Source organism: Leuresthes tenuis, unplaced genomic scaffold (genome assembly GCF_036924035.1).
Source record: "Leuresthes tenuis unplaced genomic scaffold, fLeuTen1.0.hap1 SCAF_9, whole genome shotgun sequence".
Lineage (NCBI taxonomy): Eukaryota > Metazoa > Chordata > Actinopteri > Atheriniformes > Atherinopsidae > Leuresthes > Leuresthes tenuis.
The window spans coordinates 13814338-13945982 of record NW_027325363.1 but is presented as its reverse complement, the minus strand read 5'-3'; the positions used below and the strand labels follow the sequence as shown (position 1 = coordinate 13945982).

Sequence of the window (131645 nt, the reverse complement as noted above, 5' to 3'; positions counted from 1 at the left end):
ACTATCAAGGCAGTGGAAGACAGAGTCAGGTGCTCCAGTAGAGGCAAAACAATTTACAAGATTGAGGTATGACACAGCGTACACCATTATTAGAAGTGATAAAATCTTCAGAGAATGGACCTGTGTTAATTATGACCTATTTTCTTAGTTGTCACACAGTCAGACAGTGGATCAATTGCATCAATTAAAATCAATAAATAACTGTATAACAAGCACTGTGAACATTACTCATAAAAATACATTGAGAGACTATAGGAGCTATGTGTCTGTCAGATGATGTTTCTTTTGGATATCCAATTCTTTCCCTTTCTTGCCTCTCATCAGATGGAACAACTGACCTGGATGCAGACTTTGTATATGGTAAGTAGCTACCTCTTTGAAAGAGTATCTAATGAGGTGGAACAATATTCTAATCTGTCAGTGCTTTAAAAGAAGAGATTGTAGAGGGCAGAAGATTGCAGTTTCTTTCAGAATACTTTATATTCAGATGGCTAAGTAAAGAATAGAGAGGGACAATAGGAGAATGAACAAGCTAAGAAAAAAGTGCCAAAGACAAAATGAGAGCAAAGAAAAGTGGTGAAATGGTGTGGAGGAAAGCAAAAACAGGAAATATGGATAAAATGGGATAGATATAGAGCACAGTAACAGACCTCATGGCTAACAGCGATTGTGTGGTGATAGTGACCTATTTGAATTCACAGACTATGAAACACTACGAATTGGAGGCCTGACCTTCGCCGGAGTTATTGTGTTCCTTTCCTTCCTTCTGTTGCTTGGTAAGCTAATAGCAGCACTCTATGTTTGTGTATGTTTTGTGTTGAAGACCTATATACAATAGTTTTGTGGGGTTCAAGATGATGGTGCTCATCACACAGTCTCATTCTTTTTCAGGCAACAAGATCAGAAACTGTGGCAAATCCAAGGTAATTTTGCAGCTACACACACTACAAGCTGATTTATACTGGCATCTGCTGGTCGTGATGAAACAGTGTATACCCACACCAGGGGTCGGGCTTCCACTTCTGCATACGACCAAGTTTTAAATCGCTATTGGTTATTCTTAAAATCTTATGTTAGTGCGGCGATAAATGAAAAAATAAAATGTGTTTTCATCAACAGCCGAAGCGTGTTCCAGATGAGGAAGAGTGAAGTGAACAGAACCAGCCAATGAACCCAGGAGACAGCAACAGTGTGCCACAAAGCTGTAGACTGCTATGTGTGTAAGAATGTAGGGCTTTTGTACAAATAAAGTGTATCTAACCACACTATCTTGTGCCTGAAAGTTGTACTTGTATTATCATTATTACTGTTGTTATCAATTTTTAAATCTGCACAAACAAATGCATAGATCAGAGAATAAGTAGTAAGATGAAATGCGTAACAATACTCGTGGTTGTAAGAGAAGTACAGATGTTTGCAATTGTCTTAAATCACAATTAAGTCAAATTTACCCTCAAGTCACAGTTCTTTCAGAAATATATGAATATACAAATATTAAAGATAACTTTTATATAATAACTTAAAAGATAGCTTTTAATTTTATATATGTAAAGAGAGAGAGAGAGAGAGAGCTGGCAGGTTGGCAAAGTCATATTGTTGCAGGTCAGACAATGAGTAGCCATTAGGAAGCCCTAATAGCCTTAACACGAGGGCAGCGGACCTAAGATGGAAGATCATGAATAACCTGGATACTTGAAGCTTGCGTGGCCCTTTGCCAAGGCTAAGTGACAAAGTAGCTTGTGAAAGTCTGCTATCGGCTGATATCTGCTGGGACCATCACAGGGACCAATAAGCAGTGATGCTAGAGGCTTGGCTACAAGATAAACAACACAAGGAGCAGGTAGGGGTAGTACTCCCCATGGTGATGAAGGCTGGAGGGCAGGCGGTGACTCCAAACTGAGACAACATCGGAGATCTCTGTCCAGAAGAGTACAATTCTAGGAATAGCCAAGATACTGCATAAAGCTCTAATATATATATATATATATATATATATATATATATATATTTATACAATGAAACAGCAATAACATAAAAAGTTCAGTGACAGTGTATTTCAAATGATAAGACAGGACATTGAAATGCTATAAAAATTTATTAGAAGTCTACAATCAATATAGTCCATAATCAAAAGAGTCACCTGACAACACCTGATAGGAACAAAGGCAGGGTCATAGAAAAGAAATGAAAATATGTTCTCACCCAGTGAGGAGATCACAGGGTGATCACTCCACCTTAATGAGTGCTTTTATTCACTTCTTCCTGTTGATCTTTTCTATGTGATGTGCCTTTTATATAAGTTAGACTCCACACTTTAGGTTTCTAATGAACTATCACATGCATTTTTTGTATATATTGTATGAGCTGCATGCTTTATTTTTCCATTTGTGGAAATTCGAAGAAAACAAAAGTGCGTTGAGTTGAGTAAATATATATGTCAGCACATTTCCAAACATATATTTATTTGAGACCCTGTTTTTCCTACCCCCAGATGGATCCTTAATAAATATTGATTGAGAAACGATTGGGGAGAAAAGCTTTAAGAAAGGGAGAAAATGGCAACAACAAAAAAATAAATAAAAATAAAGCAAACGAAATAACCGCGTTCACGTCGTTATAGTTTGTCGTAGTGTGCTAACAAAAACAACCACCAGGTGGCGTCTTCAGACCATCATGTACAATGGCCCGACCATGTGAGAAGCTGCTGACTGAAGAGAAGCGAATCAAGTACTCACCACGACTGTGGGAAAGGACAAGTTTTCAGAAAGTGACTTTGACACCCAAGGGCGCTTGAAATGTAAGATGATGTCGAGATACCATCACAAACTATAACCGCTTATCTGAGGAGCACAGATTTCGCCGACTACAGCGGATATTGGGTTAAATAAAGACACGAACAGGCTCACACACCTAACCTTGAACAGAATATGACGATCTGGAACATGTCACACGAAAATGCATGCTGGAGTTGTCTTTGCTGTTGTTGTCACAGAAAGGCCCCTAACAAGCCCCTCTTCCTTTGCCGTTACATCAGAGCCAGTTGAAGGCTTACAGTGTCTTCACAGCCTATTGTATTTTCATCTCTACAGCACGGATGACAAAGAGCATTAATCACACCACCAGAAAACTACGCATGATTAATTACCCAATAATAAATAAGTCGTTACAGGGAGAGACAGGAACTGTCAGCCGGCTGAGTCCCAAGGACCCCCCAGCTCTCTCCTTCTCTCTGTCACTTTCTCTTCCTGTCCAGCCTCCAGACTTTATGGAAAAATGAAGGATCGAGCTGTAAAAGTTAACAGAGCCTGCTGCCGTGCGATGAAGCAAGCGTTTTCACCGGTTGAATCCCCCAGGGCTCGGGTCGGCTGCTTTCCATAAGGGCTTCAGTTGAGGTAAGCATGAGAAGCCATTCGTCACAATGTTCACTAGACCTGATAACATCACCGCGCCAGGAGGGGGAGGTATGGAAAGCAACAGAAACACATACTCAGGCACATTATGCTGGACAGGTGTGAGAGGGCTGATCAGATACTGTTCCCATACGCTATCAGGATGGCTGCCAGGAACTGCTGAGAAAAATAGCCTCAGGGATACTGGAAGAAACAAACAGGTGGATAAGTAGAAAGTGTTGAGAATGTAACCCAAACACCTCAGGATGAGGGATCAACAACCTCATAACACACTGTTGATTTATCCTGTCGTGTTGTGTCAGCTTTCTTTGAAAAGTCACAAACTAGCTGTAGAAAGACGTGTGTCAAATCTGATAGAATGTGGGCAACTTGCTTGCAACCTGTGAAGCTCTCGCCTTAACTTTTGTTCCTTCAATGTCACTTTCTCATAATAAGACAATTACCCCAATGAGTATGTGGCATCAATGCCAGTCATCCCTTCCAAGTCGGCCTTGGTCGCTCCATAGTTTTAGAAAATATATGAGTTAGCTGTGACAGTTGTCATAGCTACCAGACCAGAAAAGCATTTCCTTAAAGTTAAATAGCACCCTGTTTCATGGCTTTAGATAACTTTTTTTTCCTTACAACTGTAACTTAATAGTATAAAGATTAAACCATTGTTGTGTTTATTTGATTCAGTAGCAGAAAGAGTGTTTTTATATGTGCTCCTATTTACTGTCGACCAAAGGTACAAGAGTACTAAAAGTGTGGGAAAATCATAGGAATCAATGCACTACAGCGTCTTCTCACACCCGCCACCTGTCTATGTCTTAGCTGTCATTTTCTCTTGTTTGCATCAGCAATCTGTTGGATTAACCTGATGTAGCAGACCAGAACAATTGTGGGGAGTGTAAACAGTGCTTGTTAGACCCTTATTTATACATTTTACATTTTAAATGAGAATTGAAATGAAAAGTTCATTCATTCAAAGCAACTGCAGCAACTGCAGCTGTAAGCTACAGTAGCTATCGTCTTCATGTTTCAGGCAACCCTTTCTGCTATGAACAGTTTTTGGTCTGGTAGTATTATTAATATATGAAAGGACATATAGTGGAAGGACATAGTACAGTCACATGAAAAACATAATGGTAACACTTTGCTATATGGTATGCAAAATGAGTAAGAAATAATCAGGAGGAAATAGTTCATGTTAAGTACATACTTCCCTAGTCACATGACATTCTTCACTATGTACTAGATACATATAAATTACAACTAAGACCAGAGTGGGAAATGCTACATTGGTGAATCATTAAGTGTTGACGAGTTGATGAATTATCACAGTCCCACCGTCTTCATGAGAATGGTGTGTCCTTTATTGATTTATTTATTCATTACATTTTATTATATCTGTTTAGAAAATGTAGATTTTCAATATGCAGTAGGCCAGTGTTGTGAGAGGGTTTATTTTATTGTGGTGTTCTTTTTTCCTAATCCTAATCAAGTGGTTTAAGTGCCATTTTCATTCAGTCTATGGGCTACACATAATCAAGGTGTTTACTTAACCCAAAGTAAGAGGCCTCTGCAACATCGTCCTACTTTCTAACAACTACCTTCTTGCCCCAGTCATGAATGTAATCTCTTTTTGTAACCATTTTGTCCATGTACAGGAAAAAAGCAAAAATGTTGTGTCAGAGACTGCAAAGTTTCACACAAGCCACCAAATATGGGCATTTGTCCTAATGGGGACTTTTTCGCCATTTTTTGGAGTAAATAGCTAACCCAGTCTCATGGCAAATTGTGAAATTATCATGCAAATTTGATCCATTGATTTGTGTCAACAGCCATGATGTTGGGTGTTTTTTCATGCTACTTAATACAAAAATAACTCCATATAGTAACACAGTGCCAAAGCATTCTCTGAAATACTCACATTTTGACTGCTGCATCACATTTAATAGGCTGAAAAGTCCGCAGTTGGAGTTTGGAAGGGGTGAGTCATAGCACAACACACCCAGCTCGGAGGGAGAGTCAAAATCTAGTCCAGGCTTGACCCATGGTGCCTTCAAGTAACTTTATTTTTATGTGAAATGTTGTTTTTGCATTCACGTAAAAGTTGTGCTGAATGGAAAAAAAAAAGGATACAGATTTAATCTTCATCCGCATGAATTAATATTTTTCTGAGTACTTCTCACCTTTCTACAAGACTGGCCTGAAAGAGCACAACACACAGGAACTGGATTGACTATTTTAGGGTGAATGTTTTTGTGTTTGTTCTTTTTTTTCAATTTTGGCCACTGATTATTACTTAATGTTTTAGAATCAGAATCCTAATGCTGGCTCATTTTGCACAAGTACCACTATGTTCAATGGGAAACCAAACTTTAGAAGCTTGCTGAGCCTCATTTGCTCTACACCCCCAACTTGGGGTCCGAGACTTAGCAAGTTTAACCAGACTAAATACTCAGCATAAAACTGTCATTATTTGAGTAGAATGTTTGCTTTGTGGAAAACATGGTCCTGTCTGAAAGCTGACTTCTTGACTTGATGACTCAAATTCCTGACTTGGTCACCCTTCTAACCATGAATCGTAGGCAACATCTTGATTTATTTGCACTTAGAATAGAATAGAAAATACTTTATTCATCCTTTGTGGGGTAAATTCAAAAATTAACAACTTTATATAGGTTTCACCCACTTCTAATTCCTCTTTAAGACAAATATTTAGATCTCTCGGTGTATCACCTAATGTCTAGAGTTCGTTCTCCTTAACTGTGTCAATACCAGGGTACACAGGCCATCACAGGGTCACATAACAAACAACCATGCACACTCACTCCAAATATTCAACAATTAATCTAACATGCATATTTTAAGATGATGACTGGAAGCCAGGGTACCTGGAAAGAACATGCAAACTCCACACTGAAGGGCCCCAGATTTGAACAGGAAACTGTCATGGTGTGAGGCAGCAGTGCTAACCACCACACCAATGGGCAGCCCTTACTAATAGCCATGACAACATAGGCAATATGTGATAAAAGGTGAACCAGTCAGACGTTCTACTCCTCCCTGGAGCAAGGTCAGACCTGGTCAACCTTTCAACTCTTGTCAGAAAGTGTCATCTCGAGTGGGAGAAAGTAACTCTATGAGTGGATGATTCCTTACCTGGCAGAAGCCATGCATGATGATCAGGTTCTTCTTCACTTTCTCTCTGGTTACCCAGAGCTCTAAATATTTTTAACTGTTTGGATAACAAATGCTTAAAGCACGAATAGATCCGCAGACCACACCTTTGGCATCACTGAACTATGGACAAGACCTTGAACTGGAGTCAGCAACTAGTTTGCGTCACTTGATTTTTTTTGCCAGCCCCAGCCGATACACATCAGTATCTGATCTTCCAATGATAACATCCTTAAATGTCGCCACTGGGTGTCACTAGATATCTCTGATCAATATCTCTGTACAAGCTGAGTTTCTGAAGTCTTCAATATATTCTTATTCAAATGAAAATGTTAGAATTTTGTGTTGTTCAAATTGTGCTCGTTATGCTTGAGGAACAAACTTGAAAGCTTGTGTGTGAAAGTGTGTATGTGTGTCACCCACTCTGGGGTGAGAGCAGCCAGTCTCTAGGTTGGTCCCACAGAGGACGCCTCCAGCGGCAGCCATCTTGGAAGTGGTGGTATCGCCCTGGCACGGTACGTTTTTTTTTAATCTGAAGGTGCTGTGTCTGCTTCAGAATCGCATCAATCCCCATCTCCAATGTCATTTCCCTCCACTTCCCTTTTTCTCAGCCATGCAAATAATCTTATTTGTGAATCCGAATAAAACAAGTGGGATGAGGGGGAGAAAAATGGAGACATGAACCTCCAGCTGAAGGTTTCCCCCCTCTACAGCAAATACACCCTCTCCCTCCTTCACCCCATCCTCTTGTTATCCTCCCCAGCTCATTTGAATAAATTAACACCCCTTGATGCCTTGTGTGCATGCACTGTCATGCACAGACACGCATGTGCAAACACATAGTCATAAATACACCTCTAAGGAGAGCAGATATGTCCTGTGCTTTGCCATCATGCAGACACGTTCTCAGATGTGCTGATACACTTTGTGCTATAACCATCACGCATGCTTGGTTCAAGGCAAACACTCGATTGGCTGGCAGTCTCCTGTTAATGTGGTGCAGCATGGTTGTGTGCAGTACATATTAGCCTATAATGCAGAAGCTTTTTCATATGAAACAGCACGCAGAGAGAGGTGGCGTGGTGGAAAGGTTTGGCAACAGTTTCACTTTGATCACGCTCAAGACTAACTCAAACTGTTGTTTTTTGTTTCTAAAGTCAGTTTTACCCCACCACGATGTGATTTTAAAGGGTCATGGCTTCTTTATTTGACAAATCAAGTGCTTTAGCTTGCTCCTCCAATCACATTACTCCACCATTTCTATTCCTGCATCGTTCTCCATTCTCATTTTGATCTCTATGACCTTGTACAGAGCTTAGCAGCAGTACCATGTGCCCTCTCCCTCTCCTAATTCTAACATTGCAGAGGTTTTATTAGGCTGTGGGCAGTGCATTAATACTGGATACATTAACACTAATATGATCCTAGCATGTAGTCAGGGCCTGGGGGGGCTTCGATTGTCTGAGCATTAACATTAACATCAACATTAACTTATCTGCCACTTATCTTCTCACTGTCTGCCCCACCTTTGGCTTTTACTGTGTGTCTGCTCTGCACATGTCTCTTCTTCTTTCCTCAGCAAACTATCTTTCTCCCACTCTCCTGCTACCCTTGCTTCCTCCCTTTTCTATATCCGAGCAGGGTGATGGAGATGAGTCACACTGTGCTGTGGTTTTTAGCGATGTGGTGGCCTGTCCTGGATGTTGTCCTCACTGACAGTCACTGGAGCTGTCTGGGAGCTGCTTGCTTTTTCTCTGGCCTGGCTGGCCCAGCTCAGCCTGTCAGCCCCCATGATGATCACTGGCTGACATACAGTATAACCTGCTTGGTGCTGTCAGGCCAACTCACATCATCCTCTTAACCAGCTTGCCACATTGCCTTTTGAAGACAGACTTCATGTGTTATCATGCAGGTCAGCTGGATGATGCATCAAAGACCTTGCATGTGTTAGGTTCTGTTCAATGACCAGTTTGTTACAGGAAGAAGAAGAGCATTAGGATGCATTATGTAGACACTATTTCCTTATGTTCACCTTGTGTTGCAGGCTTCATTTTTAAACCAGGACAATAGGCTGTGGCTGAAGTCCATAGGATGTTGATGCTCCAGAAGAATGTCAATACATTATAGACATGCCAGTTATGTTCACTCTGTGTCTACATATCTCTCTTATTTTGTGTGATGTTTGTGTATTTTTGTTTGTGCATCTGTGTGCATGAAAGAAAGAGAGACGGGATGCGTGGGTGTGTGTGTGTGTTTCCACCTGTTACATAATAAAAAGTGGAGGCAGAGTGGGCCTCCTTGCCTGCCACACTACAGCGGCTCTTCGGTGGGAGTGAGAGAATTCCACAGCGCGCCTCAGGTCTGTTCCACAACCAGGACTGCTTTTGGTTGTGGCCCGCCATACACCACAGAAACAAACTTCCACAGAGGTGATACAGGCAGATAAGTAGTACACCTGAGGGGACTATAAGTGGAGTTTCTCAGGTTTGTCTGGAACAGATAAACTACAACCTGCAACACCTTTCTGTGTGTTGATCATCCAGGTGATGAACTGCATGCAGAAAGGAGAAGAGGCTTTATTGAGACAGCAAATCTTTCATGCTGAATCGTTTTAATTCATAAATGATTTGTAAAAGAGAAAGATGTTGCCCTAACAATAAGATATTTGGATAATTGATAACCTTTTGCAGGGTGATTGTGCTCTGGACAGGTGCTAAGCTGCACTGTGTAAATATTCGTAAATCTGGTTTGGAGAACCTGGATGGCTGACTATCTCTTTAACATCTGCTATTTAAAGCAGTTTGAAGTCTGTTTAACTGCCGGGATGCTGAAACACCTCAGTACTTCTGTCTGTGTGTTTATGCAAATTTGACTTACGTGCAGGTATTGTGCTGAATTTTTGAGCCACCCTTTATTTCTTTACTTACCAGTAAAACAGAAAATAGGTGCAATGATTTATTGAAACATGGGCACACATTAAGGGAAATACAAAATATAAAGTAAAACAGAGTTAATACAAATCAAACAAGCTTGAAAGTCAATATTTGATATGGTCACATTTAGTCCTCTACACAATCTGAACCCTTTCAGACAAACTTTCTTGTAATTTCTTTAAATAGTCTTCAGAAAGGACACTGAAGGACATTTATAAGCTCTTCTTTGGATGTTGGCTGCCTTGTGTTCCATTCTCTGTCAAGATGATCACTAGTTCATGCCTTGAAGGAGGTGTTTTTTATGCTTGAATGATTCACTGTTAAGTAACTTTATGAATAAATAAGTTCTTCTATTGCTCAAAACCACTCGAAAAGATTATATCAAATCTGGCTGCTTGTGAATGAAATTGTCTCAAGATTTTTGCACATTACTGTGTATTGAAAAGCAAATGTTTAAGATTTTGTTTAGAAACCTTTAATCGCTGCACCTTTGAGCCCACAAACCGTAAATGGGAGAGAATCAGAGAGATATTCACAGATTGATTTCAATGAATTTATTGACCGTCTTAGTCAAATAATTGTCCCGATGCACACACTTGTAGGCTGATTGTCGTTAATAACCGACTGTTTGATATCAAAACTAATCGGTATGTTATGATGAAAGAAGGTTTTGGGCGCCACCACAGTTTGTAGCCATACGCGGTTGCAGCGCAGAGCGCTTGAATGAAGCGGAGTCTGCAGCCTTTCTGCGCTTCTTTTCTTCCATCTCACCTGGAACTCCGACAAATGTTCACGGTCTTTTTTTTTACAGTCATATCTGCACAACTTGGGCAAGTGCACTGCCCTCTTCTGTGCGTGTCAGTGTTAATACTATGAAAACCAATTGAAGGGGATTTTTAAGTTGCTTTGCATGGTTAATAGCCTAGCGCAAGCTTATCCGTTTCCTTTTTAACTTAAATTTGAAAGTTTTCACAAGGAACTCCGTCACTTTACCGGATAAAAGCGTCTATACAGTGCGCGTCACACAGAGGTTCCAGTGGTTTGCGTTCGGTTCGCTATTAGTACCCGGTGCTTATCTCCTCACTACGGCGCATCATTAGGATACCGGGGGTGGGGCAACAGCAGCTTGTCCCGGTAAGGGGAGGAGAGAAGAGGGTACAGAGGCGGTTCTTTTTCGGTTTCTCGTTTCTCGGCGCTGGAGAGTGTGGGACCAGGGCTGGAGAGACCGCCGGGGAGCATCTGCTGAACCAGTCCAGCACGGAGCCTCGCCTGGCCGACCGCTGATCCGTGCACTCGTCTTGGGGACTGCACAACATTCCTATGAAATATAACTGCTTTTTATGGCATGTGGCTTGTAACTTTACTTCTGCTGTATTCTTTGCAAGAAGGTAGGCTTGAATTGTGTCTCTCCAGGTACTGCCAATTTGCATATTGTCCCCTCTCCAGTGCAATGCTGAAGTTGGCTGTGCGTGTTGATTAATGTGTCTGGGTGATTAATTTAATTGGGCTCCATTAATAATGTCATTAAGACGGGGAATATATGTCGTATCTAACTCCAAATTCTCTTTTAAGAGAGACGGATAACTTTTTCGTTGTGTTTTGAGACGATGCTTTTCTGATCCGCTCTCGCTCGTTCCTGAGCGGGTTCTCGTGTTCATCTTACGTTTTCAGCCCCTCGTAGTGATTATCTGATTAGATGAATAAAAATATGAGAAAGGGCTCTTCATTAACATAAAGCCAACACGAATTTCAGTTGAGTGACTGCAGAGGAAAACCACAAAGATGTCTAAAGTAGGCTTCACACTGCTATATTGCCACTATGAAAAAGGCAACGGCATTTGCATTTTGCATGATGAATATGTGGAGGTGTCGTGAATATGGAGGCTGTTGAATAGGCGGAGAGGCTGATAAGAATCTGCAGGCGCGCGCACGGTTAAAGGGGCGACCTCAAGCGCTGATGCTGACCACAGCTGTGGGCTGTTTACTCGCCAAAGTCCAAGAGGGCAGAAGAGTTTAATGTATTTGCTGACTTTTTCTGTTCTGTCGCGACACGAGCAATTTGCTTGTGTGTGTGTGTGTGTGTGTGTGTGTGTGTGTGCGTGCGTGTGTGTGGAGGTTTGGAGGGAGGGGATGGACTCCTTTGGGGTTAGAATATTCTTTTTATGATAACTTAGTTCAATTTGCTTGTTTTCTTTTAAATAAGTACCATGATAATGCAGAGATGACAGGCTGTGATGCGATTGTGTGCTGAATGCACGCGACTGTAGGGCAACACGGGCCAATACATTTGAAGAGAGACGTGTGGAGTGATGCTGGGGGTATTGAGCACTGGCCTTTAATTTGCTGATAATGTTCCCCAGTTGGATAACCAAAAGATGAGGTCGTATATTACAGCTGGTTTTCTTTGATAAAATGTAGGAGTGTCAGCTTGCAGACTCACTTGTTATCATTCCTGGTCTAATTATTCATCCACCATTTTCTGTGCCACAAGATTCAACTGATTGGCTTTGCTATGAATACTGCAGATGCGAGATAATGGTTCATTTTGCCTTTGACATGCGAAATGTTCTGCTCTTTAGGTGGGATTTTTTTTATCACTTTGTAAGGGGACGAATAATAAAGAAACAAAACCCCCACAGCAGTTAATTTTGCACTTCATTTTCATCTGTTTTTTTTATACATGGGTTTGAAACGGAAGCTTTCACAATCTAAAAGCCTTTTAGTTGGTTTATTTGAGATAGTTTGAAGTGTTTGTTTGTATTTGTAGGTAATGTGGCTTTTTCACGCTCCCAGTCGCCATCATTGGCCTTGGCAGTGCCCTCTGCCAGGCTGCAGCTGCGCCGGGGACTTCTGTGCTGTTTTTGTTGTATGTAATTGGATTACAGGGTCTATTTCGATTATACGCACTGTACATCGCCCTGTCCCGTGACTGAAGGAGATGTATCATGTGTGTTTATGTGTGTGTTTGTGAGAGTGTGTGTCTGTGTGGTGATGGGAGGAGGGTTGGGGGGGCTGCAAACAGCTACTGGAGCGGAAAGAGTGCTTGAGATGGGAGAGATGTAGATAACGCAGTGGAAAACAAACGTCAATTTTCCGTTGCTTTTCAATGTCATGGTCCCCTCATCTTGAGCGAAATCATTGAATACATCGTCTAATCTGGTTGAGATGTGTTTGATAGATATTTGTTTTTAAAATATTGGCCTTTTAAGGGGGAAAGGCAGGTCTATTATCATACATGCATATGCATCAGTACTGCGTATTTTCTTGGCTCGGCCGCGCCTCCTAGAATGGCACACTGCTCATTTTATTTTTGACGTCAGTATTGAAGATATGTCATATGAAACTTTATATACATGTATAGATCTATATCTATATCTATATCTATATTTAGATCTATCTATCTATCTATATATCTATCTATCTATATAGATATATATGTATATATATTTGCCAATAATTAACTGTCCATTTAACCACTGCTGGTCGTTTGTTGCTTTAGTTTGGCTGCATATCAGCACACCTGCACCCATGAGTGCGCAGAGGAGGGGGCGAGTAAAGGGATGGATGGATGGATGGATGGATGGATGGATGGATAGATAGAGGCAGGGGAGGAGGGGAGTGCGTTCATTCTTCTTTGTCATGATTTGGGAGGCTGCTTGTCATTTTATGGAAATAAAATGGAGACAAACTCAGTTGAGGGCTTTGTGGGAATCTTATTTCAGGCCTGTCAGGCCAGAAAAGGGCCTGAGAATTTTGGAAAGGCTTAAATGATTGTTGCAATTAATACGTTTTTCAGTCAGTTAAGAAAGAGACAGGTGTTTTCGTGTGCATTTTTAGAAATTTCAATCCGTAATTGTTCAAATTTCAGGGTAAACGGTATGTGGTGATCCAGATGGAGTGAGAGCTCTTGCTATAATTATTTAATCAATTAATGTGATTCCGGTTTTAACCAGTTTTGTTCGACTTGTCTGCTGCATGACATACCGTAGGCTGCTTAACATAAAACTGAGTGTTGAATGTGTTACAGCGGTGTGCAAGTATAAACCTTTTAGCCTCCAAGTTTTGCTTAGCTGTATTTTCAATTGTGCATTTGATGGACAAAACATCGTTTTCAGTCTACAGACTCTTTTTACGTTTGTCCTATTTGTGAACCTTTATTGCGTGGAGTTTATTATCAGTATATAATTTGATTAAATCCACTAAACACTTAACATATGTATATTTCATTAAAGCGCAAACTATGGAAGGAAGTTTGGAGATCGTATTTGCTAAGACCATTTATATTTTCTAAGTACTTGAACCTATAAGGTACTCATGCACATTTCTGAGGTCGGCCTGAGTCGCTGATCTGAGGACCGCGGGTTGTGTGTAAATTTGGAAACAAAATATTTTCAGACAAGAGGAGAAGTGCTTGGAGGGGGAGCACAGTAACTGTGGTATGAATAAGACTGGTGACTACTTGGCTACACCCGCATGACGGGCTTGCAGATGTTTATTCTGAACTGGAAAACTGATAATTTAGTGACCGGTAGAAATATGACAGCATCTCTATGGTTATCATTTCTATTTTTAAAAAACATTGCGTAAAATCAGGGTGAATTTATGTGGGGGGAAGTATGCGGCATACTGAGTTTAAAAAGATGAAAGGCAGTGAATATGCAGCTCTTGGGGACTTTCTAAAAATTTCAAATCAATAATTTTGCAGCAGAATGATGTCAGTAAAGAGTGAAACCTATCGTCACTTCATTTTTCTGTTATGGGGGCAATCCACGAAAAGACAAGAGCACTGGGTGTCTTATTCCACTGGCTGCGCCTTACTAGCCTGTTGCCTAACTTTTTGGAGGATAGATGGAGCGCCACTGTATAACGACACGCGTCGCCTTCAACTTAAGTTGCCTGCGTCGTTCTGCTTCTGCAAAAAGTCTCTCATCTTTATCAAGTATGAATGATCAAGACATCTTGCTAGTTTGGAAACACAGTAGCTTCTTTGGTGACCTAGTGTAAGGTAATGGTTCAAGTTCAGAGATTTCTTTGACATCGTAACAGGCAAACATACTTTAGCCTATACTTCCTAAACTATTTAGTTAAGCCTAAACAAAACTAAAAACAAGCGAGCAGAAGTGCGTGAAAGACTTGGTGAGGGATAAACTTTCAGTGAGCAAACTATATTAATTCATGCCTACGACTCGAAAAGCAACTTCCACGTTCGAGTTTTATTGTTATGCAGACACAGTTTTGTTGTCACACAGAGGTGGATTTTGACTGCTCTCAACAGGTTTTATACACGACAGCGGAGTCCGGCAGCCCAACGCCCTCTCCTTTACGCACAGACAGTTTGATGGCAGTATCTTGAATTACAAAAATAAAACAACCAACAAGAATGGAACAACTACACTCCCGATCAGCCCTCTTCTTTCGATCCGCCGCTCCTTCTCTCTCCTGGTCTACTTACTATCAAACAATTTATGGCCGTGTCTCCGTGGGAGTAAAAAAACAAACAAAACAACAACAACAAAAAACCTAACCACTATTCAGGCGCTCACTTCAACAGCGGGAATCATCGTTTTGAAGAGGGAGATGTGAATTTCAAACGCTGAAATAGCTGCCTAATATATTACTGACACTGCACAAACTGTGTATAGGAGTTGTTTACCACACACTTCCTCCTTCCCCTGCCTATACAGTATGTGTGCATGTATATCTACACCCCTCATATATCATGCAGTTTTCCTTCTAGGCGCCAGTCCTGGACCCATTGCAATGAAACTACTGTATGTAATTTCTTTTCTGACTGCACACTGAACCAGAGAGATACATTGTTATCCAACCTTCATGCAAGTCTCAATCTAAAGTCATTGTATAGCAAAGGAGTATCTCCCTCTTTCAAACATTATCATATCTTGTTCTTTTTATGTCATGTCATTTTTATGCAGCATCACTGCAAATGCTGTATTGCCTCACCAGCTGTTATTTGGTCTGAATGAGTTTTGTCTGCTGTTATCTGTAGAGCTACATGGTTTACCACATAGAAAATCTACTTGTTGTGAAAAATGTATAAGTGAAGTGAAATCCATTGATGTGACTTTGTGTGTGACTGTTTGAAGGAGAAGAGTTGGAAATGGAGGGCGAAGGAAGGATTTATAGCCCTGTTTTTCTATGCACGTGATGGTGTGAATCTGCGTGTGTGTGTGTGTGTCTGAATGAATCTAGATGAGACAGAAAAAGCTGCATTATGCATTGCGGTTCACCATAGGCAATATCCTTGCTTCTCCAGCATACATATTCATACTCCCTTTTCATATCCACTGCAAAAAAACAGGAGAAAAAAACAAATGTATTTGAGTTTTTTTAAAAGAATGATTTGAGTAAAAAAACAGATGCTAAAAAGAAAGTTGAAGGTTTTAAAAATAAAATAAAATACACCAATTTGGAATAAAAAGTCAAAGGTTCATCCAACAGGAAATATGTTTCCGGGTGTTTCACCCAAAATCACTTTGACCTTCTTCATTGTAATCAGTGCATCCAGGCTTGAAGAGGGGAATCAAAATACAGTTCATGAATGAATGAGTGCTGCTCCTTTGCTCTTTATTTCTCTGCTGGAAAAAGGAAGCCTGGGGCAATGACAAGGCTGTGGTAACATCTGAGGTTAGATGTTGCCCAAATAAGGAGGAATAATGTTTTTTTTGTGTTCTATGTTTTAATATGATTGCATTAATTATTTACAGTTACTGATATTTGAAGATATTTCTCTGATTTATTTAATTTTCCTGTAGTCATGTATAAATTTCTTTCAGATTTTATGAACACCGTCTTCATTGTAAAGTTTGTGCATGTCCTTAGTTCTGCAGTCAAATGTAACATTTAATATTGTGATTTTTTTAGATCACAATCACACCATAACTGCAGTTCTATACTTTTTCTCCAATATACCAAAGAAGGAGAGACTGCAGGGAAACAATACCAAATCAACTTATGCCTAATAAGGACTTACAGCACTTATGCATTTCACACATGAAAGTTTGTCGCACATACAGTTTTATACATAGTTTGGTGGACTCCTTATTTATTTATTATCTCATCTTGTCAAACTAAATAAACTTAATTCACTGCCACAAGACATGCCACCATGATCATAGTGGTAATTTTTGCTGGAGGCTGTATTATGTGCTGTTTAGACCGGGGCACGTTTTCATCTGTTTTATTCCCATATGTCTATGTGTGCATGAATCAGTGTGTATGTAGACTTAGTGACATAGCAGAAATTGATTAGCAATTGCCTGAAATAAAGTTGTTTTTTTGGAGGTTTTCCCACTTTATTTGAATTATTTTTAATTTGCCATCACAGGATGTTTTAAAGTTTTATTTTTAATTTTTGACCAAGTTGAAGTGGCAGAGCATAAGCAGTCTTGAACCTCATAAAGGCCCATAGAAAAGATATGAGAGATTGTGAGGTCCTTTGGTTCTTGTGAATTACTGTGTAATTTTACTTCATCTGGTGTTCAAAGTTACCAAGATAAAACAGTGAAAGAAGAAGAAGAAATCTTACAAATAGATGGGACATTTTTAAGGAGCATAAGGTTAAAAACCACAAATTCAGAACTGTATTATGAATTGAGAGTGTTGCAGCAATTCAGAGTAGGATCTGATGAAATATATGAACTACTGAAGACGTAGTAGTGATAGACTTAGCAGGAAAAGGAGACGTAGGAAGGACTATCAAGGGCTGAGAGAGAAAGTTGAAAAGATGTAGAAAGTGAAGGCATTAACAACACTGACACTGTGACATTGACCCTGGTGCCAAAATGCCATGATACTCAGAGCACTTGTTGTAGTGACTCTCAAACTGGGAGAGTGGCTCCAATAGAATCCAGAGACAACAACAGAGACCTAGAAGACTGCAATCCTAGGAACAGATAAGATACTATGAAGAACCCTCAAGCTCTCAGACCTCCTGTGGGGGCATGAGCTTAAAAGGTTGACCGCCCACATGGAGGCGAGTGTGGAGTAATTTTATACGATTACTAGCCGGTGTGATTCATGTCCTCAATCAGTAACCTTAAGGCCAAGATAAGCTGGCTGATTCAATTTGAGAGAACTGAAACATGCTAACCTCAAGTTTTGTATGATAAATACTTTGACAGGTGAGCCTAAAGATAAAATCTATGTGAAAGTGAAGGAAAAAAATGGAGGAAGTTACAGATACACTTCTTTGGTGAACATCCCATCCTGGTTATGTGAGCCTATTCAGCGGGTCTTTATTATTAGAACACATAAAATTATTTGATTATTTTGTTATTTGCAGTAGGGAATTAGATAAAATGTCCTGAGCAGAAATTTCACATAAAGTGTTTCTATAGTGAGTAGAACATTTGGGTGCTCTCCATGGTGCTGAAAGGGCAGCTCAGTCAGCCTTTGAGAGTGACTTTAACGTGATTGACATTGACTCAAATAAAGAAAGGATTGAACTTGACCTAGTTTCAGATTTTAAAGAAAGCATCTGCTATAATGTTTCTCCACCGCTTTGACGTCTATACTGTAAATATGTACACCATCTCATATTTTATACATGCACCCAAGCAGCAACTATCACAGCTTGCATTTATTTGATTTCTTTTGCACAGTTTTTGTCTTTGCCGTTGGCTGAGTTTGACATCAAAAACTGAGCCAGTCATTGAGGATTAACCTCTCGATCCCTTTGACCTGACCACACAGATTCACACACTCACTCATTTAGTTGCAACCTAACGCCCTTGCACCTGAGTATCTTTTACCCCCAACCAGACACCCATGTGTTTCTATAGTATTGATGTATTTCTCTTTCAGCTCCAAACCCACACATCTATGAGATGCTGGAAAGTCGGACATCGAACTCCCACTGCTGTGCGCTTACAAACTTTATAGACTTCATGGGTGTGTTAAAATGTGAAAGGAGATTACGTGGGTTCAACTTTGTGTCTGGCAAACAAGTTCCACACACATATTAGCAATGCCTGTCTGTGGGAAAAGACAAAGGAGATGTGTTTGGGTCTAAAAAGAGTATCTACAATAAAGTGAAATGGCAAGAAAAGTGACTCAAATAAGATAGGTACACGCAATGACAGACAACAGACAATAGAGAAGAAAAGGAAAATCATTTTACATCAGTTTAGGTCTTTTCCTTAATCCCATCATTTTTACTTTTGAGCTTTTTCTCGTGGGATTCATTCAGTCATGCCATGACATTAATGACATTGCACTATAGCAGGTTACTATTTATACTGGACAGAACAAAATAAAAAAGATTTAGATTACCAATTCATTCTTGCTCTTGCTTTGTATTCAGATCTTTAATAAAACCACTGGGCTCTGTCTTTCATTTCATAGCTGGCCATTAATATTATTAATTAATGTACAGGGATCAGTAAAGATTTATGACTAAATGTCATATAATGCCCTCTTTATACCCCCACTCATAGCTGAGACCATATTTCCTTCCAGCATGTAGGAAATTACATAGATAGGGCTAATCCAGGCATTGTTGACACAATCCAGGAAAAGGGATAAATTAAGTATCATTGTCTGAAAAGGAAATTCTCTGGCCCGGGGCACAGCATCTTCCCCTGGCCACCAGCCAAGCTGAGCTCAGCACTTCTTTACACTCCTCTATACCGCCACCCCTCCCTAGTCCTAGAAAACACATGCTGAAATACACAGATCTTAAAGGATGTTTCAATACTCCACTCTAAATTGGATGAGGGCATTTTGTGTGAGAGGATATTTGGAGATCCATTTCCCCTTAGGACAACTTATCTGACAGCAGCTCCTCATCTGTGCCACAACTGCATTGTTGTACAGCAAGCACATGTGGCATCAGCTCCTCAGGCGTCCACCGCTACAAATAGGCTCTTGCCTGCAATTATAACACAGAGTGAAGCTGGCCTGAGACATCCAGTATTTTGCTGTCACACCTTTGCAAATACTTTTTTCCCCTACATGATAGAAGGCAAAGTTTAGTTATGTGATTAATTTACCCTCCTACTGAGATGTATATATCCATAGAACTTCCTGGAAACAGTATATTAGATCCTAAATATTAGGGTAATGCATGTAGGATGAGATGGATGGTCACACTTTGACAGTTTGAGAAAGTTGTTTGGATTAAGGTGACCTGGATGCCTGTAGATCAGGATGTGGGTGTCTTTAAGATTTAGTTTTAATAGACAGTGTTTCTGTACTGTGAGATTAACAGTGCTCGTCACTGAATTAAATAAATCAAGTGAAACAATTGCATAATAAATACACATAAAGTACGTTGTATGGGAATTTGTTTTAATTTGTTCCTCATACTTTTCAAATTTTTTGTTGAAATTTGTGCTTTCATATGCCATAGAAGTGGCTTCTCTTCCTTTCTTGTCATTCAACAAATTTGGTGGATCTGCAGTTGACAATTTTTAAAACAGATGTACTTACATCAGTATTGCTTACATACAATTATGAGTTTCTGTCTGGCTCACTGATAAGAATGACAATATTTACTCTATTTGAGAATTCTCCAGGTTCTCACATCAATAGAGCCTGAGGTTATTCAGTTTGGCCTTGCAGTTTTTAAGCTATATTGATTCAATTTTAAGATATTTTTAAGGTGGAAGTTTCAAATGGTAGTCTCAGGCTGAATAGGTTAAATAACGGCACTTGTTCATGGAATGCTTTTATGTCAATAAAGTGCCAATATGTTTATCTGAATTACAGCTTTTATGTAATGCTTTTTTATTTGGTGTTTGCAGGATTATTTTAATATGTTGTCTTTAAGAAATACATTTTGATTGTGTGAGTGCTCTCCTCTTTTCATTCTGCTGGATATACTAATACTGCATCTATCTCTATCTCCCTCTCTGTCATCCTAACAGTCAACAGTGAGGATGTTGTTTCTACACGGCTGTACTTTGTGAACGCCTCCCTGCAGCGGGTGACCTTCTCCAGCTCAGTGGGGGTGTCCCTGCCCTGCCCTGCGGGCGGCGCCCCCCATGCCGTCCTGCGCTGGTACCTGGCCACCGGAGACGACATTTACGACGTGCCCCATATCCGCCACGTGCATGCCAACGGCACCCTCCAGCTCTACCCTTTCTCCCCCTCTGCCTATAACAGCATCATCCACGACAATGAGTACTTCTGCACTGCTGAGAACCAAGCAGGCAAGATTCGAAGCCCCAGCATTCACGTCAAAGCAGGTGAGGTTTGGACACAAATGAAAACAAAGCCAGCGGTCAGAGAAATTGAGAAATTGTTTCAACTCTAAATTTGTCATTTTATTCTACATGACCACATTTATATTTACCCTGCTTATGGTTCAATTGCAACATTACCCAAGTTTCACTTCATTTTAGAAATAACTCTTATCAAGTTTCATCAGAGAAACATGATTTCTCTGTCCAAATGCATGCTGTATCCCTTTAAAGAGCAATAAAACACTGCTCCTTCACCCTGTCTCTGCCTGTTGGTAATTAAACAAAAATATGTGTGGTGGTGACAGTGGCTCTAAAGTATGCAAAGCTAATTCAATGGCATCTGTATTTGGCTTGTTAATGCTATTAGGATAAGAAGGGTTTTAGTAAAGTATTTTCATGTTAGTAACTGAACATAACTCAGAGATGAGAAAGCCGTCATCATATTTTGGTCTTAAACCTATGTCATGAACACATAAATGATTGAAAGTCTTCACTGCTCGTTACTGTGCCATGCAACCACCCTTCTACCTTCTTCTGAGGGTTTCATGGTTTGTTGAAGGACACAGTTGAGAATGTCATTGGGTTTGATGTGGAAATGCTAATATGAGTTGTATTTTACTCAAGGTGTTTGGTGTCGTACCTTACAGGACGAAACTCAATCATACCCTGAACAAACAAGCATGACTGTTTCAATTGGAAACTTGTTGTAAAATTGTTATGAAGAGTCTCTATAATATGGGATTGCAAACATTTTTGAGCTCACGTCAGTCTTTGTGGCACATCATGTCATGGGCTGGAGTCAGTTTATATCACAATTTATTGTCAAATGTTGATTTTTTTTTCATTAAAGCAGATTTCAGCATTTATTGTATTTTTTACCACAGAACCCTTTCTGAACACAAGCAGGGGATGCTGTAGTTCACAGGTGCCGCGTATGAGCCTACTGAGCACCTGAAGAAAAAATACTGTCTTTTCTGCACTATAAGGCTCACCTGATTATAACGCACACCCTCAATTATGGGGTCCATTTCTGTATTTAACCCATACATAAGGCGCACCTGATTATAAGGCGCATTCTAAAACATATAGTATAAAACTCACTCACTGGGCAAACGCATTAATGATGGCACGATTCAGTCGCTAAGTACGAGCTTGATACAATCTTCGCGCCATTTAGAGTGAATGGCTGGGATCCGCCTAACCCTGTATTCACACTGAACGCAAAGCGAACGACGGAAGTGGCCAGTTGCCATTCATTTCCAATGTACGAGAGCGAAGAGGCGCAGCAAAAGTGAACGTGGAGGTGAGCGGTGCGAAAGGAGAGCAGTGAGTAACGCGGAGGGGGCTTAATGCCCCGATGAATGCTCGGCGCTCCCAGCGGTAAATTCAAAATGGCGGTATCCGTGACAGATTTTGGAATCCGGTGCACTGGATTATATGGTGCACGGCCGATTTTTGTGAAAATTTAAGACTTTTAGGTGCGCCTTATGGTGCGGAAAATACGGTAATTGTTGCAATAACATAAAATTGTGTTTAACAAAGTGAGCAAAGCAGTGATGTTTATCCTGGATTCCACACTTTTTTAGAGATTCTTTAAAGCTCCTTTGAAATAACTCACAGAACGATATTTTCTTCTGCACTTAAAAAAAGGAAGCTCTGGAGGTTAATCCCCTCATAAAAAAAGAACAGTCTGGTCTGACTGGTCAGCTCCAATAGCATCAGCATGCACAATCCACCATCCTGCATCAGCTGCAATGCAAATTTCCAAAAGCTGTTAAATTGGATGCAAAATACACCTCCAAATGCAGGATGAGTCATCAGCATTTTTTTGGAGTGTTAATTTGTAAAACTCTGAAAATGATAAGAAATACAGCTGAGACATTGCTGCTATACAGGTGACGTTTAGAGTAACATGTTTTAGATACATAAAAACACTTGAACATTTGATTTTATGGGGACCTAAAAAGTGTACTTCAGCAATTCCCAGGTGAACTAATAAAATTGAGTGATACATTTTCCAAACATCAAATCACTTGTTTATAATTCACATTTTTACTGTGTTAAGAGTTCAAGGATAGAACATGCAAACTCAGATTTTGAAAAACATCCTTTAATGTCACAGTAATAGCAAACACTAAGAAAACACTAAGATAGTGCATGGAATAATCTTTTGTTTTCTGGTTTTTGATGTTTCACTTTAGGACTCATTCAAGATTTTCATAATAGTAGAAGAATCTCTAAATCCCAGCATATGTACATCTGTAAATATGATTGCCTAAACTGCAGTTATATTGTTATCCTAGATCTACAACTTTGCTCAGTGTGGCGAAAGCTTCTTAAAATGCTATAAGCTGAAACCTGTAAATTAAAACACTTCATAAGTAAGACACAGCCACACAGGCAGTTGGTTTGGTGACCCTTCCATGCTCCAAGCCAAGGTCAAAGCTGGAGAGAGGTGCTGAACACACTGAGAGAAGGTGCCACTGCTCTTCTCACACTCACAAACATATTCACACAAAAATGCAAAACACATTCACATGACCTCATGTAATTTACACACTTGATACAGGCATATACAACAGACATTCATGCATGTATATTCACATGCATATGCGCACATCCACTCAAACACAGAGACAAAACACACACTCATACTTACATGCACACCAGCCTGTGTGTAGCTCATGCCAGCAAGCCTCCTGTCTCCCAGTCTCTCCATCTGTCCATGGACTGGAAAGTCCCCTAACTACACACACACATGCATACACAAACACAAACATATATGTACACACATATACAGACAGACGCACACAGTCATTTTCCTCAAGCTGGCAAACCGCGTTTAGTTGCCAGGTCTTTGTCAGGGTGTTTGGCAGGGAAGAGTGAACTGCAGACATGGGAAGATGTGAAAAGAATCATGAAAAAGTAGATTTTCAGGATATGGGAAAAGGCTAGGACGACATTTTGACTGTGCTTATCATACTCACATGCGGAGACAGTCAGCTCTTCCCTACCTGACACATGTATACTCGTAAAATGAGTCTGAGAAACGCTGCTGGATTCTCTTCCTCACACAAACAGACCCATATGGCTTGCGTGGTCCCCAGAGGAGGACAGTCCCTCCAGCATGAGAGTGACCTTCTAGCTAGCCTCAGTGTTGCAATGACCTTCCCTCACAAATAATTACAACAATTAATCAATTAAATGCTGAGGCAACCACAAGTCCACAGCTCCATAACCAGGGCTCATGTGCATGTGTGTGCACCTCATTACCTCCAGAGCCCAATGTAACACTGAGGCCCACTTCTATGATCGCACACATACTGCACCCCCATCCATGGTTGCCATGGGCGACACAGGCGTGAGTGCTAGGGTGTGGCATGCCCGTCTCAGGTGGTACAGGAGAATGATGACAGCTGACAACGCACAGTGAGACAGCCCCCACAAAAATCTGCCCCAACCCCCTCCTCACCATCCGTGCCATTCTCCTTCCCACTCTATTCCTTCTCTTTACATCCTCACATCTTTTTCTATCCCTCCCCCTCTTTCTCACCCTCTTCCATGCATGCTGATAGTGGTCCAATAATAGCAATACCACCAGTCTGGATAGCTCCACACTTATGAAAATCATGACGTAAGCTGCTTGTTTTCCCTGTTTTTCTGCATATATTCTTACTCATCTTACGCACAACAAAAATTATGACTGCATTATTTTCTCAGCTGAGCTAAATTGCTTTCGTACCAGGTAATTCCGCAGAGGCTTACACAAACTTAAACAGTGCACGCCCATGTTAACTAAATGCAAATAGACAGCAATGATAAAACTTACCAGACTTGATATTCAGTCTCATGCTATTGGTTATATAGTCTTCATAAATTTAAAGTAAGGAAAAAGCACACATTTATTTAGTATATGCATGATTAGATATAAGTATATGGTATAATATATATACAATTTTCACCTATTCCTTCTGTTATAAATGCATAAAGGAGGCTAAGCAAAATCTCTCAATGTTTTATCATCAGAGAAAATGGGCAGAGTCCACCTATTCCATTCCAACCTGTTCACATTTAATTTATATGAGATATTCTTTGTAAGTTGGGCACCAACCCCAACAACTATGTTTTAAAAACTTTTCAAGATGTTCAGTAACACTTCTCTCACATCTGACTATTACACATAATTGTTTTTGCACTTCATTGGCACTAAGAAGAATAGACAAATAAATGTCACTTTTAGTTCCAGTTAAAGGATGGACATCTTTTACTTTAAATCGGAAAGTCCTTTTTTTTTTAACATGCAGTTTAATGTCGGAGATGTTTGTGCTAATAAAATATGCTAATTTAGTCTGGGGTTTTTATGTGTTGTGAACCCAACACCTCTTTAGACAAACTTAATAAATTAAATGGGGACACCTGTTCTGTAAGTCCCACCTCACCTGCCTTTTGTTTGGAACAAAATACCCAAACCTGCAGAAGCCCAGACAGTACAGCAGGTGTTAAGATCTTCCTCCATCTGCCCTTCTCATCTCTTTTCTGGCTGACATGTCTTACTAAAACCAAGAAATTCTGTTCCTGAACTGCTATTCTCCTTATTTCATCATTTTGATTCAGTAATGAAACCATCGCTTAATTTATCCTGTGTTTCATTATATTTCTCCTCCATCTCCCTCATTCTCTGTGTTTTTACTGCTTGCTTTATGAATAAGTAAATGCAGTATTTGGTTTCCCTATCATTAATTATTGAAGCGACAGTGATACAGGACTTGCCTCCCAGTGCGCCCAGTTGCCCAGACCCATGTTTTAGCTCGTTTCCAAGCAACCAGGCTGCATATAGTCAGGCATCAGTAACATCCCAATAATTCTGCTGCACATGCGATGAGAGGGAGTGCAATTTACACACAAATCAGTCTACCATTTGCATCATGTCACCAGGCTTAAGAGGATGAATATGTGATGCTTTTTCCCTCTGTGTCTCTTCTATCTTCAAAGAGAACTGTGTGATAAATGACAGGGATATCTCAACAGCTGCCTCTTATTGGGTTGATTACAGGGTCATGTAAAGGGGTCATGTTGTCATCCAGAGCATATTTGACAAGTTTTAATTGGAAGAGGCAAAGTTAAACTTTACTCCCTCAAAGGGTACTAAAGGTAGCGCAAGATGGGATCACAGAGAGAATGTACAAATCTGAGGTGACCTTGACTGGAAATGAACTCCCACTGAACTGATGGCTGTCATCACTGCTGCAAACATTTACGAGCTGTCAAGCTGATTTTAAACACTCTATGAGGGGCTCAGTGGGTATTGGGGATTTTACTTGCTATTGACAAGAGGCAGCAGGGTCAATCAGAGAGTAAATAAATGATTGAAAGGATTGGCTGGGCCACAACAGCCGAGGCTACTCTGTCGATCCAGGCTATTGATCCGCAGGTAGATGGCATCAATGAAAAACTGGGGCTGTTTAAATGAAGAATCCAAATGAAGACCTGATTAGAATAAATTGTATTTTAGCTTTGATTTGTTTAACAATTAAGCCAGCTTACATTACTGGCCCATGTGTTACAGGCCTGTGTTACTGGCCTGTACTTTTGATTTTGTAGTTTTAACTAACACAAAATATATAAATTGGTGTTGGAAAGTCCAAGACCCAATGTTATATGCCTTGTCCATTTTTGGTAAGGTTACATATATGATGGCAAATGAAATTCTACAATTTTGTCAGAACAGGGCCTCCTTTTTTCAATCATTTACAGGTCAGGAAAGACGAAAGAAAATGTCAGAGTTCAGCTGATTATGAATAAAGTGAAAGCAATGACAACTTTTAGGTGAAAGACTCTCCACCACTTGGACAAGGACATCGACTTTGGTTCCATTGGGTTCCAGTGACAGTGGTGGCTGGCATAAAGCATTATTAATGACCAAGGAAACTGGCCTTCAGGCTAGGCGTTAATTATATCACTGGAGAGCGGGGGGAGAGAGCAGGCACAAGGGGGGGTGGGGCCACTGTTGTGTGTGTGTGTGTTTTACATTGTTAAGCCATTACTGTCCTCATTTCTAAAGAGAGGCCTGGCTGATAGATTGCCAGAAACACTCCCCAATATCATCCTGAGACCCTATCTGATTTCTGTAATTGTGTTTTTCTCATCTTACTTATGTCAAATGGTCTCTTTTTTTTGTCTATGTCAAAGTTACAGGAGAAAGATCTGTCTTCTTCTAACATCTCTTTAAACAAATGAGATTAAGATGGTGGTTAAGGCTACACGGTTCAGTTTAGAAAACCGTTCCTTTGTCATTCAATGTAGCTGGAATGCCCTTGAACTACCTGTCTGTCCTTCTTACCAAAATAATCTATTAATCTAATTTCACTTTACTTCATTTATTTAATGAAAATTTATGCTCTGATTCAGCAATTCACATTTCTCACTAATCTAGATGTGACAGAGTTAACTGGAGAGATAATTTGGTTAGCTACAGGCTACTGTTTTCATCATTAAGCCTGTCTTAATCACCACCATCCTTTCTGTACACTGGCACAGATTCACAGTCTAGTGCTCTGCATGCCATGTGCAGAGAGTGTGTTTTTGATGCCTGGCGCCTGCATGTGACAGTTCCATCGGCTGTGAGCAACCCTCCACTCCTCGCGTCTCATAGCATCTGTGGCGTAGTTCTTTAAAAGGCCAGGGGCTGATCACTGTGTATCCCCTTCAATGCAGCTCCAAGTCAGCTAGGCTTACAGTCAAACTGTGACTTTAAATTTGAGGCTAAAAAGTGAGGCAGTCTTATTGAATGGAGTTGAACCAGATGAAACTGCTTGTTAGCAAGTCCCTGAGTTGACTGTGGGCTCATCAGGATAATAGGGTGTCAGCTGTAAAGTTGACCGTGTGATTATATATATATATATATATATACATATGAGGCCTTTGTATGGAATTTGCATGTTCTGTCCATGTATATATGGGTTCTCTCCAGGTATTCCGGCTTCGTCCCACTGCCCAAAAACATGCATGTCAGGTTAATTGGTGACTCTAAATTGTCCCTAGGAGTGAGTGTGAGCATGGGTGGTTGTTTGTCTTATTTGTCTCTATGTGGCCCTGTAGTGGAGTGGTGACTTGTTCAGGGTGTACCAGCCAACTTGCTTCCTTTGACTAATACATTTTTTTTTCTTCACACACCAGTATTCAGGGAGCCCTACACAGTCCGTGTTGCCGACCAGCGCTCCATGCGGGGTAATGTTGCCGTGTTCAAGTGCCTCATCCCCTCAGCCGTCCAGGAGTACGTCAGCGTGGTGTCCTGGGAGAAAGACACCGTGTCCATCATCCCTGGTAGGACTTTAAGCCAATGATAGTCAGCTGTGTTACACCAAAAACACAAACTAACACATTAAATTTGTGATTGCATGGTTTGTTTGGTCATTCCATGGTAAATAATAGAAAGCAGATGATGTCAGTCCAATCCAACATCCAAATCACACAGAAAAAGAACATTTAAACATTTCATTGTGATTTGATACAGATCTGTTTATTTATTTTACTGGAATCAGTATCAGAGACAAAAGATGGAAATTTGACTGAATTTTCTTCTGCCTGGCACATTTCTGGTTGCAGCCTCACTGACTGATACTGATATAGTTATTAACTGTGTTACAAAGATAAATCAGACATTGGTAGTCATGTGCCATTCGTGCATTGGAGCATTTGAGAGAGAGGACAGAGGTGTGTGTGGACTGGGAAGGAAGGGTCTAATCTTAAGTGACGGATCTGTTTAGTTGTTCATCACAGTCACCCCAAAGAGAGCAATCATACCTCTGGAGCTCTGCTGTGTCTTGAGTTTCCTTTCAGACCATTTGCTGTTTAAAGGAGGAGTACTAATATCAGTTTGAATCTGAGCCTCCTGCTTGCTGCCCTTTGTCTGTGCACTGACATTTGTGCGTGTGTCAGTGTGTTCAGGCTTGTGTGGCACAGTGTTAACATCTGCTCCACGGAGCAATAGCAAATTGCAGGATGTCAGATGAGACTGTTTAGGTCAGATGATACGTTTTGCTCCCTCTGCCCCTTATCCTGCTCTCTGATACGGAGTGCTCGTTTCATCTCTCAACAGTGTGTGTATAAGTGTTTGTGTGTGTATGTGTGCCTCTTTGTATGGCTCTGTCCTTCACACAGGAGCACTCATTGATCCAGCACAACAGTAATGTGTGTGTCTATGTGTGTGGGTGCGTGCGTGTGTGTGTGGCCTGAGGGGGGTTTCCAGTCTGGATCGATAAAGCTTGTTGTTGGATTCCCCTCTCTCTTGTCACGGATCCCTCAGTGTGAGAGTGGTGAGACCAGGCAAGTCTGTTTGACTCATAGCTCTGTGTGTGAGTGTTTGTGTGTGTGTGCGTGTGTGTATGTGTGTGTGTTAAAGCCACTGTATCATGGCTGAGTATTAAGAACTCAGTGGGAGTATGTTATTGATCTTTTGGTAAAACATTCACATACGAACAAGCGAAAGCATGTATGAATATGTACAAACACACATACACACAAATGCAAACTTGCATCGAAATGAGCAGGTTTCTTGGATTTTTTCTAAACTGTACATAATTTAGAAGTCTTAATAACTGATATAACATAAATCTTCTGAATACAATAAAGAATATCTACTGAAAATTTCTTCAGCCGTCAAAACATGTGCCAACAATTATCTTTATTCAATTATTTTACATCTAAACATATCTATTCATTTTACGCCTAACTATAACCGACCGCATGTTACTGTGAAGTAGAAAAGTCTAACGTTGTTGGACAATGTTAGGTCTGATAGGATTCCAACTTGGTTCTTTTGCATGACGGTCTGTGCTGTAACACTGCCGTCCAACATCTTCCCTCCCTCACCTCCTTAAAAGCATTATTGAACTTGTAATATTCAACCCGATCTCACTCCCAACTTGGTCACTGCGGTTTGAATGCAGAGGGTATCCCCAAAGTGTCACTTTTGGACATACATGATTTCCTAAGCTGATAATGTAACAGTCACCTAACAACCACATTACCAGTAACATCACTATAGGATGATGTTTTCCTCTCACCGTAATCTTGTATCAATGATATTTACTTACGAAATGGCCATGCCAATTCCTATTGTATATATTAATCTGAAAAGTAGTCCCCATATATTTATGCGTTTATGGGGTACACTGTTTGTTAAAAAACTGGCGCAAGGTGCTCTTGACCAAGAATTAGTGTGTCAACGAGTCTGTAAAAATCATAATTATGAATCATATAAATTTGCATTTTAAAAGATTTGAAACCTTTTCTGGTTTCCATTTTTCTTCCTCACTTTTTCACTCTCCACAGCTGATGAATAGGTCATATTAGTAAGACAGTGCTCCTCTTCTTTCCGTCCATCTTTGGCTCGAAGCCTCCTCTCATCTCTTTCCCTCCCTGGTACAGACTGGTGGCCTGTGTCAGCATCATAGCCACACACACACGCGCGTGTACGCGCACATACGCACATACTTTAACACAGAGTGCATGTGTGGACCCCTTCTGCCCCATTGCACTCCACCACACCTCATCCATCCATCCATCCACTTCATCCATCAGCTCCTGGTGGCATGTGCAGTTCTCAGCCTTTCAATAGCACTCGAGAAGGTCTAGTGGTCTGCCATTTATTAGGAACATTGTATGCCAAGGTATTGGCTTGACAAGATGACACATGTCACACAGACGGCTGTGTTGGTCAATAAAGCTGAGTTTGAATGGGCTTTGATGAAGAGGCAGGAGGGTGTTTGCTGACAGCTGGCCTCACTGTGAGTCGACCCTGCCTGGGTGTCGTGTCACTATTTGACAGCCAAATCTGTTTGCTTTTGTGGCCCGTTCATAGACTGATGTAAGGGGAGTAGAGAGATAGACAGACAGAAAAGACAGACAGACAGAGGAGGGGTTTATGTGTTGACTGTCTCTCGTGGTTTTTACTCATCTGTCATACCTCCCCTTCTCATGCTACTTCTCTATCTAGCTACGTCTCTCCCTTTAATTGATGGTTTGCTGGTGTTGCCGTCAGTTAGAAAATTAGCATTTGTTTGCTTGTCAGTGAGGGAACCGAAAGAGTACCCACTGACCGATGCGTATGAAGGAACTTCATGCGTGTGTACGTGTGAGTATGTGTGTGCGTGTGGCAGTTTGTTAGTATCCATCTCCTCCTCCAGTTGGAGCTTAAACAGTGTGAGTTTTATATGGTAACCATGGTAACGGGTGCAATCCGGCAGGCGGAATGAGGAAGGTGTGAGGATGCATCGCTGCCTGATTTTTATTAGTGCATCACCATGGCTCAGCTCCACCACACTCATGCATACACACAAACAGAGGAAAGAAAAATGTATGTTTATTTTTCTTTCTTTCTTTCTTTCTTTCTTTCTTTCTTTCTTTCTTTCTTTCTTTCTTTCTTTCTTTCTTTCTTTCTTTCTTTCTTTCTTTCTTTCTTTCTTTCTTTCTTTCTTTCTTTCTTTCTTTCTTTCTTTCTTTCTTTGTTTGCATGTGCTACAAAGAGACCCATAAACTGCCTGGATCAGTGTATTGGCAAATATCTTGTTGCAGATATTGATATCTGTTAGCTGTAATAAGAAACTGCATCATAAAAGAGTAAATAGCAGTAACAGTACCCATAAAGAAATGTGTAAAAGTTTAAACAGTATGGACATTTAGCATCTTATCCATTTACACCATTATATCGGGGAACCATCTGACTCATAGCCATCTTGGTGCCAAAGTCAACGATAAATATACAGCCAGAGCATAAAGAACTATCTTCAGTGACATGAAAAGCAATTTAGTTTGCAACAGGTGTGATGTTTACCGCAGAGACTTGATTTCAACGTCACCAACTCAGTCTGAGATTATAAGAGGAGACGAAAGGAACTGAAACGGTTGCCTGATCTATACCGCTTGGAGACCTTGCCACAGTTTTACTGAGACATGTTCTCCACAAGGTATAGAACAACTTACCCGCCAAGTATCCTGACTTCACTGCAAGTACACTTTTAGTTTGTAAGCTCTTAATTTCTAGACTGAAACCACCCGAAAATATTCCTTAAAGCCAGTCACTAAGAATTCCCTAACTGCAGGATTTTCAAATAAAAAACTACAAATGCCACATCCTTATTATTCACAATATGTCTTGGCCACCTCTTTACTGAATCTGCTATGCTTGGAAACCTTTGGAAAATGGTGATCATTGCATTATTATAAGAAATTTTGTAAACTCGAGCAAAGGGAGCTTTTAGGGGGAGAGGTTAAAACATTTGCACAGCAGATTTAGATTTAGAGAAATACATTGTCAGCCTAAAACAAAAATGTATATAAAATATAGTGTCAGTGAAATTTTAGGACACATCCAGTTATACAAAATGAATAGGTAAGTGGGCTCAAACTTTCGACTGTACTCTGTACATAAGATTCCATTTTTTTCATATTTTTTCTACAAATTTCTGATGAAATATTGCTTTTATAAATAAATGCTAAACTGAAAATGCAGGACTTTGTTCGCAAGTATTCATTGTCATCTTTGAGACTTTGTGTCATATGTGTTTAGTTCTTGGGAAGGTCTGACATTAAAAAGGACTTCAGCTTTGATTACAACACACAGAGTTTATGCGTCCATCTGTACCTCCTTTATCTTGAAGTCATGGGAGATTGTTCCCTTACACAGTCTGCATGCCTAAAATCAAAACTATGGCTAGTTAGAAATTACCAAGTAGCCAACCTGATTAAGGTGTGATCAAAACTTTAGACATGTGACATTTTTAAGTGCAGTTTCATTTTGACAGTGAACTCACGTAGAATCTTGCAAATACTGCTATCAGACAGAAATAGAGTTTTATACAGATTCTTTGACATGATATGTTTTAGCTCTTTTACTCTTAAGCCAGTAACATATGAAAGGCAAGCAGAATGATTCAATTACATGAATGAACAGCAAGTGTTACAGTGCATGGATGGATTGATTTGTTGATTCACTGATCAGGTGCTATAAAATAAGAAAAAGACTCACAGAAAGTATCAAAGATGAGGAAGATGTGGAAAACTGTGACGTCTGTGTTTTTGTATTCACTGATTGAGGCTGTTTAATCTCCGCTCTCTTTCACACACACTGCCTCCCTCTCTGTGAAGTGTAGCGTCACCACAGCTGCTGCAGCTTCTGTCCCAGTCTCCATTTTGTGGCCACTCTGCAGAGGCCTTTTACTCTCGAGCCCTCTGTATATTTGCTCCTAACTTTATCCCACTTTCCTCCTTCCTTCCTAGAGGCACTTATTAGGAGATAGTGAAGTGACAATGCATAGTCTATTCCATCCACTCCATCAGAGCTTGAAGTGAACAACAGATAGGCACCAAAACAGCAGTATAAGCAGAAAAGGAAAGACAAAGTGGCACAAAACCATGACATGCTAAATTATGCAGATGGCAAAGTGGGTACAGAATGGAGGGATGATGGAATGAGGTGGGTAGGTAGATGAGGACATATGAGAGGGAGGGCAGATGGACAAAAAGAGAGGTGTGGGCTCAGTTTTCTTGCTGTCCCCAGCACCCCAGGGAGAAGAAGAAGACTAGGGCTCTAAAGCCTCTGTATCCCACCATTAAAGATGTATCTGACAAGTGTCCCCCCCATCTTCTCTCCTCCATCTCTCCTTCTCTTTTAGTAAAATCTCCCATTAGTATCTGACCATTAACCATTACACATGTTGTGACCATCTATGTGTGTTTGCCTTTAGGACGGTAGCAGTTTGTACCTCATGGAAAGGTGGGGGAAGAGGGCGGGCAGGGGGTAACTGTGGAGGGGAAATGGGCGGTGTTTACTTATTGATGTGTGTTTATGGGCCGTGGTGTGTGTGTGTGAGAGAGTGCAAACCTGGCAGTGATGCGTGTTAGGTTGGGTTATTTATTCAGCACTCGTGTTTGGATGTTTTACAGAGAGAACAGGTGCAGAGCGACTCTGAGCTCGCTCTGTTTGAGCGGACTGTGTATTTGTGTGTGTGTGTGTGTGTGTGTGTGTGTCAGTGAAATAGACAAAAAGAGAGAGCCAGACACAGGGGCATTCACTGCTGCCCAGGCGCTGATAGAGCTGCAGTGTTTATCTGTGTAGATAACATGATTTGAATGTTGAAATGAAGTGATGATTTGTAGAATCCACTAAGACATGATTGTCCATGTAATTTGTTGATAGATAGATAGATAGATAGATAGATAGATAGATAGATAGATAGATAGATAGATAGATAGATAGATAGATAGATAGATAGATAGATAGATAGATAGATAGATAGATAGATAGATAGATAGATAGATAGATAGATAGATAGATAGATAGATAGATAGATAGATAGATAGATAGATAGATAGATAGATAGATAGATAGATAGATAGATAGATAGATAGATAGATAGATAGATAGTCACTGTTCAGGAACATGGATGTTCTGCATAGAAATTGAAATGGTGGGAGAGATGGAGGGAGATTGAAGGAGGGTGGGAGGGAGGTAGGAAGTGAGGGAGGACTGTGCACGAGGAGAATTTCAATGGCACTCCAATCATGCAGGCAGTCTCGTTAGCTCAGAGAACATTTGCATAGCGCTTCTGCGAATTCATTTGGCCTCACTCAGAGAAGATGGCTCCCTTTCCTCTCTGCTAGTTAGTTATTCATTAACCACAGGTGTGCGTGCGGGCATTCATGTGAATTTGCCAGTCCGTTTGTGTTTCTTTGTGACCCCACTGACCAATAAGCTCTTTTGTTTCATGCTGCACAGTCCTTGTTGTTTTTTCCTGAGATCATTGTGTACCATGTTTGCAGTGTGGCTGTAGAGCTGCATCCTTCTGGAAGACTAGAGATGTGCTTCGTTGCTTCCTTCTTTACAGTATACTTACAGCGGTGAGTTGTCACACCCTAATGAAGTGCGGACCTCGGTGCGGCCACAGAGTCAGGAGAAACAAAACTAAAGTTTATTTGAGAACAGAAAACTCTCACACAGAGAAAAACCTTGCCTACTGAGCAGAGAAGTCGGCCTGCAGGATCAGAACAAAAAAACCAAGGTACTCCAAGAACTGAAAATAATCCACAAAAACACTAAAGGTGAAGATCCAGGTTATTAACCAAACAGGCATTAAAAAAACATTAACACACTAGCAAAGAATGGCAGAGAAGACCAGGTATTTAAACTAATGGGGTAATCAAGGGAAGATGGAACACAGGTGAGTCAAGAACCAGGCGTCACAGCAGTGGCTGTGACAGAATAGGTACATGCCTGCAGACAGAATTGCTGTCAGATATTTCTCTCAATGCTGAGCGGACATCAGAGCCATTCTCATCTCCCACCATAATTGCCTCACTAACACCCTCTTTTTGAAACTAGGATACCATGCCTCAACTTTGTGTTCAAAGTTCAACTTCATCCTCTGCTATCCCAGAGACGTTAGTATGGTAAAAATACGTAATGAAAGTTCAGACAAATAGACCTATTCTCAAGGCCATCACTAATGGGGAGCATGACTTGCCTAAGAAGGTCCGTCACTTGTTGGGTTGGGTAGAATTGTATGTCTGAGTATCATGGGTGTGGGGAGCTGGGGGTAGGGATGGTGTCAGTGAAGAAGCTCAGTCAGTAAGTGAAGATGACACACATAATGAAGAATGCAGTGGATGTGTTATTCTAATTATCCCACTGACACTGCGTTGCAATCTAATGTTGTTTGACAGTGCACAGCAACCGTGGTGAAGAAGCGCACTTGTATGCACATTTGTATGTGTGTGCATGGGTGTGTGCGCATGAATTTGCAACCAGGCTTTTTCAAGAGTCTGATAGTTTTTGTCACTTGTGCTTGAGTTGAAATGTGAATCTGCTTTGTGTGACCTTTCCATTAGTCGAGCAGTTTAAGTATACAGATCAAAAAAGATACTCATATTCCAACAATATCCCGTATGCAATACTCAAGGACTTTGCACACCAAGTCTGTATTTTTTGCCTGATGTTTTCACACGTTGGAAACATAAATATGATATTGTATTATGTCAATCATATTTACACAATGATACAAAGTTTTGGGAAAATGTTTGATATTCTTCCTTCTTTCTCATCAGTCCAATGCTTTTTGAGAGTTTTTTGCCCTCTCACAGCCACCGTACATCCAAATGTAATTCATCCAAAATGTTTTTGTGTAACAGTTTGCAAATGGAAATGGCCGGTAGAATGCATAAAAGTTGTGCAGCAGTATCTTTGTTCTATGTGGCTAACTGATAACTTGAAACAAAAAAAATCACCTAACCCACAGGACATAAAGTAAAGTTGCAGTTCGTAACTTGAATAAAAGTAACTTCTTGTGATATTTTCGTATACCTGTCCCTATGTCCAGGTGGTAGGACATGAGACTTGTAATCTGTTTTAAAAAAGCAGCTCCATTGGTCCCACCTACTGCCCCTACTGCGATTTTCAAGAATTTACCGCGACCGAGACAAAGCAACCAATCAAAGCCAGAGCAGCGTCTGACAGAGTGTCTGACATCTGTCTATCACTCCTCACAAACACGCTGCGACCCGCCCTTTCCTCCGCTCATGCTGCCGGCTGCCGCGCTGTCAGAACTGCCAACAACAGCATATATGCCTAAGACAACAAAAAAGAAGATGACCAGGGAAGACAAAAAAAGCAAAAAAGAAAGAACTTGACCAAACCAGAGATAAAACAAGAGTAAATGTCGGAGTAGCTTTTCAGAGGCGGAGGGAGCTACTTGACCTGAAAGGGTTTAAAACGGCTAGGCAGAGTTAGCTTTTTTCTGATGCTAAGGCTAATGTTACTGGTTGTCATTTAGTTAGAAAACAGTAGAAAATACCTTGATAAAGTGACAAGGCAGTCACGGTTTGGTGCTTATCCTCGTATGTGTAGCGCCATCCGTCATTCATGTCGCGTACGCCACTTTGCAAATTTTCAAGCTAAGTCTGCTCTCTTCTCCAACTTACCAACTGCAGCTTTAAGTGAAGTGAAATAATCTCCAAATCATCCTTACTCCTTCATGACACAATTACTCCATGTATTGTGAAGGAATGCAACGGATGGATAAAATGTATTAGACTAAGGTTAGCTCCTTATGCATAAAGATTTTTGGTGAAAGACTGATTGATAAAACAAATGTGAAATTCATACAAACTTGATGTGGAAAGGCACTTACTCAACGTGCCACAGATTGTGCTTGATTATACTGTAGCTACATATTGTTTCTGTATCTGCCAAAAAATAAAACTGACATGCTATGTTAGCTTTCAATAGTAAGCAGCTACTACAAATGAGTTTGTCCCTTAGTTTTAGGGTCTTTCAGAGAATGTGAAGGCAGACACCTCAGTAATAAACATCAGCATTATGATGTTTTCTGGCCTCTGATTTCCTATTAACCTCCCAAAATGAGAGAGTCGGGAGGTTCCCACATCTCTGTGGGTGTGGAATTGTTTTGTGTTCTGTTTTTTAGGAGCATGAGAAGAAGCCTCTGGCCTTTTACAGAAATTGAGACACATTCAGGAATATAACCATAATGTAGCCATTCTATCATAAAGAAAAAGGCTTTTTAAACAATTATCAAGTGCACATCAATCTTAGCAGGCTCACATGACATACAGAGAGACCTCAAATGGGTCCCTTTTTTGTGACAAACCAATGTATTGTGTCAAAGATAAAACAATTAGTAAAAAAAGAAAAATAGAAAGCTGGTGTGGTTTCAATCTACAGACTTACAATATATGTTTTATGTGTTGGAATAGAGCACCACACATTTTGTATTTAGTGTCAAGCAAATGGTGCATTTTAAGACTATTATCTCAATAAGTAAGGTGATCATCGGGTCAACGATTTGTCTTTTCAGTGTCTATGTTTGAAAGAAAGATGGAAAAAGAAAGAAAAGGGAACATTTGTGTGTGCATGTGCGGTCACTGACATGCATGCCTTTATGCATATTTGTATTTTAGTAGCGCCGTGGGGGCAGGGCAATATGAGAGATATCCTGTTCCAACACATCCCCGCTGGAGCTGACTTAATGACCCGTGACCTGAAGATGTACATGCTCGGAAAAAGAGAGGGCAGCAAGGTAGTTGAATGGGGACAGAAAGGGAGGAGGAATGGGAGGAGGAGGAGAGGGAGGACAGGGAGGAGGAGAGCACTGGGGTGAAGAATCAGGAACAAAATGGTTGAAAACTGCAGCAAATAAAACCAAAGAGTGATGATGTTTTTCATTTCCTTTTCTCTTACTGGCATGTGTGTCCTGGTTGAACTACTGCCATATTCATCATCTCCTCCTCTTACCTCTCTTTGTTCATCTTTGGCCTTTTTCTTTAAGCATTTTTTTCATCAGGCTCATAGATCACAGATAATGAAAGACAGGATGGAGACAGCTCACAGAGATCTGACATGCAGCGAGTAGTGGACACAAGCAGAGGCAATGAGAAGAAGACAGAGAGCTTAAGGTGAAATAAGTAAAGTGAGATAGAGGAATAACTCACGGGAGGACTGAGCAAAAGACAGCTGACATAGATTCACCCTATTTACTGTCTCTTTGCTTTTGCTTTTTTTTACCAGTTAACTTTCTCAGTTTAATTTCCTCTTATTGTTTCTTATACTTTCACATGTTCTTTCCTTCATAACTCAAGTTATCCCTGTCACATCTGGTAAATTCAACTTTTCATCTGGCTGTGTGTGTAGAACTGTTTGTGAGCCTGCTGATCTTCTCTTGCAGCAATTGTATCTCTTGTGCTTTAGTAATTGCTAATCAATTAGCTCTTTGGGACATATGTTATGACCTGAGGACTCCCACAAGACATATGCTGGCATCTCTGAACATATCCATAGCTCAGAATTTTCTGGAGTTTTAACAGTTTTTTTTTTCCTCAGTCCACCATCCACCTCCTTTTAGTGTAGATATTTAACACTATGACGTGTTGACTTGAAAAAGAAAATGCATACACTGAAATTTCCCGACTTTAGTTGCTGGATTCAAAATGTCTCATGCTTTGCTGTAAAATCCATTCTCAGAGTTTGTGTGCGCAGGAGCCTTCAAGTTTCACATCATATTGATGTGCATTGTACTTTTGACCAGAATCACCACTTTCATCACTAAATGTGAACAGTTTTTTGCCTTTTAGTGCCAATCTCTGCACATTCTTCACAGTAAAGCTCAAACATTCAGTCTAAGAATAGGAAATTGTGACATTTTTACTTGAGGGGAATATTGGAAATTTCAAATTTTTTTTTAACACTGCAACAAAACAGGCAGGCAGGTGTGATCCATTAGAGACTGCTTCAGATATGTAACTCCTGTTTTGTTGTATTTGTTTCTTAAATGAACTCTCTATATTTTACTTTGTCTTTTACCTTGGACTCATAGGGTTATCTTTCTTTGCTGACCTAACATTTGTTCCTCTCGAGCACCTGTCAGACCTACTTGCATTTTTTTCTTCCCCCCATTCATCTGTTTCCGCATCTACTAATTTCCTCTACTCTCACTTTCTGTTCCATGGATCTTGGTAATTTCAAGGTGCAGTCTTTATTTTTCTGTTTTTTTTTGTTTGTCTTTTTGTGCGTGGCCATTGTTTTACAGTGCCTCGGGCCAATACTGATTGTCTGTTTCTCCTACTTTGTTTCACCAGAGATTTTGTTTGGAAAAAGCAACGCAAGGTTCAAACGTCTCTGAGGAGAAATCCTCCAAGTTTTTTTTTTCTTCTCACCTCTCCTTCGTTCTCAACCCTTACTGTGGAAGTGACTCACTCCTGAGTCACTTCCTGCGCTTCACTGTTGTCATGTGTTGCTTGAATATTCATGTTTTCACACATATTTAAATTACATTTCAATTAATTTGCTCACGATTCAGTTGATGGCTCACTATTTGTTTGCTGTCATGTGTCACGATTCCAAAATAAATTGATTGAAGATAAAAATATTCCTTTTATTTACAATTTTTTCAGTAATCTGTCAACAAATTACAACAACAAGGTAGCTGTAAACCTAGTGATGAGTTTCCGTCTTCCCTGTCCTAGTACATATTTTCTTTTAATTTAGATCTATAAGAAATTGGTCTTAGATGTATAATTCAATACAGTCTGAATATTTTCTTAACAGCTTGGCACTGCTATTTTTAGAAAGCATTTTCTAAACGAGATGTATTGAAGTACTTTGGGACGGCCACATAACATATGCTGCATAGTGGGCTTTATGAGCCACAATGCTTTTTAATTTTTTTTTTTTTATAAAATGTTTATATGCTAAAACATATGGTAAAAGTCTAATGCTGCTATCATCTCAGTCAACATGGTGTGATCCTGTTGCACATACTACGACATATTCATCACAAGGACAGGATATGGTTACCCTACAACCCAAGAACATAAAGTACTGCTGTAAATAAGACCAATCTGACAACACTAGTCACACTACACACTGTCAAAGCTCGGTGCAAACACATAACAATCAATCACATTGCACACACAAGTTAAACTCAGCAATCAATAACAACCACTCTGCCCTACTGGCAGGTCAGATCTTTTTCTACCAACAGGGGGTGCAAAGGCCACTATCTCGCTCTCAGAAAATGCCTAATCTATTGACTCGGACAAAAACTCTCATCAGGACACCAGGAAATAATCAAGTTAAACTTTGTTCCCCTGGTCGTGTAAGACAAAACAGACAGCCAATCTATTAACGTCCACTTTATTTAAAGACAATGCTCTGAAACTTCTGGAACCACACTGGTAAACCTCTTGTGGAAAACACAAACCAGGACTAAAGCGGTTGCTAATATATATTATTACTTTTTTGTGGGTAAGTGGGCTTCTTTTCTTTTTTTAAAATTTTTGCTGGATTACTTGTGGGGTCATATGAGGTGAGTAAGGCTTCTGAATTTGTCCCACAGTGAGTCTCATGAGCAGTCATTTGGTGTACTAACTGGAAGGAGAGCTGTGTCCGTCTCCTCAGAAGTAAATCCATCACTTTTCAACTCCATGACAGGGCACCTCTGGGAAAAGGAGAGTGTTTGGTTGATGGACTTCAGAATAGCCCCCCGTCAAAAGTGTTTGTGATTCTAGCTTCATGAGCATGGATTGAAAAGTTTAAGGTCTAGTGTGAGGTAAGTGGAAAAAAAAACTAAACCTGTTCCCATGTGATGCTATCCTGGATGATCCAATCACAATCGCGTGCTAAGTACATGTGTTTAAACTTGATGTTACAATCCATTCCTTTGTGTCCTGGGTGACCACTTGTGATCGAATCTCCGTTACACCCTTCAATATGCAAATATATACACATGGCCAATGTCAAACAGTCAGCTGAGAAGCAAACAGGATATCAGCAGGTGCCTGATATTTCTCCAAAATCACAAAATACACTCAGTAACTGAACTGTGCTGTTGTTTAGACATTAACACATCTCATTTGTTGCTGGATTATTTATGAGAATTTAAATTAACTCAGTTCTGTAACAGATGTAAGCAAAGTAAAGGCACATGAAATAAATGATTTGTGACGTTTCAGTGCTCCTCTGACACACACTGAAACACCTCTGAAATTCAGACAGCTCTCCTGCAGATCCTCAGCTGTTTTCTTCACAATAATTATAAACTCTTCTGGTCAGCCACTGACAGATATTTTCCTGTCAAAAGTGGTCGTTTTTCATTGGCCAAACCCTCAAGTTAAAACTCTTCCATTTATACCCACGGATTGCTGTTGCGTAATTTTCAATAAATGTGCAGCTGTGCTTAATATTTGAAGTATTGTCTCTCATTTTTTAATGACAAAATTCTTGAAAGGGTGATTTTAAAATACAGCCAGCATCTTTAGCTTTTGACTGACACCTCACTTGAGACTAAAGGAGCTGCCACGTTGTGTCCACAGGCTACAATAGTCAACTGCGTAGCAAGAAAGTGTATGGCCCTCTTCTGCCATGCATAAACGAAGCCAGCTGTAAACAAGCTTGTTCAGATGGAGGCCCTTTAAAAGTCAGCTGCCAGGACTGACAGCACTAATCTGCAGGTTTTGAGCTGTGCTCACAGCTGCTTTACTCACTGTCTCTGCAGAAATTAACATCAAAGACGTGCAGGAGGTTTTATCCTGAGAGTTTTGATGCTGCTTTTTGCATTCAGACAGAAGTGAACTACCTCCGAATTGGATCTAAAAGCATACTCAATCCATCCAGAGTGTGTTCGCACCTGTTTTTAGCTCTGTCCACTCGTGATCCAATCACCCAGGACAGATGTTAACGCCAAGTCTGAGTCGCTTCAAAGTCAACACCTGAAAGCCTGAGAACGTGGTTTGAGTTCCTCCTGCTTTGAGAGTGAGTTGGAATGGAAGAGGGGGAAAAAATTGCAGTCACATGTTAATGACCAAAAGAAAAATTGGGATAAGTTTGACAGGTGGAGCGATCCATCATCAGTTGTAATGAACTTGCTTGATTTCTTGAACTTTTGGTGGTGATAAATAAATCAAGTCAAAAAGACAAATTCACAACGATAGCTTCCAGGTTTAGGGTGAATAGGCTTTCCTTTAGAGACAGGATGAGGAACTCAGACATCCAAAAGGAGGTTCATAGTAGAGGCACTGCTCATTCATGTTAAAATGAGCAAGTTGAGGTTAAATTCGAAGCTGATTAGGATTCCTTTCTATACTGAGCCAGTTGCATGTTGTATGCTGCATCACACACAACCAAACCAAAACTGTTTCTTGATTTTCTTTTTAAATTTGTTCTTGTAGTTACTCTAGATTGGAAATCGCTTGTGATCAATTTTGTTGTGGTAGGTCTCACATGCACTCACCTTAGTTGCACTGAGGCAATTCTCTGAGGCCCATATTTTCAACAATGTAAATGTAATCAATTTCTTTTTGACAATGTGATTAAATGGCCTACCTTTAACCTTGTAGGGTGAAGACAGGACTCTTTATCTATGAGATTAGAAATAGTCTAGCATATAACCCTCAGAAAAACCACAACATGTTTTTACACTTTTAGACTTTCCACAGATTAAACAAATGAAATGTAATGTGTTAATAAGTAAGCTTTAGATGTGATAGGTAGATTGTGTTACCATTAGTCCGAGTCAAACTAACCAGTTTACAGTCTTCAAGCAGGTCTTAGCTCACCAGCTGTTGGACTTTGCTTAATTTTTTAGTAGATCTGAGAATTGTATCAATCTTCCCATCAACAAGTAACTTTTAAGAAAGAAGTGAACAGGCATATTTGAATTTAGCAAGCAATGCTAAGATGCTCTTGGTCATTGTTGACAAGCGAGTTCTTGAACATCAACACCAGTGGCAAAGACGATTTCTGACTTCACTTTTCATTTGATACCTACATCCAACTGTCTCCTGACAGAGAATATGTCTGTTTTTTTTTGTTGTTGTGGGTGTGTGTGTCGATGTGAGAAAGAGACAGAGTACATCTTTTACATCTAAGATAACTAAGGCTTGCAGAAGCGAAAGGAAAGAGGGGTGGGGGGGTCATAGGGGGGAGGGAAAGACATAAAGAAAGTAATTTGAATCTCATATACATTTCAGTTTAACGTCATTTTAGCCTTGATACATTCTCTCCGGAGTCCTCACTTGCACACACACCCATAGACATACACACACATTTACTTCCCCCACCCACTCTTGTGGACAAAGCTCCTGTGTATGAGCCCAGAACGACAGTTGAGTGTTTGCACTACTGCTCATTCATCTTTGTTGACTACGTCTCTGAAGCCAAGTTGTTGCCATGGTGTGTTAAATGCAGCGCTCTACAAAATAAAATCTATTATCATAGCTACAGTGGCTTGCATGCTTACAGTCGCCTCATATCACGTTAAAATCTGGAGCATACACAGATAGTGAAGAAAACAGAACATAGACGTAGATGCTAAAAGCATTTGTTTAAGTGCACTTTTTCTCTTCAAACATATTTTTTTTTGTCCTGGACAGCACAATTCACCATAACCACTTCCTTGTGAAAAACACCCCCATTTTAAGCTGCATTATGTCTCCATGTGAAATTGATGGTTCTTAAAAATTCTGTTCCAGTTTCTTTGTGTGACCATGGAAATAGATCTGGTCTGGGGGCCATGACTTTTGAGAATTTTACGAGGCGTTTGCTTTATAATTGAAAATCTGATAAGTACTCATAGCACGTATTATGTTTGCATGCATTTTTAGGCCCATTGTCACAAAACAAACAGGGCTACGGGACAGTGTCATGTATAAAAATACACGTTTTGACTTAAGCCATCTCAATTGCCAAGAACAGCCACCTCTAGATTTGCTTTTTGTATTTGTGCATATTTGTGTGCTCCTCATCCATGGTATAATCAGTGTGCCTTTTTCCAGCAGGCTGTCCAGTGAATGCCTTGTTTATTTCCGTTAAAGAGTAAACAGGCTGGTACTTATTCCATAACTCCTTTACCTTCATTTCTTTTTGATACTTTAATTCTTCTTATTTTTTACAACTTTAGATCAACATAACCTATAGGTGAGCATCATGCAGCAATGAGCTAATACCATACATTTAACATTTTCAAATATTGACAGATGAGTTTAATTGTCTTATTAGGGGTTTATGGCATTCTTATATGTAATATCTCTGTTAACTATGCATTTTCAGTTGTTTCTATGTTTCATCTGTCTTCTCTTTCATTATTTTTCATTCTTGAAACTTAAGGTGTGATTGGAACCCAATATCTTGTAGGGGGCTAACATTATACTGGGTTTACTTATTATTAGTTGAGTACAGGCATGTAAACCTTATATCACCTCTTAAAACATGTTGTCAAACATGAAACTAGATCTACTGTAAATCATGTTATATTTAGTCATTTTTTTCCTACGCTGATGTACATTGGTTGATATGGCGTAGTGATTTATATTTATTTTATTTCCCCATTTGTAAGATTTTCAATTTACAATAAAGGAGTCATTATCATTATCACTGCTGCTTAAATGTCTAATATTACTGCATCAGGTTAGAATCTGTTGCTATGGGAACAGCATAAACTATCACTGTACCTGCTGCTCCAAGCTGAGGTTGCTTCTTCCCCCTTTAAAATACATTTATTTTAGCTTATTTTTAGCTCATATTATTTCACTGTGTATTGAGCAGTTGTGTAACTTAACTGATTGACTGTTTCTGTTAAGAACTGTGGATCAGATTTATAATTAGAAAGAACTAAGTTAGTTGAGTAGAGACTAAGTAGTTAAAGTCCATCACCAACTGCCATCAAGTCACTCACCTTGTTAACATGTCCACGTGGTCTTTGTTTTTAAATAATGAGAGGAAACATATAGTCAACCACCATGGCTGAGCATCTCAAGCTCCAACTTGTATTTAACCGAAGAATCACTGGCTCAAACATATGCAACGCAACCACTCGTTTAGCATTTGACAACACAGCATGAGCAAAATCAAGACAAAGTTTCACATCAGCTTAGTGTGAGAGTCTCTGCTAATGTTCTGTTGCTCTCTCTGTTTCACTTGTATGTGTATCTCATCTGCTGTATCTCATTGTGTGTTTTTCTCCATGAGACATGCAAGTATGGAGATGCTCATTATGTATTTTTTCATGAGTTGAACCGAAGAAAAATGTGGAGCATGGGACATGGGACAGGTGAAGGGAAGATTAGTTGCTCACAGTGACACAAAATGTCAAGTCACTGTATTGCAATAAAAACTATCTACCAAGTGTGCACTTCTGCAGTGCTCACTGTTCATTGGCTCTGTGTTCCTTGTTGAAGCACTATGTCAGACTTCTTTGCATCTGCAATGGAAGTGGGAGGGCTAGTGGTGAGTGGCAGAGGGGATGAGATGATGCTGATTTACATTTTTATAGATCTTCAAATTCCTTAAAGTGTGAGTGACATCTGATACATTTTGAAACATTAATGGATTGTTATCATGGAAAATATGTCATTTTAATTCACAAAGATTTGTTTCAATGAGATTTAATGCATATCTGGAAAAAAGACTTCAAGAAGTGCTTCTAAAGTGTTTCTAAAAGTTCCCGTCTCCTCAACCGATTTGTGTCAGACTTCTCTTTAAACCCCTCAGGCTTCTCTTTCACGTTCACAAACAGGATTGTAAAGGCTAATTACGGCTTTTTGAAGCACTTTTTTGGCATTACGAATTCATGTTCTGGCATGAACACTCTTTTTATTTGCTTTGGGAAGCTTTATTAAGCCAGAGTGGGAGAACCTTGTTTGTACCAGTACAGACAATAGCCAACACAGACACTGACACATTGAATTTTTAAAAGACCTTAAAGACACTTAATACATAAAGAACTGAAGAAGAAAATGCTATGGATTTAAATTGTAAGTCCTTAAATATTGATAGAAAAAGCTGACTGCTTCTATGACAGTCAGTTCACCTTCATGTCTATATGGATGTTTTGTGAATGCTTTGGTATTCACCAATTTACCAGATTTTTTAAATCTTTTGCTATTTGTAAGTCAGGAAAGGTTGACGTTTCGATCTCTTTTTCACCCAAAGCTTCTCTCTTTGTCCACAGTGCTGCTTTTTCTCATTGCATTGTAATACGCCGCAGCCTGTCGTCATACTGAGGAGTAATCAGTTCAATAAGTTGTGGTGGAAATAATGTCGGTTAACATTGGCCTTGGTGTTTCCAAATTTTCTTTTGTTTCTTTTTTTTGCCACTAGAATATCTGTAAAGACAAGCTGATAAAATACTATATCTTTTACAGCCACTTGAGAGGTCAAGTTATCGACCAGAAGCCAGGAAAATCTTCTCAAGGAACTCCCACAGATTTTAGTTCTGTCTATTTCAGACCTGCCAAGAGTCACTTGGACCTCATTTGCAACTGAAAGCCCCAATTTCCATTTTTGATCTTCCTTCACCAACAAGAAGTGACCTAATTTTTCAATTATAATGTGATCATTATAGTTTCACAAATGTAAGTCATCTACCTATTACACAGTCTCCCTGAAGGGCTGGGTGCAGGTGGAGGAGTGGGTAATAGTGGCATCAGTAGATGACCAGTGAACACAACTGTATGTTTTCCTCTCCAGAAGTCAACAGCGCATAGCAGCGTAGCACTAATAGGGAGAGTGGCTCTGCATATACGCAGTATGTTGCTGTGCAGGAAAGAGCCACTCTGCGACTGTCAGTTTGTGTGTGTGCGACTGTGTCTTCACACTGTCTGCCTGCATGAATTTATACATTTAAGTATGCATATGCATGGTTGTGCATCCGTGTCCACATGTATTTGTGTGTTTAACATGCATTCTCGCATATCCAATGAGTGCTCAATTGTATGTTACTATAATGCTGGGCTTTGGTGACAGGTAGAAAATGTGAAAAACATAGAATGGGGGAGATGGAGAGATTTGCAGAAGAGGAGTGATGAACGAGAGATACGGCATAAAGAAAAAGAGCAGTTGCCAAGAAGGGAGTGATATTGAGAATGAAAGACACAGGAGTAGTCTCCAGAGAGATGCACATAGAGACCAGAGACACATTCTGCCACCATAAGCATGTTTAAATTTTGAACAGGCACTTAAGAGGGACAGCACAGAGATGCATATTTCTCTGAGAAGGCACTTGTGGGTGAAGCAGTGATTTTTCTGAGTATGAGGGACAAAGAGGTGTTTAGTTTAAGGGAGTGAGGAGAGGAGAGTTAGAGCGCAGGAAAACAGGGCAAGAGAGATGCTGGCTTTCTTAATGGAGGTGTTTTTGCTTCACTAATTTTAGGGCCCCATTTAACAGAGTGCCTTTTTTCCTCTCCTACTATCTCTGCTTCCCATCCTCCCATCCTTCCATCTCACCCTTTCCTCTCTTTCCCTACATCTCCAGTTAATTTAATGAAGGGTTACCCGATTGCTTTTAGCATTAATATTCCAATACCAAGTGATGTAAATAATGAATGCAGCCTTCCTCTGTTCTCTCTTTCCACGTCTTTTCTTTTCTGGATGATGTTGAGCCCCATCTGTCGTCTCTGTGGTGGCACAGAGCACTCCCCAAGGATGAGAGGGTAAAGTGGGATAAGAGGGCAGAGGGATAAAAAGGAGAACGAGGAAGGGGAGGGCGAAGGGTGAAGAAGGAGTATCCGAATTAATGACATAAATATATCCTCTGCTTAGTGTCAAAACTGAGATTTTGTGGTTGTTTGTATTGTTTCTGTTGGAATAGGAGGTTAGACTTCACCCATACATGCTCAAATTCACAATCACAAAACATGAATCTGAAGATTCATATCACCCTTTTCTTATCTATCTATCTATCTATCTATCTATCTATCTATCTATCTATCTATCTATCTATCTATCTATCTATCTATCTATCTATCTATCTATCTATCTATCTATCTATCTATCTATCTATCTATCTATCTATCTATCTATCTATCTATCTATCTATCTATCTATCTATCTATCTATCTATCTATCTATCTATCTCGCATAATTTGGTGTGTCAGAACAAACTTCTTTCAAACTATTTAGGCCCTGGAGATTTAATGTAAGTAAATATTTGACAACTTTATAACTTAACAACTTTATAACTGCTTCCAATGTGTTAAGAAACAGGTTTTAAAGACAATCAAGATGGAATAAGGTACAGAGTAAGTTGTGCACGTAAGAAAAATACAAAAAGAAAAATAATTTGATAAAAATAGATACAATGAATTATGAAAATAGATTAAGAAAAAAAAATAGGAAATAATGACTAATTTATTTATAATTTTCCGTAAACAATATATAAATGGATGAATTTACTTAGTAGATATCAGAATGGTTTTCCAGCGGATTATTGGTTCACACTTCATTTTATCTATGTGATGCCACAGTGAAAAAGTTATACATTTCAAAAGTATACAGTAGAACTTTCCCCTGGCATTACTTCTGTGGTGCCAGCATGTTATTTAAGCACCTTACATGGTACAATCACCCAATCTAAAATGTAGATTTAAGCAGAATACTTATTTTAAAGCATCATGGTGAGTCTTGCAGAAGTACAGAGTTAAATTAATCTAATTATGTCTAATTAGTCACTCGAGCGATAAAGTGTTGTAATTTTCTACAGAGAAAGGTCCCCCATCTTAACATCCCTTGCTTTTTCTCATTCACTGTTCTTGTCTCTGTTCAGGAGCAGTAATTGGACAGTGATTGCACAGTCACTGCCAATGACAATTCATGGGTGTGAGGACTTCAAAAAGGCTTAAATGAGTTCAAATGGTCATCTCCTTCCTCCCCTCTGTTCACTGTATGTATATTTCGCTGAACAGGGACTTTAAGATAAAATCCAGCAATGTGGCACTCTCCCACAGGGTTGGGCGAACACATTTGTTTTTTAACTTAACATCTGGGAACCAATTGGTAAATTAGGTTTTATTTGTTTAATTTTCTGCTTTCCTGTACAATTGGCTGCATGCTTTCTTTTACTTTCACTTTTCCATGCTTGAACTACACTTCGGTTGTGATTCACTCTAGATTTTAGAGCAGGAAAGGAGGGGACAAGAGTAAATGCTGTGTTTGCAAACAGTAGCCAAAGATTTGAACATGATCTGCCTTGAAAGACTTTCTGTTGTTTTCCCATACTTCTGTGAGACCAGGTTGAGCCTGTGACTGATCTCAGTACTCACCAGGACTCACAGTTTTATTTAGCTATTTTCATGTAGGGGCTGTGGGCAAGCATCTGTCCACAGGAGAGGCAAAATGTGATGCAAAAACAACACAGTTGAAATCGCTTTTGTTTTCTTTCTAACTGGTTAAAAATGCCCATTATTGTGTTGCTATTACTACAGTATGTATCTGAGTTTATCCACCATACCAAGGAGGGCTTTGAAAGTAGAAAATAAGTCAGGAGAAACTCTCATTAGCAGGTACACTCACTCAACTCTCTCAGTAACAGTAAATATGCCAGATTATTCTATGCTGTGTTTGCATGTTGTTTCGTCCGTTGATGTTCCTGAGATGTTACTTGGGGGTTGGGTGTAAAAGCTCTACAAGAATGTTATAAACATTTGCAATAACACTTGATAGCTCATCTCACCTTACTGCTCATCACCGAACATTTCGAGAACTCTTCAGGACTCCAGTGTATTTGTGAAAACATCTTCTGAAAACACTGCCTTTCTTTTCCCTTTCCTTGACATGTATATTTTCATAAGAAAGATTCATAGTGCCATAGCATAAGTTGCAATTACACTAGCTTGCACTGAATATTTACTGAATATTCAAAAAACAAATTGATATTGTTTAACAGTATAACATATAACATTGTGGGTTTTCAGGGTCTAATGTAAGTCAGGAGGAGTTTTTAGAAGCTAAAGAGGGGGATCATAAGGAAGTTAAAGAGCTGGTGTTGGGTTAAGACTGCAGGCCTCTAGCAAACTGGTTACGGGTGGAGCTAATTAATGTAGTATACACCAACAGATGGCTAAAGCCACATGGTAGTCACTAAGGGAGCTACTCCTCTTTCCTTTCACTTTCTTTTTCTCTTTTCCTTCAACTGTCTCCTTTTATCTCCCTAGCAGTACTGACTGTTAGCCCCTATGCCAGAGTGTGTCTTCGAGCTGTCACTTACAGCCAGGGTACGAGATCGATCTTCAGTGAGAAAAGGCCCTGGGAATAGACATGGGAGCTCCTAGGCTAATAAACAATGAATAATTGGTCACCTCAAACACTTGTAGTGCACGAAGGGGCAGAGAAATAAGTGTATATTTGAATTTTCGAGGTATATACTTGTTCCTTCTGTTGACTTCTCTTTTATTGGTAGCAGAAGAGAAAGGATGGAGGGATAGGAAAAGGCGGACGCAGAAATAGTGGAAAGCGGTTTTGGTATTAATGGCTACATTTTTCTGCAGCTTCGCTCGCTCATATAAACACCACTCCAACATCTTATTGTGACCCCACTCATCATCACACACAGTACGTACACAGCCACTAGCCACTTAAATCTCCTTCTCTTACAATACCGCCACACATACACACACAGAGGCCACACTACAACCACTCTGGGGTTTCTGCAACCAAAGCCATTTCTGAGGGGTTTCCCTGAGTACTTGAGTGGGAAAACACATTAAAGTTTTAACAGGAAGTTGGAAGAACGAACGAAAGAGGACAGCACTGTCGCACACGCTATTTTTCATTCAATACCTACTTGGTGCTTTTCGTCTTTGTGGCTCAATGAAAAGCATGCGGAATAAACGCAAAGGTGATGAAGATTAAAGGAGAGGAGATGATCATGTATTGAACAAAATATTGATATTCAGTAATAAGTCTGCCACACTCCCGATGCATCTTTATATCGCATGTTGACACCACTTAATAGGATTAGCAGCTGTGAAAAACTTTATTAGTATGAACTAAATAAATATTGTATGTTCCACTATTATCCATCTTCCCCTTTGAAAAGGATTTCCCCTTTCCTGCCAAATAGTGAATATCGCAGGGTGCAGAAACAAAAGCAGATAAAGATGAAAATAGGGAGGGATAAAAAAAAGGCATTGAGAGTAGGGGACAGATGGGTTAGCTGGCAAGCACGTGGCACACTTTGCATGGGAGTGAGTGTATGTGTGTAACACACAATAGTGGTAATTATCTTAGCCGTTGTGTGCACAGTGGGCTTGGCAGTGTAGGGTCTGCTGTGGGGGCTGTGGGTTAGAGAAAAAGGGGACAGGCAGTCAAACAGCAATATAATCATAGTTCTTTGTGTGAGCGAGAGCAGAGGGCAGCTCAGTGTCAGCTGTTATTGAGTGCTTATCCCCCAACGGCCTCCTCTACACACCAACACACATTTACACTCACATACACACAATGTACAACCGTGCCGATAAAACTGTGCTATTCATACCTTCATGCTCAGCCAGTTTCAGATGTCAGTTCACTGCAAATCCATCAGTCCCCACTGAACAATATGCGTTATTTAAACCAAACATTATGTCTAATCTGACATGTAGTGAAGGCTTCCCAGTGGTTGAGATGGATGACAATTTGATCTGCTAATATAAAGCCCAATCACTATAGAAACTAATGTTATGTTTAGATTTGCCTCAACAACCAGCAATACATGCTTTGTTCATTCATCAGTTTATCCTTTGTTACCTATTGTTCTTGAAAGCTGAAATCCTTTCTGTTTGTGTAGAAGCCAAAATCTTAACACTCATAATAGAGTGTAGAGTTTATGTGTACTCTGAGAACCCACTACACAAAGCAGGTTTCTACTTTTTTGTGAAGAATAGAATCGCGTACAGGCATGCAGAGATCCTACCTTACATTAGAGAAGTAATCGCGACCCAAATTGTCAGTCCTATGTAATAAGTGAGAAAAAAATAGTTTTTGATGATTTGTGACACTATTTGCAATATATACTGTATATATTTTTGCACAATGTCAAAAGTGTAATTTTCGATAGTTTCAAAGTGGATTGATTTCTTAAAATATTTCAAACTTTCCTGCCTGACAGTTTATTGTTTTTTTCAGTTTGCCTGGTTCGTGTGTGGAGGAGCCCAGCTAACGGTGAAACTGTCACACAGTGAACAAAAGAAAACAGTATTGTAGGCAGAAATGACAAAAAAAAATGTTCTACTGTTCTCCTGTTTACTTAACTTCTTAACTTAAGCAGTGTGTTTAAAAGGCTCGTGTGCTGTGCTCATGTCTTAAAATCATAGTGAAACCCCAATGCCCAATGCCTAAGGATAATATTATTAATCAGCAAGACAGGACTAAGAGCTTTTATATGAACTTGTAATCCTGTGGTGCCATTGGTGCAATTGGTTTTGTTTTTAGTCTTAACTCACCTTTAAGACTTTTATCTATATGTATAACTTTAAGTGGGATATATTTGCTTTTTGAGTTATTTACGTGATCTCTGCAGATTTGACACTGGCTGTTGGAAATGTGAAACTGAATTAATTGAATAACAAAAATAACAAATTGACTCTTAAAAAAAACATTATTTGTTTGTTTGTATTTTCATTTATAAAACCAGGACAAATTAAGATAGTGTACACAGTTAATGGATGGACTTGAGCTTGGAACATGGAAGTTAGCGTATTGAGGGGTTAAACACACACTGTGCTGTGAAAGCCTGTTTAGGACATAAATAATCTAACTCGATCTTGAACCTCCAGCCCTGAGGAAATCCCAAAGCAGACCTCAGAAAATGCACAGGACAAATCTTAGACCTGACCTTCTACTGTATCCACACACAAAACACACTGAAGCCTCTTTAGACATCTCTCTTTCAACATGGCCTTTTTCTATCTCTTGACCCTCACTCACTCTCTTTTTCTAGCTCTCATTCAGCTCTTCAGGGATCAGCTTAGCTTCTACACATCCACGATGATAAATAAATGTTTCGCTTTGTCTTCTCATCAATAATGCAGAGTTACTCTAAGTGCTGCTGTGGGGGTTTACGTTCTTTGTCTTTTTGCTCTGTTGTTCCCCCTCCCTCAGTTTTTTTCCTCATCACCTTCATTCCTCCGGCTAATAGAGCAGCAGAAGCAGAGAGGGGAAACTCACTCAAAAGCACTTAGAATCTCCCCGAGTCACTCGATACGCACCTGTGGCATTGTGAGAGAAAAGCATGGGTTTAGCAAAGCAACAGGAGATATTGAAAAAGTTTATAAAAATCTGAAGTATGAGATTTAAAGTTGCCTTTATAGTTTATGAAAACGATTGTTATTGATTATACAGAGATACATAAAATGCCATTTGTGAATGCTGTACGGTGTGTTTACTGGAACAATTAGCTTGACACACTTAACTTCTAGATCTCTTGAGCATTTTTCCCTGGTTGCTATAACATCACACTTGTCTGCTTTTTATCAGCCCATTATTGAAGCTTTTTCAGTTGTTGTACCCCATTTTAGTCACTCTGTGTAAGTGCATCACCAACATGTCTGAAGAGTTAGTGTACTTTATCAAATTCCTACAGTTTCCCACTGGGTTGGAGGCAGGATTCAGAAGAAAAAAAAGTTTTTAAGCATAAATCAATCAGTAACACTGCAGTGACATATACAGTCCCCCATTGAATGCATGTATAAACATGCAAGTGCAAATGTATTATGGTTACTGTGTCTGATGAGCAAAGCTTGTTTCTTGTTGGACTTGCTTATTTGTGCTTTAGAAGTTAACCACTGTGAAATAATAGGTAAATAAACTTTTCCTGCCAGGGACGTGTGGCCAAATTTGAATGCAAACAACCATTTGGTTTGCCTTCAAATAACTTGCATGATATTGCATTATTTTAATAATAATAATGATAATATTTATTATTATCATTATCATTACCCCCCTTTGCTTTTTTGGAATGAAAACGTAGTGTCAAAACATGTACAGATGCAGTCTCTAAATTTTCCACATTTTAAAGCCTTAATTGTCTAAACCGTATATAATACCTCTCTTAATAATTCTACAGTACATGAATTCATGGTGTGCATTCCTGGTACTCAAGCTTACATCTGCAATGACTGTTGAGCATATATAGAATGAGCATCCATTTTATTGCACCTCTTCTATGAATACAGCAGGTCAGTACTGTGCATAGACATGTGCATGTAAGAGGACAGTATAAAATGCTTGGAAGAGTGTGTCAGCATTTGGTAAGCTCAGGTATCTGTGTGTCATTATGGTCCACAAGATTCCTGGTAAGGAGCTGCTGTGTATCTGATGTGATGTGCCGTGTATGCTGTGTGTCACAGCAAAACAGCTGTTCCTGTTAAAGCCGCTGGGCACCTGTGTGTGTGCATGTTTGTGTTTTTGCACTGTATGTGTGTGTATATGTTGGGGCTGACTGCCTTGTATCACTGTCACTCACAGAGACAGAGTGAGACACTGATGCCGTTTCACACTTGACACTTATCTGACTCCACTGTCCCTAACTCTTACCCTGCTCCAGGCAGAGATACGTGTTCATGTGTATCTCACAGTCATATCACATCAAACTGACACTCAAACTCTGGCCTAAAGCCCCTTTCTCTCCTCCACAATCATTGCTCTGTTCTCTTACTCAATTTGACCTGTTTTTTTTTTCATGTACTCTCAATAATCCCTCAACACTCAATACATTCTTAAATATGAAGGATTTACGAGTGGAGGCACACGGATTAATTGTGAGCGGTGAGTCCCATTTCAGGTTTTATTGGTTAAAAACTTTTTATCAAATCTGGACGCACTGTTCAAACTGGCGGTCGACTTTCATCTATAGTCCTATAGGTGTAAAAATAGAAGACAGGCAGTATGGATTTCAAAAGAAAGCAGAATTTGGAACCAAACTGTTATAAGTTTACAGTGGAAAGAGGAGTTCTAAAGTTTCAGATTTATCTGTAAATTACCTGTCTGTTTAGGTTAGATGTTTTGCTGCTTGACCCATTTTTCCTCAATGTTCATGTAATAGAACAATGTCCCGATCTTTTCCTGAAGAGTTTAATCTATGGCGTTTAAAGTACATATATCTAGTGTTGTACTTGGAAACACCATCTCTTATAATACCTGGGGTTATCAGAGATCTTGGTTCTTTCAACTTCAGAACCTCTGTCCAAGGTGGACTGACTGGGAGTGATCTTATCCCAGCCTGTGCCCAAGAACTGTTAAACTGTTAGAGCCTGTCCCTTGTCAGCTACAGACATCTTGATGTTACATATCCTCTGATGCTCTACTAATGCCTTTCGTTTCAAAGAGGTATAGGCTTTTCATAATGATTTCCATGCGAAGCCCCTCCTTGACACATCTCTATGCATGCACCGTACTTGTCACCCTTGTCTGTGCCATCTTTCCATGAGTTTCTGCATTTCTACCTCTCTTACTCTGACTGGACTTGTCCATCTGCTTCCCAGGCTAGCAAGAGCTTCAGCAAGACCATATACTTTGTCATTTACAGAGCTCAGTACATTATATTGTCTCATGGTGCTCACTGCAATACTCTCCGGGAAGCTTAGTTGTTTTCAAATGTTGTTCCTTATTTGCCAGTCTTTGGCCATGAGGCATACTTAAGGTTTGCGTCAGGTACCGGGGTGTTCCCCTGCTTTTACAAATGCAATGTCACGCCTTGGTGGTTGGAACCGTTTGTTCTAGTCAGCAATCTGAAGGTGATTGCAGCAGTAGATGACTTCCGTGACAAATGTGCAACAAAACTGGCAGCAACCACAGAACTACCACTTCCATGTTCAAAGATGGAAAAGGGTGCATATAATGGAATCCAGTGTTCTAGATATAACTTTTCATGTATACCAAAAAGTTATTTTTAATTAAATATGTCCGAAAAAAAAATTCTCAGTGGCCTTCGGGTTTGCCTGCATGCTTTTAAGCAAACTGCAAATGGGCCACAATGTTCTCTATATAAATCAGTAGCTTTATGCCAGTAGCCTGCCATACAAACCCTTGTTGTTAAGTGTTCTCTGATGATAGACTTGGGAACATTGATATTATCCAGAATGAAATAAATGAGTTCTTCAGTTTACCCATGTTTTTTTTTTACTTTGTAGATTATTACACACCTTATTGTCGGAATGATTTTTGCTGGTCTAACACTCGTTGTTATAGGCCATGATAAACCTCTACAAGCATGTGTTGTAAAGTCCAGACATTAATAGATCCCTTTTCTTTAAATAAAAGGTGCACACTCACATCTGATGTCATCCAATTGATTTAAACCATCTGACTTTCTATTCACCTTCAAATTAGAGGCTAATCCTAGAGATTGATACACTTTTGCCAGTGACAAATTTGCAGTATTTTCTTATAAAGAAATGTGGATCCTCTACTTGCAGAATTTAATATTTGTTGTAAAAATTGGTGAAATTATAGATAATTATGATGCATTAGATACTTAAATTTCAAAGAAGTTCACACACTTTCAAGAACCAGTATAGGGACATTAATTCCACATCATAAAAAATGCATGTTTCCACATATTCCAAATCTATTGGTCCCCACTGTGTTGACCCATGGAAAGAAAAAGGTTTATATTCAGGAATCCCTTCATATGTGGTTCACACAGTGAATATTATGCAAGATTTGGAAGTTTTCATAATTTCACCATGAAGACAGTCGGAACTTTTATGAAAAAGATAATTATAAATTATAATGATTTAGAATTTAACAGAGACCCAGTTGTCTACCCTCCAAGCCGACCTTCTGGCTGTTTTTAAGAAGTGAATCATGCAAAGGGTTTGATGTCTACCTGGAGTGAACAGATCTGAGAAATATTCTTTATTTTCTGCTCCAGTTCTGTTACAAAAATACTGCCTCTGATGTTGTTATGCACTGAATTCGTAGGGTTAGGTCATGGCATACACACACTTACAAATGTGCTCACACACAGTCAGCAGTCATGTTCTGCCAGCACTTCTTGTAATCCCTCAGACAAATTACAACGTCTTCTTCTACTCCTTTCTCCTCCACCCCCTTCGCTACTCTCTCCTTCCAGCTGCAATTGGATTTGGATAAAGATGGCTTTTCCTTTTCTTCTCTATTCTTCCCTGCTTTGGCTAAAGAGGGATTTGCCCGGGGAGATTACACACAAACACAAATATGTGCCCGCTCATAGACTGCAGCACGGAGAGACTGCATTTAAGGAAAAAACATCTTTTACTTACTAACAACCAATCCTACTCCCCTCCACCCCCCCGTTGCACTAAAGTGACACACTTCGTAGCCAGAGGTAAACAACCTCCCTTGCTTTTGCTGTCTTTCAGTTATTTGCTTCTTCTTCTCTCCTTTGCGGTCAGTCTCTCAAACTATTCAACCCTTTTGCACAATTTTCTCCATTACCCTCATCATCCTCTTTGCACTTTCTTCTCTGCACCCTCTCTAACAGTGATGTTCACTCCTCACGCCCTTCATCTCATCACTGTTTTCAATGCTCTTGTTTGGATAGAAGAGATGGCCAAAACTCAGTGGGATGTTAACTCTCGATCCCCTTCAGGGTTGAACTCTTGACACCCCACTGTCAATAGCTAAACTCATGTAATGGTCAGTGTGTACTTCAGCCGAAGCACACTGTGAAAATGTGTGCAGTTCTGTGTCAAACTCTCAAATGGCGAAACATACCTAATCTGAGTGACAGTAACAGATAACTCTGCCATTTGACATTGTACAGTGGAGTATGAATAGTAGTAGGCTATTAAGACACACAGAGAAAGGAAATACGCCCCTAGGGACTAATTTGTGTGCATGCGTGTGTGTGTGTTGTAGTAAGAGGGGGTTGGTGGTGCTGTGACTGAATAATTGAAGGGTGGCGGGAGCAGATGGTCTTTAACCCTGAACCCCAGACAAGACAACAATCAATATTTAAGCAGAAAAGGAATGATACACTACACACATGCACACAGAGGTGTATCTTTACTGTATATAAGCCAAGAGACAGCGCATGGCTGTCACCGTGTATGATGTATGAAGTTTGTGTTTCTTCACGCCAAGGGAGTTCACATTGTTTGTGTTTAATAACAAGAGTTTGGACTTTCTGTGGAGCCTGTGTTTTTTTGCGAGTAATTTTTGTCACCTTTGTGTGCCAGTGTGTTTTTGCATAATTTTGGCAGTTCAAAATTGCTTTGTACAGGCACAGTTTCTAAGCAAGTATGTCATGATGTTTCAGTGTGCACAGAAGGGGGACGCAAGTGTTTTGAGTTGTACAGACAGTTGGTAAGAACCACAGAGTTTTCTATTTCCTCCCCCTTTCTATCTCTCTCCCTCCCTGGGCCACCAGTAGTGGTAATGGGGAGGGACCTGTCAGCTCACTTAATGCAGTTAATGTTTGCCTGCGCCTCGGGACACGGGCACAGAGACACACACAGTCCTGACACACACAGCGCTCTGCTCTCTTTCTCTGTCACCACTCTGTCACATTCCCTCTCTTCTGCCTCCCTCCCCCTCCCTGCATCCTTCATTCTCTTCCAGCTTCTTCTCCCTCACTGTAATGCTCTCTTAATTTTCCTCAGGTTTTCTTTTTTTTTATCACATCATGGATCTCTTTTGGGCTGCGTTTATTATTATTTTCACCTTCAATATTACTTTGTTGTTCTAGTCATTCCTAATGGCCAGTCACTTTAAACCAAAAGGAATATTTTAGAATAAAAGAGTTGATGTATCTATACTTTTTGAAAATGCGAGTGGCTAATAGGACTATAAATAAACTACAATGATCAAACTCATCAGAAAACTGAAACATTTATGTACTTATGGGTTGTCATTTGTGGGTGGAACAAAGTGGAAGAATAAGTTATCAGGTTTTGGCCACATTTTTCCAAACAATTAATTATCTTGTAAAATTTATAATAGTCTTTCTGAATGTTCCTTCATCCAGCTGCAGAAAAAAAAAACAACTGTGATATTTTGCTTTATCTTTGTATATGCCACTAAAGGAACACCTTTATAACTGAGCATAAACAAATACTAGCCAGTGGAGAGCGTAGGAAAATGGCTACATGGACAGACAGGGAAGATTAATAAAAACAAATGGTTCATAGAAACAAAAAAATACATGCTTCTTTCTTCTTTTGCCTTCCACCCTTTTTGTTACCTCTCTCCATTTACTTCTCCCCTGTGCTCTGTCGCTCTGATGAATATCACCCAAGCAAATCAGAGATGCAGAGGAATCCCCCCCCCATCTCCCCCTTTCTCTCCACCCCTGTGTATCTTTAGTTGCCCCTTCTTTCTCTGTCTCTGCTTGATTTCCTCATCCACCTTCCTCCCCCTTTGCATATGTGGACCTCATTCTCTCTCATTATGATGATTTGAGGTTCAGCTTCAGTTGCTGCCCCATTAAAAATACAAGCAGCAGGCTTTGTATTGCAGGCAGCCTCATAAGATGGCCTCTACTATGCACTGCTCAACAAACAGTAATATTAAAATGGCCCATGTCTGTGCTTCTGTTAGGTCCAGATATATGTTGGGTTTCTATGAAACAGCAGAGATAGTGACACATGCACAGACATGTTGAATGACCTTGGCAGATGCCTCCAAATGCCAAATTATGCAGTGCCAGCCTTTGATGAGACCTCCCACTCTTACATGTTGATGTTACAAGGTTGCACATGGATTGAACTCAATGGGAAAAAGAGGAGGGATCTCTGCTGTAAAACCTAGATATGGGTTGGGGGTATGGACAGGGGCCAAGAGATTGGTTGGGTGCTTTCATACTATCCTGCTTTGTCTTACACAGCTTGGCACATTTGTACATTTGCATGGATACACAGAGTGTTTCTCTACTGCTGGGTTTGGATTAATAAGAGACACCCCCAACCACCCAAGCAGTGCAAATTCTCAAATATGAACAGTTGTAAGAGATCTTAAGAGAGAGGGGAAAGTAACAATCATGTCAGCACCATATGTTGAGTGTGTTCTGTCATCATGCTGTCAATAGGATTGAGAAATAACAATTTTCCAATGTAAAGCAATTGTTAAAGTGGACTACATTAGCCCTTCACATTAAAAAAATGTGAAGGTCTGATGGAATTTGGTGGACTATGGATTATGGTGTGTGTTAGCCCTACTTACTGTATGATTCCTTGAGTAAATCAAAAGCAAAGGCTGCCTTCTGTAAAAGACAAGGATTGTACATATGTGATGTTCAAACAACTTTGACGTTCCTTATTCCTGAACCCACTGTCCTGAGCAATTCTAGGTTCTGTTTCGCAACATTTAAGCAGGTATTTAAATTCTCAAGGAACAAATTCGGAAATAATAAGTATGCCCAATTATGCTTTAGTTTTCTTCTTCGATAGTGGGTTGAGGAAGGCAAGAATTAGCACTGCAGCAGATTTCTTTTGAGTTAGTGGTACCTCCTCCCCAAAATGCTCCAATGTGATATTTGTCCATGAAGGCCTATACAGCTAGTAGTTTCATCCTCTAGTGGTCTTGAGAGCAACTGCATGTGAAGGATAAAAATGGCATTTATGATGTTATGGTTACATTAGAAGATTATTTTTTGCCATAACCATGATTATTTTTTAACTTTACTCAAGTGGTTTTGATTTTTAGACGATCAGAGAGTGACGATGTTTCATTGCAATGTCTTGACCAGGGCAACCAACAAAATGGTACAATGACGCTGTTATTGATCACATTGTTAAAATAATGTATTTTTCATCAACTAATGTTATCACCTAAACCTTACCAAGTTATAAAGGTGCTTTAGTAAAATAGATATATGTTGACCTCAACCTCTCACGTCACACAAAAGTCCATGACTAAAAGTGCAATACTTAGCTGCTCTATTACAGTCATGAGAAGGCACCTTACTTACAGGGGTATTAAACTTACTTGACCCACTGAGGTCAATTCATAGGTCTTTTTGGGTTTCACTGCATATGTGAAAACAGTTGCTAGCTCCTCATCTCTGTTTGTTGCCATTAGTTTGAGATCACATTAACATCACCAAACTTTTACTGACTGAACTGTATTCTGTCTAATATAGGCGGATAGTATTTTATCATGGCATGCCTTTAACCTCAGTACTCTTTTAATTAGTTAATTAGCTGTTTTTTCTCACTTTTTCAGCCCGGACACTTGTTTTCACTATGATAGCTACATGCTATAAAGAAAGCCAGTCTTATATTGTGCATCTTAAGTACATTGTAACTATCTGCAAAGGTAAATGGGTTAAATGGTAAATGGTTATCACAGAAACATGGTGTTTATTGAACTGTTTATGCACAATAGTGGTGGATTGTTATTCTTATGAGCATGCTTATCTCCACGAATAACACATCACCATGCCACGAGGTCATGCTTACAAGACCACAAAACACGCCTGAATAGCCATCCAGTTTGTGTATGCAAGCATGTTCAAGTGTGTGCCTGCACATAGGTGCATATGCACTGGGGACTGTGAGCTCCACTGCTTGTGTAACTCTACATTTGCTGAATGTTGTATGTTTGTATGGCAAGCAGACAAAATAATCCCTAGGCAAGAGATTTTGAATGAGGAGGAGAGAGTGTAATGTCTGGATTCATGAGAATATGTGATAGAGCCATGGTTGTATTTCCCATACTCTTGTCCAACATCATGTCCACCTGATTTTCTCTCACTCTGGGTTTTTGCTTCCATCTTTTTTGTTTGTCTTCCATCTCAGTTTGTTTTTTGTCCTCCTCATCTTTTCAATTTCTCTCTGTTTCTCTTCTATTCTGCCTTTTCTTGCTACTTTCGCTTTTTGTGTGCCCCCTCCCCCTTGCTCTGGCAGTGACATTGGGCTAAAGTGGGACAGAATGTAGGAGGGCAGTGAGTCGGAAGAGACAGAGAGACAGTCATGCAGCGATGCAGTCAGAGTAGAGAGAGCCACTGCTCTACTGTGATGACCCCCCCCCCCATTTTCCTTTTCCAAGAACCTCAGGCACTCCTGGCCCCTCAGGCCTCACACAACGTCAGGGGGACCCGCTTTTAGCATGTCACCACTTCTCCCTTCCAATCTCCAACATCTGTCTCTGCAGTTTTCTTGCTTCCCTTCATCCCTTATTTCTTTCTCGTGCTTTGGCTCCTCCTCCTCCTCCTCTTTTGGGTCTCTGTCGCCAAGATGCCCAGCAACAGTGGTGAGGGTGCATCATCACAGTGGCACAAGCAAACGAGGGGAGCCTCAGAATGAATACGTAGGAGAATAGAAGGCCTCCTCCGTCCCTGCCTCCCTCCTCCCCGTCCCTTACTCACATCCGCCTGCCATGCAAGGTGTACTCATCCGCACACAGGCCTTGCTCCCTGGTGACCCCCTGCTCCCTGAGATTCAGTGTATGTCACAGTGGTGCTGCTTACATGCTGTGGGACTGTAGTACTCCCAATGAGGAGAACATGGCTTTACAAAGGGCAAGGCTTTATTGATTTGTGTGAGAGTTTATCACAGATGTGTCGGCACATTCTCTTGCCTTCTCATGTATACAGAGGGAGCGCTTTAGACAGCAGTGCGTGTGTACTGATGCGCATGTTCAGTACAACATTATTGAACACGCTCAAGCACACCAGTGGAATCGAGTTCAAAAGATCAATGTTATTCCAAAACTATGGCTGCTTTTGAAAGAACCATGTTCAGTCCTTTCCCTGCTGTCCATGTTTTGTAAGGGATGACAATCAAACATAACATACCTGTGTGTGAAATTAGAGCATTCATACACTGTTGTTTTTATGTCTTTCACAGCAGAAATATGGCCACACATCAGCAGAGTTCACTTTGTGTGTGCAGTGTTTGTGTGTTTATAATGCATTAGATATGTCCCGTTAGCCTTCTCATGACTGGTGAGCATGTCTCTATCTATTATCTATGAGAATGAATAATTAAAGACAAAAGAGACACAAAGCACCACATGTTGACAGCTCTGGAGTCTGTGTTTGTTTGTGTGTCATTGTCAGTGATCGAATGGAATTACAGGGAATTGCAGTTGCAGTTTTTTTTCTGTTTGTTGTGTGATTGTCGGTGCACTCTGACATATGGAAAATAATTTTTGGAGGAAAGATAACAGTCTGAGGAAAATTCAGTCGTTTTGTGCTGTTTTTCTTTTAATTTCTACTCATGCAGATATACATCACTGCCTCCATCTTGCAGCTTGCATATTTATGGCCATCCTAATTAAGGTTGCTTAAGTGTGTTAGAGGCCTTTACCAGTACAGAGATGGAGGTCTGGGATGAAGGGTAGATGGGGTGGGCAGATGATAAAACAGATGCAGTTTCAGATACTTTGAATGGATGCATGTTTTTATTTCCTTTGCTTGTTTTTCCTCGTCCTCTTCTTTTCCAACTATCTACTCCCAACCATGAGTTGTTCAGAGAGGGTGAGGGGTGTGTGGGCGTATGGGGTGCCACCTTCTTACAACTGATATAGAAACAGAAACAGAGAGACAGCAGCAGGAAGAGAGGTGCAGAGAAACCAAGGGAACAGCAAATATATAGACACGGAAAGACAAAGAAAACAGGAGACCTGGTTGTGTTGTTTGGGAGGGCAGCAGCTGGCATTTGACAGTGAAGCATGCCTTTTTAATGATTGTGTAAGTCCTCTGCATTTCTATATTCAGATCACTGCATCACACTAAACCTGGAAAACAGAAGGAGCCCAGGAAGAAAGCGGGGTGAGAAGGTCAAGGGTTGGGGCTGAAAAACCAGGAACGTTTGTTTAGAGATATACTCCTTTCCTCTGGTGACTGTATTTGTCCTGCATTCATAGAGGGAGCAACAGAGTCCATCAAATCCACACAACTCTTCTTTGTTAACCTCCTTTTATAATTTTAACATTACTTCTTCTCAGTCCTTTAGTAAGTTTCTGTCTGATTGAGTTGGAGAAAGTGTCAGTAATATGCCATCCTTGTGGTTCTTTCCATATCTGGTTTGTTCTCAGAAGCACTTCACTATGTCAGACTACTTTGAATGTGAATAGAGAGGAAATTGGAGCAAGCATCATTCATTTCATACAAGAGAGAAAAAGCCAGGGTGGGGGCTCAGATAGGGAGAGAGCCTATTGTCACTAGGTGTAGATTTCCCTTTGTCAAACACATGCCAATTCTTCAGAGCCAACAGAGGAGAGGAGAATAGGAAAATGATAGCAGCAGAGAAACAGATGAAGGGAGAGAGGGTGGGCTGGAAGGTGGGAGGGGAATAGAGGGGAGGGGAGCAGTATTGATTTGACACTCGGGGAATCACGCCACAGCTCTGTTCATTTTCATTCATCTGCCCTTGTAATGGGTGTGTTAATGTGGCAGGTAGAGGAAGAGGGCAGGCAGGGGGATTTAGAAGGATGAGGACATTTTATTAGAATCCAATCTTTATTATCCTTCACCTCTACTGCATGCATGCACTGGTGCACATGCATTTTGTGCTTCCTGCATGCTTTAGACATACACAAGTACAATTACACAGAAATAGACCAACACCTCTAAATAGTAGTGAAGGTAGATTGATAATGTTAATTACACTATATGTTAGGCCTCAATGGACACAGAGTTGTGCACACAATGTTTTACATAGCTCATGCATATCTGTGTTTTGTCAACTTCTGTATTTGTGAGAACACATTTGAGTTATACACCTCATGATGGTGGACATTCTTGCAAAGCAGGGATATTTCTTATAGTCCTTTCTTTCTGACCCACCTTAAATTGGTTGTTTGAGGATTTGGATAGGTATATTTCATCTCTTGAAAAAAGATATCTGCTTTTGAATAAGCAGAATCTGAAAGCAGCAGGAAAATTTGGGGCTTTAGTTTTTTTTTTCCTTGTACTCTTGTTTGTAGTGACCAGTCATGTTTTAACAACCTTTGGTTGCATGCACTGAAAAATCTAAAGAGCAAGATATGGGTTTTCCATTAGCCCAAAAAAATATTTCATAACTATCAGCTGCTGACTATGATTTAAGTTTCATTAGCTTTTTGAAATTTTCCTGCATTCACATAGTGGACTAGGAAATTTGCTATGTCAAGCAGGGTTTTCAAAAAGAAGTCTAAACATTTTTGTTTATCTGCACGATGCAAAGAGGAAACTAAGATATGGAGCTGCTCAAATGAAATAGCTTTTACTAAGCCTTCCCAGTACCTCTTTGAAATAAGCCATAATAGGCCCTTGGTAATTATGAAATAAATGAGCCACAGAAAAGTAATAAAACAGGAGACCAAAGAGAAAGAGGTAGAGGGAGGAATCAGGACTAACTCCTCACAGTATTTCTCATTCTGCAAGCCATCTGTACTTGTTCACTGTTGTACACCAAAAGCATAGCTGCTTTACATAAACTGAATAAAATTTTTACACACAGGCATCTTGGCCTGATTATATGCTGTAGTTACACAATGCAGCGTTGGTTTTATTACAGCATACTTTCTGGGTTTTTTTTATTTGCCTTTCTGTGATATGCTCCTTTCATGAGTCTTTACAGCTTATATTATTATTGAGAGCTTCGAAGATCAGAATTATGTCAGTCAGCTTATAAAAATGGTATATAAAGATCACCCTCCCCCCATTACATATCTTTCACCTTTAAAGTTGTTATTTTGTAATTCAATATCAATGATATCACTATTAAACGGAGGGATTGACGGTGCCAAAATATAGTTGATACATCTTGAATCATCAAAGTATTAATATTAGTACCACACCACAGAAACAATGTCACTATAATGGTTTACCAAGAATAGTTACTACCCCAGTCTTTCTAGCTTATTTTTTTTCTTGCTTGTTACATTTTGAACTGATTGAGAAATGTGACACTATCAATGGCCACCACGGTGCCACATTTGTGCTTACACTGCTGAATCTTGAGCTTTAGGCTCACTTGCTGTAGAGTTATCCACTTCAGCCATCCGCTTGCTGCTTGCAAGGCTTTCCTAGTCTGTGCTTGTAACAGTTAGACTCACCATTATGTCTTTTATATATATATATATATATATATATATATATATATATATATATATATATATATATATATATATATATATATATATGTATATATATATATATACATATATACACACATTCTACCATATGATATGTAAAAGTATATAATTAATTTACAAGAAACAAAAGTTATTTTACTGTCTACGGTAGAGTATTATCTGCCTGCTGCTAAGCCAAGCTGTTGCAGTGGCCCATATGCCATATTATTATTTCATAAGTCTGCCACAGAATCCACCATTGCTAACATTATCCAAGAAAAAAGTGCCAACCCTCATTCTGCAGAGACCTGACTTAACTCAAAAAGTCTCTCCTGTTTTGGATTACTGCATCAGAGCTGTCCGTGGTGCTACTTCAGCCGGTATCTCTGAGCATGGTGCTGATCTACTGGGGTCCATGAAGACTTCCTCTGTAAGGCAGCATTTGTTTTGCACCCATTTGTGTAACTGGACAATTCATGCCTTTGAAGATTGTCGTCGAGACAGATTTTTCTAGCTTTTTACAAAGTGCCTGTTTGCTCACTAAGAAGAAAACAATTATGATGCACAGTATCTTTAATAATAAGATTTATTATATTCCACCATTTAAAGCTCTTTAGACATCCTGGACTTGAAACCAATGGAACAAATGTAGTTTTTTTCTTGTTCACAGCTTCCTGGGAGCAGAGACATCTTGCTCAATACAGCATATAATAGACAGCTGAAGAGTTTCAGTGACAGAATTAGCTTTAACATGTTTTTACTCTCTTTTAGCACCACTTTTAAGATAATTTATTTTGTCTTTGCAGAGAACAGTTGTAATGGGACTTATATAAATATAGAAAAAGCTAAATTCATACACTTTCTTTCAGCAGTGTCACTAGGCGGGCTGGATGTAACCAACTTTCCTAAAATGTTAAATCTCAGGAACTTTAAGAAGAATCATGACATCTCCTGACCTGCTTTGTCTTGAATGTGCTTTAAATATGTTTCTGAACAGCTTATATTGGAAAGTATCATTTACATACAGGCTTGTTTCTTGTGACATACAGGCATTCTATAACACATTTTCATATAGTAAATGTCAGTATAGGTGGAGGTCTTTCATAGTCACTGCAGAAATATGGGATAATTTACATTAGTGTGTGTGAGTGTTGGAGAGAGTTTTATCAGTAAAAGTGGAATTTTGATAACAGTGGCTGTATGGAGTTGCAATGAATGGAAAGACTTGAAAAGAGAAAAGTGGAAGTGAGAAGAGACAGAATAGAAGGTAAATCAGGAGGAAGAGAATAAATAAGGGATGTGTAGGTGTACTCCACTGTCTGCTTATTGCTGTGGCATCCTGTAGTGAGGATGCACACACACACACACATCCTCACAGTTTGTTGAGTGCACTCTGCAAATGTGGATTGTGAGACAGTGGGAGTAAAAATGTGTAGCTTGTGAGACAGATTGTGAGTGTGTAGCTGTGAGCACATGCATTTGTAAGAAGTCCATTTGTGTAACTACTGGCCTGTGTTGTACAGAGCCTGTAGTCCATTTAGCCTTACACTCTGAAAGGCAAACCTTGACAATAACGCCCATTGCAATCTCCAGCATGTGTTTTTGTTAATAATCGCAGAGTGAAAAATGAAGTGACATGCTACACTGAGCAATATGGTGAGCTCTTCCGTGGCCTATAACCCAGGCCTGTTAATCAATTACAGATCCATTCAGCAGTTCCTCTTCTCTGATCTACATCGTCATCATTTAAATGGCTGATTCCTTTTTTACCTCTAATGAAGGGTACTCTGTCTCACACACACACGCATGCACACAAGGCACACAGGAAATGCACACTTGCTCGTGTCGTTGTGTGCCACCGCAGCGCCCCCTACCCAGCTGTTGTCACGTGAGTGCCCGGGCCCTAGCAACAGTGAGCGAGAGAGCGAACAAAAAAGAGAGATCCTGGTGAGAGCAAGGGAGAGGCGAATGGGTAAAGAGAAAGAGATGGGAGGGAGGGGGAGCCGTGGAGCATTAATAAGTGATGAGTCCAACAGTGTGAATTGCTGTTAGTTAGCATTGCTGCAGCGCCGCTTTCATTTGCATGGCAGCACCGAGAACAAACCCCCTTACTTTCGCCATTTCCTCTCCTGCTCTGTTTCTCTCTGGTTTAATTATTTCCTTGCTTTCGCTATTTGCTTAATCTATTTTAATCTTTCCTTTAACTCTGTGGTCTACACAACATCTCAAAATGTGTATATCTTTTTTTCGTTTCCTGTCTGATCTGGTTGTTGCCTCATTGCAGCCTCTCTTGTGACTACATTTCTCCTAGTAACATTAGAATGTTTCCTCTTTATGAGATCTCAAGTTGCTGTTCCTCCCCCATCTATTTGACATTAATTTGTTGAAAATAGTAGCCATACATGTCTGAGACCTATTTAGTTCCACCTCTCCTACATAGCTTCACCCTCTCCATCTCCTCTCCCCTTCCTCTCCATCACTAGGAAGTGAGGTGTCCCCTCTCTGGGGGAACTTTGTGGAAGACAAGTGATGCTCCAGGGCTCCCTAATCCTTTTTTCACTGAGTCTCTCCCTCCCTTCCTGTCTCTCCGTCTCATTATTTGCATGTGTGTGTCTGTGGAATTCAGGCGTACATACACATAGACTCACAAAAAAATCCTGCAGCAGATTCTGTATTTGGCTTGACTTCCTGCCTCAGGCTGATCAGCTGAACTGATTCTATTACTTACAGACCCCCCTGAAAGAGCAAGAAGAAGAGCACAGACTAAGTGGAAAAAGGCAGAGACGGAAAGGGGTAGAGGGCAGAAGGGAGGTTAGAGTGGGAGACATTGCGAATGGGGGATAGATGTCATGCAGACAGAAAAAAGACTAAAGAAGGGGAGAAAAAGGTCGAGAAACAAGAGGGAAGTAAGGGGATTGTGAGCCTCCCATGGGTGTGGGATAGAGCTCAAAATTCTCATCCAGCTTCCTACAGCAAAAAAAATATAAAAAATGAAAGGAATAAAAACAGAAACACATACAAACACACACTCAACAACAGCAAATTCCTGGAGGCGTAGGCAGACTAGACGAGAATTGATCTCCTCTCCCACGAGGAGAGGCTTGCAAAGGAGAGAGATGGAGAAAGACGTAGAATTGTTTTTACTCATGTATGGCTCTCAGGCCTGTAGGCCCCTCATCACTCTCACTCCCTCCTCTGTCACTCCCAACGGCATGTTTCTCTTTATCTCCCTATCTCTCCCTCCATCAATCTCCATCTGCCGTCCTCCTCCCTGTAGGGCCAGACCCTTCCGCTACACTACTGCCTCCTTCCATTGCTGCCCTCACTCTCTCCTCTGTTTCAGGTGTGTCTCATCTCCTCAGACAGCAGGAGGGCAGGCAGTGACTAGAAATTAAATATCAGCAGAGAAAAAAATGTAAAGGACTCAAAAGTCCTCGAAAGACAATAAAAAAGTTAATAATCAAGGCTTACCTTTATATGACATTTTGGATAAATCTAATTGATGTCAATAGTTTTTGTGAAGCTAAGTCAGTCTGACTAAATGTGCATCCTAAACATGTAAACTGCAATTTACTCGCATTGAATATGGTTACAGACAAAAGAATATTTTTCACCTTAAAATCATGACGCTACGTCCATTTTAGAATAAAAAAAGCTGATTTTTAGATAATCACATCAAGTCCGGGTGCATTTTTAAAGTAATTTGACCGAATCCTGCTGATAAACAAGAAGTTTAAGTATGTCATCATAGACTCTCTTTAGCGGTACATTACTTCCCCTTATCTTATAATAGGTTGATTATTATAGGTTAATTAGTGAAGGAATCCCTTGTCATTTATTTAGGAAGTCTGAACAAGAGAGAGAAGAACGGAATAGGAAAATGGAGGAGTAATGGAATAACTTTCCTTCACAGCTACTGTTGACAAGCTCCTTTTCATTAACGTTCTCCTGCATTGCTTTTTTTGTCTCCATTCTTAACATTCCATCCCCCCCCCCCCCCTCCCCACCGCCCCATCACCCCCTTGTGGTGTGTCTTTCTCTCTCTTGGCATGTTTTGACAGGGTGTAGCAGTGTGTTATACAGGGTTCCAGTCGCCAAGTGCATATTATCCTGTAAGGCATAATACCCAGGTTGGAACAAAAGGGCAGGCTTTGAAATTACAGCTTACGTCGCTTAGCACTCAGCACAACAGTCTGGCTCACATGAAAACACGTGTGTGTGAACTTTATGCATGCAAATGCACTGGCTGACACTCGCATATGTGTCTGTATAGGAAGAAATACGATAACATACACACAAATTGTAATGCCTCTGATATGGTCATTTAAAACTTTGTATACCAATATTTTGATGATTAGCATCCAAGCGAAATAAACCATATTCATTATCAATTAAAAGCCCAAATGTGCGTTTGCTTGTGTGTTTGTTATGCCTGATGAAAACATCTGTAACAGCCTAACGTTTCTATACAGAATTTGGGTAAAGGCATGACGCAGAGGTTGAAGTTGTAAAGTTGATTGGATTTCAATAAAATTTCAATCAAACCGACAAAGAACACACCCAGCAAAGTGAAAGTTAACTCTTCTTTCTATTCTAAGCAAGCAAAAATGGCCACATTTGTCAGCTTGTTCCTCCTAACTAAGTTATTTGATTGTAAGCACAATAGAAATAAAAAAAGACAAATTTGTCCAAACAAGGCAATGAGATATCATATGACAGACTATTATCTGTCATGTTATATCTCAGTCTTGTTAGTGTTTAGGTTTTTGTGGGGCAGGGAGCCAGGTTTGTCCTGTCTGTTTTAATAAATCTTCTTTGGACAAAGCTGTCCAGCCATAAAATGGATTGATTGTTGTTGCCCACATAGTGGCAGGAATCACACACACACACCCTGACAAGCTTGGTTTCTAATGCTCCTTCCACAGAACATCTACATACAGTATCTTCATTATACATATTTTTTTTTTAGTCATTTCATCAATCCAATCAACAATGAGGAAAAATAACTGAGAAAGCAGATAATTTAGCACCAACAATACTTAAAAAAGGTACAATTTAACTACATGAAATAAATTAAAACCAAACAGCTTTAGCTGTGAAGTGTTCGCACTATAATTGTTTCATTTGATCAATGATTGAACACCTCCAACAGCGAGCACAATAGATCAATTTGAATCAGCTAGTTGCTGACCTATTGCTTGGAGGTGTGTGTATGTTTGGTGTTTGTACTTAGATATCTATGTCACAAATTTCCAGGATTTCAACCATTCAGCGCACTTGTGTTCACGTCTATATTTTTTATGTATATAAATATGTATACTGCAGTGGAATTAACATAACCAAACAATTTGCAATCTACAAAAGACTCTGAAGCGCACACTGTCTAAAATCACCCTTTAGGGAACAGAGTACAAAATGACTTAGGGAAGTGGAAAGTATCAAACACTGAAATACACTCCCCTCGTCTTTTTTACATCCATTCGTTTTTCTTCTCTATCACACACGTGTGCACAAACTGTACTATCTATTGACATGTAGATAAATCAGAGGCAGACCAAGCAGTCACTGATGTGAAATAAAAATGACGCTAATCTGCTGTTACCATAACACACACAGACACATCAATTATTAACTCCTACAATAACCCACTTTCTCCTCTTTCATTCTCTTTCTTTTCATCTGTCTTTTTCTGTTGTGTATATTTCACTAGACGGATGGGTCAGAGTCTGTTAAAAGCTCCCATGTGTTCACCTAAGTGCTGTGGTGGGATCTTTAAGACATGTATAATCCTTTTTTTCTGAAATCTTTGCTTCATATGGCAAAATGTGCTTAAGTTTGAGCAAGAGAAACCTATGATGGTGGGGCTGGTTTCAACAAGGGCAAATCTCAGTTGCACTTTTCTTTCCTTAACTGTTTTTTTTTAACACTGTTTCCTTGTTTTCAGAGAATACAGACATGTGGAAATTCATGATGCAGAAGATGTCCTCAATCACAGACATTTACAACTTTGACAATAGTGATCAGCTGTAAAGACATGCAAAACAGTAGCTGTTAGGTACTCTCCAAAGTGTGACAGCATACTGTATGATTGACGATTGTATTAGAAAATGCTTATAGTTGTACTGTTTAACGTCATTGTTTTGAAGCTCTTTCATTTTAGTCATGTATAGCATGAGTTTGATATTATTTACTCATCGTAAAACCAAGGAAGTGTGCAAAGCATTATTAGGTAGATGAATCATAATGATCAAACCAAATTTTATTTTACTTTATTTTACGGCGAAGGGGTGTCTTACGTAACTGTAATTCCATAAATAACTTGAAAGATTTAAGCTTTATGTTCTGCAACAATAATCCAGCTCAATGCAAATGCAAATTGTATATCAAACATGACTAACCTATCCCTCTCCTCTCGTCCATCTTCTCTCTTTCTATTGTCCTCCACAGGTAACCGTTTCTTCCTGACCTCATTTGGCGCACTGTACATCTCAGAAGTGCAAAAGGAAGATGCTCTTTCCACCTACCGCTGCATCACAAAGCACAAGTATAGTGGAGAGACTCGCCAGAGCAATGGAGCCAGGCTCTCTGTTATGGGTAGGCAACAAGTTATTATATATGAACAGAGGTGTGTCTTTCGTTTGCAGCTGTTTTTATTGAATAGAGTCAGCTGACAGACTAAAGATTTTAATCAAAAACATGTCACTTCCAGACCCTACGGAGTCCACCCCGTCCGTGCTGGACAGTTTCCAGTCCGGTGAGGTGCAGGTAGGGCACAGTGTAGAGCTGCCCTGCATCGCTTCCGGATATCCAAACCCCACCATCCGATGGTTAAAGGATGGTCGGCCATTACCAGCTGACTCCCGCTGGACAAGGCGCATTACTGGCCTCACCGTTTCTGACTTAAGACTTGAAGACAGTGGCAACTACATCTGTGAGGTCACTAACAGCTTTGGCTCCAAAGAGGTGACAGGTCACCTCAATGTTATAGGTGGGTAAATAGGTGCAAAAATTGTTACTGAGCACTTGTGGATGGTTTCTCCCCACAATGCGCTCAAACCTTAGGGAAGTGGTGACAGAAAGGTCCAGTTCGTATACCATTTACATAGGATGTAGAAGAAGGAGGGAAACTGCATCTTATAATGTAATGATGTGATCTGTGTTAATGGAAGAAAGTGACACACATAGAGAAGATGACACACTTCTGAGAAATATGAAGGGGGTTAGATGTAGAGGAGGTGGGGAGACTAAATTTAAGAGTGGTTGGGAAGAAGAGTAAGGTTAGTGGATGCTGGGCAGAATGGCCGCAGGGCTCATCACTGTGCAACCCACAAACATTCAGTGACAGGTAGAGCAAGGTGAGACACACGCTCAAATATTGACACACACATACTGTACATGTACTCATGGCCCATGAAGAAAGTCTTACACTTGCACATGAACTCTCACACAGACACACATGCTAATACACATTCAGCAGCCTCCAGCTCTTAACACCAGCTGCTTTATTGCTCACTGACATTTTCTCCCCTTTCTATTTTTCTGTCTCGGTTTTCCTCGCTGCTTAGCACACGCACTCAATCACTTTCACACACACACACAAACACACAAAGCCAGTGACAGAAGAATTGACACACAGACACAATCTTACCACACTAAAACATGATTTGTGTTGCCTAGCCAGCTCAGCATAGCTCAGTAGAAATCTATTTCGTTCAGCAATGCTGATAATGTCCATCCTTGGGGCCCTTGAATGCTGACATACTTTAGCTTTTTCACCTTGAGTGTTTAGGTATTGCCTGTATTGTTGTCTTCTGTCATCTTATCTTCTCTACCTGGTCATCCTATCTCCAGAGCCACTGCGGGTCACCTTGTCTCCAAAGAACCTGAAGACAGGGATCAGCAGCACAGTCATACTGTCTTGTGCCGTCCAGGGATCCCCCCACTTTATCGTGTCCTGGTATCGTAACACAGAACCTGTCCTGCCTGATCAGCACTTTTCCATCCAGGGGGCTCACAATGAGACTCTGTTTATTTCTGCTGCACAAAAGAGACACTCTGGAGCTTACCAGTGCTTTGCCACACGAAAGGGCCAGACTGCCCAGGACTTCTCCATCATACTGCTAGAAGGTGATGACAGAAAGAGTTTATTGTTATGTTGGTGTGCAATTATATATGTGTATGAAACTTGGACTGCTATGGCATAATACTCTATGGGTTTCTTTTTGTGCTAAATAAAACAACAACTCTACATGGTTTACAGTACATATGCACACTCACAAGAAGAATGGAGAAGGTTGTCATACTTCTGCTTCATATGTGAGAGTGAGTTGCAGTCACTCAGAAATCTGTTTCTCATATGGAACCTAGAGAAAAAGATTAAGAGAAATCAGTAAGGAAATAAAATGATGTTGAATAAATGCCTTCAGTTTCTTGTCAGAGTAGTTCTAGCCTCTTATTTGAATCATTTTTGTGTTTTAGCTTTTGCGCAAACAAAAAATCTGCAAAGTTATAAAGCTTAAAGCAGTAAAGACAGAGCTCCTGAACTGTCTGAAACGCCTCATTTGTAGCTCAGGTTTTCCTTCCTTCAGTCAATGGCATCGCAGTGAAGTAAAATTGAATAATGCCTGCCTCATGTTATTTGGCACAACTCAAACCAAGAATAACCAACTGCTTGCACTTTATCACTTTTGACCAGCAAACTGACCAATCAGACAAGATTTTGTGGGAGAGGAGCCTTAAAAAGACAGGAGCTAAAATTAAGCATTTCAGAATGGAGACGGTGGAGATGCTGATGTAAAGTACAGCTTGACAAACATAAAGTGCTTTATATCTTTCAAGCATACAAAGTTCTAACGACTGAAGCTTACATGAAAAAAAAATTGAAACTTTTAAATGAGCGTTTGAAAGTAAAAAGGCTCCTTGATAAATCTTAAATCACACTTTATAGACTAGCACAGTCATTGCTAATTTAAATTCGCTATCTTTTTCAGTTCACACCTCTGATCTCCACTTCTGATTGCTTCCCAGATGGAACACCCCGTATTGTTGCCTCCTTCAGTGAAAGGGTGGTGGTCCCAGGTGAACCATTTTCACTAATGTGTGCTGCTAAAGGAGCTCCTCCACCCACCATCACCTGGACCCTGGACGACGAGCCTGTGGCCCGGGATCTGTCGCGTGTCAGAGCCAGTCAGTACACACTCTCCGATGGCAGTACAGTGAGCCACGTCAACGTCAGCAGCCCGCAGATTCGTGATGGAGGAGTGTATCGGTGCGCCGCACGAAACTCGGCTGGTAGCGCCGAGTACCAAGCGCGCATAAACGTAAGAGGTGCCTGTCTACTTTTCAATATCAGTCATACAGAGGCTTCTCATAGCCTGACCCCTTCCCCACCCTGACCAATACCCTCCTATGACTCTATCTCTATCTTTGTATGTGTGTTTTGCTTTCTCATCTGTATATTTTTAGTTTTTCCCTCATTTGATTTTTTTTTTTGTTCTGTCTATCTGGCTTTACACCTAAATGTCATTTGTGTGCAGAAGTCTGTGTCTTGTTTCTCCAGGAGTCCATATATGTTGTCTGTCTCCTTACTTTCTGTCTGTATAGACTGCCTCCTCAAACCTTCTGACCTTTCAAGTGATCTAATGTAGTTGTGCACATGTGCTAAAGTGAACAACTATACATACCAACACACAAAGAAATTGAATATGCCTACTCTGCCCACCAAGCGTATGTGTGTACATAAGTGTACACACATACGCTTGTAGACAAATGTTATTCAAAAAGAGAGGCTGTACTGTGGCTCATTATACTTCGAGGCAGAGCAGCTAAAGGAGAAAAAAGTGAGAATAAGTTAATGGGAGAAAGATGGCCAAAGAAACCTAAGATGAGAGAGAAACAGATGGTCACAGATGAAGGCAGAATAGATTAAATATGAGGAGGAATGAAGATGAGAAGAGTTCATGTGTCTGTGGAGGGACTGATTGTAAACTCTGGTGACAGAACTGGTGATGTCACTGTCGTGTGAGATGACAAGCATGAGCAGTGACACCGATGGACGGGGCTGTATCACCGTCTCCATATCTCTCGTTTTCTCTCCGTCTCTTTTCTCTGTCCTTGTATAGTTGTGACATGTGAGTCTGCTCTAAGCAGACATGCCAGAATGATCATTGGAGTGAGAACGAGCTCCTTTGCCAGAGAGTTTCAGCTATACATGCAACACAAACTGTCACAAATACTGCCAACACACACTCACATAGAGGGACATGGAGGGACACATTTTATTATATTCATAACCAAAAAATTAAAAGAAAGAAAGAGTAATTCGCTGAAATGTTTACCCAATCCCTGATATGTTATACATTAAACTATCTCATTCACTAAGGGACCACCAGCAAGTACCCTGAGCTACCCAGACATAGCTGGACACATATGTTTATGCTATGTCTACTTTTCTGTGTGTGTCGACACGTGTGTGTGTGTGTGAGTGCACAACACTGCTACTGAATTATACATCTTGGACTTGTCAAAGCTGTGACTTCAAAGCTCAGCACTAGCTGAGAATAGAGAGGAGCGAGAAAGAGACCGAGAAGTTGGGTAAGGACGGCTGAGGGAAGAAACAAAAACAAAGATTCAAGATGAGCAGTGGTGAGAAGGTCGGAGAAGAGGTGGTAGATGATTGTGTGATGGAAGTTCTTTTTATGTCTTCCACCCACAGCCTTTAACCTTCACTTTTAGGCAGTCAGACTTAAAAAAGAAATGCAAAAATACTGAAGCAGTTACGTTTTATGTTTAAAGGACAAGGTTAGCTGACAATTTTGGAATTTTAAAGAAAATGATCCAGGTGGGTCTGAGATGGGATAAACAGATTTTCTGCAGAAAAGTAATGCCAGTGGGTAGGTAGGAGTGTGACATCTCATCTTAGCCGTTGGTCACAAACTGTGCAGCTCCTTCACTGCATTTCGACAGCTGAAATCTCCCTTTAAAGTTGAGGCAGGATACTCTACCTTTTCACCCCTACATACGTCTTTCCACTTCTTTCTACTCCCCCTCCCAAACTCCCTCCCCTATCAACCTTCTCCTTTATTCCTAAATTTTCCATGACCTGGTTGTGACACCATCAACTAATAATCTTCTTTTCCCCCTCTTTTTTCTTCATCTGATTACATCTCTCTATCTTTCTCTACATTTTTCTCCCTATTTCCCTCTTCTTCACAATCAGGTCCTCCAAGGATTCGGCCAATGAAGAATATCACAGCAGTGGCAGGAAGAAACACTTTCATAAACTGCCGTGTAATTGGGTATCCTTACTACTCAATTAACTGGTACAAGGAGGGACTTCTGCTTCCAGACAATCATCGCCAGGTCCAATTTTCTCTCCCTAAATACAAAACAAATAACATTAACATATATTAGCATTGATATTTCTGTGCTGTACAAATACTTTAGATGTTATTGTAGACGACTTTATATCTTCACATACAAATGAATCACATGACATGACACATGCCATCTTGCAGTAATGACCAGTGACTTTAACAGCCTTGTAGAGATAATTTTTAATTTTCTAATATGTTGAATAACTGTAATTTCATCACAGAAGCAGATTTTTTGCCAGAATAGAGCTAAACTTTTTCAAAGAGACAACAATAAAGAATCAAAGCAAATCAAATAAACCTCAGTGTCAGCTACAATTTGACCTTAACATTATGTCATTATGTGTCGTTTTTACTGCTGATGTTTGTCCAGGTGGTGTTTGAGAATGGGACCCTAAAGCTCAGTGATGTTCAGAAGGGGATGGATGAGGGGGCCTATGTTTGCAGCGTGCTGATCCAACCGCAACTATTCATCACGCAGACCGTTTATGTCACGGTCAAAGGTCAGTCACAGTATTGATATTTCTAAACAGAATCGTGGTTGGACAGGTTTTTTTTCCACACACAATGTCTCTAAAATATGTACTTTATCTGTATTCAATTGGGATTTGCAGAGTAGCTGTGTGAAAAATGTTCTCTGCTGCTATGTGCCTGTGATCAGTTTTGAGGTAGTTTTGCACTGCTTTCAGCATACCTTCTGACCAAGGTGATCCAGCTGTGGTTTAGTAAGGCCCTTTTGTGTCCAAAAGATTATGTGATACTTCTGCAGCTATGGCTTTACTCTTTCTGAAATAAAGCCAACTTGAGACTTTCTCTCTGCCATACTCATGAATGGCTCTTCCACTCACAATCATTTTGTGCTCGTTTACATTGAGTGATAAGCCTTTTATACTTAGATTATTCCTTTTTTATTTCCTTTTAAAGATAGTCCTTGCAAGAACATATCAGCTCCAAGAACACAGTTGACTTGACAGAGTTTGACCACATAACTGCTATGGGAACTTGAGTTGTCTTCACTGTTTATCATCCTCTTCTAGTTCACAGTATATTTATCTTGGTGGTGCAGTCCTAGAGAAATGGAATCAATTCTCTCCATCTTTTACCATTTTTGCTTTTTTTTGTAGAACCAGCATCAGCAGCAGTCTGCAAAGGCTTTTGAGCAACCACTGATATGCTTTAGGGTGTTTTTCTCTGAGCAGAGGGAACAAGCTGGAGTATTTACTGTACTTAACCCAAGAAGTGTAGATTATCAGGACCTGGAGGAACCTTTGTAATACATTGTCTGAATCAGAGACTTAATCCAGCTGGTTTCAGCTTTCCAGTGCTCAGTTGAGGTGACCAGAGAACTGCCCCATCTTGTTCAGACATCTTGCTTACATTTCTACTGCCCTGCTCATTCTTTCTCTTTCACTTTTTGCACTTAAAAAAGTAGTCTTGCAGCAGCCACCAATGTTCATTATTTTATGGGTTGGTTTTGTAGCCCTGCTCTTCCCGTCCTAAATCCAACACCCTCTTGTAGTGCAGCTCTCCTGAACCTCGTCCAAGAGATTCCTCCGTCCTCCATTCTGTGCTTCACCTCACTCTGATCTTAGCTTTCAATGTGTCAGCCAACTGCTGGTGCTGTAAGGCATCCCTGGTCCTATTTTACATAAAAAATCTTCTTCCAGAGATAAAAATAGTTTGTGAGTTCTGTCATTCACCTCAAAGTCACCAAAGAATATGCTGAAAGTAAAAATAAAAAGACCGTTAATCCTTATTTTTCTAGCCTTGTTTAACTGTGATAAAAGGAACTGATTAACAGTGGTTTGGCACATGAGAGCGTGAGTGAAACAGAGTGAGTAGAAAGAACAAAGCTGTATGTGTTGCTTTTAATAACCCCTGATTAAGGGGCGGAGTGGTCTCAACCACTCAGCAATTACATAGAGCAGGAGTGCTATTGTATGAGATTTGTGAGTGTGTACAGCATTCTAGTGCGTATGTGTGTGAATGACAAGTGTGTGTGTGTGTATTGTAGATATTTAGCATGTAATGTTATTTCACTTTGTTCTCAGCTCCAGCAGAATGATATGTTTGTTCAAGGAAGTTGTAATGTATGATTGAGGTGCTGTGAGTGTTTCTGTTTGATATTATTACCTCAGTCTTCGTATTGTATTGTTCTTCTGTTCATACATGTATATCTGAGTATAAAAACACAAATGCAGGCATATGCTCATGTGCACACAGTTGCTGTATATGAATGCAGGTATGTATTTGTATGAATTTGTGCTCATCATGTCCCTGATTTAATTAGATGAATTTTAACGAGGCCCAGATTAAATCCCCCAGATGTCGCAGCTGTAACCCCCCACCCCAACAACCTCCCCTCATCCCCCTCTCCAAAACCATCACCTACCAACGCCGGTATCCATGGTAACACTGTTCTTCCCCCTGTGGATGGGGCTCTAATTAGAGCAGCTATTATGGGCTGGCTTTAGCAGGGCAGGGTGTGGTGTGGTGGAGTGTAGGGGCTGCTAAAGGCCACAGGCAGCTGCGAAGTGGGTAATGGGCTAGTAGGCCAAACTACAGTGATGCAGAAGCTTTGAAAGTCCAGGCCCAGATAACTGAAAAGAGATATCAGGCAGGCAAGCAGACTAAAAGTTTAGTAATTAGACTCTAGATGAACATGACAGATTCCGTAATAAATAAACCCTCTAGTTGTTGAACAGTCTTTTTCTCCTTTCACTGATCTTGTCATTTCTTAATCCATCTCTTCTTTCTTTTCACCACTTACCTTCCCACTAAGTCCGCTCAATACCCCTGAATTTCAAATACTATTTCTTTTTACCAATATTCTCCCCGTGGTGTTATATCTGACTTTTTTTACTCTGTGCTTAATTAATTCATATGTGTTTTCGAATCTCTGTCTTTACCTTTTCCTCACCCCACTCATTTAAACAACCCTCTGCTGTCATCATTTTTTCATGTCCATTCTGTTTGCCTCATTCAATCTTCTCTCTTTCTTTTTTTACCCTATTGCCTGTCCTTTTTCTGCATCCTTGCTTTTTTCTCTCTCCCACTCCTCTTTTTATCATTTATTTTCATGATTTATCTTCCTTTTCTATCTCTTTTACATAACATCTTCTCATTAAATTATTTCCCCTTACTTTGCCTTTTCAACATTTGTATTTATCCACCCTTTCTCTCTCTATACATCTTACCTTTCACTCTCCTATCTTTCTATCATTCATATTTTTTCTCTTTCATCCTCTCTTTCTCTGAATATCCCAGTTCCCCCACTGATCCAACCATTTGACTTTCCTCCGACTTCCATCGGCAAATTGATGTACATCGCCTGTGTGGTGTCGTCTGGGGACATGCCCATACGCATCACGTGGCGCAAGGACGGTCAGGAGATCGTGCCCTCTTCAGGCATCACCATCGACACAAAGGAGTTCATGAGCTCCCTCCAGATATCCAAGGTGTCGCTCAAACACAATGGCAACTACACCTGCATTGCAAGCAATGATGCTGCCACTGTCAGCACAGAGAGGCAGCTCACAGTTACAGGTAAGAACCTAATGCATGCAGAAAAATTAAAAATTTGTAAAGGATACTCTCAAAAGGGGTGATGTTTTTCTTTTAATCTACTACAGAGATTTTGTATTACCCATTAAGTTGAGGGCACCTGGAAAATTAAATTAACAGAATCAAAATCGATGGAGTAGAGGACGACGTAAACTTGATCTTTTACATATATCATCTTACAACTTAGAAGCATCTTTCATATAATTCTTTTTGTTTAAACCTACGTATATCAAACTCCACTCTTTTTTGACACAAACTCATTCTTAGGCTTATAAAGTTCTTTAAAAATAAAGGAGTACATGTGCACATGACACCGCTGCTTTTCTGAATTTAAGAAAACATAGATATTTAATGATTTTATTTTTCATCAACCCTTGTAAAAGCTACGTATTTATTTAATCCCATGTCACATGTGGCATTATTTGTTAGTCATTACTCTAAAGATGTATTTCCAGCCATCCATTTTCTATACCAATTCTGAGGTCTAAATAAATATTTCCTCCATTAAACTCATAGTGTAATTGAAATATATATGTTGGTCAGGTAAATGTACAGCATCAGCTACTGCAAGTATGCTACAGGTACAAAAGACATTTTGTAAACTAATAAACTAAACTAATAATTCAAGAATAAAGAATAATTCAAGATACATTACCTATCAGAAGTTTGGACACACCTACTGCTACGAAATGAATGAGCTACCTGGTGGTAATGTAGTTTTCCTATTAGGCCCTTTTATTCATCTTTCCCCTCATGTGTTGCCAGTGCCTCCTCGGTTTGTTGTGCAGCCCAACAACCAGGATGGGATCTATGGAAAGGCAGCAATCCTGAACTGTTCTGTTGATGGATACCCTCCCCCTAAGGTTATGTGGAAGCATGCCAGAGGTGCACTAGGTACATGACCCATCTTTTATTCTTTATCTATGCATCTGATATGTCTCTGTCAGCTTTTCTCTGCCTATTGTTATGTTCATTGATTTATACTATCCAATGTAAATTATCTTCAAATGCAGATGGAGCAAGGTTTCTTTATCATAATTACTTGTCCCTGTGCTGACTCTCTCCTCTTTTGTCCAGCTGGTATTGGAAACCCACAGCAGTACCACCCTGTGCCTCTGACAGGCCGTATTCAGATCATGGGTAACGGCTCTCTACTCATAAGACATGTCTTGGAAGAGGACCGTGGCTTCTACCTCTGTCAGGCCTCCAATGGGGTGGGCTCAGACATCAGCAAGAGTATGGTCCTCACGGTCAAGAGTGAGTACACAAACACACATGTTAGACCATCTACTGTGTATGATGCTTTGGTGCTCCCAATTTATTAGCCTTCATGCACAAAGTGTGTCAAACCAATGAGCCAGTTCACAATAATGTCCCTGTGGGCATGAACAAACATATACACACAGTGATAGATTGGTGGAGCAAAAGGTGACCATGAACGTAAGAGAAAAGTCATAAAGAGCAGCAAGACAGAATGCCCTGTGCACACATCTGTGATAGGCAGCGTGAAAGCAACTGAGCCATTGATCTTTTGACTCATGGGATCTATCTAGAGACAATCAAAAAGACTTTGAGCTTAATCATTATCTGCAATCAATCTCTCTATCCTGCCCTTCCAGTCAGTAACTCTCTGGGTTATGCCATGCGAAAACGCAGAGGAAAGTTATGGTCAGCATTAAGTAGAAGATCATGTAAGGCCAGTGTATTTAGTAGCCTGCTGTATATTTATCTAGCAAATGAACTGTAATCAAAAGAAAAAAGTTAAGCCTTCTTGCATCTTTGGATACCTGTGCAGATAAACATGTATAACAAGGTGCGCGTGAATATATCTACTACTCTCACCTTGTGTTTCTATCACAGGGCTGCCCCTCTCCGGTGCGCTCCCTCTTTCTCCTTCTAGTGTTAGTGTTATTGATTGAACCGTTCCTCTCCTCTGCCTCCTTCAATTCTGTCTGTTTTGCTCAGCGGAGAAGAAGGAAAAGCGGAAAAGAGGGAGGGTGAGATGAATAAGTGATGAAAACAAAACAGCAGAACCCCCCCTCAGATCAATATTGTGTGTGTGAGTGTGTACAAATGAGTGTGCTTATGTTGGACTGAGAAGACTGTACGGGAGGGATTTGTGGATAGAGTTTACACGAAAGGGAGAGTGTATCGTTTTTTCCTCTTCATTCACCTAGACCCCAATGTTAACTATTAGAGAATTAGACAGGAGGTTTATTGACTTTACCTCATTGACCACAGCTCTTCATTACTCTACTGCAATGGAACTCAGCTACTCTGAGCTCTGCCTTTTTAACCCCCCAGTTATGCTACCTTTCTCCTCTCTGCTCTTTCACTTTTTTTTGCCCTATACACTTAAATCCTGCTTATTATCCACTTACTATTTCTTTTCCTCCCCCTACCTCTTTAATCTGCCTCTGTCACCTAACATCCCTGTCATCAATCTGTTTACTGTTACCATCTCTCTCCGCTTCACCCCATTTGTCCACACCTTTCTCTTCATCTCACACTCCATTTCCCTTCTCCTTCCAGTCCCAGCAATGATCACCAGTCACCCCAACACTACCATGGCTAAGAAGGGTCATGTGAAGGAGCTGAACTGCACAGCGAGGGGAGAATGGCCTATCATCATCCGCTGGGAAAGAGGCGACACGGTCATTGACCCTGACCGCAACCCCCGCTACTCCATAACCACTAGTCCCAATGAAAAGACAGATGAGGTGTTGTCTACACTCAAGGTAAAAAACACATATATAGTCAAGCATGTAGTTGATGAAAACAGACAGCAGTGCGTTTGTGACTCTCACTTATTTGACAAATAGGTTTCAATTTTCTTATTCAATTTTTTCTTTTTTTTTTCTTTTCTCATTTGTCTAGTAGGGCTCTGTCTTAGTGGATTTATTGCAAAGCACGCTCTGCTGTGGCATGTCTGCTTTTGTATTTGCATTGCTTGAGGTGCATGGAAAGTGAGTTAGAATAAGAGAAACTGCAATCGTATCAGTTTGTGTAATATAGGTTGTTGATCTGTGCTGGTTTCCCCACACTGGCCGTAAACCCATTACGTACGAGATGTCTCTGTTACTACCCTGTTTTCTCAAAGCTGTGATGTTGATTGACTGTAAACAGAAACTCGGTGCAGATGTTTGGAAATCTTTTAAACGTTGGATTTGATTGAAAAGTTTACAAAGACACTATATAGAAGATTAAGATTGAGAAATTTTGTTCTGACAAATCAATAAAACACTCATATTGACACTTGCAAAATGCGTCACTAAAGTTGGAATCGGGGCAACAGAAGACTGGAATAATTAGGAGTTACTTAAAAAAAAAAAAAAAAAAAAACTTGTGCAACAGCTATTTAGCTTTGTTAGTAACAGGTCAGTTAAAAGTACATAATGCTGAAGACTATGAGGATTTCTTTTTCTTAGATGTTTCTGAAGGCAAGATTCAAAATCCTCTCTGACTTTAATCCTCAGTACATAGTATCATTTTACTGATTCACTGAGCCCAGAGGAAATTTTATGCAAAGTCAAAAACCAAAACAGAATGGTCATGATTTTCAGGCCCCCAGTCAGCACTGCGTTAAAAACAGGCTCAATTCTTAAATCAGTGCATGTGTTTGGGATCCTTTCCTAAACCCACTCAATGCCAGTGAAAACGGTTTGTTGCTGAGTCCACAAATGCAAGTTAAAACTACCAGTGGCAGCTCTGCCCCACAGTACAGTGCCTACTGAACCTGAACTAATTTGAGAGGGACTGAAGCAAAGTAGAGAACTGCCCTTTAGTCTGATGAAGCAAACATTGATTTTATTTGTTTTGGTTTTCAAAGTCGCAATTGACACTCACTAAAGGCTAAAGAGAAGAGAGACCATAAGGCTCAGTATTAGTACATAGCTGAAAAGCTAGCTTCTGTGATGATAAGGGACTATGATAGGGTACATAACATAGCTGTCTTCCTGTGTCAAACAAGAATACATAAACATTTTTTGCAGCAGTTTATGTGCTTTTATTAACAAACACAGATTTGCTAAAAGAAACATTCATGCAACACAGTAGAAAAAAATGCCCCTGTCCCATTTTTTAAAACATGTTGATGACAACTGCTGAATGATATACTATATTTAATCAATTCTTGGGTTCAAATGATTATTTTACACAATATTCCAGTTGTTTTTGGGGGGGAATTGAGTTGTGAATTCCATTTACTTTTAAGGACATTCTTTATTATGTCATGATTTTCCTCCACATTACAGAGATGTTCATGGCAGCATCTGGACTTATTTTGCTATGTTTAAAATAGACTACATTGACCATGAGGCATAGCGCTTTTGCAGCATGGCGTGAAATGTGTATATAAATATATATATATATACTATAGATATCTAATTTCATAACCAACTGCTCTGATGAGTCTTGAAGCATTGAATCTTATATCCTACATAGAAATGGAGAAAATAAGTGCATTTGTGCTTTGACGGTGAGTCCAAATTAGATTACACTCTTCAGATTGAGTATGCCAATGACTGCTATGATATGACTATGCAGTTATTTATTCAAAGAGAACTGCAACTCTAGAACTCCATTTTGAATTCCACATTCACTTGAGACTCTTCCACGATTTCACTTCTCAATACAATGCAGTACACTGAGTCACCTACTTAAAGTAGTCTATCAAAAAGAAAAAAAAAACGTCATCAAGGCACTTCTCCATATCTTTTTTTTGCTATTTGTGAGCACAACGATGGAGTTGATGTCTCTTTGATGTTTCTCTTTCTGTTTTTCCTCACTGTAGCTAAAGCCAGCAGAGCGTGAGGATTCAGTCTTCTTCTCTTGTCATGCTATAAACTCTTATGGAGAGGGACGCGGCCTTATCCAGCTAACTGTGCAAGGTACCCTGCCAAGTCCGAATGCATGAACAGTATCATGTCCTCTTTAAATTCACCAAAAATGTTATCTCGAAAGTTTTCTCTCTTTTGGTGCCACCTTCTCCTACTTCTGTCTTGCCTGTTATTTTTTTCATTATCCTTCTTTCAAACCCTCAGAGCCTCCTGACCCTCCAGAGCTGGAGGTGCGAGAAGTGAAAGATCGTAGTATGAATCTGAGGTGGACTCAGAGATTTGATGGAAACAGTGTTATTACTTCCTACGATATTGAATATAAAAACAAAACAGGTAAACAGTACTCAGCTTTTTGTGCCTCCTTTTTTTTTACAGAAACTAATGAAAAGAAAGTTGAGATTTACTTTTAGAGTGAAAATATAAAAAGCCACATTTTCAAAACGTTTGAAAATAATGTTGTCATAAACAAAATGTATTCTCCTCTTTTGTTAGATTCCTGGGAACTGAAGCATGCCACTCGAAACATTTCTCCCACAAACAATCAGGCCAACATAGTGGACCTTCACCCTGCCTCTGTCTACAGCATCCGCATGTACTCCTACAATGCTATAGGCAAGAGTGAGGCCAGTAAGGAACTCACAATCAGTACAGAGGAAGCACGTAAGTCTCTGGACAGCACTGCTTTCTGCGCAAGTGAATGCAAGCAATTTTTTTGTTTTAACATTTTGTGTTAGCTCTCTCCGGGTACCCTGGCTTCCTCCCACCACCCAAAAACATGCATGTTGGGTTAATTGGTGACTCTAAATTGACCCTAAGAGTGAGTGTAAGCATGCCTCTATGTGGCCCTGTGATGGGGACCTGTTCAGGGTGTAGCCTGCCTGTCGCCCAATGACAGCTGGGACAGGCTTTCTTTATTTAGCATATACAGAAAATGAATGGATGGATTTTGTGTTAGCAGTGAGCATCTGTCCTTGAAAATGTATTTTGTATGGAATGTTTGTCTAAACTAGATGGAGAAGAAAATATGTCTTTGTTAGTTGTAGACAGAATATTTTTGGAAATCAGAAAAGCTGAAGAATGTTGGTTCCATACAAGTGAAATGCCTCTGCTCAGCCCCTTTTTGTCTCCCTCTGAAGAGCCTGATGGTCCTCCAATGGATGTAATACTCCAGCCAGTTACCTCTCAGAGTATCAGAGTCACATGGAAGGTAAATTAGTATATGCATTTCCTTTGCTTTTCTGAATAAGTATGTGATTATTTTTTGGTGTGGCCCAGCCATGCCGTTTTTTTCTCAGTTCTTTTCGCAGTATATGTGTCTTGATGTGCTTGATTAGTCATTACACAATGAAACTGTGACTCGTGACTTGTCTTTTTCCATTCTGTCATTACTTAGGCTCCAAGGAAGGAGCTGCAGAATGGAGTGATCCGAGGTTACCAGATTGGTTACAGAGAGAATGGCCCAGGCAGTAATGGCCAGTACAGCATTGTGGAGATGAAGGCCACTGGAGACAGTGAGGTCTACACCCTGGACAACCTGAAGAAGTTTGCTCAGTACGGCGTGGTTGTTCAGGCCTTCAACAGAGCTGGCACTGGGCCTTCAAGCACAGAGATCAATGCTACAACACTAGAAGATGGTGAGGATCACAGGAACCAACACATACTAAAAGTCTCAACATATATGAAAGGGGTTTTTATTGACTCTTGGTCTATTCATTAGTGTAAATGTGGGCATCTTTAGTGAACAGCAGCTGTAAAAGTACAAATTAAACAGCATGGTGCATCATGAGCAGTGGGAAATTAAACTGTCAGTCCTATGAAATATCACCCTCTGTCTGTTTTTGCTCTGATCCACATTTACTGCACTTTTTCTCTTGCTATTGTTCTTTTTGCTCTCTCACTGTCTGGTATCTGTCATATCATACCATGCTTTGTAACGTACAATTACTACATTCTCTCTGTTCTCCCAACAACAAGAAATGTTTGCTGTTGGAATCCAAATGGTTCTCACAAACACCAAGACACAGATAGCCTCACAGACACAGTGCGGTGCAGAGAACTGAGTGATCTCTGTACATGGACATGTCTGGAGATGCTGCTTAAGCAGCAAAAACTTATTCTTAGGCTAGACACAGTGGTGCATTTTCAAACAGCATATTGCATAATTGTTGGAAATATATCTCTGGATAAACCCTTTGAGATTGTCCATTTTGTTCTTAGGGCATCCAGACAAACAGTCATCTGAAAATGACAGTAAACAATAAACAACAGCAAAACAATGAACAACACAACGCAAAAACTAAATGACTCAGACTGAAAACCTATGACCTTGGTTTGATCAAAAACAAAAGAAATCAGTTTTGATTTCACCTTGAAAAAAAAATAAAAAATTTTTTGCCTTTCTTTTTTTTTGTAACATACATATAAATAAATATTCTCACACACACACACACACACACGTACACACATAATCTGTCCACCCAGTGAACAGTTGGCTGAGCCCCATTGGTCCAGAGGAGACAGAGCCCTCCAGTTCTTTCCTGTGGCTGTCACCGTGGCGACAGTGATATTGATGGCCATTATGATAATAGTGATAACAACAAGCATACTAAAAATAATTATAATTAGCTTGTCTCTCTGTCTGTCTTTCTCTCTTTCCCTCTCCTAGCTTCCTGCTGTAATTATCCACAGCTGAACGCATTGTCTCTCTGCTCCCTCTTTTAATCTTTTTGTGCCTTTCCCTCGCTTTCCTGGCTTTTACTTCTCTTCCTTGATTTATCCCCTCTTTCTATATCCCTTCATTCAGATATCAGCCTCCGAAAAAGACTTTCAATATAATATAGTAAAATGGGCTGTTAATGCAAAACTCTGTTTGAGTTTTTAAATCCTCCTGTCTCTTTTCCCTCCTTTCCTTGGTACTCCTCCTCTCTTTCTTTCTTCACCAGCTGCAGAGAAATTCCCTGGTGGACTTGGTCCAGTCTATCTCTTTCATTGCACACCGTCTTTCAGGCAGCTCTCTTCCTCTCTTCCTGCCCTTACTTTCCTCACAAGTTGACTTCTGTTCATCTTTAACACTGGATGTTATTCAAAGCTTGAATGACTAGTGGTCATTGGAGGCCAATAGCAAAGACACCTGGACTAGTGGGGACAGAGAGAAGCTTGTATGAAGAAAGAGAGATGGTCCTTTACATCAAACTGGATACATGTCATGGTCTTTTTTTATCTGATAAATAAAATAAAAAAATAGATGATTAATAGCCTGAAAAAACAGCCCCAACTGGAACTGTCCAGAGATCCCATATTTGCCTACAATGCTTATGCTATATTACATGGGGCTGAAAAGCAATGGGCCCGAAATGGGCCTATTTAGGTCAACCACACTGGCTAACACCAGTTGGGCTCCTTATGTTGACTCTGTTTAGATCCCTAATAGAAATTTGTGCAATGGCTCCAAATGGCCAACACAAATGGGGCTCATTTGGGTGTAACAAATGAAAGTGGAGTCCACCTAACACCCAGTGTAATACTGCATCAAATGCACATGGGCAAAAACACTTGGACCAATTAATGGTGCTAATGTGTATCCCATGGGCAATACTATATGTGGCCAGCTTTAGCCTATTTGTTATCCACATACAGTATCCCCTATACACATGTTGGCTTGAAAGAGATCTAATAATTCCTTGATTTTGTGTGTTGAGCTCAGACATCAGACTGTGATTTTCACCCTTCAATGAACAGACCTTTTCTGTTTAATTAAACTTTTGAAATACATTTGGTTTGATAATGGATGATACATGGTGGAGATAACTTATTTGACCTTTTCCCTTTACTCTGTCTTTGTTTTCAGTGCCCAGCCAGCCTCCTCAGAATGTGCGAGCTATCTCTGTAACATCTGATGAAGCAGTGATCACGTGGTCCGAGCCTCCAAGAATGACTCTGCATGGTGTATTGAAAGGATATCGTATTGTGTTTTGGGCTGTCTATCCAGACGGAGGTGCGTTTAACCATGTTAAACTGTGGCTATGAAATGGCTCAGTCCTCAATCTGACTTTCTTTTTTATTGTTCTTTTTTTCAGAGTGGGGTGAAATGCAAAACATTACGACCACGAAGGAGCAGGTGGAACTTAGAGGCCTGGAGAAGTTCACCAACTACAGCATCCAGGTGCTGGCCTTCACACAGGCAGGGGACGGCGTTCGGAGCAACGTTTTGTATATCCAGACCCGTGAAGACTGTGAGTCCATATTGTATTTGCATTTTATGAACAGATACGCCGAGTAATGAAATGACCAACAATCAACAATACTGTTTCATTTGCCTTGACTACTCTTTGGAGCAGCTTGAAGGGTTTTTCCTCTTCTTTTAGGCAGCAGTGTGGGCGGCAAAGAGCCAGCGGGTGTAGAGGGGGTCTTTGTAAGGCTGAGGTTGCTGATTAACAACCTCTTTGTGCTCTGATGTGCCATTACCAGTGCTAATGAGAATTAAGAAGCCAAAAAGTGTGTGTGTGTGGTTAAGAACCCTAAGGGTGTCAGTCTGTGTGTGTGAATATGTGGAATTGTGTGTGTCTGTGGGGTTAAGTGTGTCTTTGCATGTGGACCTGTCTTTGCGTTAGTGTGCATATATATGTGAGTGTACATGCGTTATTGTTTGTGTGCAAGTCTAGCACACTACCCAGCACAAAGAGAGGGATTAATTCTTTGTGGCTTAAAGAGAATTAATTTTGTGCTTACACTGGCGGCTTGTGGATTACATCCGTATCCGCCTCTCCTCTCCCTCCCTGGGGCTAGTCAGAGGAGGAGGCAGGCGTCTAGAGATGGAGAAAATGAGGGAGCGCAGTAGAGAGGGAGCTGAGATTCTAAGAAGTGTCATTTCAGAAAAGGCCTTTATTCTCTCTGCCTCACCATATCTCTACTTTATGAGCTGGCCTCTGTGCTCTTCAAGTATGTGTGTTCCCTTAGTTGCTTTTTTCTGTGTGTGTATGTGTGAATGCCTCTGAATGTGGTATGTTACGGGGAGCAAACTGTGTGTGTCTTTTTTACCACTGATGCGGGTTGACACTGTGTCCAGGGGCAACCTCTTCACAAACGATATCTGTCTCTCTTGGTCTAACCCTTCCCTTTGCCCTCGCTTCTGTCTGTAGCACATGGAAAAGTGTTTGGAGAGGAATTTTACAAACAGACGATTCTCAGCCTGTCATTTTATGCCTCTGTCTCTTAGATGTGCAAACACTTTAGACTGTAAACATAAGCTTTATAAATGCAGTCATCCATTTCTCATTGTTATTTGTAGCATTGTCTAAGGGCCTGTGCACAAAGGGGGCTGTAGGTCCCTTTGAATTTGTGGATGTTTGTAATGATTTGTGGATTTCATGTCTATTACAATACGTTTATGTTACATTGCTAGATATGTGCTCAAAGGTTTGTCAGTATTTTTTTTATTTCTGTAGTTTCACTATTCATCACCATATTTCAACCTCTGAAAGTAAAAAAAAGTACTACATTACACAAATGAGACAAAGAAAGTGTTAGGACAACAATCAGTTCTTATATTCTATATATTCTTCATATATTATTATATTATATTCTTGTGAGAGGCACAATTCTATGTGGAAGTCTAAAATTAGCAGTTAATCTAAAGGTGTGTTGTGCTCTTTCATTTATTCAAAGAACAGAGATCTACCAAATTCACATCGTCACAATTTGTCTGTAGAAATGTTTCATGCCATAATCAATGTACACATTACTGAAAACCTCTCAGAAAGATCAAAGGTCACCCCAAGAGTGAGATCTGTAATAGTTCAAAAGGCCACAAAGAAGTCCAAGGTCATTTTTGAGTAACTAAATGCCTCTCTCATATTTATTTATTTGGATGCTGTTGAATCCTCTATCGGCTGAAAAGTGAACAGCAAGACAGCAAAAAGGAAAGCCAAAAAGAACATTGCTGATCATCTGCAGTTTTCTATAAAGATCTTGTGGACAAACCAGGGGAAACCTCGACAGCTGTTTTGTGGATAGATAAAGCTAAAAGAAAGGACAATATTTCATTCCATCTTGAGAATCCTATCTGTGAAACATGGTGGTGGTAGTATCATAGTTTTGCCTGTTTTGCTCTGTGTTAAGATGGATAACAATCATTGATTGAAAGATTTATTTTTAATTATGCCAAAGACCTAGCTATTAGTTTACTGCAGGGAGAAATTAACTTCTATTACTTATTTATTTGTTCATTTTTTGTTTTATCCAAAGAACTTATCAGTAAAATAAGTCAATAAGCAATGTATTGTGTAAGAATATGTGAAAAACTTTAATGATAGTCAATATAACATAACAAATACAAAAAGTCACATTTTGATCTGCCGCCCATTTTATTCTTCTCTCCCTTTTATAATTCAGACCCTGGACCCCCAGCTGGCATAAAAGCTGTGCCCTCCTCTGCTAGCAGTGTCGTAGTGTCATGGTTACCCCCTCACAAGCCAAATGGAATCATCCGCAAGTACACCATCTATTGCTCCAGCCCTGGGTCAGGCCAACCGGTAAGTTACAAGAGGGGCGCATGGAGTTTCAGAATTGACTAATGGATGAAAGAGGAGAAAACAGAGGAAGACCAACCCCAAACACAGCGAAGTGATGAGGAGGACATGATCCTTTTTCACACAGAAAACAGATTCAATTATACATAGAAAGAGAGAAATAATTCAGATTAATTAGGCACTGCCCTGCATGTGTGGTTTTATATTTCCATACATGTGTGCGGACTACTGCTGCAGTCTCAGCAAGATGTGTGTGTAAAATGAGCTCTCCTCATACTGCAGTGTGTGCATGCAAACTCACCCTCCAGCCTCATTTACATATCTGCGTCTCATCACGTTGCCAGGACAACCTCATCTGTTCATCAACGAGGGTAGAAACAAGCTGAGAGCAAATGCACACTCACGCAGAGACACACACACCCAAATAGAATTTTAAGTACATACGTATACAGTGTGTAACTCATGCATTTATGACTTTGTGAATTCATAAGCTAGAAACAAATGCTGCTAGCATAAAAACACACCCAAACACACACACACACACACATGCACCTGATAAATACACCTTTCAAGAAATATACATGTCTTCTCCTTAGTCTCTCTCATTCACAAATCCCACTTTCTATCTACATATCTATCCATCTATCTCTTTCTTTCAGTCCCTTTCTCTCTCTCCGAAGCCCCCTGCAGAGTTCGGGATGATTACTATGTAAATGAGTGCGACTGGAGAGAGGAAAGGAGAAACGGGGGGGTCAGACACACCGCGCGGGGAGTACTTTTGTTCCTCTTTTCATTATCTCGCTCTATCGTTCCCCGGATCACCGCTATCTCCACGCTGGAGGAATATTTTAATATCCGTTACAGCAACACACACTCTGTCACTCCTTCCTCACAGCATCTACCCACCCATACAGCACATCCTTCCTTCTATCCATCTATCCATTCCTTCAATCTATACCTGTGCTGGCAGTGGAGAATATACTGTAGAGACAAATGTGCAGAGGAAGGCTTTTATGTTTACGTAATATTCAGATGGGAAATTGCAGAGACCATGTAAAACAGGAGGGGGTATTAGAGGATACATGTGGAGAAAAGCGAGAAGTGGGCCTGAGGTTGACCAGCAAAAGTGGAAGAGATGCATGAACAGTGATGGGAAGCAAAGGATGGTGTAGTGGGTAACAAATAGTTGGACATAAAAGAAGAATTGAATAATAAGAAGCCATGTGCATTCCTCCATGACGACCTGCTCATAAATGTGAAAAACAACATGAACACTGGAATCTATTTGCCCGGAGTAAACCGTTGTGCAGACAGCAACACTGAAGTGTCTTCACAGGTTTTTCTGGTCTGGCACGTTTACTGACTCTTCATTCCATTTGACACTTATATCGCAAGTTACTGTCAGTCAGAAATGTAAGCCACTGTCAAACTGATGGGGTGTAGTAAAAGGTGATTTACAAGGCAGGGAATGAATGTGAGGTGATGTCTTCTGGCACACAAATGTGTTCAGTTTGTGTTTTCTTTTTTTACTCTTTAATAACATTGATCATTTAATAATAGACCGAGTGGTTTAGGATGAATGTGCAGAAGTGTGTGCATGTGAATGTAATGATACATGAGGAGTGGTTGTATGGGAGTTGAGGGAATACAGGTATAATAGGTGGGTAAGAGCGACACAAAGTAAAAAAAACGTGTTCTGTGTGTGTGTGTGTGTGTATGTGTATTTGTCGAGGGGACAGTGATGCCTACATGTCTAGACAGCAGACACATGGCTGGGTTAAACACGCTGCAATTACACATCCACCTCCAGGTCATGTATGCCACTCTATGCGTGTGTCTGTGTGAGTCTGTGTATTTATGCATGAGTTTGGTTGTGTGTGATCACTTCGCTTTCTCTGCCTGTTTATGTGACTCTCCTTGCCCCTCCTCCATTGCTGATCCCTTCTGCTGATATGACTGTTCATGATATCTCTGAATGACTCATTTGCCTGTTCCCTGTTGTCTTCCTCTCTCATATCTCTGTTTGCCCTCCCTGAGGAGAAGAGGGGAGGAGAGGGAGTGGGCTGTACTTCCCCCCAGTCCATCCCTCTGCCTTGATTTCATCCAGCATTACCCACTTCTCCTCCATGCCTCCAGCATCATATGTCCAAAAACTTGTGTCTCATAATTATAGAAAATAATAAGATGTCCCAAAATCTCTCTACCGACCACCTCCCCATGTTTTATGTTCCACTTGTGCAGAAGACTATAGGGTTGAGTTTACATTAGGACGATGTTCACTCGGTCCTTCACATTGGATCTGCATATCTAAAAAAGTGACAAAAATATGTTTTTAATCGGATAATCGAGATTTTTCCAGGGACACTTTTTATTCCAAAAGGTTGCATTTGCCATTGGGCCTTTTTCTAAACCAAACCTACTTTTTTATTATTTACTTGTTATGATTGTATTTTATGGTTGTTTGCCATAAATTTATCACTGCTTGTTTCTGCAGAACTGTACAAGCCAGGAAGAGAAAAGATTTTATCATACTATCAAATTTGTCCCTGAATTTTAACACCCTCCATTCCATTTTTTTTACCAGCTGCCAAGCGAGTACGAAGCCAATCCAGAGCTACTGTTTTACCGAATTACCCACCTCAACCACCGACAGCAGTATCTGATCTGGGCCGCAGCTGTCACCACTGCAGGCCGTGGCAACTTCAGTGACAAAGTTACTGTGGAGCCAGCCGCCAAGGGTGAGTTCCTCAGTAAGAAAGTGGCTTAGAGTAGTAATGCACCAGCACAGTGTCTGACAACCAAAATTCAAACCAGGATGAACAAATTACTATGTACCACTTGAATCAGTGATCTTACAATAAAAATATTTTCGGGTTAATTAAAACAAAAATTAAAAATTCCCCTTCAAAATAAATACTCAGAATATTCAGAGCTAGTTTTACTGGCATAAAGAATGACAGAATACAATTTGATTGCAAAGTTTCCTCTTTAATCCGCTGCAGCATTGACAGTTTGCACTCAGTCTGAATAATTTTTTTCATCAAAACATGTGAACTCACGATAGGATGTCAGTTCTACCTCACAATGTAACTCTCCAGGCTAACAGACCTACACTGTTTGAGCTAGACAGCTCCAAAAGATTAGAATACCACCAAATACCCCACAGACACAGAGACGAAAGGTTCCATCTGTATGTTAGTCTCTGTATTTTTCTGTTTTGTACACCAAAAAGACAAATTTCACACCAATGCTTGCGGTAAAGCTATGTGATGCTCGCAGGTGCAAAACAGTTTCAGTAGAAGTAAATTTTTTTCATCTTTGAAAAGTGGTGGTTAGAGAAATGAGTTGAGTGAATTGTCAGTCTGCCCGAGATAGAAAGTGCATTCAACCTCACCATGGCAACCTAAACTGTCACTTGAAACTCACAGCTGGTGAGTTTAGTAATCGACAGCTTCCATGATCTCTGTTTTATTTATCCACAATCTGATAATTTTTTTAGCTGTTAACAAGATACAAGGTGTGAGCAGTTTCAGCAGTCCCACCACAATTACTGTTGTCTTGTTTACGAATGTGGTCATGTGGAAAGGCCAAAAAAACTTGCCTTTACTTTGTCTTGATTTAAAGCAACTCTAGATACGTTTGTGAATCTTAAATCTTTCTGCTTCTGACTTATTTTGAAGTACACTGACTTTTGTTTTGCTCACTTCTTGAGCTCCTTGGGGGCTAAGATACCGCAGTTCACGACTTTGGTGTCCAACTCTGCACTACAGCATTGCTTTGCAGTTACTTAACATTTCTGTGGGCTTTTGATGCCGTCCTTGTTGTGGCCTCGTCAACACAACACCAAATTCATGTGTATGACTGTACATTTGCAGGGCTCACATGGAGATTTGTTCCTATGACAATGGCGTTACATTTGACAACTGCAGGGTGAGCTAATAATCAACAACAAAAAATAAATAGTCAAATTCTCTAAACTTTAAAAAAACATTTTGACTAATTTAACTGGAGGCAACAACAGTAACCTTTAACAGATTTTTTTTAATGTTTTGCTTAGTTTTTTTCTCTCTCTTAGAAGCTGCCCTGACACTTATATAGTTGATTACTGCTGCTCTTCAAAACTCTTACTGACTTTGTCATGAATAGAAAAAAAACATTTCTAACGGAAAATTTGAACTTATATCCATCAGCTCATTCTCATTTTGTCTCTAGCTCTATATATTGAAACCAGTTTCCTCTTGTGTTCCCAGCATTTCCCTCTGAGACTGTGTTTCTGTCTGTTTAGACTTTACATAGGTGTGCTATTGACTTCTGAGTTCAAGGTTCACCAGTTAAAATGCCAGACTCCAGTCAGGGATCAAAATAAGATGTGGAGCCAAAGAAAAGATGGCCAAAGAAGACAAAATTATGCAACAATGGTAGACCTAACGAATAAGCAATACAACAGACTGACAGATTATTTGGGAAAATTTGGATAGCTATTACAGTAAATCTATACGATTTTAATTAAAAGATGGAAAAAGGAGTGTAAATAGTGTCCCTTCACTATGTTATCATTTTCTACATCTGTTCATTCCTTTGACTTCTGAGTGCAAAGGATTGTTAGAGTGTGCTTGTGTAGGTGTGCAAATGTAAAACGCAGTGTCCTCCTGGCCTGCCCACTTGATACTTAATTCAACCTTAACATAATGGCACTGGAGCACTAGCATCAAGACACCAAGTGTGAGCAAGAATGAGGGAGTGGGTGGCGAAGGAACAGAGAAGAAGAGCATTCTGTGACTGAATGAATGGCTATTTCTTTCACACGCTCTTTGCTCCTGTACTATATTCTTCTTCTTCTGTACTTTGCTGAACTATGTCACAGTTGACTCAGATATCTTCTCCTGTAAATCACAGGAAATACAATTTGGTTTCATTGTAATTAATTCTGCTTATTGAAAGTCGTGAGAAATTGATCAATGTTTCCATATTCACAAGTATATAGTATATATAAGTATTATTTTGATATTATTTTTCAAAGTATTGATTATTTATTGGATTCTTAACCACAACAAGATTATCCGATTGGAACATAATAGCTAGGTAGCTGCCCTACATACAGTATGTTCTTTTTTTTCTGTTAGTTTGAACAGTCTGTTTTAAAATTAGATTTCATCAATACACATTTTTTTTCAACATTCCTCTCCTCATTCTCCAACAGCCCCAGCTAAAATCCTGTCATTTGGGGGTACAGTGACTACGCCTTGGATGAAAGAGGTGCGCCTGCCCTGTAGCTCAGTAGGTGAGCCCACAACTACAATAAAATGGACCAAAGACAGGTAAGAATCTGTTCTAGAAATATTACTCAAAGCTTAGAGTAGGTAGAAATGGATAACTTCTAAAGTTTTTTTTCTTACTGATAGAACAACAAAACGATTTATATGTTGTGTCAATATGTGATGTTCCAAAGCAAAAAAATACATTTAATTTTTGTTAAATAATAAATTTGTCCATTCGATATGGCTCTGATTGAACATGCATTAGTCCAAGTGACAAAGACAGGAAAAAATACACTAAACCAAAAAAACCGCAATGAAATCTATATTTCTTTGAACAGTTTATTATACTAGTTCACAGTTTTGTGGTTTTATTTGTAGTTATAGGCTTAAATGATTGGATATATTCAGTAGATTAAAATATGAAGCCAATGTTTATCTATATGGGGCATTTTCTTATTTTTGCTTTTTTTCTGTCCAAAATCATCACATTAATAATGTATGTAACTTTGGGATTACTGTGTTCAATATATGCATGTATGTTTCCTTGTATATTTATTGGTTTTTCAATGTATTTATTCTTCTAATCAATTAAAAAAGTTGACTCAGTGTGTACAGTGATAGAACAGATCAATCGAGGATTCTGCATTGAATTACTGTTAAAGCATGTGCTCAGTTCAACAATCAAGCGATGTCCTACCTAAGCTTATAGGCGCCTATTTTGTAATGCTTTGACAAAAGAATAACATCTTAACATGATTTGCAGTCAAAAATAAATATCTATATGCCCTCACATATGTTGATTATCTTTTCTTTGTTTCTATCAGTGAGGACACAGCAATCCCAGTGTCTCTCGATGGACAGCGCCTCATTTTGGCCAACGGGACACTAGTGCTGCGTTCTGTCAAAGCTGAGGACTCTGGTTACTACACTTGCACAGCCACCAACACACTGGGCTTTGACACTATTATAGTCAACCTTTTGGTGCAAGGTAAGACAATGACGATAGTGACTGGTTTTAGTTGTTATGTGGATATTTTGTTGTTGTCAGGTATAGATGTTTTTGAACAGTCAACGCTTGCTGTGTTTTCCTCAGTCCCTCCAGACCAACCTCGTCTAACAGTCTCCACCACCTCAACCTCCTCCATTACTCTTGCCTGGATACCAGGCGATAATGGAGGCAGCTCCGTCAGAGGTATGTTACTCCACCAAAAAATTTTTTTTTTTGTCTAGTCCCATATAATCTCATCACTTTCCCCTTATCTACAGCTGACACGTCTGTCATGTCTTTGTCTACCCTGTCTGTCCCTGATGTGTCTTTTACCTGGCACATTGTTGGTGTTCAGTCTGATCTATTAGTTTATTGAATGGTGTTCTGGTTTCACGTTCCGCTGTTGACTGTGTGTCTGTCTGATTATCTGATTATTGGTGATCTGTGTGTGCCTGAATGGGCATGAATGCAAATTTAATTTCAGTAGCTCTCTTTTCTGTCCTATTTGTCTGTATGAGGGTGTTGCAAGATCATCAATCTGACTTCTTGCTCTTTATTGTACACAATCAAACAACCAACACATATTGACTTTAATGTAGTGTTTTTTGCACCATACTTTTTGCATCATTGGATTACAAAAGAAACAATTGTAAAGACGTTTCACATTCAAACTGCCCCCCTCCCTTTTCCTTTTTTTTTTAACCATTTTGTGAAATAAATTTCAAGGCCTCCAAAGCTGGATGTATTTCTTTCTGTGCCTAAAACCAATCTGCCAGAAAGGTCCAGAAAAAGACTCCTTTGTGCATGCATTATGCGCATGCAAATTGGAAGCAATAATATTTTTTGAGCTAACCCTGTGCTGGATGTGCAGCTTTGTATTCAAATAATGTACTCCACCAACTTGTATTTGCATATGTCATCTTGTTCCTCATATATGCATGAAGCTTATCTGTATATCTTGTATGTATATCAGATTGACTGTATGTTTGTTAGCCCATCTGTGCAATGTCTGCAGTAGGCGATGCTGAAGATCCCCATCAAGCATCTATTGTTTATAATTAATAAAGTGACTTCTGTAGACATTTTAGCATGATGTGAGAGCTTAATGGTAATAACACAAAAATGCACTGATTCACAAATTCTTGATTCTGGAGGTTGGAAGAGTCTAGAACCAATGCTCTATAATAGCTTGTTGTTGTTTTGATCTGCTCTGTAGCTGTGCTGTTCTTTCTGCGATCTGCTGTTCTCCTGTATCCTCTTCTGTTCTGTGACAGACAGAGGGTGACTATAAAACTTACAAACACTGCTCAATCTGCACATGTTAACCCTTCTAATGTTTTAGACTCTGTTGAAACACCTGCTAGAGAAAGAATGAGGAGAAAAAGAGTACAAAGAAACACAGAGAAGGAGACATTTATGCATAGTTACATACAGACAGAAGGAAAGAAGAACAGAAGATAGAGGATTGGATGGAAAGTGTCTTAGAGCAGGAGGGAGTTGGCTCTCCAAAGCAGCTGATTATAAAAACAGTCACCATATTGCAAACCCTCATTTGCATAGATGCTCAGTCAGCGCCATCCCAGGCTTAGGGTATGTAGGTAACTAATGGCGATATAGATGGAGAGCAGATAGACCTTCCAACAACCCAGGCATAACTAGGTAAGAGAAGTACAGTATTTCATTGCCATCTAGTGGACAATACAGACACAGCCATCATAATCTTTGAAAGAACTAATGTACTGAAAGAGTCATGTAATAAACAAAGCAATGATCATTTTCATTGGTGCATGTCTTTCTTTTTATGCAGGTTTTGTGTTGCAGTACTCTATTGACAACACAGAGGAATGGAAAGATGTTTTCATCAGTTCTACTGAGCGCTCCTTCAAACTGGACAATCTGCGCTGTGGCACCTGGTATAAAGTCAAATTGGCTGCCAAGAACAGTGTTGGTGCCGGACGCATCAGTGAGATCATTGAAGCAAAGACTCATGGGCGAGGTGAGAAAGTAGACGGGAGGATTGAAGAAATCAGATAGAAGAATGGATACAAGTAAAAATACATAAAGCACTGATTTTCACAAAGGAATAGCAGACGCACCTAATTGTGGTGGAATTAGAGCGATAACATGAGCTGTAATTTTCAGATTACACTCGGATGTGAGAGCTTTGTGTGATGCTTTGAAGAATGACATGTTAAATACTATATGTAGAATAGTACTGAGAACAATAGAACCATTAAAAAAACCTGCAATAATAACCTTCACATTTGTGTTTTACCTAATGATGATTTACCCTGTAAAATCTTCACAGGGTTTTGCTTCTATGAAGCTTCCTAAATATCTGACAACATCCCAGATTTATCTGGCATACATATGTTTAAATTTGAGTATAATTAAGTTCAAATCAGCTTCAACAGTCATGTGCTGCTGACACACTTCAACAATAATAATCTAATGCTGTCATATTTAATTACAGTCAGTCAGAGGGACTAAATCAATATTTTCACTTCAAGATTTTTCACGCCAGACTTTAATTTTTCATTGAAATTTGCTGCCTTGGCTCTTTGACTCAATAAAACAATACTTCTTCCACCACTGTTGTTAATCATGTCGCCCAGCTTATGTTACCTTATGTTCCTTATTGCTCTGTAAAATATCACAATAAATCATATTCCCTTGGAATTGTAAGAGACATAAACGAGGATTTTGTTTTCTCAGAACCTCAGTTCAACAAGGATCAGCCCGTCTTCACCCACATCAACTCCAGCCACGCCCGGCTCAACCTGCAGGGTTGGGCCAGTGGAGGCTGTCCAATTAGTGCTGTCACACTAGAGTTTAGACCAAAAGGTGGGTTTTTCAGTTTCAGTTGATTTTTCAGTTTATGTCACTTGGTAGTCTACTTAAACAGATCCATTAAAAACTAAAAAAGACTTATAATGTTTTGTCATTTAGGGTTATTCTTCTATTGAGGCTTATAATAAGAGATTAAACTTAACATTTTTGTGTGCACGTGTGCAGGGACATGGACATGGCAGAGTGTGCGCACCAATGCTACCACAGATGTGTTTCTGGCAGAACTTCGTGAGGCCACTTGGTATGAACTGAAGATGAAAGCATGTAACAGTGCCGGCTGTGGCAACCAGAGCTCTCAGTTTGCAACACTGGACTATGATGGGAGTGAGTAAAAGACCGTCTTTGTTTGGCTTTTCGTCTGTATACACGATCATGTTTACTGATTGATAAGTTATTTAAATTTGATAAACAAGAATGTTGTCATGAAAGTGTGTAACTGATTTCCTCTACAGGCACAATTCCCCCCATTAAATCCCCGCTGGAAAAGAATGACGATGTCAAGAAGCTGTTCTCAATTGCTTGTCCTGTGATTCTGGTCACTCTCGGAGTTGCACTTCTCTTTATCATTCGCAAGAAACGCAAAGAGAAGAGACTGAAGAGACTAAGAGGTGAGTGAACATGTAAGAAGAGAGGAGGCAAGTGGTAGGAATGCATTTGCAAGAAGAGCAAAGCAGTCTTCAGATAGATTCCTGAAGCAGAGGCAGACTTAACTGACTATCTTGAAACAAGTCTGGTGTTGCCTTTATTCTAAAAGACTAACATAATAATATAAAGAATTGATTATTATTTTTTATATTGTTTTAGATGCTAAAAGCCTGGCAGAGATGCTTATCAGGTAAGATATCAGCTTATTTTTGACCATCACATATTTAGTTTTACTTAAAATGCACTTCACAAATCAGCATTTTGCATGTTCTCAAAAGCTTTAATGATTGTGTATGCTACTCTCAAATCTCTGGATTAGTAAGAACAACCGCAGCTTTGACACGCCAGTTAAAGGACCTCCTCAGGGACCCCGGTTACACATCGACATCCCCAGAGTACAGTTGCTAATTGAGGATAAAGAAGGCATCAAGCAAATTGGTGAGAGGAAAACAGAGAGAGTTGTCTGTGCTCACATATATATGCATAGATCTGGATCCAGTGATCGTTACAGCAAATGTGTTACGAAAAGAATTGTTATAAAGATCATTTGTTAGCTTGTTGACCAACAAAAGCTTTCTCTCTAGGTGATGACAAAGCTACTATCCCTGTGACGGACACAGAGTTCAACCAAACTGGGAATCCTCAAAGCTTCTGCACTGGTGTGTCTGTACATCACCCTGCCCTCATCCAGAACACCGGTCCATTAATAGACATGTCTGACATTCGCCCAGGAACTAGTATGTGTTTTCTTCCGTCACTGTCCATTTAACCTGAAGCAGTAGTGTAGATTCTAGATCAAATGCCTTATTTACCATAAACACCGTAAGTGATGTGTGATCTGTGTAAAGTGTCTGCAAACTGGTAAGGTCTGATTTCGAGTTGATGTCAAGTTATTAGTGAATAGATAAGAGAACCCAAATTGTGTGAAAGTGAAGATGAATTTGTTTTTTGCAAACACTTGCTCATTTCTTCGACTGCCTGTAGCCTCTGTGTATATGCAGATCTCTCTTATTTCTTTATCCATTTACCACCAGACCCGGTGTCGAGGAAGAGTGTTAAGTCAGCCCACAGTATCAGGAACCGCTACTCCAGTCAGTGGACTCTGACCAAGTGTCAAGCTTCTACGCCAGCCCGCACTCTCACTTCAGACTGGCGCACAGTTGGCTCCCAGCATGGCATCACGGTCACAGAGAGTGACAGCTACAGTGCCAGCCTCTCACAGGACACAGGTTGGTACAAGGGTGAAATGGCACTTACAGCCATTAATATGCCACTGTCAAAACTGGAGGAGAATGTGTTTTTTGTACTTAGGTCTCAGGAACGTTTATAATCCTGGACAAAATGTACTCGCCAACATTTCTGTCATTTCTTTCCATAGATAAAGGACGAAACAGCATGGTGTCCACAGAGAGCGCCTCCTCTACCTATGAGGAGTTAGCAAGAGCATATGAGCATGCCAAGCTGGAGGAACACTTGCAACATGCCAAATTTGAGATTACAGAGTGCTTTATCTCTGACAGTTCATCTGATCAAATGACCACAGGTACCAATGACAACGCAGACAGCATGACATCAATGAGTACACCATCAGAGCCTGGTATCTGTCGTTTTACTGCCTCACCGCCCAAACCCCAAGACTATGACCGTGGCAAGAATGTAGCCGTGCCCATTCCACACCGCGCCAAGAGTGAGTGGTTTCAGACAAAACATTTTTTTTTTTGTAAATATGCTCTTATTATATTAAGAATATATCAAAAATGTAAAATGTTCCAGAAATATGGTTACTTGTGAGAATTATATGATATTGAAATAGTAAATTATACTGAAAAATGTACATGGGTAATAGTATGAAAAGTATGAAAAGATCATAGATCATAAATGCAATCAATGGTTCAGATAAATGTGAATGTTTATAGTATTATTAAAAGTATCCTTTATAGCCTTTGGCTGCAGTAGATCTTATCATGAAATGTATCTTTACTTCTCTCTTCAAGGTGACTACTGCAACCTACCCCTCTACATGAAGTCAGACCCCTTTTTCCGGAAGCGGTCAGAACATCATGACCCATGTCCAGTGGTTCCACCTCGTGAAGCCTCTATTCGTGGCCTGGCCCAACGGGCATACCACACCCAGGGCCGCCATGTGACTATGGACTCTGCAAAGCAGCAGGCCCTAACCATGGGCCACTCTGGTCTATCCAACCTCACTTCCTCTGGGGCTTCCTCTGGAGGAGCAACAGGAGGCGGTGGTGGAGGTAGTGGAAGTGGAGGCTTGTCTGCTAGCTCTAGCAGCTCCACACTTCCACAGAGGACTCTCACCATGCCTGGCTCCTCTGCCTCTGTGGCTCAGTGTGCAGCTGCAGCTGCAGCCGCAGCTGCTACTGCTTCAGGGGCATCATCTTCCTCTGGTGGAGGAGGAGCAGCAGGGGCCACAGGAGGGACCCCTGGTGGTGCCTCCTCTTCTTCCTCCAAGATGGGAGGATCCAGAGACTCTCTGCTGGAGAGCAGCTCCTCGGGCTTAGGCAGACTACAGAAGCAAAGAGATGGAGGGTCAGGGGCCTACTCCAAGTCCTACACACTGGTGTAGCCTGCCATCACCGAGGCCTGTCACTGTAACTCTTAATACAATGCTGGTCAAGCCAGCACTTGCCTGGAGCCTCCATGGTAAATTGGGGTGAGGAACAAACATGTGCACAGCTTACCCGTCAGTGCCTGTGCTGTGCCAGGCTGCAGGGGGCTGGTTGGGTTCCTACTGACACTATTTTTGGAGGGGGTCAGAGTTGAGTCTCCACAGCACAGGGGTTTGCCTTTCTTTCTGCCTGATTGCTTTCTGTTATTCTTGTGTCATTATTCTCTCTTTTTTCATCACCCTGGAAATCACTTGCCAAAACATAAATAATTTATCTGTTCACTCCATATTTTTCATTTTTTGGCAAGGACACAGTACTTATGCACAAAACGCTCTTGTTTTCTTAGTCAAGACAGTTGTAGAATGAACCAGGTTGATTGGAGTGTGTGTTAAGATTTTTAGGTTTTAAATCTATGACTTTTCCGGCCTCTGATGGAAAATGAGCTCATATCACAGCATTGTGCCACGGCAGGATGCTTTTACTGTATGCATACGCCACCAGCTTTGGTGTTACAGGCTCTGCTTGGTCCCCCCATCATGTTAACATACATTGGAGGCGGTAAAAGGACTGTTGTCTCAATATAAGTTTTGAGACAATGTTTTTTTTCTTATACATGCAATGGATGACAGAGCATAGTAGTCCCAAGGGATGCTTTTATGAACTGACTCAAAGCAGAGCAGATAGCAAGTCAAGCATCATCAAGCGAAATATGAATCTAGACTTTTTTTCCATCAGTTTCAAGTTTATTTTCCAATGATTAAAATATAATCTCATGTTCAGTAAGAAAAAGTTAGAATGGATCCAAGTAACAGAAAACATCACAAGCCTGCGCGTGCGTGTGTGTGTGCGTGTATATGTGTATATGTGTAAATATAAGTGTATACATGTGGCAGGCACACACCATCAATGGACCTTTTTAAAGTCAATCTGTATGCTGACTTCTCGGGCAGATGTCTGCGTCAGAATGGAATCCCAATGCCGACTGTTTATTTTGTACCCGTGAAAGGGGAACAGAAGTGATGATAATGATGACGATGGTGCTGAAGAAGCAACACTCTGATCCTAATTTGGTCCAGCATTTTGAATTTTGTTTTGTTAACTGTGAAGCGCAAAATACTGAAGAGAAAGAGGAGGGTCCATAAGAGTGCAATTGCGGATGAAATGAAATACGTTCCTCTTTTTGTCTCTTTAACTTCTTCAGAGCAAAGAAGGAAGAGACCTCTTTATGGTTCATCATTGTGCCACAATACCACTAATCCACTTATTTTTACCTGTAATCACTTTCCATCCTTTCCCACCCTTCCAGTCATCCAGTCCCCCATCATATCCACACAGTGTCACTGTGATCTACTGCTGGCGCATGGGCTAGTCAAAGACAGACACACAGACTGAGAGAAGAGGTCTAATATGCACAGACGGACAGACATGCTTTTTGACTATTAGTGACAACTTGAATGGAGAAACATTCAAAACACTTTTAGAGATGAGCAAGACAAATATCTGTATGATCTTGAATTTATGAGCAGATGCTGAGACGATAGTTAAAGTGATTAAGTGTTGATAGAATTTGAAAATGAGCGGCAGAGAGATGCAGAAATAAGTGGTCTTTAAAACTAAAAGAACTTTTGTCCCGCCACCTTTGTGAAATTGATTTTAGCTTTATACATGGTACTGTATCTGTTACCTTTGTTTTGTTTTCTTTTGTTTTGCATTTCTTCGCCCAAAGCTTAATCCCATAACAAAGATCTTTCCAAAAAAAGAGTCGCTCCAAAAGTTTTGCAACAGTAAAACGTAACATCAGGGCTCTCGCAATAGAAATAAGAAAAAGATATCATATATGTTTGTTCTCAAAAGTATGTACATATATATTTCTATTCAAATATATAGCAAATATATGAATATTGAAAAAAAGCAGAGAAATATAAAAGCCGTTCTAATCGAAAAATATATATAAAAAAAGATCACGAGACAATCGCTCAGAGTGACGAATCACAAGGAAAAAAGAAGAAAGTGAAGAGGGAATATTAAACGGGTAGCACAACCATGGACAGAAGATCTTGGAGAAAAGGGAAGTGGTGTGAAAGTTACTGTTGATGATGAAACTGAGGTTTTAGGAAATGGTACATCGACCCCCTTGTGATTTTGTAATGGACAAGCACAGTAAAGAGAAATTACAGTGTGAGATTGTGTTGCTGATTAACTGTGGTCTATGGCTCAGTGCAGAAAGTGTGGGGTTGAAAAAGAATACAGTAAAACAAGGACAGCCTACATAGTAATTGAGCCTCTTGTGTTGTTTTGTACCTTCCAAAGGTTTGTTCACAAACTCAGTGCCATTACGCAACAAGATTTAATGAACACAAAAAAAAACCCCAACAAGTATTTCTGTTTCTTATCTGTGTCATTTCAAGTCCTCTCCAAACTCAAGGACTGCAGGCCGGTGAACCTACCACACACTGAAAATTATAACTGCAGATAACTGTATTCATGCTTGATTTTATTTTGAAATTCAACAAGTAAGACATGTATTTTGCTTACCATTAGTCATGGTTGTGATGCCTTTCATTTTGGCTTTTATGTTTCAAGTTATGCAAATACTTGTTCTCAGAAAAACATGAGTTTGGGAAAAGGTTAGACCTGTTTTGACATCCAAAAACAGGGGCTTCCTTGTTCCACTTGTATGGATACTTGGCTGGAGTGATGAAATAAACTTCTAACCAACCTGCCTTCCCCAGTTGTTCAGTGAAGTTGATAACACTGATTTTCTGTCAGTTTGCTCAAAGTAAATGCAATTTTTTGTCTTTAAAGAAAACTCCATCCTGTTTATTATCAATGAGGAATATTTCTGGATTAAAAGGATGAGTTGCATTTTATAAACTCAAATGTTCTCAATTTTGACTTTTGCAATGTACACAGTACTGCTAAAGTACTTTGTTAAGTGATATAGCACATTTGTTTGAACTTAAGTTGACACAACACACCAGCCCACAGCTGTATAATCTCAAAATGATTTTGCAGCTGTTTGCTTTTAAAGTTATCTCAACTTTTTCTCTTCAAAGCTCAACTAGTTGGCATCATTTTGGATAAGTTACTCAGTGTTTCAGATTGTAAAAAGGTCACAAAAGTCCTATTAGCATTAAACACTTATTTATTTCCTATTCATGTTGATCCCTGCTGATTGTGTTATCTGGCCAGTTTTCCTAAATTTTGTTCATTCGTTCTGTGTAACAGATCTTGGGTGGATTTTTCCTTAAAATGCAACAACATACTTTCAAACTGACGTCTGTATGTGTGAAGCCAACTTCACATGCTCCACTTTCCCAGCCTTTGTCACATCTGCCAACCAATCAGGAACTCCTCAGCTCCCTCCTCTGTACCCTTTTGATCACCTTTATATTATTATTTCTACACTATAACAGAAGACTTGTGTACATAGGGAAGTGTTTTGTATAAATGATTACTATTTTCGACATCTTCACTAAAAAACAGGGCACAATGTAAACTTTGAACTAAAATTAATGTGATGAGGAATGAAAAACTATAGAAATATACCAATAATTGCTTTATGCTGATTTATGGACCAGTTTAAAGATGTCAGAGTGGACCATAGTTGATTTTTTTTTTTGGTTTATTTTACTGAGCTTTTGGTTGCATAGTCTCCTTTTCTATTTCTTTCTTAATTTCCCCTTTTTGTTCCACTTTTTAGGGGAGGGGCAGCAGCATTGCATGTTCTGAAAATTTTGCTGGTTATAAAAGAAAATGAGGAAATGTGAAATGAATCATTTAAAAGGGAGGGGCTGATGAAAATGAAAATTTTTAAAAATCTAGTGATTATTATTCCTTAAACTTTTATGGGAAAATGTTGCTTCAATTTGCAATTGCTTGTGTTTATCTCTAAATTTTCTTTTCTATGAAAACAAACAAAAACAGTAAAAAGAGTATTCAACACCTTGTGCAATAAAGCTATCTTTTTATAAACTCTGATGATATTGTTTATTCTTTCAGTTTCATGTAGTATTTGAGATAAAAAAATTTTTTTAAAAATGTATGAGGACTTTCAGTTTTAATAGAACCAGACCTAAAACTCTTCTGGCTAAAAGAGGACCTCTATTCACACTTGTTGTGTTATTTTTATCTTTTTTTTTTTTTGGGGGGGGGGTGTAGTGTTTTCATCAAACCTGTTGAAATTGCACCAAAATGTCCACATCCATGCAAACTTAAAAATCAATAAAATGTCCATCAACACTTTGACAGCCATGATAAACTCAAGTCAAAGCATATTTACGTGTGAATTTGTTGTTATGCTTTGGAGGTTGACAAAAAACCTCCAGCAGCTGACTGAAATGTCCAAAGACAAAGTCTGTGAACATTATAGGACCTCACAAGAATGCAATTTTTTATATACTATGATATATGTGCCAAATGGACATGATAACTAAAAGACAAAACAAAATCATACAGTGTTCTAGTATAACTGTAATACAGCTCACTTATCTGACTGAAGGACTGCTGTATGTGTGGCAATGTGTGAAATCAATATATGTGCAATGTAATGCACATTGTATATATTAGACCGCCATGTGTTGCAAGATAGCAGAGACCATTTTGAAAGGCAGTAAACTTCCAAGATTATAGTGTGAAATTTGCAAGAAGTGACCAAATATTTTTAACTGAGGTGAGACTTCATCTGTGAGACAGAGATGATAATGATGAGGATATAGCTTGCATTACTGTTGATAAATTACATACCACGGATGAACATGCTGCCGTTGTGTAATGTTGTGTAAATCCTTTGAGTCATGATAGAGAGCACTAAAGTAAATGTCTGGACTAATGAAACACGTTTCATTAGTTTTATTATAAGACTCAACCACAGCTTCAATCTCCTCCAATCTACAGTCTACACAGAGCAGAGGGAGAGGTGATCAAAAGCACATTAGTGTTGCTTTAATGCTCATCTGTAAGTTGTCTTTAAAGTTTCAGCTATCTATGGAAAACTAATATGTTCAAAATGAAATAGCTAACTGTTTTATTGAGTAATATAGGTGATAACAAGCACCACATTAAAAATAGACATGATTCTGTGATGGAAATCCCTACATAGACTCAGGAAGACTTCCAGAAATAACCGTCTGCAAACACAGTTCATCATGCCATCCAAATATGCAGGTTAAAGCTCTATCATGCAAAGAAGAAGTCATATGTGTACATTATCCAGATATGTGTGCATGTCCTCTGGGCCAATGCTAATGGAGAAAAGCAGAAAATGGAGAGGTACAGAGAAAAACTGTTCTATGGTCAGATAAATTAAAATTCTTTTTGTAAATCATGGAAGCTGCATCTTTAGGACTAAAGAGGTGAAGGACCAACCGGCTAGTTATCAGAGCTCCATTCAAAAGCCGGCACCTCTGATTTAAGGGGAGCAATAGTGTCCGTGGAACTGGCAACTTGCAAATGTGGAAAAGAGCAATCGATTAAAGGAATATACTGGTGTTAGAGCAACACATGTTCCCATCCAGATCCAGGTAAAATGTTCAGGAAAAGCCTTTCATATATACCATACTAAACCACATCCTACATCTATTATAATAGCATGACTTCATAGAAGAAGGGTCCATGAGCTGGAGTGGCCTGCCTGCAGTCTATCTCTTCTGAAACGCCAAATATGACAAAGACGACCCAGGACTGTTGAACAGCTAGAATCCTAAACCAGGCGAGAATGGGTCAACATTCCTCTTCCAATTGTCCAGCACCTGGTCTCTTCAGTTCCAAGAAATTTACAGGCAGTTGTTATAAGAAGAGATAATGCTACACAGTGGTACCGTGGCAATGTCCCAACTTGTTATGCTGTGTTAATTAAATTTATTCATAAAATGTTTTTCATGAAGCTGTTAAATGTCTGACTTTTAACAACTGACATATTTTCTGATTTCTACTATGTTAGAAAAATATTGGTTCATGAGATCTGCAAATAATGTAATTGTGTTCTTATTTACATTTTACACAGCATCCCAACTTTTGTGGAATAGGGGTTGTAATTCACATTTCACTGTTATAACACTAGAGGGCAATGTGTCCCAATAACTCAACAGTCTGGGAGACGAGTTCATTCAAATTATTCAAATTTGAATGGGTTTATTTTTGAAAGAATAACATATTGACAAATATCTTTTTTTCCATTTTTATATACTGAAAATATAAAGTCATACAAATTACAGCCAACACAGACACACACGCACGCATGCACACACACCAAGTCACATCAAAACTATTCCTTCAAATACAATATATTCACATTTATTATTCTCACTGAGTTTTAAAAGGTATTACAAGCCATTTTTGACATGAATACTATTGCTTAATGTTACTGTTGAGTTTGTCACTAGTCCTGGAAATTCTACTAAGTTTGAATGTACATTTAAATATGAGCTTCCAATGCATTTATGAATATTATCCCTGAGTTAAATAAGCCCTTGGTGAATCCACACTCGCCCGCCTTCTTCCTGTTGCCTTGTTCCCTCATTCTGCCAGCACCACCATCCCTCTCTGTCCATCTACTTGCCGTTCTTGTGTTTTTTCTGCTGGAACTTCCTGAAGTGGGACTGGATGGTAGAGGCGGCCTTCTCAACCTCAACTGGGCTGAGTGGAGGGACATCAGGCGTGGTACACGTCCCATTGCTGGTAATGGAGTCTGAGCACGACAGGATACAGGGTATAGCCAGAGAGGTAGAGGCAATAGCCATGGAGACAAAGTCTGTAGCAATGATTGAGTTCAAAGACAGGGTTTACTCATAAGCTTTTATTCAGCGGGCTATTTTTCTGATTTTGACTATATTCAGTTGGAACTGAGAAGTTTTTCAAATCAAAATATAGAGGCAACTTTCAGGTGCCTGAAATCACAGCAGAAAAATAGCCAGCATTTAAATTAGTTGTCTAACAGGATTACTTACGCTTTCTGTACACGCCTATGCTGTTCCTCCTGAGGCCATCAAACTGCAAATGATAAAAAAAAACAAAACTTATCATACCACACATACCAGCCAGGTATGAGAATTATCAACATAACATGTATATCTGGAATCTGACTGTACAAAATCAGACAGATAATCACACACATTCTCTGAATTGTTATTTTTTTCTAAGCCGTACAAAATGTGCTGCACTTAAGGAGCAAATGTTCTGTGCACATGTGTGACTGTACCTGCATGTCCTTTCTATCTGGAGTCAGAATAATGACCTCAAACACAAATCCCCTTGATTGGGATTATAGCTCAAGCAGAGCAGCGACAGGGAAGCCTGAGGCCAAGAACTGGACCAGCTTAGCGTGCTTACCTGGAAGTTTGGCTGTGTGAGTGAGTGTAGTCCCACACACCGGATGCATGACCTTGACAGTGAAGTCTACAGTCTTCTTTTAGCAGAGTTATTAATGTGAACTTAAACTGAGGCAAAAGTGAGCACATTAAAGAATGTCTCTGCCACTCTATCTGTTTTATTTTTTGCAGACTGACTCACATTTTCATCTCTTCTGCTTTTAGTTAACCACCCAAAGCCTGGTTTCTGCTTTTACTTTGCTATTTGCCCCAGTCTGTTTGATTGCTTCATGTTTTCAAGAAATGTAAAATAAAAAAATGTACAGACAGACGACCTGCCATTTATAAAGCATGACTTATCAGATGTGCACACGCGGACTAAAAGGTGCTTCCTTATTCAGGGAGGAGCAAGCAAATAATGTGAATTCATGAACAGTGTTAATCTCTCAACAATCATTCATTGATTCATTCACTGATATTGATTAGTCAAGGCCCTACTGGTTGCTGTTGTGCTGATGCAAAATATAGCTATTTTTGATCATCTTGTTTGGAAGTTGCTGTTACCGTGGCACCAAAAGTCATCCCTATATGGGATATCGGATTCCGCTGCTTTCATGTGCAGTCCCCCTCTGAGAGACTGTAAGGTAACATGTGACCAGCTTAGATAGTCACATGCTGAGCCATGATTGACTGCTGAACTTTTCACATGCCCTGTCTTACCATTAGATAACAGAGGAATAGAATAGCAAATGTGGGTGTATAAAATTCCAGTCATGCAACTCAGGTAAAACAAATGGATTAAAGTAGCTACTCATTTTTTCCCAATGTCCCTATGAATATGCACAGTAAGTGTTATTAGACTCCAGTAGAGCAGTAGAGTGGAGTGGCAATAATCAGTAATGTGCAGATGAAGACATATTGGCTGTAAGGAATCAATTCTTCCTGTGAAGATATCATTATGTGTGTGACATCATCTTTACTGAGGTACAGATCATGTTCCAACTAACCTCTTCTGCTTTGCTGCTCCTCCGGCTATGTGACACAGAGTGAACCTGCCAAGGCAAAGGCTGAGATACCATGTAAGGCAAAGGCTCTTCTTGCCGTGCAAATCGTGTTCCTATCTGTGAAAAGGAATTTGGGTTAGAGTTGCCAAGTGTGAAACATAAGCAACCTTGTTTAACAGCTCCAGTGTGAATTTGTCATTTGTCTTTGTGTTGGTACTGGTTAACATTATCTTCTTTTGCTTTTATCTTTCCCTTTGTTCTTTATCTGTCTGTCTGTCTATCTATCTATCTATCTATCTATGTTTGTATATATATATACATACATGTCAATATAAACCACATTTATTAATGGCATCAACAACCTGCTTTGACATAATCCTATTCACACGTTAATGCTATTTGCATAAAATTAATTTAGAACAGAGAGTAATAGCTAGGTTAGTATGAGACATAATATAAGGTTGCAGCAAAAGCTGCCCTTAGTAAACAACATTAAAATCTCATTCAACTCCTAAAAAAATTAAAAGAAAATATTGGATTTACACCAAAAATTGTACTGTTGTTCATAAAAATGTTTGTTTTTTTAATACAGTTCTATCAATATAATGATCTTACCGATTCTACGACTTTGACCATCACGTACATGGCTGTTAGCATGGTGATCAACATCTTGGCCACTATTCCTTTAGAGTCTCTATTATTTCCTTAATGGTCTCCTTGGTTGTCAATAGCTTTCCTCAGTCCTGCTGAGGGCAAGTTAAGTCCACGCAGGAACGAGTCCGAGCAATCAGGAATGCAATGCAGCAAGGGCCACTCAAGGGAAGGCCAGCTGAACACAGTGTTGATTATGTGCACTTGGACTAGTCTCTCAGGCACACACAAACACACATGGACTTCCCTCTCACAGTCTCTGACACATCAAGGTAAGACTGCTAAAGAGCTTTGTAGGACAAAAATAGGGAAGCTATAATCTTTTCCCCTGCAGATCACTTATCCCTCAGGTGTGCTCACACCATTCCAGTAGTTACCGCAGACAACCTTTTATCAAACATGTCCCATGGAGAAATATCATTATTGAGCAATTATTGAACGTAAAAGTTTATTTCCTCTGGTTTGAAAGTTGTACACATACATGTTCAGATGCAACAGTAGTCTGAAGTTGACAAACAGATATGCACTGTGACACAGGTAATACCTACAGAACAGGCAGCCCTAAGATATTTTTTTAGACATTGTAATTAACCAATGTATTACTTGTAGCAATTACCAATGTAGATAAGGCTTGCTCACATGTTTTGTGAACAATCTGGGATGGTCTACTTTTGAAAAATTCCCTTCCTGGTGGCCTATTCATCCTGTTTCTCCTTTAATAATGTTCTTAAATGTTAACAAGTGTTTTTGATACATGGATTTTAGTTATGCGCTTCTGTAGCCAGAAAAGAAAGTTTCTCCTTATGTTACCTTTTAGAAATATATTAATGAAGACTTCATAACTTAACTTACAACTCATAAATGTTAAAAGTAGAACTAAGAGCAAAAGCAAGTTATATTTGTTTTTTTTTAAATGTCTACACCACTTATATTACAAACTTCCTCTGTCCTTTCTTTATGATGATAATTATGTTTCTGCATTATCATTAGGATGTTTCAGAATGTCTTTAAAAAGCCTCCAGCTGACCCAACACGTTGCAGCAAGAATTCTGATCAGAAGTAGCTTGAGAGGTCGTATTTCTCCAATTTTAATTCATCTTCATTGGCTCACTGTTAAATCCAAAATAGAATTTGAAATACTTCTCCTAACATAAAGAGCTCTTAATATCCAAGCTCCAACAAAAGTTGAACAAATCATAGCTGTAGATTTTCCCAACTGACCACTTTGCTCTCAGATTGCAGGCTTACTTTTTGTTCCTAGAGCACACAGAATTAGAACAGGAGACAAATTAATGAAGAAACAGAGGTCATTGGAGGACAATAAGACGGGTCCAACAGGATAGAATGAATTCAAATAGAAATGGATAAAACAGATAATAGACAAGCACTGTTACATCTGTGTTCGTGTAAAATACTGTGATTACAGATGTCATCTGAACTGACCTAACCTGAGTTTAATTAACTGACAGCAGAAGGAATAACAAATGGAAAATTGGTTCTCCTCAGGGGTATAATAACTGTGGTCATAAGGCATCACTAAAACCTTGCAGGACAAAAGACTATCGAGTTGCTAATAATATTATTTGCCTTTTTTGCTACCCAACTCTCCTGGAGGTAACACAAATCTCTCTGCTTAATTCCAGTAATTTTGGATCAAGCCTTGACAATACTGTTATTTTGTCCTTAATAGATAAACCATTCAACCAACAGATTCTAGGATCGCCTAATTTCACAACAGACTCTGCAGTGTTATCAAACTAGAGTTTACAGTGAAACACAGTTCCAAGATATTCATAAGTCTCTGTGATCTGATCATCGTCACTATGAATAACACCATCTTTAGCCATCCATCCTTCAATTTTCCATACCCGTTAAGTCCAATTTAGAATCACAAGGAGACTGGAGCCTATCCCAGCTGCCAATGGGCAAGAGGCAGGCCACACCTTGGATCGGTCGCCAGTCCATCACAGAGCTGCACAGAGACATATGAGACAAACAACCGTGCACACTCTTTGTAAAACATTAGGTTCAAGATAATTATGATCACACAAATTGACAAATTTAGATGTTGCAGGACCATGATGAGATTCAAACCCTAAAGTAGAGACAATAGTCATCACAATCATCAGAAAACCCACTCTCCTGAGTTGTCTTACAGCTGTCCATGTACATTATACATAAAAGAAGTGACGACACACACGATTTGATACATTTGTCTTGAACTTTTGTCCATTAACGAAAAATTTGCTGTACCATTTAAGTGAGAAAATTTCAAATCAGCATAACAGTCTTACTTGGTATTCACTGTATTTACTTAATTTCCCTGTAGAGTGCCCTCAGATGACTTTTGTGATATGGCACTATAAAAGTAATTTATAATGATTGAAATTATGCGCTTCATATTATAGTTTTCATAGTGATACAGTTGGGAAAAGCGTAACATTTTAAAGAAAACTCCTGGACTGACAACTTATTAACCAATGTTTCAGCTGACATCATCTCACTTATGTCAGAATATAGAAAATAAATATGAGGACATATCTCTGGAGTAATTAACATTTAAGTTCATGGTTTTTATTTTGCTAATGACAATAAACAACAACTATAGACAACACCATAAAAAGCACACACAACTACCTTTTAAATTCTATGTTAAAAATGACAATCATTAGCTAACTGCAGGCCTCTGCTGTATCTATGAATATTCAGTTATCAACAACAGTCCACTCTAACATACATTTGAACTTGCTCAGAAATAAGGGAGCATGCTTAAATACCTTTCTAAGTTAAGATGGACAGATTAAAACTGGGATGACATAGAGCGAATCACTTACAGAAAAGAGAACAGCCTTTTAAGAGTAAAAGGAACTATCAGTATGTCAGTTATTTCTTTATCAAAATCAGCGAGACTTGTGTCTGAGAGATCCCACATGACCAAGGGTTTGTGTGCGTCATTGTCTGGAGCCGCACCCCTGACCCCTATAAGGAAATGATCAAGTGTTTGAATACATTTCAGCAGAACTGGAAAAGATTAAAACTCAATACTGTTAACAAGATTGAATGTCAACTGTAAATTTTTGCCTAAGATGTAATGTCATTTGTTTACACTTCCTTGATATGCGCTGTCTATCTGTATGACTATGATTAATGACCATTTGTTCCTGCGTGGTTTCGGGAGAAGGTCAGGTATGTATTTCATCACTGAACAGGCAGGTATAAGAGCACTCCTGACAGGAAGACACCAACGAACAAACGATCAGTTTTTCAGGACATCTTTAACAGAGCAATTGCATGAGGAGAAAGAGGTAAGAATGCTGGGATTTTAAAACACACTGTTAAAAAGATTTGAATATGTTTGGAATAATAGTCTATATTTCTCTGCATCCAACAACATGCATATTGCTTGAAGACAACTACATGTTGCATAGAATACCAAGAAAAACTACATTTAGGCAGTTTCACAAAAGCAAAGAACAGAAACTATAATGTAGGTCTTTCAAAATAATCAAACTTAATCTGCTTTTTGATTTTTTTAATTTGTTAATCAATTGAAATATTCATTGAACACATTATCCAAAAGCAAAATACAAAATACGTACAAAAAAGAGGCTAATCAGGATCTAATGAACAGATAATACCTTTTTAAGTAACCCGATTAAAAAACAAAAAGAGTAAAATAATGATAAGCAAAAACAGATCACTGGCACCGTGTCAATTCGCAAATGTATGACATGGACATACATATTGATTCATTATCATCACCAGACAAATTTATTAGTTTATTTACCAGATGCCAACAAATCACAGACCCTATTTTAATGAACAATCACGACTACTGTACATTTAAATGGAAGTGGTTTTTGGTCAACAAAATTCACCAGCCCAGTTTCACAAGAAGATATTGATGGTAACGTTCACATAGTGTGCCGTTTTGTGCAGTGCAGCATTCATTTCATGTCTATAACCAAGTATTTATTGATAGATAAGTCAAAAATGTGTTTTCTCCCCAAACACTAACCATGTTTTTATTGTTATCTAGTCCTATCAAATTAGAATGTAAAAATGTAGAAATTTTCATTTTTTTAGCATGTGTGACAGTTTGTAGGCATACTACTTTTTACTATTTTAAAAGGGCACATGTAACTATATTATGATTGTGGACCCTTTATTGTGAAGCTGCTCTGTTTTGCAATGTTGACCAACATAGTTATTACACGTTATGGTGTGGCACTGTACTGAAATGACATACCAAATTTTAGTTTTCTTTCATAAAACTCATTGTTAAGTCACTGCTTGTTTGCTTCAACTTACGCACGTTTGTTTGTCTACCTAAAAAAAGGGGCCTTTGTATCAGAAAGATTTGTTTCCACATGGATAAAATTTCCTTGTTGTTAAACGCAACATGAAATAATGAGGAAGTGCCTCGCTTCAATGAGGCCTTTCAGGAAGATAAAAGTCCAGACAAACCAGCTTCTTACTCACTTCCCTTAATGAGCATTCCTTTGAGACAGCACACATTCTCACCTGAACAACACTGGTTTTCGCATTTGCAGATTTCTTTGGTATTTATTTTTTAAGCCAAAGAAGCTTTTTACTGTTTTGTGAGCAAGTAACATTCTAATTTATTTTTAATCACAGGGTTCCAGTCAGTTCTTCATACCTTTGATGATGTGGCCGACTAGGGAGGAAAAACCCATTTAAAACGGAGAGCAGAGCCACTCAAAGTGATTCATAATGTCAGTCAAGCTTTCGAAGAGGCTGAGCAGCAAGAAGAAAAGTATGTGTATTTCTTTATTGTGTTGTTTTTCAGGGATTGAAGGGCTGAATATGCTGTGGTTATTATATTAATCTTTTGAAAATGAGAGAAAGACTACAGGTTGTGAAATTATTTTAGACGTCTGAAGGAACCACACATCACAAGCATCTGTACTTTGTTCTGATCTTGTGTTTTTAATACATTAGAGATATTATTTAGGTTAAATTATTTATATCCAGAAGATTCAAAGTATGAGCATCAATCAAAATCAAATCAATTGCAATTATGAAAATAGGCTATGAATAGGCTTAAAAGTGTTTCCGTCTTATTCTTATCCTTTTGGCTGCAGTATCATTCTGTCTCAATAACCAGAAGAGTGGCTGTTTTAATAATCCGGTTAAACAAATCACTGGTGCAGTCGCACAAGTCAACACAGGTCTGTAATAATATGTCCATGTTTCCTGTGAATCTCAGCTACTGCAGTAAATGGTGTGATCAGTGATGATAATTGTGCTTACAGAAAACACAGGAGAAAAAAAAAGAAGCTGTGTTGAGTTTTATCTTAAGGCATCCGTTTATAGCTATTAGAAACAGCATGAATTTATGTGGGCTGAATGCCCCAGAGGTCCCTGGTGACTTTTCTGCTTTTGGAAGTAAAATGAGTTCAAATTTACAGGGCAGTTGGAAGTTGCTTGTACAAAAAGGAAAAGCAATCCCACAGCAATACTGATGGTTTTAATGTATTTATCCATTAATGACAATTGGTTTTGTGGCAGCAAGTGTAAATTCTGGTGTTAATCGCAGAGAGGGATAATCTGTTATTTTCAGGTAAGGCTCAGAGCCAGAGCTGAAATGTAGTGGCAAATTTGGTGTAGTGATTATATACCATCATCTAAAGTCAAAGGTTCCTAACTGACAGCAACAGACATGGTACTGCCATCAAATATAGGATTTTTTTTTTTACATGAGATAATAAAATATTTCACTCCCAATGTTTGCTATATTTTCCATTGTGAATATGATATTGGATTATGAGATTAGCAGAACATTGAATACTACATTTAGTTTTGTTTTTTGTACACATTTGACTTAGTCTCCGCACCTCTCAGGAAATAGGAAGTATGTGGACACAAATGTTGCTAATACACAGCCTTGGGTTATCACTGCATTTTTGTTTTTCTTTCAAACCAGAGCCTCCAAAGGACAATGCCCAGACTGAGATTCTACAAAAGCTTGGCTTGGAGGCCTACAACACTACGCCACTTGATCCAGCGTCTATATTAGATATCAGTACGTGGACTCTGGAAGACAAAGCTCCTCTTGAGCTCAAGGATTTACCGAATGCTTTCCTGCGACGCCTTTGGCTGCTTAGCCAAGATGCCCGGAGTCCTTGTTGTAAACCACGTCATGACATTCCTAACAATGACAATAAATCACCTGAGGAAAAGCTTAATGGCTGTGAAGGAGAGGGTCTATGTGCCATCAATTCCCTTGATCTTGTAACATCTGTTTTTATGTCTGCCAACTCTTTCCTCCAGCAGGAGATGACTGTGCGTATGGTGCAATGCCAGTTTGCTGTGCCTCTGGTTCTTCCAAAAATTGATCCAGTGGAACCCAGTCACTTCCTTCTGTGGCCCCTTAGAAGTGTGTTGAGCCAATGGAGGCCTCATTCTCTGGATACAAACAAGGGAGTCCAGCAGGGCAATTTGGCAAGCACAAGCATGCCGATGGTGTCATGTGTAAAACTGGGCCGTTGCAGTGTCTCCAAGTCACAGGTGCTAAACCATGTCCTAAATGGACTCAAATCTCATAGACAAATATTTGTCCACAGGGGCATGGATGGAGGGCAGCTACCCCGAAGACTCTCCAATGGCCTGGTAGAGATTGGATGGTATCTACCTTGTGGAGATATCGACAAAGATATTTTCCCAGTTCCGGTGGTGATCTCTAATCTACGTGGTGATGCCAGCACACATGAAAAATGTCTCAAACTTCTGTGTCAAGCATCTTCAGCTGTGGTTGTTTTCTGTGGAGATCTTAGGGAGAAGGAAAAACAACTTCTCTTGTCCTGCAAAAATATGGCAAGTAAGCTCATATTGATTGACCTCACAGATGCAGAAATGAAAGAGAAAAGCACCGTGGGATTTGTTGATCAGAATCTCAAGGAGCTCATGGAGCTTCCTGAAGAGTCTGTGCTTCCAGGGAGCAATTTGACAGAGGAGGAAGTGGCTGATAAGCTGAGTAAAATCCTAAAAGGTCTGTTACCAGATAGACTGAAATTTGTTACACTTGAAGCAGCAGCAAAATTAGCATTAGAAATAGGCTTAAGTGTGGATGAAGGTCCAGTCTGTAAAAAGGTGATGGCCACTGTGGACGAAATGTTGAAAGGTTTAGATGAGGGCTCTGCTGAATTTCGGATGAAACAACTTCCTTTGCAGGGGCCTTTCTGGAGCAAATTGGCAGAACTGGATAAAGAGGAGAGTAAACAGAGAAAAGAAGGAAAAGAAATAGACCCCCAACTGCAAAAAGAGAAGAAAGACATCATGGTCCAGTTGAGCAGCTATAAAATGACACCTGCTATGAAGATTTTCACTGATGCTCTTTTCACAAAAGATAAAATAGAGAGAACTTATTTTCTTACTTGGCTCAAACTGAGGCTTCATCTGATGCTAATTGAAAAACAAAAAAGCTCACAAGAGTCATTCGCAATGTTGCAGACAGAAAAGACAGGTGGCATGTCTGAACATTTGGAAGAACTTGAACATGGAGACTGTAACAGTGTGGCAGACAGTGATAGTTTCTGCTCTGTTTCCACAACTGATGAGAAAACTGAAGAGCAGCCTGAACTGCAGGCTTCTGAAAAACACTCTTCTGATGAGGAAATTTCTCATCAGATCTCTGATGACCAAAGCTGTCATGTAGATTCAGGAGAAAACGGCACTTTGAGGTGCAAAGGAAAACATCTGGATCAACCAGACTGTACAAGTGCTCCGCCAGATTTAACCTCACTAGCTGTTGAGCACTTTTTGCGTGAGATGGGTCTAATTTTTGAGCTAACACACATCAGCCCCGGGAGTGGCAGTCAAAATGTGTTGGGTCTGCCAAGCTTAGCTACAGACCTTCTTTTGTATGGGGTTCCGCTTGAACTAATGGATGGCGATGCGTCAAATATCCCTATGTGCTGGCTGGGCTGCGTCTTTGCAGAGCTCAAACGCCGCCTACCTCAAGACCAGTTGAGGACCCGGGTGCTGACAAACCTAGGGGCGTATCATGCCAGGAATGCTGAGGTTTTCTCTGCATTGTTTGGGGTAAAATTCTCAGAGAGTAAGGGAAGACTATGTAAAGGGGTATACATGGTGGCCTTGTGTGTCCCTGATGATCTTAAGGAGGAAATGGAGTGTGACTTTCTGTTTATAATTGATGTAGAGGGTCTCTGTTCAGTCTCTGTTGACAATACCAAAAATGTATGGACTCATGACAATGAGATGGCCACTTTTGCGACAGGATTGAGTGATGTTTTACTCCAGAACATTTCTCCACATAGTGACGAGTTTGAAACCACCTTCACTGTCACAGTCAATGCTCTCCTACGCACCAAGGAACATGGCTCCCTACCTATTTGCCAACTCCTGGCCCAGGATGAGGGACTAAATAGCAAATTACAAACCTCACAGTTAAGTCGTATTTCTGAGATGCTCCAGACTGAGAGTGAGTACAGTGAAAATGCTGACAACCAAAATGTAAAGACTACAGTCTGTACCACTTGTGTCAAAGGGCCTTGGTCCAACATGTCTGTCTTTGAGCTAGTTGATACACAGTACAGTAAGGCTGTGTTGAAGCTTAAGGAAAATCTGTTTGAGGGACTGAAGAGCTGTGCAGCCAAGTCCACAGCCTCAGGTTTGCCAGAATTTATGGCACACCTTTGTTCAGTGTGGGATGCTGTGAAATCAGAATCCTTTTCCATTGGTCTAAAAGATACAGACATAGCTTTGGCATTTTCTTTACTGTGCACAGAATATTCCAGATGGGAGGGTAGTTTTCTGGAAAACATGGAAAGCTGGCTTAGGAGGGCATCAATGAAAATCTGTGCCACAAAGGCAAAAGCTTTGGATGCTGCTGTTGAAAATGACCTTCTGGATGAGTTGAAGAATGAAGCCCAGGAGGAAGTTAAATCAGAAATTAACAAAATGGAGTCAAAAGTTAACACATATCTGATGGAAGACGATCTTCTAAAAATGGACACTAAATTGTTCAGAGCAATCCTAATGAGCAACATGGTTAAACTCCAGAACCAAATGTTGGAAGAAATAGTGCAAAAGTTGAAGGCAATCACCGAGAACCATTGTTCTCTCACTCAGCTAAATAAATTTGAGAGCTTGCTGGAAGAACAACAAGAGTTCAAACTGCTTGCTCTGGTGGAGACAAGCAAGTCAACCAAAATTCTCCTTAAGGACTCCGAACTAGAAGAGGAGTTTGAGGATGTGTGGAGTAAGACGTTTTCCAACTTTAACTTTAGGCCTTCAGAAACAGATGATATAACTGCAGCAGTGACAGATACTCTAAGACAGAATCTAATCAGCCGTGGCTTCCAGAAACACATGAAAAAACTTGACACCATCGGCCAAAACCAGACCTCTGGCTTCCAAGTTTATGATGAGCACTTTGGATACCGCAGCAGATTAAAACACATGTTTGAAGACAACAACAGACAACAAAGATTGGAAGCTCAACAAACAGCGTCCAAAATCATTGATGAATACAACCACTTTGTAGCAGATAAATGTAGTATACCAGCAGATTTTACTTGCAGCTACATTGTAGAGCTGTTAGAGAATATAGAAAAATCTCTGAATGAAAAGTCTATGGATATCAGGTCAGCTTTTGAAGTGGATCTGAAACTCTACATCTGTAACGCTGCATGCCAAGATTTCCAAAAACTACATGACCGCTTTTCCAAGGACAGACAACTTTTGACGTTAATTTCTGCATCCAAGAGTAAGTACTTGGCAGAGTTTATCTACTACTTCAGGAAAAGGGACCAGTGCCAGAGGATGGCTCAAGCCTTCACCTCCATGGTCATCAAGCCTACAGTGCTGGACTACATCAATGGACCATTGGGGATGCATATTGCAGAAGAGATTAAAGACAAAGCTATACAGTATCAGTCCCCACAAGCCTTCCATCAGAGTTTACTGGAAGAGCTGATAAAAGAGGACCATTTTGAAAGCTTTGTGGAATATTTGTTGACCTATGATGACTTTAGACTGAGGAAGATCCAGGAGACAGTGGTGGCTCACCTGTCTGAATCAACCAGCTTAGGTAAATGGAAGCAACAGAGACTTGGAGAAATTGTAGGAAAGGTTGCATCAGCTGTAAGCCAAATAACAGAAGACACCAATGGACCACTCAGTGATACAAAGCCACTGCTGGAGAGAATGTGCCTCATTTTAGAGAGAGATGCAGATGTTGACGTCACCAGGGACTCACTAAATGGACCCCTCTTCAGTATCACCACAGAATGGGATCGTTTTGTTAAGTGTTTAATGGAGTTACTGGCTACATTGCGTCTGGATCTTGTCCAGGAGTTCTCTCAAAATGTGGATATCACCGAGCTTCTCAATTGCGTTCCAGTTCAGCCCCATGATTGTCTTTTCAAAAGAGTGAAAGGCTGTGACAAGCAGTGCCCTCTTTGTAGAGCCCCCTGTGAGGAAGAGGAACTTGGGCATGAGATTCACAAGACTTTGCTCCATCGACCCAAAAGCATGTTGCCCTATGACTCCCACTCTCTGCCCAGTAGCAACATCAAGGATCCACAGGAAATATCCATGACATGCAAGGACCTCCATTCTCTACATCCGAACTGGAGCAACTCTTATGATGACCCAAACAGCCAGAAAGGCAGTAATTACTGGAGGTACTGTGTTCTTTATCATGACATTAAAATAGTCAAGATTTATCATTATACAATAAGAAGGAAAATTATTACTTATACATCAATAATTAATCCACAATCTTCTTTGAAATAAAAAAAAAGTTTTTCTTTTTCATTCATAGGTATGTGCTGGCAAGGTTCAATAAGAGGTTTGCAGAGGAATTCAATCAGGAGCCTGCGATAATTCCTGAGGAGTGGAGGAAGATCACTCAAGAGGAGGCTTTAGACAGTCTGAAGGAGGTTTTCCCCAAAGGAGAGGGTTGCTGAAATGCTGCAATTGATTCAGCTCAACGTGAAAACAATGATTGCCTCCATTTGGCATTGTTATTCATAGAAGACTCAAAGCTTTCAGCACAGGCTGTTTAACTTTCCATATTAATAAAGGACTGTGTGAAAATAGTCATACTATTTGTACCAATTTTGAATCAGGTTCAGGTCATAATGGAAAAAGAAACTATTTGATAAGAGTTCTGATTATGTTAACTTTTTGTCATCTTCTCTTTTTTATTGTATACCCAGTGTATTGTTTTATGTGTTAAAAGTCCTTTCAATATTGTAAATCCTACTTTTTTCCTACTATAACACAAAAGCAAGGTGTGTTAACAAGCATTTAAAAACAACCTATCAAAAGATATTAAACAAGTGCATAATCTTTAAGACTTACAAAAATTGACTCATTTATTGGACTTTAAGAAGGAGAAGAAACATAAAACTCTCCAGAAGCAACACCTGTTAGGTAATTTATCTTTTTTCTTGACTTACATATGTTTCTAAAGTTATTCATGATGTAGAAACAACTGAGGACAGTTATGATATAACTTATTATTTATTTTTCTTGGTTAAGCAAACTGCTTGCACCACTTTATCAAATCTGAATAAATATCAAATCCAGAATATACATAAATATATGGTGTGTGCGTGTGTATTTGTTTTGCTTTTACAGCCATGAAATGCACAACCTTCAGCAGTGATTGGTGAACGAGTTTCTACTGTATTTACATGTAATAAAGTTGCATGAGCCTGCTTGGTGAAATGGGATGACCTTCTCTTTTCTAATGGTTCCAGATAGACATATTATAAATCTCACACAGCATAACTGAAAAATAGGGGGACAATCAAATAGTTAATTCCACAAGAGGGCAATATAGGATGGAGGAATACCTGATAGCTTGTCAAGATGAAAAATCAGGGTTCAGTGGTACCATATTTCTACAGTAATACATCCCAGCCCTAATGTCCTGTCCCATACTTTACTGTATCCATCTGTCATCTGTCTGTTGGTCCATTTAACTATGTGAAGAAAATATGTTTCATAAAATGTACAATTTATTTTGACAGCTGTTGTTGACTGCCCATAAACCAAAAGCTGAGATTAAACTGACCTGCAGCAGGTCTCTGTTTGCTGCAGAGCATTTAAGAGGTCAAAATTGTGCTCGATTTGTTTCCAAAGCAGCACTTGAGAGTCTGGTAATTTTTTCTCTTCATGCCCCTTATAGTTGTAGAATATAACACTGCCATTAAAACAAATCTTTGAGCCCTGCACATAAGTTTAGGGAGAAGATAAGGTCATGTTACATGGACTTACAAGAATAAGACTCCATATGCTCAAGCACATTTGGAAAAGAGACAACAAAACAAAAGACATTTTTATTATTTGCATTTTTGAAGGATTTGAATATGGCCTTTATGTGAAATCAATTAATTTTTTTTCAAATTTTACACAACATTCACATTGTATATATTACAGTGTTATTTATTAGAAGTGAAGAAATCTTTAAATCCCCAGACAAAAGGTGAAGACCGAGTGGTAACCTTTCTAAGATACACATGCTGTGACTTAGGTAAGATATGTTTACTCCTGCCCTGTATCTTTCTCTTCCCTCCTTCAACAGAATTGGCTTCTGCCTCTTTGCCTCCATGTTCATTATTGAGAAGTTGTTGTTAGGTTGTTTATTACATTATTATTATTATTATTATTATTATTATTATTATTATTATTATTATTATTATTATTATTATTATTATTATTATTATTATTATTACTATTATTATTATTATTATTATTATTATTATTATTATTGTTGTTGTTATTATTATTATTGTTATTGTTATTATTGTTGTTGTTGTTGTTGTTGTTATTATTCCAAAGTCTACATTTGAAGATTGAGGTTTATAGCAAAAGTGTCTTAAAATTGTGCAACATATTGTAAAGGAAAACACAGTTGAGACACTCTTGAGATCACTGATAAATGCATGATAAATGCAATATCTTAGCCCCCAGATACTCTCAGGCAGTTTCGGGTCTGGAAATGTCCATTATGGATGTTGGCAGTACAGTAAAAGTCTGATGCATATAGATTTTCATAAGGTTCACACACTTAGGAGGCTCGTCCTTCTTGCTTAATTGCCTAGTTCCCCACCCACCAGCAAGTTTCTGCAAGCAATCAAACTTGAGAGGGTTAGGTTTATCCTCTGAGGTTACATAAAAGCTTCCCATCAAACATGGCATTGATAGCTGATTGATAGCTCTTATAGAAGACACTGACCAATTCCCTTTTAAATCTTCCTCTTTTATTGTATGTGAGTGTGAGTGCAATCTTTTTGTAGGTGAAGAGGTTCGGGATGAAAAGCTGGGGTAGGTGGTATGAGGTGGGGACAGTTTTCTCCTGTGCTTCTTTTATCTTCAACTTGCTTAATCTAGTAGGAATTACAAGAAAATAAGCACCACTGGTTATAGAGAGAATCACAAAATATCAGATAAACTGTAATAATAGACACTCAGAAAAATTGTGCTGGAAAAGGGATGTGACTCTTTGTGTTGTCATCTGGAAATTAGTCCACACTCCATTAACACAGACACACAGCTGGAATGGCTACAAAACCAATTATGACTTTGGCATTATTACAGTCATCTAGCAGCAACTGTTCTTTCCTTTTGTTTTAAAAAAGCTTTAACTTAAAAGAGCAATATGAGTTTCATATGAAGTGAAACAAAGCAGAGGACAAGCTCAGTAAACCTAACAGGATAGAGTCAGCAAAGTTATTCTTATTCTCATGGATTTCTTTGCAAAATACTGTCATTTCATCTGTAAATATTGAGATAGCCTGCAGGATATGTGAAGACGTTAATCTGCCATTGACCCCAGAGAAAAAGTCTGCAGACAACCAATTCAATTCATTCTTAAATGGGCCAAAACCGTCTGTAGCACTAGCTGTGGCAATCCCCTTAAAATAAAGCCTGAACAGCTGATCAACTGAGAGATGTTTTTTTTAAATGCCAAAAAAGATAAAAAATCAGCAAGTTTTTTTCTCTCGTGCAAGACAGATATCTCTTCAGCATGTCTGAAGGAAGTGTGAGACTTACACCCTTATCTGACAAACACTGATATCTATGCATAACTGGAAGCTCATTTTTCAATCTTTTTGCCAGACAGTCATAAGTGGACAAATGGTTTTCACACAACCGCAAACACACACAGGTAACACAAGTGGAACTGAATGTACATGTGGACTGAAAGGCAACTCTATATCTCTATAGCACTGTGAACCAGTCTGTAATTGGTTCACAGTGTGATGGTCTGCAGTGAAGTGCACTGCAAGGACTGAATTTTCCCAAGACGGAAGGAAACTAAAATAAAGGATGTTGTTGCATAAGCACACATGAGTTGGAGACTAGACATCAAAGTATATATATATATATAGTTGGTGGTTTATAAATCTAGAGCTTTGCTTCTGGATTACAGATACTTTCTGTTACTGTTTGTCTGTACTTTCAAAAGACTTGAGTTGAAGTTGTGGTTTGAAACTCAAAGCGACCCAAAAGGGACATTAATATCATGCCCACTTTCTACTGAGGTGTTCATATCTCTGACAGATCTTCACCCTTGACTTTTTGGTAAATAGCCAGCCAACTGTCTCCACATGCAGCCTGTGATACACCGTTTTAACCTTTTCACTCAGGCAAGTGGGAGTGAACAGACTGACATATTACATGACAATGTCCAGCCTGCCAGGAAATGTTCAAGCCAAACTGGAATGGATGATGAAAAGCATGCTGAGAGGTAAAAACAAACAAACAAATATATAAATAAATATTAAATCAAACAGTCATACCTCTCTAAAATGGTCTGCAGCATTGTGAAGTTTATACAATGAACTGGCAAATATACAGAAATGCGTGTGTGTTCATTTCAGCAAGATTATACCCAATTTCTCAAAAACAGATTTTAAAAAGGTTAACACAGTTGGGGTGTGATAACCAATGCATTACATACCAGCAGTCTCTGCAGTTTCTGTTCACAAGAAATAAGTTCAGAAGGTCAAGGTATGAACAGAATATCTGCATTATCTGTTCCCCTAAATTGTAAAGTGGCAGCAAACGTATTGCACTTTTTAAGCCAGTGTTCCATATGGCAATAACTGAGCAATAACTTGTTTTTCTTTCTACCATTGATGTACCGTCAACAAAAAAACATTGCTTTTAGCTGAAGACGTGGCCTTGGAAAACAGAGACGTTATTAGCGGCTTTATTAGCAGACAAGAACAAACAGCAGCAAATAGTCCCTGAGCTAACCGAAGCACTTGAAACTGCTATAGTTCTCAAACATAATCTACCTATCTTCTGCTTTGTCTGGCAGGTCACTTCATATTCTGTGCCCTGCAGGAAGCAGTACCAACTGGACAAATGCAACAGAAGAAACTGAGTCTATAGCTACCAAGACACATAATGATGGGTAAACACCACTGGGTGACAAAAAGGGCTTGGATCAATGTGAAAAGCTGCTGACAATTATTCACAAAAATCTGTTATTCTAATTCATCAGGAAGAACGGGATCGTTTCCATATTGTTTGCAGCAGCCCTCAAAATGTTTACCAGTTTCTCTCCTTGTCATGGAATTGCTTGCAATTTTTGTAAAGGCCCACATTGTAAATCAATCAACCACTTTCTCTCCTCTTAGTGGTATATCTAAGGAACAGAAAACACTGGTTATACACATATGAGTGTGAAAGTGTCTTTTAGAAGACAAGCATTAGATGAGCCATGGATTTTCACAGCACTGAGTTGCCTGGAGATAAATGTGGCACTCAGGCATGAAATGGTAAAACTGACAATTTATATTCCTATGTTTAAGAGTGTGTTTGTTACTTAAACAGGACACATTATTCAGATACCCTGAATTCACATGCACAATCACTGTTTTTTTGTGTCTTTTATCTTTAATTCTGACTTATCATTGACAGGATTCATGATTTGTTATCAGTCACCTGGACATATACTTTGTTTATGGTCTCTCTGACTGACATCACATTTTACGTTTCTGTGGTTTTAGAAGACCAAGTGATCTAAAGTAATAGCCCTATCCCTCTGCTATTACTTCAACCCTATCTTTTTAATAGGGTATGTCTTCCAATTTTTCATTTTCTGTATATACTCCTTGCCCGCTACCATCATGTAATTTTTTTTATTTTTACATTTTTAAATTGTACCACCAGCGCACTTTCAGAGTTTACAAACCTACCTATGTAATAACCATATCTGATTTACAGAGTAGGAATGCATCACAATTTTTTTCTTAAATGCAGCCAGAGCAATTATCAAACATCAAGACTTCTCCCTCTGCTCTGTGTAGGTTGTGAATCAGAGGAGGCTGGAGTTTTGGTTGAGACCTGTGATAAAATAATCAAAAGAAATGTTGTAAAAGTCAAATCCTTGTTTATGCATAAAAGTTTTATTGCTCAAAGGCCAGATCTTTGCAGGTGTCAGTTGGTTTTCTGACCAGTGTAAAAGGGGCTTTATTCAGGTCCTGTAACATTACGCTGCCTTGTTATTTGACCTTTTTTTTGTGGTGTCTGATGCTTTCTGTCCCAGCTTATTCAGCATGACAACAAATTCAAATGTATGAATATGAGGAGAGCTGGAGGGGGATCACAAGGGCAAGATTTGACAGACTAGAGATGTTTTAACTTTGAAGAAAAAGCAAATGCCCTGTTTTGAACATAGATCCAAAGACATGAATGAAGTGAACAGAAAATCCACTGTATCTCTGTGGATTTTCTGAGTCTGTGGATAGACAAGGCTTATCATCTGACTTGACCAAATAAAACCAATGAACATTGGATATTTGGAATTAGTAATAATTATTAATTCTTCATGCTGTTGTGCTCTCTTCCTGCCCAGTGTGACATGTTCATATAGAGATTTAGAGGTCAGAGTTCTGATGGGGAGAAAAGTCATACTCATACGCCATGACACTTAGATATTAAAGGTTCTTAGGGGGCAAATTTAGAAAGTCTGTGACATTTAGCTTGGCAGACATTCTGCATTGTAAAAATCAAAAATTCAATTTCTACAGCTGTCGTGGCATTTTCCTAGTTGGTAGGCAGGCCTTTAGAGCAGATCTAACCAGTCCTACAGGCCTAGCCAGCCCATTAAAGAAGTAGATGCACCTGTTGTTGTTGTTTCCTCTATTCTTTTTTAATTGCCCACTCACATCTTTAAACCCCCTCCATCTCTGTGCTCACTGCTAAAAAACATTTGGCCCCTGAGTCAGATGATTGCTGTTGAATGTGCAAAAAGCTCATTTTGACAAGCACCCTGCACAACGTATTCCAACATCCTTTACATATGGTGATAGTGACAGACAATGAGGAAAAAGAGCTGAAGAGCAGTGATAGTGAGTGTGTGTGTGTCTTAATCTTACCTCTCTGTTGGCAGTTTAATTTCTGAGCAGTCTCTGATATTAACTGCTAGCTTAGTGCTTATCACTGTTATCCAAGTACAGTTACTTCCATCCTCAACAAATATGATTGAGATTATCATCTTGAACAACTTCTAACAGAGACTGAAAAGAGAAAAACACTATCAGCGTTGTTCAAAACCAATGCAAAGCTTGATTCTGGTCATTATTATAGTGAAAGATAACACCGATAAGCAGCACCTTCACTAGAGTCTATTGCTTTTTTTTTTTTTTTTTACATTTTACATAGAACTTTTTTGCATATCTTTACTGAGTTATCCAATTATTCTGGACCTTATTGAATAATATTGTTTGATCTAATTGTGTGTCTCCGTGAGCCAGGCCGTAGCATCTCAGAGGAGGAGAGAAGTCAAGGAGAGAGAAAAGAATAGGCAGCAGGACAAACTGAGGATTACTTTGCTTTCCCTGAGTCCTGTAAGTAAAGACATATTTTTAAGTCACCATCTCCAACAGACATTCAAAAAATCCAATAGCAGAGGGTATTCACCTGTAGACATGGCACCAGCAAGTACAAAACCTGAACATCCTCTCTCAAAATATGTTACAATTTT

General features: G+C 39.6%; 2 protein-coding genes and 1 long non-coding RNA gene across 4 annotated transcripts; 2 read left to right on the top strand and 1 right to left on the bottom strand.

Moving 5' to 3' along the window:
- Nucleotides 1-10622: 10622 nt before the first annotated feature.
- On the top strand, nt 10623-108666 carry dscaml1 (Down syndrome cell adhesion molecule like 1). Of its 2 annotated transcripts, XM_072392440.1 has the most exons (35): nt 10636-10896; nt 20395-20715; nt 27889-28035; nt 72461-72607; nt 72723-73001; nt 73865-74140; nt 75041-75340; nt 77232-77374; nt 77759-77888; nt 80653-80931; nt 81715-81843; nt 82027-82206; nt 83482-83687; nt 85742-85838; nt 85992-86120; nt 86280-86447; nt 86924-86994; nt 87181-87421; nt 89635-89781; nt 89864-90019; nt 92178-92317; nt 94899-95052; nt 97515-97632; nt 98397-98560; nt 98666-98764; nt 100368-100556; nt 101276-101404; nt 101576-101734; nt 101863-102018; nt 102215-102245; nt 102375-102493; nt 102640-102792; nt 103090-103284; nt 103434-103742; nt 104050-108666. In XM_072392440.1, the coding sequence occupies exons 1-35, from the start codon at nt 10854-10856 to the stop codon at nt 104640-104642; spliced, it is 6297 nt and encodes a 2098-aa protein (XP_072248541.1). In that variant the 5' UTR covers nt 10636-10853; the 3' UTR covers nt 104643-108666. The 2 variants fall into 2 exon arrangements, with proteins under 2 accessions (XP_072248542.1, XP_072248541.1); XM_072392441.1 differs by lacking the exons at nt 77759-77888; nt 80653-80931; nt 81715-81843; ... (22 more) ...; nt 103434-103742; nt 104050-108666 and having other exon boundaries at nt 10623-10896; nt 75041-75333; nt 77232-77341.
- A 2118-nt stretch (nt 108667-110784) lies between these two features.
- LOC140313743 (uncharacterized) lies at nt 110785-111683 on the bottom strand. Its single transcript, XR_011917086.1, has 2 exons — nt 111633-111683; nt 110785-111436 (listed from the first exon to the last, which is right to left on the bottom strand). It is a non-coding gene; the product is annotated as an uncharacterized lncRNA (long non-coding RNA).
- A 5132-nt stretch (nt 111684-116815) lies between these two features.
- Nucleotides 116816-124717, top strand: gvin1l2 (GTPase, very large interferon inducible 1-like 2). The gene is made up of 4 exons (XM_072392439.1): nt 116816-116952; nt 118286-118424; nt 119595-124317; nt 124458-124717. The coding sequence occupies exons 2-4, from the start codon at nt 118382-118384 to the stop codon at nt 124600-124602; spliced, it is 4911 nt and encodes a 1636-aa protein (XP_072248540.1). The 5' UTR covers nt 116816-116952; nt 118286-118381; the 3' UTR covers nt 124603-124717.
- Nucleotides 124718-131645: the final 6928 nt, after the last annotated feature.

Coding starts and splice junctions, on each gene's coding strand:
- dscaml1 (XM_072392440.1), top strand. CDS start 10,854: ATGTGGCTTGTAACTTTACTTCTGCTGTATTCTTTGCAAGAAG. Junction 28,036..72,460: donor CACCGTGTCCATCATCCCTG/GTAGGACTTTAA, acceptor TGTCCTCCACAG/GTAACCGTTTCTTCCTGACC. Junction 74,141..75,040: donor CTCCATCATACTGCTAGAAG/GTGATGACAGAA, acceptor ATTGCTTCCCAG/ATGGAACACCCCGTATTGTT.
- gvin1l2 (XM_072392439.1), top strand. CDS start 118,382: ATGTCAGTCAAGCTTTCGAAGAGGCTGAGCAGCAAGAAGAAAA. Junction 118,425..119,594: donor GCTGAGCAGCAAGAAGAAAA/GTATGTGTATTT, acceptor CTTTCAAACCAG/AGCCTCCAAAGGACAATGCC. Junction 124,318..124,457: donor AAAGGCAGTAATTACTGGAG/GTACTGTGTTCT, acceptor TTTCATTCATAG/GTATGTGCTGGCAAGGTTCA.